Source organism: Salmo trutta, chromosome 3, assembly GCF_901001165.1.
Source record: "Salmo trutta chromosome 3, fSalTru1.1, whole genome shotgun sequence".
Taxonomy (NCBI): Eukaryota; Metazoa; Chordata; class Actinopteri; order Salmoniformes; family Salmonidae; genus Salmo; species Salmo trutta.
The window spans coordinates 51,527,971-51,672,149 of NC_042959.1; the positions used below are offsets into that span (position 1 = coordinate 51,527,971).

At 42.3% G+C, this 144,179-nt stretch overlaps 7 protein-coding genes, 1 long non-coding RNA gene and 1 pseudogene across 17 annotated transcripts; 5 read left to right on the forward strand and 4 right to left on the reverse strand.

Moving 5' to 3' along the window:
- Positions 1-2,958: 2,958 nt before the first annotated feature.
- On the reverse strand, positions 2,959-9,293 carry lta (lymphotoxin alpha (TNF superfamily, member 1)). The gene is made up of 6 exons (XM_029717896.1): positions 8,818-9,293; positions 7,660-7,785; positions 7,498-7,540; positions 7,127-7,162; positions 6,907-6,939; positions 2,959-3,531 (listed from the first exon to the last, which is right to left on the reverse strand). The coding sequence occupies exons 2-6, from the start codon at positions 7,780-7,782 to the stop codon at positions 3,158-3,160; spliced, it is 609 nt and encodes a 202-aa protein (XP_029573756.1). The 5' UTR covers positions 7,783-7,785; positions 8,818-9,293; the 3' UTR covers positions 2,959-3,157.
- A 2,693-nt stretch (positions 9,294-11,986) lies between these two features.
- Positions 11,987-18,961, reverse strand: LOC115165549 (apolipoprotein M-like; annotated as a pseudogene).
- A 9,764-nt stretch (positions 18,962-28,725) lies between these two features.
- bag6 (BCL2 associated athanogene 6) lies at positions 28,726-50,786 on the forward strand. 8 transcript variants are annotated; one of them, XM_029738653.1, is made up of 25 exons: positions 28,726-28,769; positions 38,446-38,539; positions 38,631-38,748; positions 39,142-39,359; positions 39,497-39,568; positions 39,697-39,819; positions 40,048-40,229; positions 40,517-40,646; positions 40,870-41,070; positions 44,211-44,442; positions 44,757-44,813; positions 44,961-45,322; positions 45,591-45,663; positions 45,827-46,146; positions 46,363-46,654; positions 46,843-47,012; positions 47,188-47,241; positions 47,396-47,498; positions 47,615-47,739; positions 47,962-48,099; positions 48,320-48,367; positions 48,476-48,676; positions 49,046-49,153; positions 49,411-49,557; positions 50,207-50,786. In XM_029738653.1, exons 1-25 carry the CDS (start codon positions 28,741-28,743, stop codon positions 50,297-50,299), a joined length of 3,690 nt encoding a protein of 1,229 aa, XP_029594513.1. In that variant the 5' UTR covers positions 28,726-28,740; the 3' UTR covers positions 50,300-50,786. The 8 variants fall into 8 exon arrangements, with proteins under 8 accessions (XP_029594513.1, XP_029594520.1, XP_029594510.1 ...); XM_029738660.1 differs by lacking the exon at positions 28,726-28,769 and adding an exon at positions 29,381-29,465; XM_029738650.1 differs by lacking the exon at positions 28,726-28,769 and adding an exon at positions 34,253-34,428.
- On the reverse strand, positions 36,655-37,061 carry LOC115177738 (uncharacterized). The gene is made up of 2 exons (XR_003872471.1): positions 36,956-37,061; positions 36,655-36,845 (listed from the first exon to the last, which is right to left on the reverse strand). It is a non-coding gene; the product is annotated as an uncharacterized LOC115177738 (long non-coding RNA).
- A 1,395-nt stretch (positions 50,787-52,181) lies between the features above and the next one.
- On the reverse strand, positions 52,182-56,512 carry tspan13a (tetraspanin 13a). The gene is made up of 6 exons (XM_029738697.1): positions 56,307-56,512; positions 55,454-55,621; positions 54,956-55,036; positions 54,577-54,690; positions 54,347-54,460; positions 52,182-53,586 (listed from the first exon to the last, which is right to left on the reverse strand). Exons 1-6 carry the CDS (start codon positions 56,367-56,369, stop codon positions 53,512-53,514), a joined length of 615 nt encoding a protein of 204 aa, XP_029594557.1. The 5' UTR covers positions 56,370-56,512; the 3' UTR covers positions 52,182-53,511.
- A 1,025-nt stretch (positions 56,513-57,537) lies between these two features.
- On the forward strand, positions 57,538-65,917 carry ankmy2a (ankyrin repeat and MYND domain containing 2a). Its single transcript, XM_029738711.1, has 10 exons — positions 57,538-57,759; positions 58,225-58,289; positions 58,668-58,806; positions 58,934-59,032; positions 61,141-61,301; positions 61,644-61,858; positions 63,797-63,932; positions 64,356-64,484; positions 64,670-64,799; positions 65,046-65,917. Exons 1-10 carry the CDS (start codon positions 57,693-57,695, stop codon positions 65,198-65,200), a joined length of 1,296 nt encoding a protein of 431 aa, XP_029594571.1. The 5' UTR covers positions 57,538-57,692; the 3' UTR covers positions 65,201-65,917.
- A 4,768-nt stretch (positions 65,918-70,685) lies between these two features.
- On the forward strand, positions 70,686-73,175 carry sostdc1a (sclerostin domain containing 1a). The gene is made up of 2 exons (XM_029738737.1): positions 70,686-71,089; positions 72,154-73,175. Exons 1-2 carry the CDS (start codon positions 70,882-70,884, stop codon positions 72,600-72,602), a joined length of 657 nt encoding a protein of 218 aa, XP_029594597.1. The 5' UTR covers positions 70,686-70,881; the 3' UTR covers positions 72,603-73,175.
- A 752-nt stretch (positions 73,176-73,927) lies between these two features.
- Positions 73,928-108,577, forward strand: crppa (CDP-L-ribitol pyrophosphorylase A). 2 transcript variants are annotated; one of them, XM_029738739.1, is made up of 10 exons: positions 73,928-74,340; positions 74,844-75,120; positions 75,934-76,083; positions 82,773-82,877; positions 83,200-83,245; positions 83,952-84,049; positions 87,100-87,177; positions 87,379-87,471; positions 89,899-90,036; positions 107,311-108,577. In XM_029738739.1, the coding sequence occupies exons 1-10, from the start codon at positions 74,132-74,134 to the stop codon at positions 107,413-107,415; spliced, it is 1,299 nt and encodes a 432-aa protein (XP_029594599.1). In that variant the 5' UTR covers positions 73,928-74,131; the 3' UTR covers positions 107,416-108,577. The 2 variants fall into 2 exon arrangements, with proteins under 2 accessions (XP_029594599.1, XP_029594600.1); XM_029738740.1 differs by lacking the exon at positions 73,928-74,340 and adding an exon at positions 74,554-74,644.
- A 22,766-nt stretch (positions 108,578-131,343) lies between these two features.
- On the forward strand, positions 131,344-141,470 carry meox2a (mesenchyme homeobox 2a). Of its 2 annotated transcripts, XM_029738753.1 has the most exons (4): positions 131,344-131,731; positions 131,874-132,439; positions 137,863-138,035; positions 140,064-141,470. In XM_029738753.1, exons 2-4 carry the CDS (start codon positions 131,893-131,895, stop codon positions 140,280-140,282), a joined length of 939 nt encoding a protein of 312 aa, XP_029594613.1. In that variant the 5' UTR covers positions 131,344-131,731; positions 131,874-131,892; the 3' UTR covers positions 140,283-141,470. The 2 variants fall into 2 exon arrangements, with proteins under 2 accessions (XP_029594613.1, XP_029594607.1); XM_029738747.1 differs by having other exon boundaries at positions 131,344-132,439.
- Positions 141,471-144,179: the final 2,709 nt, after the last annotated feature.

Sequence of the window (144,179 nt, forward strand, 5' to 3'; positions counted from 1 at the left end):
TGGGAATGTGATGAAAGAAATAAAAGCTGAAATAAATCACTCTCTCTACTATTATTCTGACATTTCACATTCTTAAAATAAAGTGGTGATCCTAATTGACCTAAGACAGGGAATCTTTACTAGGATTAAATATCAGGAATTGTGGAAAACTGAGTTTAAATGTATTTGGCTAAGGTGTATGTAAACTTCCGACTTCAGCTGTAGGTAGAGTTATTAAATTGATGATAACAACAGAGAGTAGCAGCGGTGTAAAAGATCGGGGGGGGGGGGCAATGCAAATAGTCTGGGTAGCCATTTGATTAGGTGTTCAGGAGTCTTATGGCTTGGGGTAGAAGCTGTTTAGAAGCCTCTCGGACCTAGACTTGGCGCACCGGTACTGCTTGCCGTGCGGTAGCAGAGAGAACAGTCTATAACTACGGTGGCTTTAGTCTTTGACAATTTTTAGGGCCTTCCTCTAACACCACCTGGTGTAGAGGTCTTGGATGGCAGGGAGCTTGGCCCCAGTGATGTACTGGGCCGTTCACACTCTGTAGTGCTTTGCGGTTGGAGGCCGAGCAGTTGCCAGACCAGGCAGTGATGCAACCCGTCAGGATGCTCTCAATGGTGCAGCTGTCGAACCTTTTGGGGATCTGAGGGCCCATGACAAATCTTTTCAATCTCCTGAGGGGGAATAGGTTTTGTCATGCCCTCTTCACAACTGTCTTGGTGTGCTTGGACCATGTTAGTTTGTTGGTGATGTGGACACCAAGGAACTTGAAGCTCTCAACCTGCTCCACTGCAGCCCCGTTGATGAGAACAGGGGTGCTCAGTCCTCTTTTTCCCGTAGTCCACAATCATCTCTTTTGTCTTGATCACATTGAGGGAGAGGTTGTTGTCCTGGCACCACACAGCAAGGTCTCTGACCTCCTCCCTATAGGATGTCTCGTCATTGTTGGTGATCAGGCCTACCACTGTTGTGTCATCGCCAAACTTAATGATGGTGTTGGAGTCATGCCTGGCCGTGCAGTCATGAGTGAACAGGGAGTACAGGAGGGGGCTGAGCTCGCACCCCGGAGGGGCCCCTGTGTTGAGATCAGCGTGGCGGATGTGTTGTTACCTACCCTTACCACTTGGGGGCGGCCCATCAGGAAGTCCAGGATCCAGTTGCAGAGGGAAGTGTTTAGTCCCATGGGCCTTAGCTTATTAATGAGCTTTGAGGGCACTATGGTGTTGAATGCTGAGCTGTAGTTAATGAATAGCATTCTCACATTGGTGTTCCTTTTGTCCAGGTGGTAAAGGGCAGTGTGGAGTGCAATAGAGATTGCATCATCTGTGGATCTGTTGGGGTGGTATGCAAATTGGAGTAGGTCTAGGGTTTCTGGGATAATGGTGTTGATGTGAGCCATGACCAGCCTTTCAAAGCACTTGGCTACAGATGTGAGTGCTACGGGTTGGTAGTCATTTAGGCAGGTTACCTCAGTGTTCTTGAGCACAGGCACTATGGTTGTCTACTTAAAACATGTTGGTATTACAGACTCGGACAGGGAGAGGTTGAAAATGTCAGTGAAGACACTTGCCAGTTGGTCGGCGCATGCTCGCAGTACTCATCCTGGTAATCCGTCTGGCCCTGAGGCCTTGTGTGTGTGCTTTCGTGCAATTAGAAAAAACATGTTGACACCCTACTTGTAGAGAAACGCCAATGGTGTCCTCCTCTCTTTCATGTTGACGAAACAGTCTATCAATTTCCCCACATATCCTCTCCACGTCACTTGGTAGGAGCAGCCTGCCAGGTATTATGCAATCCAATAGTGTGCAGAGCCTGAGACGCCCAGCCCAGACAGGGTTAGAGGAGGTTGAATACAGTAGCGGCTATGTGAATAAGTGTGTACAATTTCAGATTTATGTGGAGAGATGACTAGAGGAATAGGAGCTATGACTAATCTGACAGACAACTTCGTGGCTTCCTGTTTTGAGTATTTTCAATCGCTAGTTCCTGTTTGATTCTATATGTACTATGGGCAACTAAAGTGTCAGTGCATTCCCACTGGGCACAGACTTCCGTTCAATGTTTAGTTTTTATTTACATTTGGTTGAGTTGTCAACTATCCTGAATTCAATGAGAAATCAACAAAACATTTCACCTTGTCATTTGATTTAGGTTAAAAGTTGTGTGAATTTTTTTTCTCCAAATCCAATCAGTTTTCTACTTTGATTAAACATCATCACATTGAATCAACCATGTTTATGTCCAGTTGGTTAGCTTTCGGCCAACGATCACGCAGTACTGACGTGTGTTGATGTTACATCAGTTTTCTAATGCTAATAGGTACAGGTATTTTAAGACCTAGTTTGCATGTCTCTGAATAAGCTGAGTCTGTGATAGTAGCAGAATCCATCTCAAAAGTGACAGAGAAGGACATCTGCCTTTTCTCTGTAGTGAGGTAGCGCCACCATGTGGTAAGTGCTACCTCCCGTGTGGCTCAGTTGGTAGAGCATGGCGCTTGCAATACCAGGGTTGTGGATTCAATTCCCACGGGGGACCATTGGCGATGAATGGGAGTCACTTCTGAATGCTAAATTACATAAATGTAAACAATGGATGATAAAAGTGAATAAGTGGCATACTTAAACTGTAAGTCATTTTGGCATTTGATGTAGTAGAATTCATTCATCTTTTCCAACTCTCGTGTTTGACAACAGCTGATAATTAGATAAATTGACGTGCTGTACCAAAATGAATAAACGGTGAGAGTCAACGCAAATCGCCCATTAGATGAAGCATTCGGAGTACTATTTTAGACATTTCAGATACTATATAATGTTCTTTTTTTTGGATACTATTTAGTACAGTAGTATGGGTATTCAGACACGAGCACCGTCTCCATATCAAATCTATTACCATCTATAATATCTAGCATTGACTAATTCACATCATGATAGATGCCATTAATATCACAAGAAATCACACACACACAAATACATAGTTTGACAATGTACTATGTTATCTCATTATGTAATCAAATCTGTTCAGCAAAACAAACAATGCGTATGCATAACAGTTACAGTTTTCACAAAATAAATTCAGTTTAGTAACTACCACAACCTTTTTTTAAAACAATGTTTTAACCGCTTTTTTGGTTCAATCTTGAACTAAGTCTCAATAACAATGTCTGTTGGCTCAATATGGGGGGAGCTGATATGCCCCCCAGTAGGTATTCTCTTCCCCATACCTAAAACTATTATTCTTGGATATCTCAAGGCTGAGACTGTTACCTTGTTGGAGCTTAACCATCCTGGACATGAATACAGTGCCCTCTTTCTCTCCGTGATACACGGCTTCACACAGTCTCCTCTGGAGTGTCTTATTTTGAATGCCATTTTTGAACAGAGTCACCTTCCTCTTCTCCTCTCGCCCGGTGCGCCTAGTGAAGGTGACCTGGACATAGAAGTAGTAGAAGCCTTCAGATGTGACGTAGACAGAGTTGTCACGGAGGACGAGGGAGCAAGAGCCACAGACGGGGACATTATGGTCATTCTCCCAAGATAACTTTCCTTTTCATGAAGGAAAGAAGAGAGAATAAAATAAAATATTAAAACGCTTTACATCATATAAATGGGTTACTATACACTACATGACCAAAAGTATGTGGACACCTGCTCGTCGAACATCTCATTCCAAAATCATGGGCATTAATATGGAGTTGGTCCCCCCCCTTTGCTGCTATAACAGCCTCCACTCTTCTGGGAAGGCTTTCCACTAGATGTTGGAACATTACTGCGAGGACTTGCTTCCAGTGAGCCACAAGAGCATTAGTGAGGTCGGGCACTGATGTTGGGCGATTAGACCTGGCTTGCAGTCGGCGTTTCAATTCATCCCAAAGGTGTTCGAAGGGCTCTGTGCAGGCCAGTCAAGTTCTTCCACAACGATCTTGACAAACCATTTCTGTATGGACCTCGCTTTGTGTACGTGGGCATTGTCATACTGAAACAGGCAGTTTGGAACTTGGAAGTGAGTGTTGCAACCAAGGACATACAAATTTTACGCGCTACACGCTTCAGCACTCAGTGGTCCCGTTCTGTGAGCTTGTGAGGTCTACCACTTCGCGGCTGAACCGTTGTTGCTCCTAGACGTTTCCACTTCACAATAACATCACTTACAGTTGATCGAGGCAGCTCTAGCAGGGCAGAAATGGAACTGACTTGTTGAAAATGTGGCATCCTATGACGGTGCCACGTTGAAAGACACTGAGCTTTTCAGTAAGGCCATTCTACTGTCAATGTTTGTCTATGGGAATTGCATGGCTGTGTGCTCTATTTTATACACCTGTCAGCAACGGTGTGGCTGAAATAGCCGAATCCATTCATTTTAAGGGGTGTCCACATACTTTTGTATATGTAGTGTATGTTTGAACAGACAGGTGGCAAAATATTGAATAACTACACTTTCAATACCCCTTTAAAAACTCTGTATACAGTGCCTTCAGAAAGTATTCAGACCCCTTGACTTTTCCACATTTTGTTACGTTACAGCCTTATTCTAAAATATATGTTTTTTCCTCAGCAAGCTACACACAATACCCCATAATGACAAAGCAAAAACAGATATCTACAAACAGATACCTTATTTACATAAGTATTCAGACCCTTTGCTATGAGACTCGAAATTGAACTCAGGTGATTCCTGTTTCCATTGATCATCCTTGAGATGTTTCTACAACTTGATTGGAGTCCACCTGTGGTAAATTCAATTGATTGGACATGATTTGGAAAGGCACAGACCTGTCTAAATAAGGTCTCACAGTTGAAAGTGCATGTCAGAGCAAAAACCAAGCCATGAGGTCAAACAAATTGTCCATAGAGCTCCGAGACAGGATTGTGTTGAGGCACATATCTGGGGAAGGGTACCAAAGAAATTTCTGCAGCATTGAAGGTCCACAAGAACACAGTGGCTTCCATCATACTTAAATGGAAGAAGTTTGGAACCACCAAGACTCTTCCTAGAGGGAGAACCTTCCAGAAGGACAACCATCTCTGCAGCACTCCACCACATGACAGCCCGCCAAAAGGCACCTAAAGATTCTCAGACCTTGAGAAACAAGATTCTCTGGTCTGATTAAACCAAGACTGAACTCTTTGGCCTGAATTCCAAGCGTCACATCTGGAGGAAACCTGGCACCATCCCTACGGGGAAGCATGGTGGTGGCAGCATCATGCTGTGGGAATGTTTTTCAGCAGCAAGGACTGCAAGACTAGTCAGGATTGAGGAAAAGATGAACGGAGCAAAGTACACAGAGATCCTTGATGAAAACCTGCTCCAGAGTGCTCAGGACCTCAGACTGGGGTGAAGGTTCACCTTCCAACAGGACAATGACCCTAAGCACACAGCCAAGACAACGCAGGAGTGGCTTTGGGACAAGTCTCTGAATGTCCAGCCAGAGCCTGGACTTGAACCCGATCAAACATCGCTGGAGAGACCTGAAAATAGCTCTGCAGCAATGCTCCCGATCCAACTTGACAGAGCTTGAGAGGAATTGCAGAGAAGAATGGGAGAAACTCCCCAAATACAGGTGTGCCAAGCTTATAGCGTCATACCCAAGAAGACTCGATGCTGTAATCGCTGCCAAAGGTGCTTCAACAAAGTACTGAGTAAAGGCTCTGAATACTTATGTAAATGTAATATTATTATTATTTCTGATTTTTTTTTTTGCTTTGTCACTATGGAGTATTGTGTGTTGATTGATGAGGGAATAAAACAATTTAATACATTTTTGAATAAGGCTGTAACGTAATAAAATGTGGGAAAAATCAAGGGGTCTGAATACTTTCCGAAGGCACTGCAAAATGTACACTGCAAAATGATAATGTATTTTCACAGACAGTAATTGTAGCATTGTCTTGGGCTTAGTGCATTGCCCGCATCTAAGCAGTTACAGTAGATGGGTTGAGTGTGGGTCTTGAACCTCACTTCACAAAGGAGCAGATGTGTGTGTGTGTGTGTGTGTGTGTGTGTGTGTGTGTGTGTGTGTGTGTGTGTGTGTGTGTGTGTGTGTGTGTGTGTGGGGGGGGGGGGGCAATAGCTTAATGTTTAATGAATAGATTGAATATTTGCTTAATGTTTTCAATACATAAATATCATTTTCTGATTAATAACGATGCATAACATCTTGTTGATAAGAGACATACAATTACGTGTGTAGTAATATGTTCTGCTCATGTTAGTAAGCATGTTATATATCTCGGCCCTCCCACCCCTACGGGAGGGCAACTCCCGCACAGCCCAGTCCAAGCTCTTCTCTGTCCTGGCACCCCAATGGTGGACCCAGCTTGCCCCTGAAGCTAGGACATCCTGCCCATCTTCCGAAAACATCTGAAACCCTACCTCTTCAAACAGTATCTTAAATAATCCTCCTCCAAACAGACAAATAATGGCGCAGTACAACAGTGATGTGCAGAACGGCATCTCGGAACGCATAACTCGTCGATCCTTGTCACAGATGGGATATTGCAGCAAACAACAACACTGGGTTCCACTCCTATCAGCTAAAAACAAGAAGAAGTTTCTCCAGTGGGCACGCGATCACCACTTGACAATTGAGGAGTGGAAAAACATTGCCTGGAACGTGACAGCGAGTTCAGTTTAATTGAGTGGCCTGCGCAGTCCCCAGACCTCAACCCAATAGATCGTCTTCGTGATGAGATGGAACGGGCTGTTGGCAGCATGAATGTACGTACCACCATCCAGTCTGCAGCCACTGTGTGATACCATTGCTTCAGCATGGACCAACATGTCTGTGGAATGTTTCCGACACCTTGTAGAATGCCCCGAATAATTCAGGCTGTTCTGGAGGCAAAGGGGGGTCCGATCCGGTACTACATGGTGTACCTAATAAACTACCTATAAACTAGGAAAAGAAGTGTTTAGCTTACCCATGGTCAGCTGGATATAGGAGAGATGGGGAGCTGGAAAGCAAAAAAAGCCCATTAATTTTCCTGTTTTGATCTATCTTGTAACGTTTACGTGTTACTCTCTGCTTGTGCAATCTTATAACGCCATCTTTCTCCAGAAAATGCATCAATGACCTGATTTCTATTGCACACAGCGCATTGTTGAAATAATCAGAAATGGAAGTAGCAATGCTTTACTTACCCTTTGATGAATTCAATTGAGCCAAAAAACTGCCGTCTGCAAAAGAAAAATAATATTTAATGTCACTGTCATATATATATGGGTCCATCATATTGCCTATCAATCTCATATGACTTTAAATATATATATATATATATATATATATATATATATATATATATATATTTTTTTAAATCCCAGCCCCTTGTAAATAAGAATTTGTTCTTAACTGACTTGCCTATTTAAATAAAGGTTAAATGAAAAAAAAAATATTGTTGTCGAATGTCTAATATGGGATAGAAATGATATTACAGTGCCTTGGTCAATATTATGATTTACAGAACAGAAAAAACAACTACTAATATCAGTATGTGTAACCCAGTACAACTTACTTGTAGGGTGCTGGTTTTCCTCCTTTGATTCAGGTAAATGACTCTTGGAGAGAGAAATTACATAGTGACACATTGAGATCATCATCATCAGTCTACCCTTATGTATCATCATCATCATCATCATATCGGAGTTGAGCTATCACTGATGATAATTGGACATACCTTGTCAGGTGAGTTTATTTTCACTGTTGTGAGAACTGCGACCATAATCCCCATAGCGACTGTGAGAAACCCGCACCACACATGTAGCAGCAGGTATCTGGAGGTGTGCTGTTGGCTCTTCATCCTCTGGAAAACACACACGTACCACAAACCACTGAGAGCCGTCCCAATTCACTCCCTACCACTTCCCATCGGCCCTAATCCTTATCTAATCCAACGTTTGCCGATCTGAAGGGTCTAGAATAGATATAAGCAGGCGGGTTGTAGATCTTCCACCATAGGCCACTGCTTGAGTCTGAGCACCTCAACATAAGTCATAGGCTCCCTTCTGAATAACATTTAGTTTAGATTATACCCCACTCTGGGATTTCACCAATCTAGATTATTCCCCTCTTGAACCACAATGCTACCCTATGTGCATTGTGGTTTGCTACTTATATTGGCTCAAACAATAACATCGGTGGCTGTAAATGTGATATATGAACTCACTACCAGAGAAATACACTAAAATAATTTGTAGTAAACTTGCAGAGAGTGGTATGTACTGTGTGACTGTGACAAGACATTACGGCTGTCACGCAGTGTACTCTGGTATGTTCAGTTGGACATGAATGCATCAGTCACAGTGACTAAGAATAGTCAAGAAAATAATCATAATTTGGGGGGGGGGTGTTTATATTTGTCCTGTTACACACTTGTACAAGATACAAGTAATTGTGAAGGTATGCATATTGAGTGAGAGAATGATCTGGCAATGATCAATTTGACCGCATTACCTGTCATATGGTATAGGACATGAGACTGGGTCCATCATATTGCCTATCACAGTCTCATTATTGAAAATACCACTAAATATTCATACAACAACCACCGTTTTTGGACCAAATATAACTGTGGAGCCATTAGACTATTACTGTGTGATGATCAAATCGGACATTACTGTTATCACCAAGTGATTTTACATTGTGTCACATTTCCCTCATCCAAACATCCTATAATTAAGTCTAAGATTAGGAATTTCACATGATGAAAAATGATTGCAAATACAATGGACCACTGTCCACAATTCTGTGTTACCACAATTTACATATACATCATTAATAAATGAGTAGCTTGATATGAATAAAATGAAACACAACGACCAGGATCTCAACTCACCTAGTGTGTCTTGTGTTGTCCTTGTACAAACAAATCTGTCTGCTGCCTACCATGCTGCATTTCAGAGACATGTTCATTAGACAGGGTTTCCCCCCTTCCACTGGAGTTGAGGTTTGATGCGGTGGAGTTTTTTTTCTTCACTGTGAGTTGTGGTTGGAAAGAAAGGAGGGAGTGAAAGCAAAGCATCATGGACTAAACAACCACCTCAAAGTGGACTTTGGTCACATTGAATTAGCAACTGATGGTGTCATATTCTTCTATGAAAATGTATTTAAGCCTGGTCCAAGATCTGTTTATGCTTATGCCTACTCCATTGTCAAGCCAGGCAGGAGTTGGCAAAAGAGCAGTAACAGATTGTCACCCAGGCTATGATTTATTTGATTTCCCCTCTGTGTCGATAACATGTTTTTTTTTTTATGACAACAAAAAATGAATTTAAACAATCAATAAAACCAGGTATTTTATCCATTATTTTATGAAATACTGTAGATAGTGTTGTAAAGTAACTTTTTGACAGCACCCCTTTTGATATCAATGAAACCTGTCATCCATGTTGGCCAGTGTGTGCTCAGAAAGTGACTTTTAGACCTGAATGCCAAAACATTAAATAGATAAAAGGTGATCAAAGTTGACATATATTTTTTATACCCCACCATACCATGAGGCATCCATGTCTTCATCACTGGAAACGACAAATGGTTGAGATTGATATCATTTAAAAGCTTACAAACAGGGGTGTCAACCTATTCAATAATTTCTTGTCATTTTCTAACCGTATATGTCAATTATCTAAAAACGTGTCAACTCAGATTTTTTCATATTCAGATAGATTATGTAAATAGGGTCTGCCCACCATCGGTCGAGACACAACATGCTCTTGAATACAGGGTGGGTGTCATGTTTTGTCTGATAAATGTACTAAAATGGGAATAAAATGTAATTTTCAACTTTCAAATGGTGCAAAAAGATGGTCGAAAGTTCACACACCGGAGAATAAAAATAAAATAACATTTTATTTGTCGCATATGCCAAATACAACAGGTGTAGAACTTACAGTGAAATGCTTACTTACAAGCCCTTAACCCTTAACCAATGCAGTTAAGAAAAATACCTAAAAATGTTTTTATAAAAGTAACAATTAAAGAGCAGCAGTAAAATAACAATAGAGAGGCTATGTACAGGGGGGTACCGGTACAGAGTCAATGTGCGGGGGAACCGGTTAGTCGAGGTAATTGAGGTAATATGTACATGTAGGTAGATAATAACAGAGTAGCAACAGTGTCAAGGGGGGGAGCAATGCAAATAGTTTGGGTAGTCATTTGATTAGATGTTCAGGAGTCTTATGACGTGTGGGTAGAAGCTGTTTAGAAGCCTCTCGGACCTAGACTTGGCACTCCGGTACTGCTTGCCGTGCGATAGCAGAGAGAACAGTCTATGACTAGGGTGGCTTTAGTCTTTGACAATTTTTAGGGCCATCCTCTAACACCGCCTGGTGTAGAGGTCCTGGATGGCAGGAAGCTTTTCCCGGTGATGTACTGGGCCGTTCGCACTACCCTCTGTAGTTCCTTGCGGTCGGAGGCCAAGCAGTTGCCAGACCAGGCAGTGATGCAACCCGTCAGGATACTCTCGATGGTGCAGCTGTAGAACCTTTTGAGGATCTGAGGACCCATGCCAAATCTTTTCAGTCTCCTGAGGGGGAATAGGTTTTGTCGTGCCCTCTTCACGAGTGTCTTGGTGTGCTTGGACCATGTTAGTTTGTTGGTGATGTGGACACCAAGAAACTTGAAGCTCTCAACCTGCTCCACTACAGCTCCGTCGATGAGAATGGTGGTGTGCTCGGTTCTCCTTTTTCTTGTAGTCCACAATCATCTCCTTTGTCTTGAATGGGAATATGTTTTTTAAATGATACTGTCAATCTTCCATAGGAAACCTATTGAAATCATAGAACTATAGATAATAGAATAGAAATGTAAGTTTACATTCAACAGTAGGTGGACCGGTGACGATCTTTGTAGTAGTAATTAGAAGTAAAAATGTAAATTCAATTAAAATATCAATGCTGTACCAGCTAAATTGCAGGGGTCTGAAGGGATATGTCCATTCTATGAATAATATTTATATGATTGAAATTACACCCATCCTGTATTCAAGAGCATGTTGTGTCTCAACTGATGGCGGGCACAACACAAGAACCTCAAACGTTTGAGTTTGAATGCATAAACAGATTTTTTCCCCCCATAAATTGTAGCTTAGACCCAATTTTACATCATCTATATTTTCCGGTGATGAAGACATGGATGTTTCATGGTATGGTGGCGTACATGTATGAAAAGTTTTGTTTAAATCAAAAGGGATGCTGTCAAAAAGCGACTGAATTAAAATGGATTTACCCTAAGAAAAATACTGCACTTTTTACTGCAGTGGGCTAAATCAGGGTCACAGAGTGTTCTTGGTAGTCTTAAACAAATCTACTTTGAAACCAAAGCATACACCTCACACACATTGGTAATGGTCTTTAAAAAAAAGAAGACACCTGCACCATGTCAGATATAGTTTAAAATCTATTCAATTTTGACTTTGCATCCGAATATTACACTTTATATGCATCACAGAAGACAAATCCGTTTGACATGGAAACATCGGATTTTCAGCTGTTTTTTTAAAATAATGTTGATTACTTTACCATTTCAAAATGTTTTTAACACTACATTCCTAAAGAAAATATGTACTTTTTACTCTCATACATTTTCCCTGACACCCAAAAGTACATTTTGGATGCGGAGCAGGAAAGGAACGACTGGAGCAATTACAGAGCGATTTCAATGACAACAGAAACTATATTTGAATTCAACATTTTTTATTTGCATTAACATACTGAATTCAAATGCAATAATTTTACATTTGCAATGCACAAATTTATTCATAGAATTAATAAATGTAACTTGTATTTCATGATTTGAAAAATTAATTGAATGAATATTGCATTCACTTTTAAAATGATATTACAACTTAATTGAATATTCAAATTCTAAATGTATATATTCTGTTTCAATGTGGTGGATATTGCATTCATTGTCTGTGTATCAAGTTTGCAAACTATCAAATCTCAAATGCATTTAGATTCAGTTTTCAAATTCAGTTCACTTTCACATTTACTCGAGTCATTTTCTATTAAGGTATCTTTACTTTTACTGAAGTATGACAATACAGGCAAAGAGAAGGTGACAGAACCACTATCATCCCTGTGGCGAGGAACTATAGGCTAGTAAGGCTACAGATGAGTCAGGCACAACATTGACAGATGTGGGCGGCTTGTGATTTCCCACACATATTTATAGGTCAGTGTCAGTGGGTTCGACAGGTACAAAAACATGACAGGGAGTTTTCTTCATGGTTTCATAAACCAGCTGGCAGCCACAGTGACTCAATCTGACTTTACATACATAGGGCATGGAAATAGCCATTGTCATGCCCTGATCTGTTTCACCTGTCCTTGTGCTTGTCTCCGCCCCCTCCAGGTGTCGCCCATCTTCCCCATTATCCCATGGGTACTTATACCTGTGCTCTCTGTTGCCAGGTCGTCTTGTTTGTCAAGTGAACCAGCGTTTTGTTTCTCGGCTCCTGCTTTTCCCCAGTGTCTCTTTTCTTGCCCTCCTGGTTTTGACCATTGTCTGTCCTGACTCTGAGCCCGTCTGCCGTCCTGTACCTTGGCCTCTACTCTGGATTATCGTGCCTGCCTTGACCTGTCATTAAACATTGTTACTTCACACAGTCTGTACTTGGGTCTTACCTTGATTCCTGATACATAGGGTATGGAAATGCAGATGCGTGAAGTTGAACACTGTTGATTTCATAAACAGGACTGAAAGTAACTTTTAGAAAGTGGAGAGAGCAAAAGTGAGAGCGAGAGGAGAGAGCGTTTGTTTGTAGATTTCTATGTAACTTTCCTGTTCTTGGTTTCTTGCTCTATGGGGCATCCCCAATCAACCTGTGCTTTTCTTCACATGCCACAGACGGTTTAGGTGCTTACCCAATGCATGCAAAATTCTCAGACAAGGCCTTCAATCATGTTAGCCTTTAAGTCTTTTCCTCATCTTCCTGAAATGCAGAAGTTCAGGCACTGCTGTTGTTGAAAGCAGAAACCTTCTGGCATCCATCTAATCACATTCTGTTCAGTTTCTATTCTGTTTCTGTTCTGTTTAAGATCATGGATCAGTTTCTGTCCAGTTTTAGATCATGGATCAGTTTCTGTCCAGTTTTAGATCATGGATCAGTTTCTGTCCAGTTTTAGATCATGGATCAGTTTCTGTCCAGTTTTAGATCATGGATCAGTTTCTGTCCAGTTTTAGATCATGGATCAGTTTCTGTCCAGTTTTAGATCATTGATCAGTTTCTGTTCAGTTTTAGATCATTGATCAGTTTCTGTCCAGTTTTAGATAATTGATTTCAATCTGTACAGCATCGTAGATGTGTTTGGCTCAATATTGGTATATACCAGCGGTCACCATTCCTGGTCAGGGAGAACTAAAGGGTGATTCTGCCCAGCACTACCGCCTGATTAGTGTTTCACTAGTGAACTGCTCATCAATATAACTAGTGAACTGCTCAACAACAATCAGCTGTGTTAGAGGTGGGCTGGAAGAACCATCGTTTGACAGTAATGAAATATTATGCAGGGGAGTTTGACTGCCTATTTTTGGGCTTAACAAGATATGTTTTCATATACTGTAAATGGCATTGATATTTGAGAAACTATACTGAAATGAAGAGGAACACACTGGGAATAGAATCTCAGCCGTACTGTGACTATACTAACTTATTGAAACAAGTCCTGCTGAGATTGAAACAAGTCCTGCTGAGATTGAGGCTGTCCTATTATGGACACCGTACAGGTGAGAGAAAGGTAAGAATCTAAAGTCATTCTGACGGAGACAGGAAGTAAATTCTCACACTGTACTCTGTACTTTCTGTCGGTCAACAAGTTGTTTCATGCCTAAGTGTCTCTGGGAAGTCAAGTGACTTCATGTTGGTGCGTCACAAATCTTTGAAAGTGCGTAAACCAGAGAGATAAACGGAGAGGGAGAGAGACAAGGATTTCATCATGGTTTCAGGATATTTTCTGACATTCATATTAGCCCCGGGCATAGTTGAAACACAGAGGTACTTGAATGGTGACATTGTTAGCTACATGTTGACTTTGTCTAACTCAGCCATTGATTGTCTCCTGGCACTGGTATGTCAATCATTTCTAACCAGGGCCCTTATTCATAAAGCTTCTCAGAGTAGAAGTGCTGATAGGATCAGGTTCCCTATCTATGTAATCTTATTCATTATCTGAAAGGCGAAACTGATCCCAGAGCAGCACTCCTGCTCTGCTTTATGAACGCGAGTCCAGAGCTACAGCATAGGATTCAAAAGGTTACATAAGCAAAAAGGACACCACTGTTTGACCTTTCCTTGAGGTTACAAGTAAAAACCCACATCGCCTGATGTCAAATATATTGACTGGACATGGTGCTTTGTTACTGATGACGGTGCAGATGAAAGTCGCGCTATTTCACATCAATCAATGGCTTTGACATCATTTTGAGAAACTATTAACTCAAAGAATTCTCCATTTCAATTCTCTCTTGTATTGGAAAAGGTTTATTGCCAATGTAGTGTATACTGTAGGTGTTTTTAATAGGACCAGACATGGGAGTCTGGTCTCAAATGTTATTGTATTTAAGCCATAAAAATGACATGTACAATGTATCCAATGCACCCCAAATCCCTAGTCTACCCCTTCATATACCCATATTTTCTTGATTTTGAACTGCAGGTCAAAGAAATAACCTTACAAGAAATAAAAGGACAGGTGAAAGCAAATTTTACCGTTTCTGCTTTCAGTAACCCTGTGTTACATTACATTAGAGCAAATGAAGAAGAGAACTGTGGATGACCACTCTAGTTGTGAACGACTGTGTGCTCTGAGCCTCTGCTCTGTCAGCAGCATCATGGGAATTTCCCCTGCACTGTCAGTGTAACTACGTGGGCGGCTACTCCCCCGGTAAACTAGCCCTGGATTCTTTTCTAAATTGATGAATGGTATTTAGATAGAGGTCAGCGGCGGCTGCTGAAGGGAGGACTGCCCATAATAATGGCTGGAATGGAGTCAATGGTGTTTGATACCTTTCCATTGACTCCATCCTAGACATTATTATGAGCCATCCTTCACACAGCAGCCTCCATTGATGGACGTAGGCGAAGAGTGGAACAATGCAGTTCAGTGAACCATGACAGTTAAGTCATCTCTCACAAAAAGAGAAACGCGTGAAAGTGAAATATTTTCCTGGAAATAGGCCCTTTGAAAACCTGATAACTTTGTGCCATGTCACTGCAAGTTTAAGTGAGCGATGGAAAATATTTACAAGTCTATGCCTGGGTCACTAGTGCTATTCTAAAACATTCTGATACTTTGGAATAGACTTTGAATAGCTGTTCTTTTTTTCTGTTTATTTGTTTTACTATTACACATGGGAAATAAGAGGAGAGTTCTTCATTTGAATTAGTTCCATGTTTCTGAGTTAGATCAAAGTTAGAGTGGGCAATACGCTAATAATAAACTCTAAAAAGGAAACCTATTTCGATGCATAGCATGATCTTGATTGAAGACTCCAACAAATATCAGGCAGCCTGTAATAGATTGTGGATGAGCAAATGTAATCTAATAACCACAAAATGGAAGAGCAGTAGTGATAAGTGCATAAACATAAAAGTAAAACATAATTTAGATTCTTACCTCAGTGCTACGCCTTATTCAAATTACAAAGCTCTGAAAGAAACACACACACACACATATATATATATCTATCTATCTAAAAGAAACACACACACATATATGTAAATAAAACAGTTCAATGAGACATATGCTATTTTAGAAAATATATATTCTCTCTGGTGGTCCAAGTCCATTTGTTCTATAGTGAGGTTAGATTATGTACCAAAACCACAAACCTTTCTCTTGAGGGAGACGGACAAATCTATCCATATTTTTACAAGCCATTTGGGTCCGAAACACCTTCACCACTTTATTATCCAATAAGGCACTGTCACGAGCTGGTAAAAAGAAAAATACACAATTTTCATTGAGGACCACTTAGAGTGCAAACATTGTTTGCATCTCTAAGCACATTAACCCTTTGGGCAGCTATACCATGTCCTTGTTATACAATTTAAAAACCACATTACATGTAATATGTACATTGTATGCATGTAATAACTAATTAAACAGCAATGTGATGTATTAATAATAGTATGTATCTCAATTCTTAGATTTTCTCAGCTTTGCTTCAATTCCTGGTATTCCATCACAGTATGGAATCATTGATGACTCCTTTGCTGACCGTAAAGCATGAATCTGTTGAGGGTGTCGTGTGTCTCTAGTGGGTCCAAGTGACGCTCCATCTCCTGCAGCAGGATACACTGGTTGCAGTTCAGCCACTCTCCACTCCACACTAGAGTTTGCAGCTCAGGCCTGCCTGTGTCAAACCAACTGGGAATTAATTATTCAATGGGCTAACATAGTTTTGCTCAAGTTCTGTTCACACATACAGTGAGCTCCAAAAGTATTGGGACAGTGGCACATTTTTTGTTGTTTTGGCTCTGTATAAAGTGCAGACTGACAGCTTTAATTTGAGGGTATTTTGAACCATATCGGGTTAACCGTTTAGAAAGTACAGCACTTTTTGTACATAGTCCACCCATTTTGGGCGACCAAAAATATTGGGACTAATTCACTTATATGTAAAAAGTTAAGTATTTGGTCCCACATTCATAGCATGCACTGACTACACCAAGCTCGTGATGCTACACTTGTTGTTTGCGTTTCAGATGATTTTGTACCCAATAGAAATTAAATGGTAAATAATGTAGTGTCATTTTGGAGTCACTTTTATTGTATATAATAGAATATGTTGCTAAACATTTCTGCATTAATGTGAATGCTACCATGATTACGGATAATGAGTGAGAAAGTTAGAGGCTTAACTCTCATACCCCCCCCCAAAAATGCTAACCTCTCCTAATATTGTAATGGTGAGAGGTTATCATGTCTTGGGGATATGATATTTGTGTGTCTCTAACTTTTGGACCAAATACTAAACTTTTGCACTACTTTAATACACATAAGTGAATATGCCCCAATACTTTTGGTCCCCTAAAATGGGGGAACGATGTACAAAAAGTGCTGTAATTTCTAAACGGTTTACACGTTATGGATCAAAATACCCTCAAATTAAAGCTGACAGTCTGCACTTTTAACCTCAGTCATTGTATAATTTCAAATCGAAAGTGCTGGAGTACAGAGCCAAAACAACAACAAAAACGAGTCACTGTCCCAATACTTTTTCTATGGGCCGAGATACTCATTGGCCCATTCAAAGTCTGAGATAAGAGAACAAAACTCTAATTAAAAGTGGCACCTAAGTTAGTGGGAGTGGTTGTGAGTTACCTTGTGATGTCAAATCATCTTTGCCAGACTGAATAGTATAGGTCCAGTTTTTCATAATGCAATGAACACCCCTAAAATTGAAAAATATGTGCATTATCACACAGACAGCTTCTACTGTAATTGTGTAAATAACACTGATGTTCTCCTATACTTTGAAAATGTTAGTCAGGGTAGAATAGTCCACAAGCATTGCAACACCATATAGGGTGTAATTAAGCCTGAACTGTGTACAACTGGTTAAAATCTGGGTCAGAAACAGACCAAGGACGTGTTCCAAATAATCTCTCTCTTCTTCCGTTTCTCATTACTGTTAAAAGAAACTCCCTCTAGCCCGTGCATATCCAAATCCAATGCTTTTACATTCCTGGGGAGTAGTGAACAAGCGCACACTTCAGGAAGGAGAGATTATTGGGACATGCCCCGAGTGGGCTTCTCTGCCAGTATGATTGTGTGTCAGCGATCCCTGGTCTCTTACACTCGCATGAGCTCCGGTCAACAGTAGTGTCTTTTCAGAGGTCTCATTCAGGTGAAACACAGTGCTGTCCATCTGTCTGAACATCTGCACATCCGACTCCTTCACGCCAGCCGCTGCAACAAAGTACCATTTGCCAAGATACTGAGAGAGAGAGAGAGAGAGAGAGAGAGAGAGAGAGAGAGAGAGAGAGAGAGAGAGAGAGAGATGAAAGGAAGAAAAGATAGAGGGGCAGAATTATAGGAAAGAAAACATCTATTTTAAGACATTACTGACAAAAAAATGACCACCAGTGAGAGAAAACAGTGGGTGGGGAAAGTGTAAGATGACAAGTGAAAGGCCAATGCCATAAATGTGAAATAAGTCAAAAACTACATCTGAAACTGAGAAACCCTTTGAGGTGCTGTCCATATCCAGCCATTACAGAAAAAAGGTATGAATTGTGAAATCATGTGTATTTTCTGTAAACCATATACTGTAGGACTCCAATTACAACATTCTTTCAAATCAAACCACATATGGTGGGAAACTGTACAGCAAACTGCATTTTGTGTGATGTTTCCAGGGCTCACTTGTAAAAGTGACTCATTGTACATTTTAACTCAAAGTTGACTCCTTGTATGTGTGTGTAACCCAATGTTGACTCCCTTTATAAATGAAGGTTAAATATAATAAAACTTAATTATGGGTCACATATTTTGTAAATAAATTAAAGACCAAAATAATCCTTTGAGAATCATCATGAAGGGCTCATGAGGTTTTGATATATCGTCGCTTGTGCATAGTAACCTAATTAATAGGTCAATAGTGCTAAAAACAGATATTGCATCTGCATCTCTCTCTTACCTGTTGGGTATTGAGACTGCTTGTAGATAGGAGGACTGGTTGGGAGCAGCGGGTGAAGAGCTGACCCAACCACCCATTCACAAAGAGCAAGAACGAATACACTTCCTTGGCCTCTAACATACCGGAACTACTTCAAATCAACTTGTGGCCTAAAAGAAACCTGGTAATTGAGCGCTCTTTCTGGGCTTGATCTTTCTGTGTCCGGATTGAGCTTTAAACGTTTTAGGATTGTGGTAATCATTAACCTCTTTCTTGTTAGCACAACTTTCCACCATCCCACATAGTCCAAAGGCCCACATACCAAAACGTTTTGTTCCATGGTCTATGAAGCGGGACCGAAAAATGTCAATATTATTACCTATAAGTATTTTTGGGTGGGTGGCCTTTAAAGTAGGAAGTGTTTAAGCTTTTACCCAATTTTAGGAAATAGGCCTGCTTCTACACCTATTCTCCTCACCCTCCATCAGCCCACATGTTGGTGGATGGGTTTCAATATGACTGTCATTTCTGCAGTCTACACTGGTAATGCACATCCCACATGTTCTTGTTTTGTAAGACACTACAGTAAGTACCAAGTGGTGTCAAAGTCATGAATTATCCTTGTAGTATGCATTAGGGCCAGGAGTTTTCTGACTGTGAGCCTGAACAGGAAAAACCCCTGGCACAATACCACACGCAAACTCAACTGTTTTGAGCGTTTCATAGGTAGACCTTCACAGGATGTCCTTGTTTTCTGAATAACAATATTGTGCATATTCATTTGACTCGCGTCTGGAAGATAACGTTTTGAGGAGGAGAACAAAGAGAACACTGCGTCCAATTGGTGCAGTCGGATCAACGTTTCAGGGGTTCTTTGTGTCTTAATGGAATATGCCTGACATTATTGAATTCTCTCTCTATATACTAGCAATGTCACACCGATAAAGTTCCAAATGTAATGCTGAAAAGCACATCTGATCATTAGATGATTTTTATAATGTCACTACCCACTGGGCACAAACTGGTTGAATCAACATTGTTTCAACGTAATTTGTCAATGTAATCGTGACGTGGAACCTACGTGGAAAATGCATTGGATACGGGAAAAAGGAATCAACGTAAACGGTTGTTTTGAGGGTGAAATTTCAACCACCAGATTATGTTATCATGGTCACTGTAGTGTTATGCTTTATGTGAAGAATCTTGAGGTGAATATCACTTTGGTTGACTTTAATGAAACAATAAGGAACATAACACAGGAGACCGTCTTCACTGGACTTGTTACGACGGATGCACGCGGAGCGACTTGCCCAATCACCTTTTATATGACATCATGAATATACCTGTGCCATAACAAAATAGTTCCAATACATCACCCTTCCAAGACATGTGTTTCTAAAATGTCAAAACACAATGTTTATAGTTCATCACTCTGTAATTAACTTGCCTCAACATATGAATTCATAAACAAACTTTTCTGTCTTTAAAGTTCAACAACTCATTTTCTGTCTTTAACATTCCATAAAAACAGTTGTTGTTTCTTCAACACTAACTATAGATTACTCTAAGGTGAGCTGGGTGGACTGCCATTCACATTCATAGCTGCAGTGGGGTTCTTCTGTCACATAATGCAGGCTGTGCGTTATGCTCTCCGTATCCGTCTGGTGGTTTGACAACTGTACCACGAGAAGGCCTGGGTACTGGAGTCTGTGGTTCTTTGACAGGAGGTGGGTCGGCATCTGGAATAGGTAAGTGCAACTCCGTGTCACACTCTGGGTGTTCCTCTCCACCCTTTTGACAAGTCTCTGAAGCACTGCAGAGGGCTTTCAGGTGGCGTGGATTCCTGTGCAGCACTCCCGTATCTGTCTGGATCATGTATGACCTGGGTGTGTCACACTGAAGCACTGAAGCCGTCTTTGACCAGCCTTCTTCGTCGTCCAGCTTCACGGCGACGTTCACTCCGTGCTTATCAGGAATCAAGGTAAGGCTCAAGCGCAGACACGTCGAATTGACAATGGTTTAATATTCCAACAGGGGCAGGCAAAAGACAGGTCAAGGCAGACAGGGGTCAGTAAACCAGAGGTGGGGCAACGGTACCGGACAGCAGGCAGGCACAGGGTAGGCAAAGGTCAACAATGCAGAAGTGGGGCAAAGGTACAGGTTGGCAGGCAGGCTCAGGGTCAGGCAGAGTGGTCAGACAGGTGGGCTCAGAGTCAGGACAGGCAAGGGTCAAAACCAGGAGGGCGAGAAAAAGAGAGACTGGGAAAAGCAGGAGCTGAGAACAAAACACACTGGTTGACTTGACAAACTGGCAACAGACAAACAGAGAACACAGGTATAAATACACAGGGGATAAGGGGGAAGATGGGCGACACCTGGGAGAGGGAGTGGAGACAAGCACAAAGGCAGGTGAAACACATCAGGGTGTGACAGTGCTGGAGTTCTGGAAGGGGTTCTGACTTTATACCTGTTGTTGTAGACACGCATGAAGCTCTGCTTTGCTCTATAGGTCGACGCGTCTCACCTGCTGGAGGTCTGGCCACGCTGGTTATAGGTTAACCTCCAGGGTAGGGACTGAGATGCGGAGCTGTGCTGGGCTGTGTTGTTGCTCTGTAGGTCATGAGTGCTAGGAATGGGTCAGCCTGTTTCAGGATCCCTTTGGCTGTCTGCACTGCTCTCTCTGCTTCACCATTTGCTTGGGCGTAGGGAGGGTTGGTGGTAATGTGTCTGAAATCATAGTCCTTAGCGAATTGCGTGAAAGCTCTACCTGAGAACTGTGGAGCATTGTCTGTAATTAGAATATTTGGGCATCCCCAACAGGTGATGTTCTTCAGTTTAGCTCTTGTAGTTTCTCCTGACACGTCTTTGAGGTAAGTTATCTATCTAATATATATATAGAAAAATACACCACAACTACCAAGTAGTTTTGCTTGATGAGTTCACATATGTCAGCTGCTACTCTTTCCCATGGGCGACTGGGGAGCGGAGTGGTGATCAGAGGCTCCCTCCTCAGAGTAGGTTCAGCCTCGTGGCAGTCTTTGCATGTACTGACTATTTCCTGACCATTTCTTGTTTTGACTTATTCAAGGTCACCACACACTACCTCTAGCTCGCTCCCGGCACTTCACCACGCCCTGATGGCTATAGTGTATGCGCTTTAACATTTCAGTTCGCATGTTTTGTGGCACTACTATTCCATTACCATACAACACTAGTCCTTGTGAGGTTGAGAGGTTCTGTCGGTGGGGTGTAGTAGGCTTGCACCTTGTCTGGAACTTTGGCTGCATACTTAGGCCATCCTGTTGTCACAGTGTTTCACCATGTGCAGCTCTGCATCTTGGGTCTGCTTCTTGACGACGTCAAGCTTGTTGGTTGAGATAGGCCATGCTGTATGAACTGCATCCTTATAGGCCTCGATTTCACTGGTCAGCCCTGCGATATCTTGTGTAACAGCTGACTGGAGATGTCTGGAAAAGGGTGTATGCTATAACAAGCTGTTTCCCCCGGGACATACTTGGCTGTAGGGTTATAACGCATCATGCGCATGCACTGTCTCTGACAGGCACTAAGTCAAGGTCTTCACAGTTTATTAGTGGAATAAGAAGTTTGTGATCACTCTGCAGTGTGAATGTATCTAGGCCATAAAGATACCTGTTAAACTTCTCATATGCCCAGACTGCTGCGAGTCACTCCTTTTCTATCTATGCATAGTGCTTCTTTGCATCTGAGTCCTAGAGCAATAAGCTACTGGCTTTAACTGTCCACCTTGTTTCTGTAGTAGGACACGCCTAACCCATAACTACTGCCATCTGCACTGACTATGGTAGGCTTTGTCATATCATAGTCAGGATCGAGGGAAAGATGAACCGAGAGATCCTTAATGAAAACCTTCTCAGAGTCCTCGGAAGGTGAACATTCGCCCCAGTCTAACAGGACAACGACCCTAAGCACACAGCCAAGACAACGCAGGAGTGGCTTCGGGACAAGTCTCTGAATGTCCTTGAATGGCCCAGCCAGAGCCCGGACTTGAACCCGATCTAACATCTCTGGAGAGACCTGAAAATAGCTGTGTAGCGTCGCTCCCTATCCAACCTGACGGAGCTTGAGAGGATCTGCAGAGAAGAATGGGAAAAACTCCCCAAATACAGGGGTGACAAGCTTGTAGCGTCCTACCCTAGAAGACTCAAGGCTGTAATCGCTACCAAAGTGCTTCAACAAAGGGTCTGAATACTTATGTAAATGTCATATTTCAGTTTTATTTTAATAAATTTGCTAGCAATTCAAAAAATCTGTTTTTGCTTTGTCATTATGGGGTATTGTGTGTAGATTGGCTTTTTCCTTATCAATTTAATCAATTTTAGAATAAGGCTGTAACATAACAAAATGTGGAAAAGTCAAGGGTTCTGAATACTTTCCGAAGACACTGCATAGATTCACATCTCCAAATAGAAGTTAAAGAACAGGATTCAGCCAGTAGCTCAAACGGAACTATCCAAGCAGTAGATAAATCTTCTTTAGATGTTGATATTTGGTTGCATTGTCAACCAAAAACAATTCAATACTGCTTTTGTAATACAGTAAATTACCTAAAGTTAAGGCGCTTACAAACTAACATAACATTCAACCTTAAAATGAGTAACATCCATGTCCACACTGAGGTTACGGTAACTTTAAATGTCTTATGTTAAGTTGTTCATGTTCAAGATTGAATGCTATTTTATGCATGCTCAATTGCTGTAATCAGCGTAACATCGCAAACGGAATTGATCACTTGCCCCATGTCTTTTTTAATGTAACCTAAACTGCAATCCAGGTCATTTGGTTCTGCTATTAGATGAAGCACAGTGATAACACAATCTGTTGTATAAATAAACAACATTTCTGACATTGTTTTCCCATTTGAACTTTGCTGTGCTTTTAAAACCTGTTAGATGGTTAGGGGTCCTGCATGGTTCTGGTACTGACAGACATGTTCGCTTATAAATCGATCTGTGGATACCGTAGATCGAAATGGCTTGCATTGAGCGACAGCCCTGGTTCACACCAACACAGTAGTATTACTGAGCCTGTGTGACGTGGGGTGTGATATCTGAAACCACCTACCATTTCATTCGCTTTTCGGACTGTCCATCAACTCCTGGCTGAACACCACATAACAGACTGAGCCACGGACAAAGCACATGCCTTCAATCGTTACATGCAACCAACATCGTAGCGCAGCAGGAGAAGGTGATTTCATCAAGGTAGCTCATTCAGAGATCGATTTATAGCCATTGATGTAAAATAATTCATAGATTTTAAACAAAAAAAACAACACTTTTCTGTCATAGGTGGACAAGATTGATATGTTATGAAAGGTAAGATCCTAACGAGTTCAGGAAGCCAAGCTAAAGCTCTGTGAGACGTTGACAGTGATTGGGGCAGACGTTTTGATCAAGAGAGACCTTCAGAAAACATGCACATTTTCTCTAACACTAAACATACAAATATGCATTTCACAGTTAAAAGGAAGGTGAAATCTTAGTCATTTTATAATTTCATTATGCTATATTTTGTTTATGGCCCAGTCATGATGAATAATTATTTTTGGGGATTAAGTAGATTATATTTTTGAACGCAGTGATAGACATGTGGGTGACAACTAAAACAAAAATCTGACATTTGTTTTCCCATTGGTTGAAAGCATAGTGATAACATATTTGAAATTCAACTAACTTTTGGCTGTCTTTTTGAGTGGGTGAATATAGGTCATAATCTCATTGATCAACATCAACCAAATATTACCCAAGTATCCACATTGAAATGATGTGGTGTGCCCAGTGGGTAGGCTAAATGCTTAAATAATTAATGATGCCCATACTATCATATGATGACTGAATCATCCAAAAGTATTCACTAAAAGCTGTGAGGTCATCTTTTTCCATGTTAGAAGAGGAAAATGACACATCATGTAAACTTATACAACAATATCACTGGAGGCTGCTGAGGGGAGAAAGGCTCATAGTAATGGCTGGAATGTAGTGAATGGAAGGGCATCAAACACATGGACAACGTGTTTGATGTGCTCGATACCATTCCATTCATTACTATGAGCACGTCCTCCCCAATTAAGGTGCCACGGGCCGCCGGTGAACAATATATTATATTCTGTTGCTCTTTGATTATGGTGTATTTAGAGGACACTGGTGCTTCATCAATCTATCAGGTGATGTGCATAGCAGCCAAACGGCTAACAGAAACTACATGATGGGTACTCAAGCGTTCTAATGGTGTGCAGTTGTATAATAGGCATACATCTGTGCATTATCGGCCTTGTAAGTCATGGAATAAGTGAATAAGAGTTATTCTATAGATCACATATAGACAAAGATATCTGGCTGTTTGCTGCGTTTCTGTTCTGTGTTGACAGATGATTTGCTGCAGCTGTGTGCTGCTCCAGATAAAACTGTCTGGACTAATTTCATGTTTATTAGCATGTGGCCATTTTGTATTGATTCCAGGAAACTCCACAGACAGCATTACTCACTGTACTCTGTCAGGGTCCTCTCATCCTGCAGGACTCGGCCCTGGTAGATCAGCCTCTGTTTGTCCACAGGAATCCCAACTGAAGTGGCAATGTGCTCCTTGAACTCTTTCACTGTCAACTGAGAAAAAGACACCGGTGTGAGGATTAGGCCTATTTCCAGTGTATGTAAGGCTACTTGTAAAAGCGCTCCGTTGGAAATGAGAATGTACCTGTCCGCCTACAGTGTAACTTCGGCTCTGGGAGTCCAAAGTTTTGACAGTCACCTCTATATCAGCACCTGGTTCCTCCATGGTTACGTTTACCCTGTGTGTCAAGTAACAGAGGCAATAGAATAAAGTATCAGATCAATGCTGTCATGAATAGCATTATGTAAGGGATAATCAATGAGGGGCTAAGTGCTAGCGGAGTGGAACTAATCTTCCACAGAGTTGGGCATAGAGCCCTGAGCTGCGATCTGACCAAATTCACATTGAAATGTGAGTTATAGATCTGTCGTTCTCATTGAAAGCAAGTGTATGCAGTAAACCTGTTCTATGTACGCTATTTCTATGCTTCCATTCTTAAGTTTTGTTTTTGCATCTTTTACTCTCGGTTTAGTACACCAGCTTCAAACAGCTGAAAATACAATATGTTTGGCTATGGAAAATATATTTCACAGCAGTTTAGATGATACAATGATTCTCAAAACTGTTTTGTCATTAAACTTAAATTAGGCCAACTATTAGAATTTTAGCAAACAGGAAATGGCACAGTGATTTCTGCATAGTGCACCTTTAACACATTTGCAGGTAGAAATGTGTTCAACATCCACTGAAGTAGCAAGCAAGTTTACTATAGTGCTGTAGTAGTTGCCTTGGTAACCAAACCAACAGAGTTACTCGTTAAGATAACCAACCCATCAGTCCTAGCTTGCTATTATGAAAATCGAATTCAATAATGTTTTCAATTCGACATTTGCTATCAAAAAGCAGCTCAAACGTAGAAAATGTAAGAATTAACTATAGCCATTGAATTATACCATGCTAATGTACCGTGCGTTATAGGAAAATAATGTACGGTCTAGAATGCTCTTGAAGCCAATCATAAACGAATATAAAACAATATCCTTGTTGCTAATATAAATGTCATTGGGTAGTTAGCTAGCTACTGCCTAAACAAGATACTATGTGGTCTAACGTTAACGCTCATGGAAGCTGCCATAGCTATCTAGCTAAAATGGCTAGCTAGCTGAATGGCTAACATCCTTGCCTTGAAGCAAACATGGTCAAACAAAACCTTTTCATGGCAGCATTCTCTTGATAGAAATCCATTTTAATTGTAGATGGAACTTCTACAAAAGTGATGGTTCAATCAATTTCACACGAATATTGACAAAATACGACAGTGAAACTTGTAGCTAGGTAGCTCACAGCTACGTTAGCTTTTAGCTACCGTTACCATTAGCTGTATGAAGTTAGCTAGCTACCTACCACCTAGCTAGTTACTTACCTACTTGATCACCCCTATCTGTGAAGTTAAATCTTCCGATTTCACCAGAATGTTTACCGATTATTCAGTGTTGCATGTAAAGCTTGCTAACGTTAGTTCCTCCTATGATGATAGAAACTGCGGTTCAAGTAACGTGACATATGATTAGCAACCAGAACAGCTGTGACGTTTCAAACATACAGTAACAAATGGGACGTGCTCATGAAGTCAGTCCAACATGTTTTGCTTATATCTGCTAAATGGACCTGCTAGCCAGCTAGATAATATCCCCAGTGCAGTTACAGTAGCAGATGAAGATAAGGTGGGAATGTTTTTGTTAAAACCAGGCCTGTCGGAAATTAGGGGAAACCAAGAGGTCCAAGATCTCATTAACAAAGTGAGACTTGATTTCCTCTTTCTTTAAAAGGCATCCTATCAAAGTGAACATGGCTTCCAGTTCCAACAAAAGCCTGAGACCGCTGGGATTATCAATTCACAGTTATGTAGTGATTGAGAGAGGAAGAGCCCGAGTGGGGCTTGAACCAGTAATCCTATATTCATATTACTGGAAGGTGACAGTATAATAAAAGGGAAACAAAGTGCTCCTTTTTACCTTTATTGAGTCTTGTTTGTTGTTTGATAAATGCAAGATAAGTAGGGGTTGAAAAGCAGAAAGATGTGCCTGTCCTATACAAAAAATGTATACTATGCAAACAAAAATAGAATCTGCTGATAAATAAATGCTGTCTGAGTTTGCATGTTTTGGCTAAAGCCAAAATAGGCATGGTACACTTCTAGAAGAGCCTATTGCGGTGTGCATGTCAATAATCCTGGCTTCTTCTCTATCTCCTTTCCTACTGTTTTATTTTACTAATTGAACAGAAAGTCTAATCGAGAGACTAACCACTAGAGTATTTTCTAGTATGTAAAATGGTGGATGACTACCGGTAACTAGTTTAGAGGGAGAGCTGAAATTGGGACTTTAACAGTGGCTCCTACAGCACAGGTGAGCATCTAATAGACTGCCACAAAAGCCAGCTCTGTGCAGAACCATACATATAAAAACATCTTTGTGCATCCTGAGATCAGAACTGCAATAGGGCGTGCCACAAAAAGCCTGGGCCTCTGGGCAGAGGCAGTACAACATACACCGAGGGTCAAGACCTGGGGTGTATTCATTAAAGCTATTCTGTTTCAAAACGTTTTACAAAATAAACCGTTTATTCGAAACGGAAAACGAGAGTTTCTATTGGACAGATTCTGGTAGGTCCCGCCTCGTTTCGTTTACTTCCGTTGGTTCTTAAACAGTCAACCGTTTCCATTGCAAGACGTAATGAATACACCCCTGCTGCTCAGGGAAATCGGAAAACACATGAATGAAGTCACTTTGGAGTTGGACTGAAATGCACCCTTCCATTCTGTTTGTTTTCCTCTGGATTTGGAGAGTAGCCTAGCCAGGAACCCAACCCGATGTAACGGTTAATGGATTCCAGTCTAGTTGGAGAGTGAACTGATCAGAACATAGATATAGCCTAAACATAACAAGGTGGATAGACTATGGTAAACTACCTTGGTGGGTCTGTGAATGGTACCCCTCCTCCTGTCTTTCTTCCTCGGACTCGTCGGTGTCGTAATCTCTTCTCCTCGGTGGCAGTGGCGGATTTAGGCATAGGCGACCTGGGCAGCCGCCCAGGGCGGCATCTTGCCGGGGGCGCCCCGCAAAATCTTTTTTTTTTTTTTTAATAAATATTCCGAATGGTGACATTTGCGCGATCGGTTTTCAATCGCTCATTTGCACATCATGTCCTGATTCTAGTTTGTGAGCTACCCAGGCTACTGCGTGTTTTTTGTTAGTAATAGGGTAATAGTGTAATAATTAAATTGTCTTTTTTATTGGTATTTATATTTGTCACTTTTTGATATTTATGAGTCTTATTTATATATATATATCGTTTTAAATGTTATGATTATTTATTTGTGTTGTTCCAAATAAATGTCTGAATAAAAACTACAGTTAGTGCAGAATGGTGCTATTTTGTTTGTTGGGGGAGAGGGGGCTGAAGGGGGGGTTCGCCCAGGGAGCCATACACACTACAACCACTACTGCTCGGTGGCGATGTATCTCCGACCATTGGATCGAACATGTATGGCTGGATTGGCCCATTACGCAGGTAATCTACAAACTCTTCCCAGGATGACGAATCTCCAGCATTTGTGTAGCTGCCATTGTCTGTTAAATCTTCATCCGCCGAGACATCAGCGTTTACTAAATTGCGGTCCTTGTCTGCCATGTTTCCACGTGCGAATTCAGCTAGCGAGCTAACTTCATGATGATTTGAATTTAAGTGGAAACTGGCCAGCTAGATATCTAGCTTTACATAGTTAGGTAGAAAACTAAAGAGACATTTTGCAGATAGCCACCTCTTCACACTCATAAACCAGTTTACATTTACACCTTATTTGATGTTATTCAGAAAAGGAGTGCAGTGCATCTCTACTCAAATGTTTAAGGTCTTCCTCGGCTTGTATCCTTTCACCTGCACCAAAGTGGCTGGTCGACAACATCACCAAAAAGTTGTCAGGGGAGGGTGCACCCGATTAGCCACCAATAACCCCATTAAAAAGGTGAAAAAATCTTACCAATCACACCATATGATGAATGTGGTATGTGTTACCTTTGAATAGTGATTCAGAACCACACGTACTGTGCGCGACCCTTTCAATGGTGATTTTAACTGAGACTGAGTGCGCATGTTCACCATAGAAGCCAACCACAAAACCTTTCCCGGGAGTTTAGTGTCAAAGTCCTGTGTTTCACGGGTAATTGACTTTGAGCTTTTGATCGGGAGTGTACCGTGTAATTACAGGTAAGGAAAGTTATTCTACAACTTCATTATGGCATTTGCAAGTATAGTTCTTATAAAAGCATGCTTCAAATTATAACTTGGAGAGCTGTTTTGACCCTGATTTTCAGAGTTTCATAGTCTCTGAGCTAGCTAATATAGTATCACCTAAAGAATGTTAGTTACAGTAGCTAGCTAGAAAAAGGATTAGCTAGCTATCCTCATCACTTTGTAGCTACATGTCATTTCTTTGTTACCATTCTAGTCTGTTCCCACTCAATGATGACTTATCTGCCTCGCCTTGTGCCCTTATACATACTTTGAGTGATGGGGGAAGTCATCATTGAGTGGGAACAGACTGGAATGGTAACAAAGAAATGACATGTAGCTACAACGTGATGAGCTACAACGTGTAGCTACAACGTGATCAAAAGCTCAAAGACAATTACCCGTGAAACACAGGACTTTGACACTAAACTCCCGGGAAAGGTTTTGTGGTCAGTCTCAGTTAAAATCACCATTGAAAGGGTCGCGTATCACACAGTACAATGTGTGGTTCTGAATAGTGATGGGCATTCCTGCTCTTCAGTGAGTCAGCTCAGCTCACCAAAAAGAGACGGCTTTTTGGCTCCAAAACGGCTCTTTAAAAATAATGTTTTGTATTTTTTCAATTCAAAGAGTTTGCGATAGTTTGACTATGATTGCTGTTAAAACAATTCTAGTTAAATTATTAAATGAAATCATACTCTACCTTAACCACAATGTATTTAAAAATGCATTGGTTTGTTATGAAAAAGAATGCTATTAAACCTTTGCATTTAAAGTATAACTTTTTAATGTATATAAACAAAGTGCATATACATCTAACCATTCAAAACGAATACAATCTGAACAGCATAATGGAATATTGCACCATATCAAAGAAAAATAAATAATTTGAAAAACTGCAGCATCCCACAAATTTAAATAAATGTAAAAAAGGATGCTATTACACATGTGCATTTAAAGTAATACTTTTTGAATGTATATAAACAAAGTGCATATAAATGTAACAATTGAAAACGAATACAATCTGAACAACATAAAATAATATTGCACCATATCAAAGAAAAATAAATAATGTGCAAAACTGCAGCGTCCCACTTAAAACATTAAACTGGTCCCTCTTTTCTCTCTCTTCTTTATCGCCATGTTATAACCAGCAGCACACATCAATGCTGACCATATTTGCTTTTATAAGAGATATGCATTCAGAAATGCAAGCTGCCTCACTTTTGAGGGGCTGATGCGGTTTCTTCTCTCAGTAATTATTTGTCCCGTTTTCACGAAGACCCTTTCAGAGGGAACGGATGTGGCCACTATGCAGAGTCTCCCTGTCATGACTTTAGTAAGCCGTGGATAGACAGAGGCCTTGTTCTTCCACCAGCTCAGAGGATCTGCAGGAGGGGCTCCTCCAAATAGGATCGGACCTCCATTATGGCATCTGCTGAGGGATTCCTTCGTGCTGCATCCCCAGTTGCTTTCTCGTCAAACAGCAGATGTTTGTGGCACTACTGCTGATGCTTCTGCTCCATCTGCTCCCTCTTCTTCCTGTTGCCCTGGTGCCTGAGCCAGCTGATTGCTGGGGCTGTCCCTCCCTGCTGCTGAGGTTATTCTTTGAAGAGCCTCATCAATTGCTCTGGCATCACTGAAGGCTAACTTCTTAAACCTGGGGTCAAGTGCAACGGTTTCTGATAGCACGTGATTATACTCCATTCTGTGGAACTTTATGTCCATTGATGAACATAGGTGTCCATCAACTCTGTCACATGTCCTGTGGTTACATTTGCTTCTCTCTGGCGGCTGGCTGTGATTCCCTGCAGACCCTGACACAGGAGTATCATTTTTGAGGCTGTCACATAGCTGAAAAGAGAGAACAGTAACTTATTAGTTCAGGTTCATATTTTGTCTACTGATACTACATTCTCATCTACTGCTCGTATACATATATAATACTGGATTAAATAATGATGTAGTAATATTTGCTTACTGTACCTCTCCACTGATCTCCACAGTGACCTACTCAAAGGGTTCCAGGACTCTGCACACCTCCTCCACCACCTCCCATTCCTCTTGGGTCAGAGCATCAACAGGTGCATTGACAATGGCCAGGGTAGAGATGATGGCATCCTTTGACTCAAGAAAAAGCTTCAACATATAAAAAGTTGAATTCCACCTTGTAATGCAGTCTTGTTTAGGCCTCAGCTCAGGCATCCCCATCTGGCGTTGCCTAGACTTCAGTTTTTCAGCACCTACTGTGCTACTGTGGAAGTATTCCACAGCTGCTTTCACTTTGTCCACAGTGGGCTTCATCACCTTCAGAGCATCTCTTACAATCAGGTTGATTGTGTGGGCAAGACATGGATGATGGGTCCATTTTAAAATGTTCATGGCTTTGGTTATGTTAGCTGTATTGTCGGTAACACAACAGACCACTTTTCCATCTACTTGCCATTCTCTGGCCACTCTCTGCCAAGTTCTCTGAGTTGTGTCTGTCGCTGAACTCAAAGCAGTCCAGAAGACAGGTAGACATTGAAAAGTCTTCAATGAAGTGACATGTAACCGACATGTAAGAAGTGATTACCCTTGATGTCCAGCAGTCAGTGGTAAGGCAAACTGCAGTAGCATTTTGAACTCTTTCCCGCACTGAAGCCTGTGTGCTCTCGTACAGTTGTGGAATAAGTGATTTTGAAAGGGTTTTCCTGATTGGAATTGTGTACATTGGATTTAGACTATTGCTATAATTTCTAAAACCTCTGTCCTCCACGATCGAAAATGGCTGGATATCGGTGGCAATGATTTTAGCCAATGCAATATCAATTTGTCCTTGTTTTGATACAGACATGGACTTTGGCATAAACTGATCCATAGAAGACTGCGTTACTGTGGGTTGCGGAGTAGGCTACTTGACTGACGTGGAGATGCTGGCTACACCACTATCACTAGTAGGCCTGCTAGTTTCTTAAAGCTCCCCTACAGCTAGCTTCACAGTTGGGTGCACAGTTCGCATATGCCGTTGTTGGTGGTGCGTAGAACCGGCTTTATATGAGATTTTGTTTTGGCAAATTCTACACTGCTCAAGCATTGTCTACATTATTAAAGTGCGTCCAAATGCTACTGTGCTTCCGACTCATTTTCCAGCTGTTATTTTCACAGCTGTCCGTCCTCTCTCTCCTCATATGCTATGTGTGTGACCGTGAGTAAGTTGGCTCGGCCCTCCCTTACGCATCTTTGGTTCATTGGCTGACACTGTGTGTCAGGAACATTGACAGGAACAACAGGTGAGGCTGTTAGTCTGAGCAGACAGTCAGAACGAATGTGTGTGCGCTTGAGCATTTAGGCCTATATTATTATTATTTTATTTTTTTGTTCTTTGAATTAGTTAATTCTATTCATTTATATCTTTTGATTATTCATATCTTAATTTTTACTTTTATTATAGATTCGGCTCTTCTGATATGCGAGCCGGCTCTTAGAGCCGACTCGTTGACGAACGACCCATCACTAGTTCTGAATCACTATTCAAAGGTAACATGTACCACACATGTGGCATGTGGGATACCACACCCACCATATGTATGGTGTGATTGGTAAGATTTTTTCACCTTTTAATGGGGTTATTGGTGGCTAATCGGGTGCACCCTCCCCTGACAACTTTTTGGTGGTGTTGTCGACCAGCCACTTTGGTGCAGGTGAAAGGATACAAGCCGAGGAAGACCTTAAACATTTGAGTAGAGATGCACTGCACTCCTTTTCAGGTGTGTGTTTTCCCCCTGCTTTTCTGAGTAACATCAAATAATTTGTAAATGTAAACTGGTTTATGAGTCTGAAGAGGTGGCTTTCTTCCTATGTAAAGCTAGATATCTAGCTGGCCAGTTTCCACTTAAATTCAAATCATCAAGTTAGCTGGCTAGTTGTATTCGCACGTGCAAACATGGCAGACAAGGACCGCAATTTAGTAAACGCTGATGTCTCGGCAGATGAAGATTTAACAGACACTGGCAGCTACACAAATGCTGGAGATTCGTCATCCTGGGAAGAATTTGCAGATTACCTGCGTAATGAGCCAATCCAGCCATACATGTTCGATCCAATGGTTGGAGATACATCGCCACAGAGCAGTGGTGGTGGTTCTGGCTTGTATGGCTCCCTGGGCGAACCCCCCCCCTTCAGTCCCCCCCCAACACAAAAAAATAGCACCATTCTGCACTAACTTTAGTTTTTATTCAGACATTTGGAACACAAATAAATAATCATAACATTTAAAACTATATAAATATATATATACAAAAATAAGACTCATAAATATCAAAAAGTAGTAACAAAGTCAAATAGAAGAGAGAATTGACTTATTACACTATTACCCTATTGCTAACAAAAAGCACACAAATAAAACTTAATTGCACAAATCCTATATCACACAAACACACTTATAAAGAAGAGAACCTGATTATTACACTATTGCACTTCAAACAAGAAACACACAAACTAAATTGCACAACTAATTGTATTACAAATTGCATTAGTACTGTACAAAGTTAAAGGTGCGCTATTTGATAGATTCCGGGCTTCCAGTGGGGAGAACTGAGGTCAACCTACCCCGGCCCCTCCCCATCTCGTACTTCTGAGTGGGAGACCTACCCAAGCAGTAGCCTGCCTAGCTCACAAACTAGAATCAGGGCGCCCACTCCGACAAGATTAATTGACCCACAGTCCCACACGGTGACATGATATCGTTGACGTGACGTGCAAATGAGCGATAGAAAACCGATCGCACAAATGTCACCATTCGGAATAAAAATAAAAATAAATTGTGTGGGTGCCCCATGCCGCCCCCATGTCACCCATGCCTAAATCCTCCACTGCCGCGGAGGAGAAGAGATTACGACACTGACGAGTCCGATGAAGAGAGACAGGAGGAGCGGGTACCAGTCACAGACCCACCAAGGTAGTTTACGCTGAAAGTACTCTTCACAAAATACAACTGTGCGTAACGGTGTAAGCCTGCAACAAGTCGAATCAAGTCGGATCTTCAAAAACGAATGAAGTTCGTTACGCGTGCATTTACTGATAAGGGCTGGGGTTCCAGCCCATAACCATCACATACTGGCTTTACCCTCAGCTCATTGGCTATCTACCAAGCAAGATTTCAAAAAAATCTGTGACCATTGGACAAAAATACTGTCAATCAACAAAACATCGCGAATATTATTGGTGCGTATTGACGTCATTGCTCGTTGTCTGCAAATCAGATTATTTCGGTCAATATGCCCCACAAAGAAAAACAGCAAGTTTGGCTGTGTTACAAACATCCAGAGGATTGCAACGAACCCAACCATGACTAGATACACGTCTGCTTAGTGTGTGTAATTAGACCAAACGCTTCGTCAAAAGTTGATAGACACGGAATTTCAAGACACAAGCGGTTTACAAAATGTTTCGTGTTAGGCTATAAAAATTGATTTTATCAAAGAAAACGGCACTTCATTTGATCACTGGGACCGCCAGGATGAGAAATACGAGCAAGATATCAAAATGTAAGTCTTATTTTTTCCGTCAGATGTGAATGTGTCATACCTGTCATGGCAGAAAAAGTTTGTTGTTGTTTTTCGCTCTTCTCAAAGAAAACCATGCAATTTTTTCTCTGTATTAGCTATTTTAAATCGGGAACGGAGTTTGATTACCAAGATTCTAATCTTTTGAAGGGTGTAAGACACATGTATTTTCAATAATGTTTAACGTCATATTTCGCGGATGTTGTCAAAGAATCCCAATACCGGGATTGATATAGCCAGGGGGTCCTCAACAGGTTATTAAAGGTGCGCTATTTGATAGATTCCGGGCTTCCAGTGGGGAGAACTGAGGTCAACCTACCCCGGCCCCTCCCCATCTCGTACTTCTGAGTGGGAGACCTACCCAAGCAGTAGCCTGCCTAGCTCACAAACTAGAATCAGGGCGCCCACTCCGACAAGATTAATTGACCCACAGTCCCACACGGTGACATGATATCGTTGACGTGACGTGCAAATGAGCGATAGAAAACCGATCGCACAAATGTCACCATTCGGAATAAAAATAAAAATAAATTGTGTGGGTGCCCCATGCCGCCCCCATGTCACCCATGCCTAAATCCTCCACTGCCGCGGAGGAGAAGAGATTACGACACTGACGAGTCCGATGAAGAGAGACAGGAGGAGCGGGTACCAGTCACAGACCCACCAAGGTAGTTTACCATAGTCTATCCACCTTGTTATGTTTAGGCTATATCTATGTTCTGATCAGTTCCCTCCAAGTAGACTGGAATACATTAACCGTTACATCAGGTTGGGCTCCTGGCTAGGCTACTCTCCAAATCCAGAGGAAAACAAACAGAATGGAAGGGTGCATTTCAGTCCAACTCCAAAGTGACTTCATTCATGTATTTTCTGATTTCCCTGAGCAGCAGGGGTGTATTCATTACGTCTTGCAACGGAAACGGTTGACCGTTTAAGAACCCAACGGAAACAAACGAAACGGGGCGGGACCTACCAGAATTTGTCCAATAGAAACTCTCGTTTTCCATTTCGAATAAACGTTTTCTGTTGTAAAACGTTTGAAACAGAATAGGTTTAATGAATACACCCCAGGTCTTGACCCTCGGTTTATGTTGTACTGCCTCAGCCCAGAGGCCCAGGCTTTTTGTGGCACGCCCTATTGCAGTTCTGATCTCTGGATGCACAAAGATGTTTTTAAATGTATGGTTCTGCACAGAGCTGGCGTTTGTGGCAGTGTCTATTAGATAGATGCTCACCTGTGCTGTAGGAGCCACTGTTAAAGTCCCAATTTAAGTTATATTAACTAGTTCCTGGTAGTCATCCACCATTTTACATACTAGAAAATACTCTAGTGGTTAGTCTCTCGATTAGACTTTCTGTTCAATTAGTAAAATAAAACAGTAGGAAAGGAGATAGAGAAGAAGCCAGGATTATTGACATGCACACCGCAATAGGCTCTTCTAGAAGTGTACCATGCCTATTTTGGCTTTAGCCAAAACATGCAAACTCAGACAGCATTTATTTATCAGCAGATTCTATTTTTGTTTGCATAGTATACATTTTTTGTATAGGACAGGCACATCTTTCTGCTTTTCAACCCCTACTTATCTTGAATTTATCAAACAACAAACAAGACTCAATAACGGTAAAAAGGAGCACTTTGTTTCCCTTTTATTATACTGTCACCTTCCAGTAATATGAACATAGGATTGCTGGTTCAAGCCCCACTCGGGCTCTTCCTCTCTCAATCACTACATAACTGTGAATTGATAATCCCAGCGGTCTCAGGCCTTTGTTGGAACTGGAAGCCATGTTCACTTTGATGGGATGCCTTTTAAAGAAAGAGGAAATAATGTCTCACTTTGTTAATGAGATCTTGGACCTCTTGGTTTCCCCTAATTTCCGACAGGCCTGGTTTTAACAAAAACATTCCCACCTTACCTTCATCTGCTACTGTAACTGCACTGGGGATATTATCTAGCTGGCTCGCAGGTCCATTTAGCAAATATAAGCAAAACATGTTGGACTGACTTCATGAGCACGTCCCATTTGTTACTGTATGTTTGAAACGTCACAGCTGTTCTGGTTGCTAATCATATGTCACGTTACTTGAACCGCAGTTGCTATCATCATAGAAGGAACTAGTTAGCTTTACATGACACACTGAAGAATTGGCAAACATTCTGTTGAAATCGGAATATTTAACTTCACAGATAGGAGCTATCAAGTAAGTAAGTAACCAGCTAGCTAGGTGGTAGGTAGCTAGCTAGCTAACGTTAGCTGACTTCATACAGCTAATGGTAACGTTAGCTCAAGGCTAGCTCGCTAACTGCTAGCTAAAAACTAACGTAGCTGTGAGATACCTAGCTACACGTTTCACTGTAGTCTTGTCAATATTCGTGTGAAATTGGATCATCACCTATGTAGAAGTTAATATGGATTTCTATGAAGAGAACGCGGACATGAAAATGTTTTGTTTGACCGTGTTTGCTTCAAGGCAAGGATGTTAGCCATTCAGCTAGCTAACTATTTTAGCTAGATAGCTATGGCAGCTTCCATGAGCGTTAACGTTAGACCACATTCTATCTTTGTTTAGGCAGTTTAAATTATATTAGCCACATTATACTATGGATATTGTTTAATACTCGTTTCTGATTGGCTTCAAGAGCATTCTATGCCGAACATTATTTCTTATAACGCACGGTACATCAGCATGGTAGAATTCAATGGCTATTGTTCATTCTTACATTTTCTACGTTTGAGCTGCTTTTTGATAGCAAAAGACGAATTGAAAACATTATTGAATTCGGTTTTCATAATAGCAATTTAGGACTGATGGGTTGGTTAGCTTAACTAGTAACTCTGTTGGTTTGGTTACCAAGGCAACTACTACAGCACTATAGTAAACTTGCTTGCTACTTCAGTGGATGTTGAACACATTTCTACCTGCAAATGTGTTAAAGGTGCACTATGCAGAAATCACTGTGCCATTTCCTGTTTGCTAAAATTCTAATAGTTGGCCTAATTTAAGTTTAATGACAAAACAGTTTTGAGAATCATTGTATCATCTAAACTGCTGTGAAATATATTTTCCATAGCCAAACATATTGTATTTTCAGCTGTTTGAAGCTGGTGTACTAAACCGAGAGTAAAAGATGCAAAAACAAAACTTAAGAATGGAAGCATAGAAATAGCGTACATAGAACAGGTTTACTGCATACACTTGCTTTCAATGAGAACGACAGATCTATAACTCACATTTCAATGTGAATTTGGTCAGATCGCAGCTCAGGGCTCTATGCCCAACTCTGTGGAAGATTAGTTCCACTCCGCTAGCACTTAGCCCCTCATTGATTATCCCTTACATAATGCTATTCATGACAGCATTGATCTGATACTTTATTCTATTGCCTCTGTTACTTGACACACAGGGTAAACGTAACCATGGAGGAACCAGGTGCTGATATAGAGGTGACTGTCAAAACTTTGGACTCCCAGAGCCGAAGTTACACTGTAGGCGGACAGGTACATTCTCATTTCCAACGGAGCGCTTTTACAAGTAGCCTTACATACACTGGAAATAGGCCTAATCCTCACACCGGTGTCTTTTTCTCAGTTGACAGTGAAAGAGTTCAAGGAGCACATTGCCACTTCAGTTGGGATTCCTGTGGACAAACAGAGGCTGATCTACCAGGGCCGAGTCCTGCAGGATGAGAGGACCCTGACAGAGTACAGTGAGTAATGCTGTCTGTGGAGTTTCCTGGAATCAATACAAAATGGCCACATGCTAATAAACATGAAATTAGTCCAGACAGTTTTATCTGGAGCAGCACACAGCTGCAGCAAATCATCTGTCAACACAGAACAGAAACGCAGCAAACAGCCAGATATCTTTGTCTATATGTGATCTATAGAATAACTCTTATTCACTTATTCCATGACTTACAAGGCCGATAATGCACAGATGTATGCCTATTATACAACTGCACACCATTAGAACGCTTGAGTACCCATCATGTAGTTTCTGTTAGCCGTTTGGCTGCTATGCACATCACCTGATAGATTGATGGAGCACCAGTGTCCTCTAACATGAATAGAGATGATATTCTTTGCTCTCTGTCTCTCAGACGTTGATGGAAAAGTCATCCACCTGGTGGAGCGGGCCCCCCCTCAGCCCTCCATGCCAGGCTCGGGGTCAGGGGGAGCAGAGGCCGGAGCGCCGCCCTCCTCTACCACCTCCCAGGGAACGTCCCAAGTGCCCCCACACGACCGCAACGCCAACAGCTATGTCATGCTGGGGACCTTCAACCTCCCCGTTAACGTCATGGACCCTCAGCAGATCCAGGTACAGCTTTTTTGTGTGTGTGTTTCCCATTTTTGGATCAAATTTGTCTTGGTTCCATGGTTTATAATTATATCCTGAGCGCCTGGTGTGGATCAGCACTGATATCTAGCCTATACTGCCTACTACACTCTTCTTAGATGTCTGTCCAGCAAATGATGTCAGGTTTGGGTGAGAATGCTAGGAATGCCAGAGTCAGCACCAGCACCGGGGTAAGAAATCGAATATATGATTTATAACATAGTATACGTCCTCATTTATCTATCAATTTCTATATATACACAAAATGCTATGAATAAACATGTTGAGTAGCTTTCAACTAATACTCTTGCTCTCACAGAGCAATGGTTCCATGAATGTGCACATTGATATGGACCAATCGGTGCAGAGTGAGCCCAGGCTGAGACTGCTATTGGCTGAGAACCTGCTGAGGGACACCAATGCTCTCATCGAGAGGATGGAGGTGAGGTGTTAAATTATAAAGATTAGAACAACTAGGAATACCCACAGTACAGACCTATTTTTAATGAATACACTGGCTCAAATGTGAAACATAAGTATTTGGACAAAATGTTACTTGAAGATATTCTAGGCAGTCTCAGGAAGCAGGTCTATTTGAGTTCAAAGTAATTCAATTAAGATGACTGAGCAACGTCTTCCCCTTGCCTGCTACCTTGTCGCTCAATCTCAGGATCAACCAAGCGGCACCTCAACCCAACCGGATTCTGCTGCTGCTGCACCTCCTCCCTCTTCCTCCTCCTCCACTCCCTCTCCCTCCACCCAGCCCATGGACACATCTCCACCTTCATCTACTCCCCCTCCATCCTTCTCTTCCTCCACTCAAACAGAGGGAGCCGCCCAAGCTGGACCCAAGTAAGACATTATTGCTAACTATCGCTGTCCTGCATGTGTTTTTTGTTTTTGTGTTCTATACTGAATAAAAAGGATGCTGGATGAATTAAAAAGTTATCAAACTGGGCATTTTAATGTGAATTAAGAAGAATAGGGCTTAATCCAGAACCTGCACGCAAAATGTTCACTTTCGCACAGAACCTCCCATTGACATCAGCACATGAGACTTAAACTTTAGACATCGTGGTTGTTATTAGAAGACCTGTGATGCATGTCAGGATAACTCATTCCCTCTCTCCCCTTGAAAGTCACCCCAGCCCAGCAGAGCTGGTGGAGATGCTGTCAGAGCTGAGGAGGGTGGAGGAGAGGCTTCAGCCATTCGTCCAGAGAACACACTCTATCCTAGAGTCTGCTTCCACCGCAGAATACGCCAACACCGTAAGCTTATCACCACTGCATTCCTCATAACTTAGTGCTTTGTGGTTAGGTACAATTCACATGCACTGATCAGACATAGAAAGTCATGAGCGATTGCTGTATTGCCTTGTATTGTAGTCGGACTCTTACAATACTTGTCACTTTCCCCACATGACGACCTGAATAAAATATCAAACACACGTTCTCAGAAAATGGCTTTAAGCCCTCTTCTTGTCACACACAGGAAAGAGAGGAGGATCAGCGGATTCTCAACCTGGTGGGGGAGGCCCTCCGTCTCCTGGGCAATGCCCTGGTTGCCCTTAGTGACCTGCGCTGCAACCTGCTGAGTCCCGCCCCACGCCACCTACATGTGATCCGGCCAATGTCTCACTACACCTCCCCAGTCTCCATGCCTGGAGCTGTGCACCATCACATCCCGCTACATGTTAGTCGGTGTTGTATCCCATTGTCAAACTTGTTTTGTTGTCACCTGGCAGACACTTAGACCTATTACATTATTTCTGTCTTATGTACAATACCGGTCAAAAGCTTTAGAACGCCTACTCATTCAAGGGATTTTCTTTATTATTACTATTTTCTACATTGTAGAATAATAGTGATGACATCAACTCAAATAACACATATGGAATCATGTGGTAACCAAAAATCCTTCACTCTGTAGTCCGACTCATTCCAAACCATCTCTATTTGGTTGAGGTCGGGTGATTGTGGAGGCCAGGTCATCTGATGCAGCACTCCATCACTCTCCCTCTTGGTAAAATAGCCCTTACACAGCCTGGAGGTGTGTTGGGTCATTGTCCTGTTGAAAAGCAAATTATAAATCCACCTAGCCCAAACCAGATGGGATGGCGCATCGCTGCAGAATGCTGTGGTAGCCATGCTGGTTAAGTGTGCCTTGAATTCTAAATAAATCACAGACAGTGTCACCAGCAAAGCACACCCACACCATAACACCTCCTCCATTCTTTATGGTGGGAAATACACATGTGGAGATCATCCGTTCACCCACACCGCGTCTCACAAAGACACGGTGGTTGGAACCAAAAATCTCCAATTTGTCCTCCAGACCAAAGGACAAATTTCCAATGGGTTAATGTCCATCGCTCGTCTTTCTTGGCCCAAGCAAGTCTCTTCTTATTGGTGTCCTTTAGTAGTGGTTTCTTTGCAGCAATTCGACCATGAAGGCCTGATTCACACAGTCTCCACTGAACAGTTGATATTGAGATGTGTCTGTTACTAGAACTCTGTGAAGCATTTATTTGGGCTGCAATTTCTAAAGCTGGTAACTCGAATGAACTTATCCTCTGCAGCAGAGGTAACTCCTGGGTCTTCCTTTCCTGTGGCGGTCCTCATGAGAGCCAGTTTCATCATAGTGTTTGATGGTTTTTGTGACTGCACTTGAAGAAACTTTAAAAGTTCTTGAAATTTTCCATATTGACTGACCGTCATGTCTTAAAGTAATGATGGACTGTCGTTTTTCAATGCTTATTTGAGCTGTTCTTTCCATAACATGAACTTGGTCTTTTACAAAATAGGGCTATCTTCTGTATACCACCACTACCTTGTCACCACACAACTGATTGGCTCAAATGCATTCAGAAGGAAGGAAGGAAATTAATTGAAATGCATTCCAGGTGACTACCTCATGAAGCTGGTTGAGAGAATGCCAAGCGTGTGCAAAGCTGTGGCTACTTTGAAAAGGGTGGCTACTTTGAAGAATCCCAAATATTAAATATTTTGATTTGTTTAAAACTTATTTTGGTTACTACATGATTCCATATGCTATTTCATAGTTTTAATGTCTTCACTATTATTCTACAATGTAGAAAATAGTACAAATAAAGAAAAACCCATGAATGAGTAGGTGTTCTAAAACCTTTGACCGGTAGTGTATTTAGTTGAAGTTGGAGGTTTACATACACTTATTTGGAGTCATTAACTCGTTTTTCAACCACTCCACAAATTTGTTGTTAACAAACTATAGTTTTGGGAAGTCGGTTAGGACATCTACTTTGTGCATGACACAAAGTAATTTTTCCAACAATTGTTTACAGACAGATTATTTCACTTATAATTCACTGTATCACAATTCCAGTGGGTCAGATGTTTACATATACTAAATTGACTGTGCCTTTAAACAGCTTGGAAAAATCCAGAAAATTATATCATGGCTTTAGAAGCTTCTGATAGACTAATTGACATTTGAGTCAATTGGAGGTGTACCTGTGGATGTATTTCAAGGCCTACCTTCAAACTCAGTGCCTCTTTGCTTGACATCATTGGAAAATCTAAAGAAATCAGCCAAGACCTCAGAAAAAAATTGTAGACCTCCACAAGACTGGTTCATCCTTGGGAGCGATTTCCAAACACCTGAAGGTACCACGTTCATCTGTACAAAGAATAGTACGCAAGTAGAAACACCATGCCGCTCAGGAAGGAGACGTGTTCTGTATCCTAGAGATGAACGTACTTTGGTGCGAATAGTGCAAATCAATCCCAGAACAACAGCAAAGGTGAAGATGCTGGGGGAAACCGGTACAAAAGTATCTATATCCACAGTAAAACGAATCCTATATCGACAAAACCTGAAAGGCCGCACAGCAAGGAAGAGCTACTGCTCCAAAACCGACATTAAAAAGTCAGACTACGGTTTGCAACTGCACATGGGGACAAAGATCGTACGTTTTTGAGAAATATCCTCTGGTCTGATGAAACAAAAATAGAACTGTTTGGCCATAATGAGCATTGTTATGTTTGGAGGAAAAAGGAGGATGCTTGCAAGCCGAAGAACACCATCCCAATCGTGAAGCACGGAGGTGACGGCATCATGTTGTGGGGGTGCATTGCTCCAGGAGGGACTGGTGTACTTCACAAAATAGATGGCATCATGAGGAAGGAAATTAGGTGGATATATTGAAGCAACATCTCAAGACATCAGTCAGGAAGTTAAAGCTTGGTCGCAAATGGGTCTTCCAAATGGACAATGACCCCAAGCATACTTCCAAAGTTGTGGAAAAATGGTTTAAGGACAACAAAGTCAAGGTATTGGAGTGGCCTTCACAAAGCCCTGACCTCAATCCCATAGACAATTTGTAGGCAGAACTGAAAAAGCGTGTGCGAGCAAGGAGGCCTACAAACCTGACTCAGTTACACCAGCTCTGTCAGAGGGAATGGGCTAAAATTCACCTAACGTATTGTGGGAAGCTTGTGGAAGGCTACCCAAACTTTTGACCCAAGTTAAACAATTTAAAGGCTATGCTACCAAATACTAATTGAGTGTATGTAAACTTCTGACCCAGTGGGAATGTGATGAAAGAAATAAAGCTGAAATAAATCATTCTCTCTACTATTATTCTGACATTTCACAGTCTTAGGATCACCACTTTATTTTAACTGACCAAAGACAGGGAATCTTTACTCGGATTAAATGTCAGGAATTGTGAAAGACTGAGTTTAAATGTATTTGGCTAAGGTGTATGTAAACTTTGGTTAGTTTAAACTTCATTTGAGATCGTTTGCCAATGGAACACAGTACGTCAATGACATTTTGAAACTCATCTGCAGATGAACCTGGGAGCCACGGTCACAATGGCGTCCAATGGCAGACCAGCTACAGACGGACAGGCCCAGCCCAGTCAGACCCCCGGCCAGTCGGACCAGCCAGGTCAGGGACAGACTTCCCCCTCACAGCCTCCCCCGTCCAATCAGCAGGCTGGACAGGGACAGCCCGGCCCCCGGGTCATCAGGATCAGCCACCAGACAATGCCGGTGGTCATGATGCAGATGAACACGGACGGTGTGTTGTCCCCTACCCGCCACTGATTGAATGCTTTACCACAACGTGTCCATCTGTTTCTCGTCCGCAAATGGCCCATTGGAAGTGAATAACTCTACCATTGCATTTATTCCCTATTGCCAAATGGTATTTTCCGAGAGAAAGTGTTCTTTCTTTGACTGAAAGTCAGGTCCCTGTACTGCTCAAATCGATACGTCTCGTTCAATTTTGGAAGGGTGTTCTTTTTTAAGTGCTTGTTAAACCATAGAGTCCATTTGTTTTTACACACTGTTTACAGTTCAAACATTTGTGTGTGTGTGTGTGTGTGTTTACAGACTCTGGTGTTCCTCAGGCAGCTGGACAGCCAAATGTTGCCGGAATGGGTCAGCCAGGTAAGTGTTGGTAACACTTCATGATGATGTTTTAGTACCTCTGGTTGTATCCGAATAACTGCGGACTAGAGTAAAGCCCAAAATACCAGAGATCCTGAATCCAATATTCAAGGCTCAAAGAAACCTTTTCTTATACTCTCTGCCCAGGCTTCCAGATGCCACCCGGTGTTCAGATGAACCCAGACTTCATGCAGTCCATCGTGCAGCAGATCGCCCAGTACACCGAGGCTGTAGCTGCTGCCACCGGGGGCGCCATCCCTGGCCAACCCCCCCAGCCTACCCCCCCAGGCTCCACCGCTACCTCTTCCACAACCACCACCGGCCCTAACACCCCTACCACCACCCCCACGGCCCCCCCTCCGCCTTCTCCCGGGGCCCCCCAGGCCAGGGTGGTGTTCACCCGGCCTGCCTTTGCCCCCAGGATCCCTCCACCCGTCTTTGGCACCCGGGGGGCCACCATCAACCTGAGGGCTAGCGTACCCCCCATGATGGGTCAGCAACCAGGACAGGTGAGCACGTTTGTGATAGGGGGTTTGGTACCCTATGGGTTTAGTGCAGGACTGAGGTTAATGGCTTGTAGATTTCAGTCAAGTTTTGACAAGAAGTTGTCAGACTTGGAATTTCAGTAGGAGACTTTCGTGTTTGCTAGTCATTGTGGGCATTTTCCATCGACAGTACCAATTGTTTTAAGCTGTAGTGCTCTGAAATCTTAATGGCATAGCCATGTTTGTATTATATGCTAACGTTAACTGTTGACCTATGACCTCTCCCCCACAGCCCTTCCCTCCTGCTGCCCTCAATCAGATGATCAGTGGACTGGTGGGACAACTCTTGATGCCTGGACAGATGGGTATACACCCCACCTTTCAAGCCTCTTATTTCATTTTTTATGATTTTTTTGGGGGGTGGTTTTGCATAGTTAACCATCACACTAAAGGTGAATCCTCTGTTTGAAGTTTTAAGTGTACTGTAAGCCAACTCTAATTTCTTTCCTTTCTTCCTTTTCCTCCCAGCTGGTCAAACAGCCACCTCCTCTGCCTCTCATACCTTCTCCTCTGCTTCTCATACCTTCTCCTCATCCAACTCTTCTTCTTCCTCCTCATCCTCCTCTGGCCCTATCCCCACCCCTGCTCCTGCCCCTGGCACCACTGTTCCCCCAGGCCAGCCCGGAGCCATCCCCACTATGCCCCAGGGATCTCCCCCTGACCTGGCCCAGCTCCTGGGCTCTCTCCTGGGGACCGCAGGGGCAGTTCCTGGGGCCATGGGACCCTCCATCACTGTGTCTATGCCCGGAGTGCCCGCCTTCGTCCAGGGAGTGTCTGACTTCATGCAGGTCAGTGTCTGGATTGGAGTTTGTTCCAAGGGTATTTTGTGAATTAGGACATATAGCCGTAGTGCCTGTTACAACGGAATGGTTGAAACCAAGATTAAATCATCCTCCAGTTAACTGACGTGTTAGTTGTAAAAATACCGTAGTTTCTTAAGAACATATCTTTCATATGATACATTTTTATTTTCTCCCTGTCCATCATCTCGCTCTCCATCTCAGGCCTCCGGACCAGTCTTCCCACCACCCCCCAACGGTGCCCCCCAGCCCCCTGCCTCTGGCACCCCCACCCCTCCACCCGGGACCACCCCTAACCCTCCCACGGGGGACGGTGACGGGGCCCAGGGAGAGGCCCTGAATCCGGAGTTGTTCACTGGGATTGTACAGGGGGTCCTGTCCACCATGATGGGCTCCCTGGGCTCTCCCCAGAGCAACACTGAGAGCATCGCCCAGTTCATCCAGAGGCTCTCTGAGACCAGCAACATCTTCACACCCGGCACAGGGGACGCCATGGGTAAGAGTTTCTGTCTTGTGTGCTTTCTTTTTTTTCTTCTCTCTTTCCCTTTTTCTTGTACCTTGCTCTCTGTCCGTTTCTGTCTATGAAGGGTAATCTCTTTCTCCCGCGTTCCCTCTTTTTCTCCCATGCTCTCTCTTCCTCAAATGTTTTTGTTCCATGTCCACACAGTTCTCTCTCCCCCTCAGGTTTCTTTGGAGACCTACTGACCCTGGTGTGTCAGAACTTCTCCATGGTGGATCTGGTCTTGCTGCTCCACGGCCAGAACCAGCCCCTGGGCCGCATCCAGACCCAGCTGTCTCAGTTCTTCACCCAGCACTACCTCAACGGGAGCGAGCCCACCGACCACAACATTGCTGTGAGTGTGCCACCGTCTATATAACCGCCTCTGGGATGTTACTGTCACCTGTCATTACTGTCACCTGTCATTAGTGTCACTGCACATGGGACTAGACAAGCTACTTGATGAGTCTCATTATCGCTCCCTCTTTCTCTCTTTGGTTCTTTTTCTGTTATCTTCATTGTGATCATAGGCTGCTGCTGATGGTCTCATCAATGAACTCGAGGAGTACATTACCGAGAGCTTTGTAAGTACCGTAGTTCACTTAGGCTGCCCCCTTTTCTAGTCAGTGGTCTTCAAATGTCTCAATAATACCAGTCACTTTTAAATTCTCCCCGTGGCCAGTTGGTCAGAGGGGAATCAATCGCTCACATTTCTCTCTCTTTGTCTTGGTCCTTCAGTCTTCAGTGGCAGTGTTGGAGGGTGTCAACGTCACTCAGACCAACCTGTCCTTCTTCAGACAGCAGTTAACGCGTATCGCCACACACATACTCCGCTGCACGGGTAACGTTGTCTTTATTTGTGCCAAATTCTTTTATTTGACGCAATTCATCTGACCTGGCCTATGAATGTCAGTGCTTTTGTCACTTATTGCTGTTTTTTCCCCCCACCTCCTGCAGACAACACGTTTGGGCCGCAGCTGCTGCAGATGTGCAACCAGGGGCTGTTTGAGTGTCTGGCCCTCAACCTGTACTGTCTGAGGGGAGAGCAGAGTGCCCTCACTTCTGTCATCAACCACCGCATAGTCAGTACACACACACACACACTCAATGTTCCTTATGACATGATATACAACCTCCCACTCCATGTCTCTTCCTCCTATCCCGGTTATCTCGCTGTCTGTCAGATGATTTCTAATACTCTTTCTATAGATTTCAAAAAAAGAGCTAAATGGATATGACTAGACTGAAATCTGGTCAATAGGTTGTGAAGGTGAATCGGTGTGTTGACCCCTCTCCCGTTACAGAGGACGTTGTCGGCTGACATGAACCCCAGCCTGGTGAACTGGCTGACCAGTATGCTGACCATGAGGCTCCAGGTCATCCTGGAGCACATCCCCGTCACAGAGGACCAGATACTGCATTATGCCGTCCACACACAGCAGGTAATTAACACACACACACACAATCTCACAAACAGGTCATAGTGTTTTTCTTTTTTTTAAGCACACTGTTAGTGTTCTAGAAGGCTCATTTACTGGACTACTATCTAGCGATGCACGTGGATACCCTCATTTTCTAATCAACTGTCAGTTACGATGGCTGTCATAGATTCCATTGCCAGACTCCATTCAAGCAATATATGTTAAATGGTTTCTTTCCAAGGGGGAGGCTTCTAATGCACAGGAGCCTCAACGTGCCCAGATCATGGAGGTGAGGTTTTAAAATGTATTTGTAAAATGAATTCTATTGTCCTCGATATACCTTGGTGTGTTGTTTCTTACCTTAACTCTCTTTTCTCTAATCGCCATCCCACCTTAGATGGAGGCCACCCACTCCCCAGCCCCGGCCACCACAGCTGAGGAAGCCATGGCGTCGTCACAGGAGACTAGGGCAGAACCCAGGGAAACTGGAGCCACCGGAGGGGCTGCGCCATTGGGTGGCGCCATGGCAGCAGCTGAAGCCAGCGGGAGGGAGGAGCCTGGTAGAGAGACTGAGGCCTGGACTGCTGCCGTCCCTGCTGTAAGAACACTGTTCAGCTCTCTCCCAATACTTGTCCAATCCTTCTCTGGTCCACTTTAGTTTCTTTGCCATTCTCTGTCTTCCACTCTGTCCACATGCTGTTTACTCATTTAAAAAAAAAAAACATTTTACATACAGGCTTCTAGTTGAATTTATACTGAATTTTTGCAAACCTGTCGTTGACTTGTAGTTCGGATTCTTGGAGAAAGAAAATATGAAAGGAAATGATCCAACAATGGAAGTGTTTCGCCTAATCAGATCTGCATCCAAACCCATTCAAGTTTTAAAATCCAGTGTGCAGTTATATGGCTCTTCAGTGAGTTTAATTATCTGTCTGTTATTGTGATCATGTCTGTCACTGTGGGATAGGAGTGGGTACCCATCATCAGACATGACCTGATCACCCAGAGGAAGATGAAGGCCCAGCCTCCCATGTCTGACGCCTATTTACATGGGATGCCTGCCAAACGCAGGAAGGTAAATAGATGCCCTGTGAATGAAACTAACTTATGTGCAAAAGACAAGCCCTGATCTCACTAGTCTTCCGTTATAGGAGGCGTCCTGCAAGCTCTGTAGTTGACCCTCCACGGCTAGAACATGGGAGACTTGCTATATCAGGGTTAACATAAACTCTGATCATTGTAGTATCAGCATGCTTTGTTCAACATTGAGTGCGAGGGCTTATTGTTGCACTAAAAGTTGGATTGGCGTATGACCAGGGTGTGTGCTTTCAGACCGGACAGGGGGACGGCGCTCTTCTCTCCCTCTCCGACGCAGTTAGCAGGGCGGCAAGGACGGCCGGAGTCAGGCCAGTCACTTCCCCAGACAACCTGCAGGAGGAGCTTGACAGCCCTGAGCTCCAAGAGGCCTATGCAGAGCAGGTACAGTCCTCCACTAACACTCACTGACAGAAAAACAAGCTGTTCCATCATTCCACGGCTTTTCTTAATATTACAGATGTCACACATTGACTTTGACACATGATTGTAAATGGTCATTAGGGAGCTGCCACTGACAGTTAAATGCAGTGGTGGAAAAAGTACCCATTTTCTAGTCAAGGAATGAAAATGACTCAAGTGAAAGTCACCCAGTAAAATACTTGAGTAAAAGTCTTTGTTTTTAAATATACGTAAGTATCAAAAGTAAATGTAAATTCCTTATATTTGGCAAACCAGACGACACTGTGTTTTTCATTTGCGGATAGCCAGGGGCACTCTCTAACACCGACATCATTTACAAACAAAGCATGTGTTTGAGTCCACCAGATCAGAGACAATAGAGATGACCAGAGATGTTCTCTTGATAAGTGTGCGAATTGGACAATTTCTGTCCTGCTAAGCATTCAAAATCTAATGAGTACTTTTTGGTGTCAAGGAAAATGTATGGAGTAAAAAGTACATTCTTTTCTTTAGGAATGTAGTGAAGTAGTTTGCACCACTGGTTGTGATTTTCAATATTGAATGATAGCTGATGCGTTTTATATATTGAACGACCTTTTTAGTAATTTCCACCTTTTGTCCTCTGTATCAGGTGAAGAAAGACATAAAGAAGCGAGTGAGAGAGGACCCGGACTTCAGCTCTCAGCAGTTCCCCAACACACACAGAGCTTTTTCAGACTCATAACCCAAACAACTTGTTTTGCAACCCAATGAAATTTTACACATAACCAACCTGTATACATCATCACCATCCTTCAATTTTACTTTTGGATTGCTCAGTATCACAACTGAATGCAGTTAAACCTATCACCTTTTGTTGTTGTACCATAGACACCTGAGCATCTCCTTTTGACTAAATTACTGACTTTATTTTTCCAGTGCCTGTTTTTTTCCCCCACCCTCACCATGATGGAACACACCTGATTTGACAAGTTTGTTTTGACTTTATTTTATGGATGACTTTTACATTTTACCTTAACATCTGCAATGCTCCGTTTTGTTTAGCGTTACCATGTTAATATTATCGTGCCTATACATCTTACCTGTTGTTTTTCATTAGCTTCCCTGAAAATAAAAATGGCTTATTTCAAGAGTATGCTTTCATGGGATGAAAGTAAATGCTGTTTTGGTACATGAATGTAAGTGTGCTGAATAAATAACTTGGTACACAATGTCGTTTAATTGTGCTTGTGGAGAAACAATAAGTACCAGCCTTTCAGTTGTCTAGGGCAGTTGTCAACCTTTTCTGGGTCAAGATCACTTCCACAGTCAAAAAGCAAGCAAAGCTACCACTGACTTAAATGTTTAACATTACTTTTTTTAAATCATTACCCTAATAAAACTGTTCTGTAAGAATGAAGTTTGTGCAATAGGCCTAATACATTATCACAGCATATTGGCTATATTTAACCTTTATTTTAACTAGGCATCAGTTAATAACAAATTCTTATTTTACAATGACAGCCTACCCCAGCCAAACCCTCCCCTAACCCAGATGACCCTCCCCTATATGCATGCCCTGACAATATTGTTTTTAGAACAGCTATTTCATTTGAGCTTTGAATACAAAATAGATCACCAATAGATTGGTGTAGCAGTTGGAAGGCACAGCTGAGCATAAATTGAAATAATTTGCAAGTCATTTTTATTTTACTGGACTGATGGTACCTGCGTCTGATGGCCATGGTGCTTTCAAGACACCTGGGAACTTGGGGAAAAACTAGGTCAAATCATGATGCCAGTGATCTTCAGGTCGGAGGTCTAGAAAGATGCCAGTTTCTGAATTGGGATTCCGAGCTGGATGGCCGTTCAAAACGATCTTTCCCAGTCGGATCTATTTTTTCCCCCCGAGTACCCAATGGTCTTGGACGCACGAAAGTCGGAGATTTCCGAGTTGTTTTGAACACGGTATTCGTCTCAGCTGAGGGAGAGCGTAGCAGACCGTGCGCCTCTCACTGTCCTTGCGCTCTCCTTTTCTTCCGGTGAGACTGACCGGAGGGGACACCGCCTTCCACCTGATGGCGAAACTCGAGTCCCACCACATCTAACTCGTTCACAAATTCGTGTTGTTCCTATGACCGGAGAAAGTTAAATATTAAAAAATATAAAAAAGACGACCTGCTAATAATAAAAAAGCAGGGCTGTCGATCCACTTGGCTACTCATTCATTACAGCGGGAGTGGAAGCATGGTGAAGCGCGTTTTGTGTGAAATGTTGAATCAAGATTGTTGACATTGCAGAATCAAAAATTTCACATTAATTCAGTCATAAAACAGCAGATCTTTGCTGTATTCTTTGAAAGTCTCTGTAGTCATGGTTTTAAACGTTATTAAATCTTACGTCGGCAAGTATTAAACTGTCGTGGAAGCATTATAAACGCCGTGATTTGAGCTATCCGATTGTCCAGCCCAATCGGAGAGCTGGCCCCAGATCTCCCCGGTCAGGTGGAGTTTCTCTTTTCAGACAAATGAAATGGGAACACTTTGCCTCCTGGTGCGCAGGGCTTCTGAAAAAGTGCAGATACCGCCAACAGCGCAACACACACACAAACAAAAAGGAACACAAGCCTTTATCACAGCTTTTATAGTTGGCTTTTATACAGAAATGTTTGATGATCGACTATGAATGCCTTGAAGATCGACAGGTTGGTGACCAACGGTCATTTGCATTGTGAAACATGTTACCACGGACAGCTAGTGGCACTATACACTACCAACACAGAACAGCTCACATTTGTTCCACATGTGCTAAATTGATCATACAAATATAAAGAGCCAGTTTGTTTAGCTTTAACATTGTGTTAAGATTGATTTGGGTATGGTGATGCCTTCATGAACAGGTTGGGCAGCCTATAGAAGAATGAAAGGGAATACACAGTCGGGTCCTGGTTCCTATCCTGTTTGGAAGGCAGGAATGAAGCCTTAGGCGTGACTAACACAGCACTGAGTTACATATTTTTACTTGGTCATAAGACTGCATTGCAACTCACTGTGCTCTGTATCTAAAGTAGATCTCAGCGGGAGGTTGGCCAAATTAGGAAAGGCACGTTTCTATGCAAACCCTAATGTTCGCTGGAGAACAGTTAAACTAGTGTGATTTGGAGGAAGAATTGAAGTCACGCTATACCAGTTCCAGTGAAGAAATCACAGCAGTAAACTTTCTTCCTGAATCTCATTTTGAGAATTGTATTTTTGGTTGTGACACAGTGATAATAGCCTACACCAGATGTTTAGAAATGGGTTGTAATATGAACTGATACCAAATCAGTTTGTGTAGTGCTTGACGCTTTCAGATGCATAGGACAATATAGCCTAATTGTTTGGAAATGAAGACAAAAAAAGCTTAATGTCTGGATTGGTACATGTCCTGTGAAGTGATCGACTATTTAAACTTTAGTAGGGCTGAATCTGAAAAAAAGCCTGAATCTGTTGGCATCCGTGTGACATATAATACCCCCCCTCCATACACTGCAACAAAGACAGCACTGTGTAGGTACCCAAAGAAAGCCGGGTTTGAAACTGGGAATCCACAGACAGCTTACCAGGAAACATTGCCCTCTGCCTTAACCCTATGTCTGTGCTCTGTTTGCATAAGGTGTATGACATTTGCTCACGACTCCGATCAGTGACCTCAGTCAGATTAAACCTTAAAGTTACTGCTCTCAATTTCAATGTCCATCACTCAAGATTCAAATTGATTGGAATTGTTTTTCATGAACTTTGTCGAAAAACAGCCGATAGTATTAGATATATCAATGCATAGTTATATATTATCACAGCAATGAAAATATCCAAATAGGAAACATAATCAGTCATAAGATAAGTCACACAGGATCTAAATACAAAAATCTAAATACAAATGCATGACAGTGCAAAGTTGAGTTTATGAACAGGCTAGTTATAGAAATGCACCAGAGTTTGGACGGGAATCCTTCTGATTTCTGTATCTGTGTGTTAGCCACACTCCCAGGATCTGAAATTAGATGGGGGGAAAAAAATGGCTGAATATGTGATTCAATGAATACTAAAGCACAATATACACTGCGTGTACAAAACATTAGAACACCTTCCTAGTATCAACACCTTCCCTCAAAAGCCACAATTCATTGGGGAATGGACTTTACAAGGTGTGACGTGTTCCACAGGGATGCTGGACCATGTTGACTCCAATTTGTCCCAACATTGTGTCAAGTTGACTGGATGTCCTGGTGGACCATTCTTGATAGCCATGGGAAAGTGTTGAGCATGAAAACACCAGCAGCGTTGCAGTTCTTGACACACTCAAACTGGTGAGCCTGGCACCTGCTACCATACCCCGTTGAAATCTTGTCTTGCCCATTCTCCCTCTGAGAGAATGGGCAAGACAAGATGTAACTCATGTATCAAGACTTGAATATCCTTCTTTAACCTGGCTCCTCCCTGATTGAAGTGGATTTAACAAGTGACATCAATAAGGCATCATAGCTTTTACCTGGTCAGTCTCATGGAAAGAGCAGGTGTTCCTAATGTTTTGTACACTCAGTGTAGATCTCAATACATTTGGAATAGTCAAAATCAAAAGTCTAAAATGTAGTGTGTTGATGACATAATATAAAAATGCAGACAGTAAAAGTCCCCACTATAAAGTGTTCTGTTTTCAGTTCCAATTTACATAGGAATCCAACAGCCTTTTGCTTTGTCACACAGCACATTCCACCCATTGCATTGCTATGAGGCTACAGCAGGTTGCTAACCTCTGTGAAGCTGAAGAAGCATCCAATCCCACCCACAAAGCGTAAAACCTCCTCAGCATGACTTTGGATGATTGGACCACAAGGGTTGCAGGATAATGGGTTGGAGAAACAGTCCTGTAGTGTGAGGAAGCAAGTAGACAGGACAGAATTTAAGTAATCTGTCCAACACGCAAAATACTATCTGACAAACACGTTGCTGGTTTTTACTGCTAACGAGCCAGCGTCTTTACCGCATCACAGGTGCCATTATAGTTCAGCTGGAAGAAGCCACAGCAGTTTAGAGTTCTCTCCACATCCTTCTGAGTGGCCTCGGACTTGTTCCAGCCCACCTCTAGGAGTTCTTTCTACAGTGGGGGAAATGGATGAAGCGGTGCAGGGAGATGAGGCGCTGGTCACAGAATTCAATCAGCATGTCATCAATCAGAGTGCTTCTTTGAGATCAACTGGAAATCATTCACACTTTCCATTTATGTTGTGCATTAGCCATTTGTCAAATAGCTAATACAGGACATAGGAGGAAAGTATGAATGATTTTCAGTATTTATTTAAGGTGTTCTACAGATTAAGTGGTCATGAGTCACATCATACACATAATATATTGCCACGTACCTGCTGCTCTTTATTGATAGCCAGACACGCGGCAGACACTGACAGCTGCACCACGAACACCAGGAAAAGGATAATCATGTACTGAGGCCAACTAAGGAAGCTCACATGTGACAACCAACTAGGCAACACTAGGCTGTGCATTTGAAAGAGAATTGTTCATAAAGTGAGAAAATCGCAGTTAAGTGTAGTCTGGATAGAGCTGTTAAAAACACATTGAGACTAGGCTCCTCTAGTATACAACAGTCCTCTGTGTTTGTTTCAATATGTCTTGTGTTGTAGTAGTTTGTATTCACTTGACTATGTAATGATGTGACATGAATAAAACACATTACAATTACACAAAACCAACCCTGTGCAATCATATCACATGATGGTGATGAAAGGATCAACTTCCCTTCCCCCAATCCTAACCATTAGTTGGAAAAAATGCACCAAAAAAACCATGACCCAAGTTCAGTGTCTAGGGACAACTTCACCCTACTCCTGATTGAAGGATACAAAGAACAGCAGGACCTGGTGGTGCTTCAGGGCACCACAGAGGCCCACGAAGGCCACAAATAACAGGAAGATGCCCACACCAATGATTCCAGCCACCACCCGAAAACTGGAGACCAGGCCAAACCATTTCCCCCAAGCAGCTACTCCAATCAGCAGCAAGCTCACCATCTGAAGACCAAGCACAATACAAAGTGATGACAGAAATCCAATGGGAACGGAAAAGCACTCAAAAGGACACTTCATGCTGATTTCTTTGACGTGGGCAAAGTCGACACCACCTCATATTCAGGCTACTACCTTCAGGCTGATTAGTCTGTTTAGACAGATGTTTAGATGAAATAAATACATAGAATACAAGACTTGTTAACACGTTTACAAAAGTATCACATTGAGTATTTTGATTATATATTAATTGCAAGAATTGTATGATAATGTATCACACTTTACAGATATGGTTTAGACAAGTGGTTCCCAACCTTTTTCAGTTACCGTACCACCAACAAAATGTTGTTCTGCCCCGTGTAACCCTGAAGTAATCCCATAAGTACATTTTACCAGTAGGTTTATGGTATCATGAGGCTTCTTAAGTACCCCCAGTGGATAGGCCAAGTACCCCTGGTTGGGAACCAATACTGTAGACGTCGCATTAACTGAAAGACATTTGGGCAACTGCTTGGAATGTAGCCTACTATCATTTTGATAGGTGTCACAACGACTTAATTTGCACGACAGCCTTCTTGCCCTGGCTATATCATTCTTGGCTAGAATCATGTTGGCTTTTGCACTTTCATTAATAGCCTATCATAAAAAAACAATACGGTCCCATATGGAAACATCGGTGCGTGGTACTTACAACATAAAGTATGTTCAGAGCGCATAGGGAATTCTTCGTGCAAACAAATCCGCCGCAAACCATTGTCGATATTCGTTTTTTATCCTCTCGAACAAAGCAATTCTCAGACTCAAACGTATCCGAGTTGAAAAGGAATTAAGTCTTATCATAGAATTGACAAACAGTGCCTGTGGCGTTTTACAGGTGGGTAGGATTGCAAGGAGTGCCCAGTCCAGGGAAATAGCTTTTCAACTTACCTGATTGGTCGTCTTGACATTCTGACTTCACATATGCAAATATCGCAAAAAAATGGTGTGATGGCTGAGCCAAGTGATTACCAAGGTGTTATTTTAATCCCCAGATACTGTGTATGTTTATTTATTTATCATTTATTTAACTAGGCAAGTCAGCTAAGAACAAATTATTATTTACAATGACGGTCTACCCGTGTCAAACCCTAACGACGCTGGGCCAATTGTGCGCCGCCCAATGGGACTCCCAAACGCGGCCGGTTGTGATACAGCCTGGAATCGAGTCAGGGTCTGTATTGACGTCTCTAGCACTGAGTGCCTTAGAACGCTGCGCCACTAGGGAGGTTAACTAGAACTAGACATCACTGTAAAATATTTCACATGAAATATTCCCGAACGAAAAATAGAGTGCAGTATGCTGCAATACTGCATCCCAAAAGTTTTTACTGCAATAATTTTGCTCCACTTTTACTGCAGTTTCAAAACGGCAATATTTTTTTTGCAGGGGTTTAACCTACAATGTTGAGGAAAAATACTTTTGAAACAATGGGAGCATATAATGACTGGTTATGACACTAATGTATCTCTAACCTTTATCTTTTAATTTGGACATTGATAAACAACACTATTGCTTTTCAATAAAACACCTTAATATTTATTATTCAAGTTATGAAAGTGTGCTAGTGCTTATGGACAAATGTGATGAATTATACCGCACTAAAACATATTGAAGAACAGTCTAAACGCTTCAACATATCAATAATTAACTTTCTAAACTTCTGTGGAACTGCTAACAAATGTTGTAAAAGGGGGGAGAATGGGTTTTGAAAGCAGTTCGTATTATGCTAAATAATTAAGGTGTTGCAATTTTGTATACTGCAATAATATCTATGCTTATTATTTACTTTCTGTGTTAATGTCTTCAACGGAAGAGAAACATTTGAATGAGTTAATATGAATTTCAGTGCCCACCCCTGTACTGTACGACGTGGTACAGTCTGAACACCAGTTTAACCCCAACAGCCAGCTAGCAAGACTCGCAAGCTTCAGAATGAAAACCAAACATCGTAATAGTCTATAAATTAGTGTCACTCATAATTATCCATATTTGTCTTATTTCATTCGCTGATTTTTTTTACACAAAATTCTAGTCAATATGTCATCTCCGAAGAAGGGAGATCTATCTTCTACCGAGAGGGAATTATTCGTAGTTATTGCTGCAGGTAAAGCCTCTTTACTTTAATGCTAAAGCTAGCTAGCTAGACAATACGCTTGCTACTGTTGTCTAGATAATATATCTGAGATTGCTGTACCATTTTTAATTTAGCTAGTACGTTATGTAATGGGTTAAATTATGTTTCTAATGATGGTGGTTATATGGCTAATTTGATAGCTCAATCCAGCAAGTTGCATTGGAAGGAAACTTGCTAATTACGGTAGCTAGCTAGCCAAGCTAGTACTACAGATAGTTATAACTCTGCTAACGTTAGTACTGTACTAGACGTTATGTTAGCTAGCTAGCCAGTTCATGAAATTGCTGAAACAGTTTTCTAGACAAGACAACTAACTGTTGGTTGTTTCAAGCCTTGGTTAGCTTGAGGCAGTGTTCATAGCTTTCAATGCAATACAATCCCTTGAAGGTAGCATGCATGTACAAGTAATGATTTACCTTTGATGATTTTTCTCAGGAAATGTTCAAGAAGCCTCAAGATTATTGGGCTGCAAGGATGTCAGAGTCAACTGTTTGGATGAGGTAAAGGCAGAAATGGGTTCGATTTTCAACGATATTCTATTATAACATTAGTTTTTAAGTTATTGATTTATGCTCTTCATAATTTGTCAGCAAACTGGACAGTAAGGAAACGACAGGCAGGCAGCGTGTCTCTTTTTGTTTCATAACATTGCCTATGTCTGCTCCTCAAGAGGCAGGCAGTGCAGTACAGGCACTCCACAGTTTAGCAAAGGCTATTTTCCGTAATCTCATTGTCCTGTATTGTGCATTCTACAATGTTGTACAATGGGAAATATCTTTGCGTAGATTTAATTCAGCATCATTTGTATGTAATAGACTACTTAAATGATGCCTATATCTACAACATACACTACTGACAGTTCTGTTTCTCCTCCTCAGAATGGGATGACTCCCCTCATGCACGCTGCATACAAGGGAAAGGCGGACATGTGCAAGCTGCTACTGCAACACGGGGCAGATGTGAACTGTAATGAACACGAGCATGGTTACACGGCGCTGATGTTCGGTGGGCTGTCAGGTAGGCACATTTTCTCACAGTTTGTATCGCTGAGAAAGGATATCCCTGTGTAGATCAGGGTGCACCATGGTGAATTCATTGATTTGACTGTGTGCGGTAACTCTTTTCTCCCCGCCTTGCCATCTAGGTAAGACTGATATCACCTGGATGATGTTAGATGCAGGAGCGGAGACTGATGTGGTCAACTCCGTCGGGCGAACAGCATCTCAGATGGCTGCGTTTGTTGGTATGTACAGTAAGGATTTCACACATAATAAAAAACGAATCACATTTTATTGGTCACATGCACATGGTTAGCAGATGTTAATGCGAGTGTAGCGAAATGCTTGTGCTTCTAGTTCCGACCGTGTAGTAATATCTAACAAGTAATCTAACAATTTCACAACAGCTTCCATATACACACAAGTGTAAAGGAATGAATATGTACATATAAATATATGGATGAGCGATGGCCGTGCGGAATAGGCAAGATGAGTAATGTAGGGTAGGTAAACATTATTATAAAGTGGCATTGTTTAAAGTGACTAGTGATACATCTATTACATCCAATTTTTTGTTATTAAAGTGGCTAGAGATTTGAGTCAGTATGTTGGCAGCAGCCACTCAATGTTAGTGATGGCTGTTTAACAGTCTGATGGCCTTGAGATTGAAAAACAGCTTCTATCTCTCGGTCCCAGCTTTGATGCACCAGTACTGACCTCGCTTTCTGGATGATAGCGGGGTGAACAGGCAGTGGCTCGGGTGGTTGTTGTCCTTGAGGATCTTTTTGGCCTTCCTGTGACATCGGGTGGTGTAGGTGCCCTGGAGGGAAGGTAGTTTGCCCCTAGTGATGCATTGTGCAGACCTCACTACCCTCTGGAGAGCCTTACGGTTGTGGGCGGAGCAGTTGTCGTACCAGGCGGTGATACAGCCCGACAGGATGCTCTTGATTGTGCATCTGTAAAAGTTTGTGAGGGTTTTTGGTGACAAGTCAAATTTCTTCACACTTCACCCGCTGTTGCGCCTTCTTCACCACGCTGTCTGTGTGGATGGACCATTTCAGTTTGTTCGTGATGTGTATGCCGAGGAACTTAGAACTTTCCACCTTCTCCACTATTGTCCCGTCGATGTGCATAGGGGGGTGCTCCCTCTGCTGTTTCCTGAAGTCCACGATCATCTCCTTTGTTTTATTGACGTTGAGTGTGAGGTTATTTTCCTGACACAACACTCCGAGGGCTCTCACTCACCTCCTCCCTGTAGGCCGTCTCGTCGTTGTCGGTAATCAAGCCTACCACTGTAGTGTCGTCTGCAAACTTGATGATTGAGTTGGAGGCGTGCATGGCCACGCAGTCATGGGAACAGGGAGTACAGGAGAGGGCTGAGAACGCACCCTTGTGGTGCCCCAGTATTGAGGATCAGCGGGGTGGAGATGTTGGTTCTTACCCTCACCACCTGGGGGCAGCCCGTCAGAAAGTCCAGGACCCAGTTGCACAGGGCGGGGTCGAGACCCAGGGTCTCGAGCTTAATGACAAGTTTGGAGGGTACTGTGGTGTTAAATGCTGAGCTGTAATTGATGGACAGCATTTTAACATAGGTATTCCTCTTGTCCAGATGAGTTAGGGCAGTGTGATTGCGTTGTCTGTGGGCCTATTGGGGCAGTAAGCAAATTGGAGTGGGTCTAGAGTGTCAGGTAGGGTGGAGGTGATATTATCCTTGACTAGTCTCCCAAAGCACTTCATGATGACGGAAGTGAGTGCTACGGGGCAATAGTCGTTTAGCTTAGTTACCTTAGCTTTCTTGGGAACAGGAACAATGGTGGCCTTCTTGAAGCATGTGGGAACAGCAGACTGGGATAGGGATTGATTGAATATGTCCGTAAACACACCAGCCAGCTGGTCTGTGTATGCTCTGAGGACGAGGCTAGGGATGCCGTCTGGGCCAGCAGCCTTGTGAGGGTTAACACGTTTAAATGTTTTACTCACGTTGGCTGCGGTGAAGGAGAGGCCGCAGGTTTTGGTAGCGGGCCGTGTCAGTGGCACTGTTTTGTCCTCAAAGCGAGCAAAGAAGTTGTTTAGTTTGTCTGGGAGCAAGACGTCGGTGTCTGCGACGGGGCTGGTTTTCTTTTTGTAATCCGTGATTGACTGTAGACCCTGCCACATACGGACACCGATGGAAGTGTGTGTGATGTCTGACGTAGAATAAACTAGAAAGACTCCGTATTGGCATTGCCCCCCTTTATTCTGATCGTGTTCATTAGGGCACATTCTGTTTGGAGCCTTATGAATGCAACCTCTGTCACAGTGAGACCTCGGTACTTGTTTCTCACCCAGGTGTATCTCCTCTCCCTCTCCCCAGGGCAGCACGACTGTGTGACGGTGATCAACAACTTCTTCTCGCGGGCCAAGCTGGAGTATTACACCAAACGCCAGGGGCTGGAGAAGGAGCCCAAGCTGCCCCCCAAACTGGCAGGGCCCCTCCACAAGATCATCATGAGCACCAACCTCAACCCTGTCAAGGTAAAATACCATCACCGCTGTCTCTGGGCCACATTATGGAATAGTGGTTTTGGAGTGAAATATTAAGTGATGCAATGTGTACACCGGACCACTCAGACCAGCAAGGATATCAGGCAAAATAAAAGAAAGCAGACCTTTTCTGTGGGAGAACTGTAAAAGACAAAATGCAAAGACCACAAATATAACCCTATCTGTGCGTTATGTCACCTTTTTATAAAGCATAGCTTTTTGGGGAATAGTAGGTTATGTGACAGTTGGCAATGCATCCTACATAGGGAGCTGTTATGTCACCCTTTATAGTGTATGAGACACCACCCCCCCTTCTCTCTCTGTCTCTCCCAGATGGTGCTTCTGGTGAAGGAGAACCCGGTGCTGGCCGAGGCGGAGGCCCTGGAGAAGTGCCGGCGGGTGATGGAGCTGATCTGTGAGAAGTGTGTGAAGCAACAGGACATGAACGAGGTGCTGGCCATGAAGATGCACTACATTAGCTGTGTGCTGCAGAAGTGTGCCTCCTTCCTCAAGGAGCGCGACGACAAGCTGGAAGGACTCATCAAGAGGTGGGCGAGGGTTTTGGACTGTATGGGCTGGTTTCCCAGACACGCATAGAGTATACACATATGAACATGTAAATACATATGGGGCCGGTTTCCCGGACACTATTATTACTATTTATTTTTTTATTAAACTGGACGGACAGAGGATGTCAATGCAAAAAGTCGGAAAGATGAGGAATAAATTAGTATGAAATGCATATATCTGGCTCCACTGATGATGTGTAGAAACACTCTGACACACTAAATATTTTTGATTGTTATATATACTGTATTGCGATAAAAAAAAAATATATATATATATATATATATATATATATATATATATACTGCTCAAAAAAATAAAGGGAACACTAAAATAACACATCCTAGATCTGAATGAATGAAATAATCTTATTAAATACTTTTTTCTTTACATAGTTGAATGTGCTGACAACAACATCACACAAAAAGAATCAATGGAAATCCAATTTATCAACCCATGGAGGTCTGGATTTGGAGTCACACTCAAAATTAAAGTGGAAAACCACACTACAGGCTGATCCAACTTTGATGTAATGTCCTTAAAACAAGTCAAAATGAGGCTCAGTAGTGTGTGTGGCCTCCACGTGCCTGTATGACCTCCCTACAACGCCTGGGCATGCTCCTGATGAGGTGGCGGATGGTCTCCTGAGGGATCTCCTCCCAGACCTGGACTAAAGCATCCGCCAACTCCTGGACAGTCTGTGGTGCAGCGTGGCGTTGGTGGATGGAGCGAGACATGATGTCCCAGATGTGCTCAATTGGATTCAGGTCTGGGGAACGGGCGGGCCAGTCCATAGCATCAATGCCTTCCTCTTGCAGGAACTGCTGACACACTCCAGCCACATGAGGTCTAGCATTGTCTTGCATTAGGAGGAACCCAGGGCCAACCGCACCAGCATATGGTCTCACAAGGGGTCTGAGGATCTCATCTCGGTACCTAATGGCAGTCAGGCTACCTCTGGCGAGCACATGGAGGGCTGTGCGGCCCCCCAAAGAAATGCCACCCCACACCATGACTGACCCACCGCCAAACCGGTCATGCTGGAGGATGTTGCAGGCAGCAGAACGTTCTCCACGGCGTCTCCAGACTGTCACGTCTGTCACATGTGCTCAGTGTGAACCTGCTTTCATCTGTGAAGAGCACAGGGCGCCAGTGGCGAATTTGCCAATCTTGGTGTTCTCTGGCAAATGCCAAACGTCCTGCACGGTGTTGGGCTGTAAGCACAACTCCCACCTGTGGATGTCGTGCCCTCATACCACCCTCATGGAGTCTGTTTCTGACCGTTTGAGCAGACACATGCACATATGTGGCCTGCAGGAGGTCATTTTGCAGGGCTCTGGCAGTGCTCCTCCTGCTCCTCCTTGCACAAAGGCGGAGGTAGCGGTCCTGCTGCTGGGTTGTTGCCCTCCTACGGCCTCCTCCACGTCTCCTGATGTACTGGCCTGTCTCCTGGTAGCGCTTCCATGCTCTGGACACTACGCTGACAGGCACAGCAAACCTTCTTGCCACAGCTCGCATTGATGTGCCATCCTGGATGAGCTGCAGTACCTGAGCCACTTGTGTGGGTTGTAGACTCCGTCTCATGCTACCACTAGAGTGAAAGCACCGCCAGCATTCAAAAGTGACCAAAACATCAGCCAGGAAGCATAGGAACTGAGAAGTGGTCTGTGGTCACCACCTGCAGAACCACTCCTTTATTGGGGGTGTCTTTCTAATTGCCTATAATTTCCACCTGTTGTCTATTCCATTTGCACAACAGCATGTGAAATTTATTGTCAATCAGTGTTGCTTCCTAAGTGGACAGTTTGATTTCACAGAAGTGTGATTGACTTGGAGTTACATTGTGTTGTTTAAGTGTTCCCTTTATTTTTTTGAGCAGTGTATATATAACCCCAGACGTCATTGCTGTCCCAATGCAGCTTGCTGAAGGGCCGGGACAGTGACGGCTTCCCGTTGTTCCAGGAGAAGTTCATCAGAGAGTGCATCCGCAAGTTCCCCTACTGCGACGCCACACTGCTGCAGCAGCTGGTCCGAAGTATCGCTCCCGTGGAGATCGTGAGTCAATCAGTCATCAATCAAATTGATTTATGAAGCCCCTTTTCCATCAGTAGTTGTCACAAAGGGCTTTTACAGTCATGCTCTCTCTCTCTCTCTCATGTGATGTCTGTCTGTGTATTTAGTAATGACTCATTTTGCAACGTAAGTTTGAGTGAAGCTCCACTCGTAATAGTTTCCTGTTGTGGGCATAATAACCTTTTTAAGCTTTTATACTGTTAGGCCCGGTTTCCCGGACAATGATTAAGCTTAGTCATGGACTAAAAAGCATGCTCAATGAGGATTTCCCATTTTAAAATAGCTTTTTTTAGTTCATGACTAGGCTTAATCTTTGACCCTTAGTGTCATTTTCAATTGTTTGTACTGTATATCTAGTGTATATTTAGAATTTTCTCTCCCATTTCCCCTTTCTGTCCTGGTCAGGGTAACGATCCTACAGCCATCTCAGTTTTGACCCAGGCTATAACAGGACAGGTGGGCTTCATGGACGCGGAGTTCTGTACCACCTGTGGGGAGAAGGGAGCAGAGAAGAGATGCTCCATCTGTAAAATGGTAGGCACAATGCACTTTTCTACGGTAACTCATATCAATACAATCAAACGCTATATTCATATATCCACTGTCATCATTCATAGACCTACAATAGCAATGGTCAGTCTGTCATTATGTATCCTTGCATCCGATGCATGGGCCTCTATTCGTCCACCAACACGTGCAACGTTTTTGTGTTCCTATAGGTGATTTACTGTGCCCCAGCCTGCCAGAAAATGCACTGGTTCACCCATAAGAAGGTCTGCAAGCAGCTTCAGGAGCAGAGAGAAAAACACGAGGCCGAGTCAGCCAAGCTGATGGAGCGACAGAGGAAAGGTATTGGAGAAATATTATTGGGCTGTACATTTTCATGTCACCTCTTGTTTCATTTGTATATGTCTCATTGTAATTTTAAGTGACCAAGGATTACATTAAACACCTACTGTACATTGGTTACGAAAGGATTCTTGGTTTTGAATAGGACGCCTCAGCTTCGAAAGTGGTAGTTAGCTTAAATAGTCTTTCCATTGTGTGGTGTTACAAGGCATCATGCTAACAGTGGGCTCCTGATGTGTTTCTCAGAGCAGAGCCAGGCGGTAGAGTCGGCGACAGGCTCCATGCAGGACCTCTCAGTGGGACCCAATGAGGACTCTCCGTCTTCTCCGTCCCCCTCTGACAACCAAGCAGACCCCCCTCCCCCCAGCCCTGTCTCCACCACTCCAGCCACAGAGAACTGAAAGGGGGGCCTGTAAGGGACGTCCAACACAGGTGCACAATGCCTATACACCCTGCTGTCTCCCCTACTCCAGGTCTACACTGTTGTCCTAGAAGGTCTAAGGGAGGCCTGCCATGTAAGGCCCAACAGTTAACCTGGGGATGAAGTACGCAGGAGCTTCACACAAGCTTAAGGCCTAAACCCATGGGCAAGGATCCCTTATTTATTGATGATCTGACATTGTTTTCCATCAAAGCAACGCAACATTATTGCACACGATGGAAGATGGGTTAGGGTCACGAGTGTATGCTTTTTTCTTTTTTAATTTCTCCATTTAATTTTTTTTTTATCATTCATATTCAATGTTAAATGTCTATGTAGACGAATATAATTATGTTGACGGTTTTTGTTCAAGAATAATGGAAAGTGCTTCAGGGAGTGTGATGTAAAGAAGTAGTAGTAGATTTAATTGCTATTCTATTTGTTCATGTCCTTTTAAAACTAATAATTCTGCGTCGAGTCATTTCCCTAGTTAATAGATAAAGGACATTGTTTCCAAACATACAGTAAAGTGGCTTGAATTGACCAAGAACAACATTATTTTGAAGTGACTATAACCTCCTGAAAAAGCAACTTGGCAAATCCCTCTAACAATGTTGCTGTTTTGTTGAATACTGATGTTTTCAAAGATGTCAAACGACTGATTGTAATACAACAGAATAAACACCACAGTACTGTCTATATGTGCTTTTGATCGTATGACAGAGTAGACTCGCCTGGGTATCAGTCTGTTTGTATCAGTCATCATGCCAATCTCTTGCCACTCCTTGACATGCCAAACACTGTTTCGTATGACACTGCGTTGACATGATGGCACAAACAGATCTGGGATCAGGCTAAGACTAGACTCCACTCACATGGGAAAGGTGCTTAACGTAGACCAGTGAGGATTTAGACTCCCAGAGTTCTTCCTCAAGTTCATCCTGTACTGTGTAACATTGAACTGGGGTGTCCGTTTGTAGTGTGGTAGTAATGAGGAAACTGGGATTCTATTGACTGGTTTAATTCAGCTAGAGCTCCCTCTACAGGTTCGTACAGCATGACACCACACTGGTATGACCTTTAGGTGAGAATCTCGATTGTATTTCCTCACATCCTTCTCAAAGCATAGTGGAGCAGAAGATCTGAGGTTCCTCCCCTGGGATATTCTCTCCTTGGCTTCTCAAAATGCATTGGAGGAGAGGACATGAAGAATCTGTTAAATACAATTGAGATTCACCTCTCGTGTTGCTTGTGCAGTTAGCTGAACATGACAGTGAGGATGTTGGCCCCTGGCCGGTTCCATTCCCCTAGCTTTCTCTGTTTGGTGGTGGAAATGGCCGTCCAGTCCACAGTGGAGAACTGCATGATGGATCTCTGCATGGCCCTGCGCACACTGGGATCTGCTATCTCATCCAATGGGCTCCTGGGCAGAGATAAGCATCACAGAGAAGCGCATATATATATATATATATATATATATATAACATTGAAAACATTCAATACTTTAGGAGTCATACATTCAATTGTAGAATTTGTATCATGAGATAGTCATCCATATCCCTTATTGGTGACTTACTTCAAATGTTGTCTTGAGCCATAGTGACCTGCAAGTCAGATGAAAATGATCAAATTGACTGCATATTATCTCAATTTTCAAGTCAATATGTTCAAAAAGCTGGTGAATTGCAATATAAGGCGAATGCTCGTCTCCTTTTGTACAGTACTATGTTTTACCTTGAGCAAGGTGTCATCCCTCCCCATAGATGCCAGTCTCTACTGGCAGAAGTCTCTGCCCACCTGCCAAATGCCAGTGACTGGGGGACACAATGGCTTTCTATACTAAACGGCTGTAATGAACTGTTCCTCTCCTGCTTCACCTCTGTCAAACGGGCATCACTTATAAGGTTCAACAAGGATCCCAGTCTTGACACAGCAATGTATTGTAACAGTTTCACTAGTAAGTTGCTTATTTTCCAATTTTTGGAATATGATTTCAATATTTGTTGACATACCTCTTCTATCCAATAACTGCACTGACGGCAAGTTATGGACCACATATTGACGATATCCGGTCTGTTGTGAGTAGCGATTCAGGAAAAAAGCTGCAAAAGCAATTGTCAAACAAGCTTTCATCTACAATACTGTATCAAATCCAAAGGAGGCTGGTGGGGGGAGATAAAGGAGGACGGACTCATTGTAATGGCTGGAATGGAATGAATGGAATGGTATCAAACATATGGAAACCACGTTTGACCCCGTTCCATTCCAACCATTAAAATTAGCGCGTCTTATACTTCCAACCACCACTGGTCCGATCTGTTTCTCCCTCACATAACCATGTCAAATGTGAGGGCGTTAGACTGTACAGTATCAGTGGAATCCCTATTCACTCACCGACAGTGAGGAGATGCTGCAAGTTCCTCAGCTCAGCCACGCAGTCCTCCAGCCTCTTCATCTGGTGTTTGTGCAGAAGAAGAACACTATGACAGGTTAGGTGTCCCAGAGCGCCAAGGCATGGATAACATACAGTAAAGACAGTAACCTGAGTGCCAGCCTGTTTCTGCTCTCTTAACAACTCCATGTGACATTGTCATGCCCGAACTTGGCTTGACAATGACAGCAATGGACTTCGCAAGAGCACAAACAGATCTGGGAACAGGCTATAAAGACAGGATAGGCATGTCTGCACTTGGGGATGGAAAACACAGATCCACAACAAGACAAACTCACACAGAGAACACATATGTTATAGCATATGCTTAGGAAAACAAAGATTGTAATATTTATGTGAAATAGATATTTTATTGTTTTGGAGCTAAAGATCTGTCATGCAACAGTTGAGGGAATGGTAGAAGAGTTTGTTCATTTGAAACATTTACAGAGCATTATGGAGTGGATATGGGGAAATTATATTTTGCCTTTCTTGGCTATTCTGACATGATATGCCTAGTGTTTGAGTGTCACGCATTCCCACATTTAATATAACTGTCTACAGTATCATTATCTGTTTGTGATGTTGGTTACAGTATATTGCTGTAATTCAGCCATAAGTATCACAGCATGGAGAATCTTGACAAGTCTGGAATATTGATGAGTCCTCTATAATATGATTTAGTTCATTTGCAAAAAAGCATTTTATGTAACATAATAGTGGCATATACTGACATGATTGATATTTTCCAACAAATTATAATTTACAGGTCACATCACATCCACAGCCTTACAATGAGTAGGGCCTCATTTGACATTCTCAAGTTCTAGATTCCATAGTTAGAAGTTATGATAAGACTGCTATTTGGCAAGGTAAAGTTGACAGACATCAGTGTCTCTCCTGATTCCATACTTCTGGAGAGCGTCATCAATGTCCTGTAGGAATATGCAGTACAATTCTAAATATCATCACATCTTCAAAATATTTGAGCAATCTTTTAGGTAAGATAAATGAAGTACAGTAATTCAGACACACCTCCATGTCTATCAGCCTATGAAGGACAAACCAAACCTGACCAACCGCCCTACTACAGTAGGTCTACCTGTAACCAGGAAACCCCTGTTTTCATTTTGAATCATAACAATCAAAGAAGGCTGTTCTCTTGCTCATCCTCAGATTGCACAGGTTTCAGAAATGTATTTATTCCCGTGCTATTTGTTTTTTTGGGGGGGACAGGAGGCAATGATATATTTTGTTACAATATGAGGCTAAATGATAATATTCATGATATGACGGTATTACTATGCTGCTATTCAATTCCTTCAACAATGGCAACGACTGGTCAGTAGATGGCATACTATCTCTACCTAGTGTATTGACTGTAGGGTGACAAAGGCTCAGAATGACATAGGTTTTCCCTATATTGCATGCATTTATTTCATTACATTATCGTGGGCCTGTTATTGAACTGTAGCCCAAGTTCACAATTCTATTCTTCACAGTAAATTGGGATATTTCACAATTTTGACATAATAATTCTTATCGATAATAATACACAATTGGGGAAAGGAAATCACTAGCTTGAATCTGGTGGCTAAAGGCAAATCCGAGAACAGCTCTCTCTAGAATAAGACACAAATCCATTGTCTGCATTTATACACTGGGCTTCCTTGGGGATTCATAGTAAATTCTACGCACCCATGAACTTTTTTTCTCTTGGCTTTGTTCCCATGTTATGCATTCCTTTTGTCCCTCTCTAGTCCCCCCATCCCCCCTCCTATTACTACATGAGGGTCCTTCCTGCTAATACGCACACTCCTGTCATGTTGCTTGTCAATATGTTAATAACTCACTGTGTGTGTGTGTGTGTGTGTGTGTGTGTGTGTGTGTGTGTGTGTGTGTGTGTGTAATTTGTAAGTCGCTCTGGATAAGAGCGTCTGCTAAATGACGTAAATGTAAATGTGTGTGTGTGTGTGGGATTGTGTGCCTGTCCCTTTACTTCCCACAGGATTATGTCACCTGATCTACTCCTACATGTCACCGTCTCCATGGTCTGGACACATACAGACGGTGCTATCTCAGCTTTCTGCTCCTTTAGATGGGAGAAACATGACAGTGGCATATCGTATGAACTTCTGCATCATTCACCCCATCACCTAAAGGACTGTAGATGGGAAAGCCATCCATGTATTACTAGTCTTCTGGGATAAAATGGTTTGATTGTCTTTATTTTGTGATCGGAAGTGAGGTAGGTGAAATACCTATTTAGTGAAATATGCCTTGCATGTAAGTAAAAAGAGACAAGGCCATTAGTTACAAAACCAACAAGAGTATACAAATATATTATGGCTTCACCTTTACATGTATTCAGGCAGATATTATATCACAAGATACAGTACATCTGATTTGCTTTCAATGCTTTGTGGTATTCTACACAGGAGGAAGGAGGCCCCTATATTTAAGGTTCACATGATAATGACACTGAACAAAAGTGTATCAGATTTCATTCACATGAGCAACAATTAGTGTCTATGTGTGACACTTCTTTTCAAATCTGGAAGACAAGGCAGAAGTGAATGCTCCCACAGAAGTAATTATGTCTCTCCTTGCCATGAGTAGCACACACACAAAGACTCCAGTTAGTCTTGGCACTCCAATCATTAGGTATAAAAATGACATGGGGATTGAGAGGTCGAGAGGAAGAGAACGACAGAGACCGAAAGCAAATTACACAAACCGTATCAGCTTTCACTTTTTGAATTAAGAGAGTAGGTGAGACTGCATGTCAGAACATGGAAGATGATTAAATGAGGGAATATGAAAAATAACATTTAACAGAAGAAGAACACATTATTGCAGAGACCAAAAGTGGAGGCTCTTCTAATATTTTGAATAGATTAAATGTGATGAATAGATTGCGATCTGAAGAAGCACAAATGACTCAATAGCACCAAATCCCATCAATTGGAGAGACAGGAAAAGGATCACTCCAGATGTTGTAGACGCGCTGGCTCTGTAGCGCACACACAAATGGGCGTGGTTATTCAGTTACGCCCAGCCTTCAGTCAAGAGACCCCATGATGTGCACCTGAGCGGTTGCCAAAACAAGACTCGGACAGGCCTATATAAAACAAGCTCAGAACGTAGTATCTCTGCCGCAGACATCAGAGGCACAGAAATCAATTTAGCTGACACGGGATCTGCTTATTCCCTACATCCCCAGAAGCAATATGCACTTGAGCGCATACAAGTTGTGCCACCTGGTATTCTTGTTTTGTATTCTTGTGAGGAGTTGCCAGGCGTTCAAGAATGATGCTACGGAGATCCTATACTCGCACGTGGGTACTCCTGTGCAGGATGCCCCGAGCAATGCCTCTTTAAATCGTGCAAGAAACGGCGGGAGAGGCGCGGGAAATACTGCTGGGAACGATAGAGCTGGTGAGTATTGTTCAGTATTCTTTCTCAAATCATTGAGAAATTGTGCTTTAAGGTTTTTAACTATTTCTCTTTGGTTTTTAACTTTTGTAAATGTTTTTTTTTACATTTTAAGACAAGTGCATAGACATATTTATTCCAGCACAAGCAGGTTTATAGAATTAGGTTGTTGAGATTGTGTTCTCTAAATTATAAATGATAATATACTACAGTCTTAATGTAAAAATGTAACTGCTAAAACTACAACCAGCTTATATATATATATATATATATATATATATAATTTCATAGTACAATAGACATGGATATGATCAGCTCTGGTCAGTAGCTAAGTAGTGACAGTATCAGATGCCCCAACTGAGTGAGACCAGGCAAAACTTGGCACTATGATCTTCAATACACACACTCCTGGCAGGCGTCCAAGCAGGGCAGTAAAGATGAGTCACACAGGGCAGCCAGGCTAGTGTTTGGGGAGTGATCGTGTGTCAGCGCCACTGAATGGAGGTGTGTTCCTATACACAGGAAGTCTGTGATTCTGCCGCTGTTTGACTTGAGCTCTCTTAAGGACCCCGAGCATGAAGGAGAGAAAGGGAGCCTCTCCTCTCTTCATTCATCAAACTCTGTCATAGAGAAGGGGGCACATTGTCACAGAGGTGTATGGCAGTCTGTGAATGGTGCCCTGGCTTGGATTACAGGGTGAGTGAGGAGCTGTAGCCTGGAGCAGAACCGTGCTGATTGTCCTACCAGTTGCCTGTTGATAATCCTATAGGAAAGCCAGCTCCATTGACTTAGCTCAGAACACTAAAGCCCTTCCTCTCATGCAAGAGCAATGCACCATTTCCTCTCTACAAGCCAGTAATCGGTATAGGCTTTAGTCTGTGCCAAAAACCTCCAAATTAACTAAATAGACGGCTGTGTTTGTAAGGTTTTCTGATCGAAAACCCTTTATGTTACCTGCAGTAGAATTTAAAGTGAAACCAAGTAGTTTGGGGCCACAAAAGGACAGTTTAATCTAGATGTCACTAGATGTTTGATTCTCATCGTTTTTCTGTTTCTCTCTCTTACAGATCAGAGACGCCAAGTTGGCTGTAGAGAGCTGAGGTCCACCAAGTACATCTCTGATGGCCAATGCACAAGCATCAACCCCATAAAGGAGCTAGTATGTGCTGGTGAGTGCCTCCCCGCTCAGATGCTTCCCAACTGGATCGGCGGCGGCTACGGCAGAAAGTTCTGGAGCCGGAGGAACAATCAGGACTGGCGCTGCGTCAACGACAAGACGCGCACCCAACGCATCCAGCTGCAGTGCCAGGATGGCAGCACAAGAACATACAAAATCACCGTGGTCACCTCGTGCAAGTGTAAGAGGTACTCCCGGCTACACAATGAGTCGAGCCATATGAAGTTTGAGGAGCCTGCCTTGTCTCGGCCCCAGCTTCTCCACAAACACAAAGCCAAAGCCAAAAGGAGGCTAGGGAAGATCAAGCTAAACGAGAATTGGCATGAAGCAGAGCCCTAAGGCAGGACTGCAGAATCCCTCAGTGACTGTGTTCTTGGATGATCTTTTATTGGGACTGGCTTGTTGTGAGGAGGACCACTGAAAGTGACTTTGTAAAAGCGAATTGCATTGGTTGCTTGCTACATCTGAGGACCAATGGGCACCATTGAATCATTAGCTAATAAGATCAAATGAACCTAAATGGGGTCATCATGACCAATAGAACTGTCTGGAACTTTAAGATAATTCGCATCATTCAAGTTCTTGTATGACAATGTAAACCTGCTCTTCACTCCATTATACAAACACAGTTTTACAGCCAATATAATGTAATAAAAGAAGCTCTGCATGAAAAGGGGTTTCCCATCACAAAAGCACCACAAATACACAATGTAAATATGTGTACATATATAGTATGATATCACATGTCCTCTGAAGTATGGTAACATATGTATAAACATTTTCTATAAGATGTATATGTTGTATTGCTATTCATTTGATAAACCTTTTAATATGCGTCACACATGTTTAGCAAAAAGCTGTCATTGCTCATGTTTTCATTTGAAAAAAGAATAAATGTTAACATAAATTTCACCTTATTGTATGTTGATTCTTACATTAGAGATCTAATTTGCCACTTTTAAAATAGAATATTACCCAGTATTATTGTTCCCCCTGCAATTATTTTATGTCCTAAGGGCCATTTTCAAGTTCTTGTTTCATTGATGTAAATCCATGTTCTGTGGTAGGCTACTTACACAAAGTAATTTAGTTTTAAACATATCTTGGGTGGCAGCGCATGTCGACCACCTACAAATATGTAGGCCTACCCCAAATTGCTCTATGGAACACTAGGTGGCATTTCAATGTTGAAGCATGTAGGTCAAGTAATCCCATATAGTATAGGCCTACACATACAATTACCATATCACACTAGTTGTACTTCTGCACCAGATCAAGCAAGCTTGAATAAATAAATTAGTATAGCAGGTAGCCTGGCGGTTAAGAGCGTTGGGCCAGTAACTGAAAGGCTGCTGGTTCGAAACCCTGAGCTGACTAGGTGAAAAATCTGTCAATGTGCCCTTGAGCAAGATACTTAACCCTAATTGCTCCGTAAATCACTCTGGATAAGAGCATCTGCTAAATGACCAAAATGTAAATGTGTGCTCAATTGCATCAAGCAGTCAAAATTAAAAAGGCATGAAAGCATGCAGAATAAGCAAAATTGTCATAAAAAAACAAAAATACATAGTAGATGTGATGATAGGTGATATTGAAATCTTGAGACCTCAGCAAAGACCCCACAGATAACATTAGTGACGTATAGCTGGTATGGGGCGTCCTTGACAGTGCGCAAGCGCAATGTAGCAGGATACAATGTAGCAGGATACAAATCGAATCAATCACTGGTTTACGCGACTCCGCCCATAAAGGAATGAATGAAACTGTATATGGGGATACCGATAGGACGTATTCGTGACATCACTGTTAGTCCGTTTTAACTTCAAATGACTCAATTGCCCTGAAGCACGCAAGAGGAAACGGGCGACATGGACAGGCCTGTTGAACCAGGACATTTCTCAGCATGCGAAGCCCGGTTGGACAAGCACATGGCGGGACTTTGCAGCGTGGATTTCCCGGTAGCTGTGGTTCTTCCAGCCGGTGGCAGTGGAGAAAGAACGGGGCTACTGACACCCAAACAGTTCTGCACGTTTCTCAACAGACCTCTGATAAGCTACACAATTCAAACTTTCGAGAGGTAACACCTGAAGTGTCGAGTGTTTGCATGCAAAAACATATGTCCCGTTTGGAATACTGTAGTTTTATGGCCCTGCCCCTTAATCTTGTCACTGCGCAAGACAGTAGCCACATGTAAACAAACCATTTCACTGGGGTTTTACGCTCTTTTATGTTATCGTTGAATAAATGTAAGGTTTTGTAATGTCTCATTACCCCATTTAATAGATCTTTACTGAATCCATCAGGTCACACGTTACACTTTTGAGTCTTTCTACAACTTCCAACAACGTCCAAAATAGCCTACTTGTTCTTGATACTACGAGGTATTTTTGTTTCATACTGACCATTTCAGTGGAATTCTGTTGAAATAATGAATGCAAATAATTGCACCCAAATGTGTTATGCATGGTAATATCACAAGTCATGACACAAGTAATGAAACAAATATACTCAACAAGAATATGTTCTAACCACAGTGCGAAATGTGTTGACTTACGACTACACACACTGTTTCTTTGACAGAGTGCCATGGATCCAAAGCATTGTCGTGGTGGTTGCCAAGGAGAGCTTAGATTTGATGATGGACATTATCCATCGCTTCCACCACAGAAATGTCCTAGTGGTACATGGCGGATCTACTCGCCACAGATCTATATTCAATGGGGTCCGGGCCCTCAGTGAGGGAGAGGATGGTACGGCCCGCGTTAAACCAAAGGTGGTCATCATCCATGATGCAGTGCGGCCCTTTGTGGAAGAGGACTTCCTCCTCAAGATAACAATGGCTGCCAAAGAACAAGGGGTTTGTACATATTCAAAGTCCTCGATCTCTTCCAACGCAACACGGTCAGTGGAGCTCAGATGGAGCGATTCATTGCTCTCAACTGTAGCCATGTATACCTACTGTAAGCCAGGACAAATGAAAACCACATTGGCTGATATTAGTGGCTAAGGAAGACATTGATATGTTTAGATGGTGATTTATATTTTACTAGCTGTGACATGATATTGTTGAAGGCTGGTCACAAAAGTGAAAAGTGTGAGCAGGAGCTCTTTGACATTGGGCTGATGTGTGTGTGTGTGTGTGTGTGTGTGTGTGTGTGTGTGTGTGTGTGTGTGTGTGTGTGTGTGTGTGACTAACTCAAAGCCAGCAGTCTGGTCTTCATTAACTTGCCAGTATCCCCGATCATGATAAAATATCAGTCTCCTCCGAAGAGCATGAGATTCATTTTGATTTTAATAACATGTGTAACACATAACACGTGTTTGCTTTCATTCCATTTACTAGTCATTTTGCCCCCCCCCCCCATCTCATTGACTGTACTTGTTCTTGGCACAATGGGGATTTTCATCCTCAATCATGTCATGGTCACATGAAAGTACGATCTCAGGAATGTTGCTTATGAAGAACTTCCAATTATACAGGAAAAGCATTGTGTGCACAAGCTGTTGTTTAGCTGGGATTTATTGTTGTTATCCAGCCATGGTTAGAACAAGTGTGGTAAGCCTCAAGACACAATATGATCGGAACTATTTGTTACATTTTTGGATTGATGTGTGTATTTCCATAAAGAATAAGGAAGAATGACATTCCGTTCCATGTATTATTTTGCAGGCTGCTGGGGCTATCCGACCTCTGGTTTCCACAGTGATTGCTACCACATTGGAGGGCTACCTGGACCATTCTCTGGAGAGAACCAAGTACAGAGCCAGTGAGATGCCCCAGGGGTTCATCTATGATGTCATCTACCAGGCTTATCAGAGGGTAGGTACTTCTAGGCAGTTCTTGTACACAAAACATCACTTGTAGTCTACCCAAGGTCTAGTTAATAAAAACTGGTTGCCTGCTTTTGGGGCTATGTAAAAAGATAAATACATACCCCCGTGAACCCAGCCTGATCTCGCGATAACTCACAATCTGTTTCAATTAAACAGAACGTGAGTGCACCGGTCAGTCTGTTTGACCTGGCTAAAAAAGACTATGTTTACCGTGTACATTTGAATTAGGGATGTGACTGATAAAACAACAAACTATTGAATGATTTTCTTAAATAGAAATATGCCAACAAGGATGCATCTTGAAACAAAGTCCAAACCTAGCCTTGTACAGTAGTTAGTTCTCATGTTTACATAATGTTTTGTGAAGTTGTCTTCACCACTGGTCAGGGAAATTGAGAACCTTGGATGTCTGCAAAACCTTTTTCTAAATCGATCACTAGTCATGTCCTGCAGGTTTTGAATGTTCCCTCTCAATGTCAAATAATTGCTTTTAAAAGGTCCCCGGAATCACATAAAATGACCGTTGGAGAGAGATTTATGCTTGAGAAATAATAAACCCCAGCAATGCGACTAGATGACAAAAGACTTTATGATTCTCATACATCACACTCAGTCTTTACAGTCGTCCATTGTTCACCAGATGTGCTGGAACCTGCAGGGTTTCAAGCTGAAAAGTTTGTGGTGTGGGTGCCATCATTTTCACTACGGTGTGATTATGTCTGGGAAAGAAATGACACATTAATATACTCTGGCACTGCAGCATATCACTCTGTCGAACAAAAGAAAAATACCTCTTGGCTTTGGTAAAGGTAACGTAAAAATAACATTGAAGTAACGTGGTTACTACAGGTCTAACAGTCTGTGATTTTTCATCTTTTTTTAATTAACATGTGAGATGATTTGAACGTCCCAGAATACTTGCGAAATAATAAGGGAAATCATTTCACCTTTGGGTGATATCTCACAAAAACTAGAACAATTTTTTTTTCACAACATTTAATCATAGAGGGGTTTGGAGGAAGGTTTGTTGACCATATATTTGACATTTTTATTTTCAAGCATAATTCCAAACTAATTCTTTGAAGTTGGAATGTTTGAAATGTTGGCCTTACCCAGGCCTCCTTTAAGATTCCATAGTGATTCACCTGAAAGTGCTACAAAACATCGGTGTTATATGAAGCTTTACAGCTTGCTCTGTACTATGAGTAGTATTTTGATTTCAATAACAATTTTCTTACAATAGATTGCTTTTACTTATTACTTGTTATTTGGCTTTTTTTTATGCTGTCCATTCAGCACGAAGCTCCACTATAGGCCTATCAGATGAGCGAAGGTGTATATTTTCCTTTGGTACTTTTTTGCCGTTGTTTGGTCGATTTCGTTAGACTTAAATACTGTAGGTCGTTGAGGATAAGTAATTCCTTTGATTATATGCCGTTTATTTCAATGCATTATTATGTGTAGGATTGACCTGACAGTTTGCATTCGCGCTGCGGTCAGTTGCGGGGTTATTTGAACTTTGAGGTCGGCATTTGAAGTCGGCCTTGTTGTGACTTGATAGCCTACATATTAAAGACATTAAATACAGGCTATGTACTGTATCTTTTCGTAAAGCTGACAGAATGTTTATGGCCAATATTCCTTTGATGTGTTAGATTTATCAAGACATCATTTCGTTGTGATAAAATACACTTTTCCGTTTTGAATTGCATTTGTCAGATGTCAATTGTTTATATGTAACCACCACATATGTAATCACCACTTTATTTTAAGAATGGGAAATGTCAGAATAATAGTAGAGAGAATGATTTATTTCAGCTTTTATTTCTTTCATCACATTCCCAGTGGGTCAGAAGTTTACATACACTCAATTAGTATTTGGTAGCATAGCCTTTAAATTGTTTAACTTGGGTCAAACATTTCGGGTAGCCTTCTACAAGCTTCCCACAATAAGTTAGGTGAATTTTGGCCCATTCCTCCTGACAGAGCTGGTGCAACTGAGTCAGGTGTGTAGGTCTCCTTGCTCGCACACGCTTTTTCAGTTCTGCCCACAAATGTTCTATGGGATTGATGTCAGGTTTTGTGATGGCCACTCCAATACCTTGACTTTGTTGTACTTAAGCCATTTTGCCACAACTTTGGAAGTATGCTTGGGGTCATTGTCCATTTGGAAGACCCATTTGCGACCAAGCTTTAACTTCCTGACTGGTGTCTTGAGATGTTGCTTCAATATATCCACATAATTTTCATTCTTCATGATGCCATCTATTTTGTGAAGTGCACCAGTCCCTCCTGCAGCAAAGCACCCCCACAACATGATTATGCCACCCCCATGCTTCACGATTGGGATTCTTCGGCTTGCAAGATTCCCCTTCTTCCTCCAAACATAACGATGGACATTATGGCCAAACAGTTCTATTTTTGTTGAATCAGACCAGAGGACATTTCTCAAAAAAGTACGATCTTTGTCCCCATGTGCAGTTTCAAACCGTAGTCTGGCTTTTTTATGGTGGTTTTGGAGCAGTGGTTTCTTCCTTGCTGAGCGGCCTTTCAGGTTATGTCGATATAGGACTCGTTTTACTGTGGGTATAGATACTTTTGTACCTGTTTCCTCCAGCATCTTCACAAGGTCCTTTGCTGTTGTTCTGGGATTGATTTGCACTTTTCGCACCAAAGTACGTTCATCTCTAGGAGACCGACCGCGTCTCCTTCCTGAGCGGTATGACGGCTGCGTGGTCCCATGGTGTTTATACTAGCGTACTATTGTTTGTACAGATGAACGTGGTACCTTCAGGAGTTTGGAAATAGCTCCCTAGGATGAACCAGACTTGTGGAGGTCTACAATTTTTTTTCTGAGGTCTTGGCTGATTTCTTTAGATTTTCCCATGATGTCAAGCAAAGAGGCACTGAGTTTGAAGGTAGGCCTTGAAATACATCCACAGGTACACCTCCATTTGACTCAAATTATGTAAATTAGCCTATCAGAAGCTTCTAAAGCCATGACATAATTTTCTGGAATTTTCCAAGCTGTTTAAAGGCACAGTCAACTTAGTGTATGTAAAGTTCTGCTACACTGGAATTGTGATTAAGTGAAATAAATCTGTCTGTAAACAATTGTTTGAAAAATTACTTGTTTTTCCTAACCGACTTGCCAAAACTATAGTTTGTTAACAAGAAATGTGTGGAGTGGTTGGAAAAATGAGTTTTAATGACTCCAACCTAAATGTATTTATACGTCCGACTTTAACTGTATGTAATAATAAACAATAGGTTCAAAGGGTATGACATCATCATTGTGGGTGTGGCATCCTGTGTAATAACAGAGGCATAAAGGTAAATAAAATGACAGTGTTATGAGGTAGATAATGTTATAAAAAAAGGAAGAAAGGATATTCAGTGTCTCTTTACAATATATTTGTAATGGGATGTAATTGAAAATGACTAAGTGGTTTTTGTACTACAGTACTCACCTTGTTAAAATGTTGATAGTGTTCCATTATTTTTACAACACTTATTTTACCTGGTAAATTGACTGAGAACACATTCTCATTTACAGCAACAATCTGGGGAATACTTACAGGGGATGAATGAGCCAATTGGAAGCTGAGGATGATTAGGTGGCCATGATGACGTCCAGTTTGGGAATGTAGCCAGGACGCCGGGGTTAACACCCCTACTCTTACGATGAGAGCCATGGGATCTTTAGTGACCACAGAGAGTCAGGACACCTGTTTAATGCCTCATCCAAAAGACAGCACCCTATACAGGGCATTGTCCCCAATCACCAACCTGGGGCATTGGGATATTTTTTTTAGACTAGTGTAAAGAGTGCCTTATACTGGCCCTCCAACACCACATCCAGAATGATCTGGTCTCCCATCCAGGGACCGACCCTGCTTAGCATCAGAGGCAAGCCAGCAGTGGTATTTCAGGGTGGTATGCTGCTGCCAATTGCCTACTGTCAAACTGGGAGACCATGTTACTTTCGAACTGACACTCCCCTAGGTCATTTCCTTAACAGAAATCCATTTTCTAAATAGTTTAAAATGTTCCATTTAACTTTCCTTAAATCTGCTGTCGGCTAGCTTGCTAGAGAAAGCTAGCATAGCTTCATTTTACTTGGAAATATATGACCTCACCAACATTTAAAAACCCTAGCTATCTATATTCATAACCATACAGGTAGTGCCTTCAGAAATTGTTCACACCCATTGACCTTTTTCAAATTTTGTTGTGTTACAGCCTGAATTAAACATTTATTACATTTAGATTTTTTTGGTCACTGGCCTAGACACAATACCTCAATGTCAAAGTGGAATTATGTTTTTTGAAATGTTTACAAATAAGTAGAAAATAAAAAGCTGAAATGTCTTGTCAATAAGTATTCAACCCCTTTGTTATGGCAAGCCTAAGTAAAAATGTGCATAATAAATGGACTTACTCTGTGTGCAATAATAGTGTTTAACATGATTTTTGAATGACTACCTCATCTCTGTACCCCACACATACAATTTTCTTTAAGGTCCCTCAGTCGAGCAGTGAATTTTAAACACAGATTCAACCACAAAGACCACAGAGGTTTTCCAATGCCTCGCAAAGAAGGGCACCTATTAAAGAAAAAAAAGCAGACATGTAATATCCCTTTGAGCATAGTGAAGTTATTAATTAATGGTATTACAACATTTTAACACAGTAACTTGTTATGTTACTCCATTACTGATACAAATAATGCATTAGTGTAATGCAATACTTTTGTAACGCATTACCCCCAACACTGAAAATGTTTTGGTTTGCTACATTTTTCATTATATTTTTGAACATAATATACTCTACGGGCATTTCAAAGATCCAGAGTGGGATCTTTTCTACTGTTCGAGTTATGATCCAATTTGTAAGCATTACAAACAGTAAATTTGAAAATCGATTCAGAACAGTTGCCCTCTGCTGGTGATTTGCAGGATGTGCAATGATACAAGTAAAAGGAGGGCTGTGATTGGTTACATTTGCCTACTATGACAATTTCTCTGTATAAAATTGTCCATAACATTAAAACTAGCAGAGATCCCACTTTGGAACTTTGATATGCCTGTAGAGTATATTATGTTCAACAATATATTGAAACATTTGTCAAATCAAAAATTATATATTCTCTATATTCATGTTTCTATTTTAAATATTCATACATTAATGTAAGAAATTCATTATTCAAATCAAATTATTACTCATATTACAGAACCAGTGGTAAAGTTTCATATGAAACACATTTTTCTTTGTAGCACCTACAGATGAAACATTATGCCTGGGTGAGGCCATAATGTCACACTTCAATTCATTATTTCTCAATTGTGCTTTAAGATTCAAATCTCAACAATCCTTCCTCCAAAGGACCCTTCTATGGATTAAATGTTGTGAAAATCCTCCCAATACTTTTTTTTGTTCTTCTAGATTTGTGAGGAATCAGCCCTTTGACCAAAACCATAAATATGTGGATTCTTATCTTAAAACGTAGGCTTATAACTTTTACGTTGTAACATTTTCTGTCTATCACAAATCCGTCACTGCAGAAATTCACCATATTTATTTTTCAAACAGCCCAGATACTTCAGAGCCCTGCTATTTGAACTTTGGCTCGATTTAGATGGTGATGCAGATACCAGTGTTTTGAAGGACGTAGGAAGCCTTGACTAAGAGCTGAAGTATGGGTCTAATTGGAGCCCCATTTGTCTGCAGTTATTTTGGTTCCTGGCGCATATGAATTTTCGATTACCAGGGAGCCCTGTTGGTTTTGGATTTGACTCTCTGAAAATGAGAGCACATTCACTATGCAAGAGAAGCAGAGTGTCAAGTAGCATTTCACCGAAAATTAAGACAAATTTGTAGTGATGTAAGTGATTTGTGAAAACGAGAGGCTCTGGCGCGATGGGGAGTGCCCCACCCCCTCTCCGCTTGTGTCCATCGAAGTTGGGAAAGTGTAAGGTGTCTGTCAAGTTAGCACTGTAGGACATATTCCCCCCCAAATCTACGTGAGCCTCACATTTGTAGTTTGACATGCATTGAGTCTGGCAGAACTCTGGGCTGAAAAGACAAAGGGGAGACACACTATCCTGTCCCCAGTGCACGCCTTTGTACCGGGAGAAAACGCTACAGGTTCAATTACCACAGGACGCAGTTATATTTCTCCTGTAATTTCTCCTTCAGTTCCAGGGTCCTGAGAAAAAGGCCCTCTCTTTTATAACCCTGATAAAATATTGCCCGCATATTATCTCAGGTAGCATGAGTTACTGTGGTGGACTACAAAGGCTAAATCAAAGTATCTTAAAAGGCATGAGCTCATTGCTTATATCAGATGTTCAATGCAATGCGATCTACAGCAACGGCAATCTGATTCCAATGTGTTCTCACTGCACTGGGCCAAGGTGTTATGAACTCAACTCTCCTCTGATTTGGGGTGGCAGGTAGCCTAGTGGTTAAGAGCGTTGGGCCAATAACCGAAAGGTTGCTGGTTAGAGCCAACTAGGTGAAATATCTGTTTAGATGTAACTATGGTTGATGTGAGTTTGTGACCTATCCTTTGTTTGTCCCCAGAAGACTTGCTCAACTCTGTTTATGAAATGGGAGCTAACTCAGTTTACGCATCGTCAACAATCCCACGTCTCTTGTGTCCTGTCCTCATAGTGCAGTGAGTCGGACTTTGAGTTTGGCACCGAGTGCCTTCATCTGGCTCTGCAGTACTGTGGCACCAACGCCAAGCTCATCGAGGGCCCGCCAACCCTGTGGAAGGTGAGCCAGCCTGGGACACTAACTCAGTTTGGGACAATGCCTTTAAGCCTAAATTAGTCCATTGTCTTAGCTCTAATTGTATGCTTATTACTAGTTTGTTATACAGGGACAAGTATAGATTTGAATTCATACATTGTGTATTGTATTTAATACTATTTGATATGATGACTGAAAGCAAAGGGTTTTTATGGTTTTGATAGCGTTGAAGTAAGCCAGTAATGGAGGCCTATGAATCTAAATATATTTTCACTAAAATGAACAATGCTTTTTAGAGCAGGTGTGATGCTAACATGTTGTTAAACTAAGTTTATTTGTCCTGTAGGTGACCTACAAACGAGATCTGGCTGCAGCAGAGTCCATTGTCAAAGGTATGTGACTGTATCTGTATGTATTTTTATACACAGCTTATACTGTTATGTGCAATATTTACACGATCGTTGTTTGCCTCCGACAGAAAAACCACGTACTTTATAGACCTAATGTACGTTAGCACTATTTTCTATACAACAAAAGTGATGTAAAGGTGTTTTTTTTTCTCCCTGTGTGAGACAATGCCAGTTTAGAATGGAATAGAGTGATGTCGACGAGAAATAGAATAGCCTTTTATTGTTCTCCCAGGAAGATATTCTATGAAGTCTTGTTTAGGTTTGTCAGAAAGTAAGGGAGGGTGTTTGCAGTCTGGGATGTGAACGCCACCCATACAAGTCAGGGCAGGGTAGAGCCATCATGGTCTCTACACAGTCAGGGAAACATTCATAAAGTCATCAGTCCCACTCTTTACCTCTGTACGCACCTGGGCCGTCCAACTGGATTATGACATATTGAGCATAGTAATTATACCACGAGAGCTTTGTGTGTGAATGAATTCATTGTTAGTGTGTGTTGGGAGCATATGCAAGAATACATCTTCGTGTGTGTGTGTGTGTCTTTGGCACATCACTTCCCCACGTAAATCAAGTTGAATCCCGAGTGGTGGTGATTTTAAATGAATTCTCACAATGTTTAAAGATTATTATCATTGCTAAGTAATGGAGATTTGCAGCAAAAGTGGTCAAAGTACACTTTCTTTTTCAGAGACTCTCTCCCAGTCGGCCTGTGTTGTCACAGGTGGCTCTGCACAGGCTACAGAGCTGGCCAACGCTCTGCAGAGGAGCATGAGCGCTTTGGACATGGTATGGTGATGATTATGATGATGATGATTATGATTACAATTACAATGTTTGTGAGATTTTACATTCGATCATCACATTGATGTTTCTTCCACCCCTCCAACAACCCCCCCCCCCCCTCTCCCAGACCATGTGAGCTCCGCTTGGGTGGGCCCTGGTTAGACTTGCCATCTGCTGTTAGACCTATAATGGAGCTTGTCTGAAGGCTTCCACACCCTCCTCCCTCCATCCCCCCCTCTGCCTCTCCACCTCCCCGGCATGACGGAAAGCAGATGGCAGTCATGTAGTTCATGCCATGGGAATGATCTGATTAATTGAGTGTTCAGCGATGACTCCTCACTACCACCCTTCGCCCGTCATGTTGAATGGCTCCCTGTTTCCTCATACTGTCCCTGTATGACATGTCTCTCATTCATTCTCAGTCATGGTGAAGGGGTCACAGGTTGCCATATCGTCCCCACAAATCACATTGCACTTCTCCATTCTCATTCGTTTTAAAATAGACAGGCCTCCCACCATACCGTCCCCACATTGCCGCCGAGAGTCTCTTCCTTCCTGCGTATGTCGGAAAGTGTGTATACATCCTCCCTCAGTAGTTGATAACAGAGGGGGGAAATGCACGGTGGGTGAAATGTTTTGGTGATACAGGGAAAGCACCGACAGCTCATCCTCCTGTGAAGCAGTGCCAAGCTCTTCATCAGGTGGTACGCGTCAAACAGGCAGCGGATCTAGCTGCCGTGGTGCTAGGCAGACCCCTGGGATGTACTGTATGGGATCCTAGGAACCTAAGGCTTTGGCTTTGATTGGAACCACTGTTCCCTGTACTCGGGTGGCCAGTGGGGTCGTGTTGTGGTGCACGCGTGTCTGGGACCAGATACATCCTTCCCAGGGGTTCGAGCGAGATGAAAGGAGAGAAAATGGAGGAGGCGGAATTAGCTTTGTGATCAGTGCCATTAATGAATCTAATACAGGGGATAAGGGAGGTAGAGCCTGAGCTGAGCTGGAGATTGGAGGCGAGCAGACAGTGTAGTGTGTGTGCAGGTGGAGGATTTTGCAGCGTGTGTGTGTTATTGTGGGGAGAATATGATTAGGGGATTCTCCTAGCAGGATGAATATGGATGTGATCCCATAATCATAGTGGAAGATACAAAATATACATTAAATTGTATTAATATGTAATATATTATAAACAATGTTCTCGTTAGCGCTTTTATTTCTTGTTCTGGCACGATGTTGGTCAAATAAAATGTATTTTTTGTAGGTTTATAGAAGTATTTGTCTCAGTAACCCCAGATCACTTGTCCTTTAACAGATATTCCCTGACGTTATTCAAGCAAACAGCTTTTATTCATTATTCTTTTGATTAATAAGTAAACCTATTAGTGCCACGTTTATTTCAGTCTCCTGAGACAAATGAATTGGAATTTAACCACTAAAACATAATTCTGACATTTACATTAGAGCTGCAACTGAAACATCTGCATCTTTTTTAAAAATGTAGGCTCTGAGTCAATTTTTGTCAGAGCCCAATCTAATAGCCATTAACGTCATGATAGGAAGGGAGGATCTGATGAAGGGAGAACACCTCCATCCCTCCTTATCTCTAACATTTTCAGCTTAGCATACGATAGTATTTCATATTCACTCAAGATTAAATACAGTCTTGGAACACATGAATTACATCACTCCTTTTTCCAAAATATTAACCTTGACCTACTAGATATTTAGTCATGGACACAGCCAGATAGAGGAACAGCTAAGGCTAGGCTGGGACAAAGCTCACTGAACTACACTTTGAGCGCTATATTCAAATCATGTCTATCCTTTCTCTTGGTCTGAGTTTCTCAGCATTTCAAACAAGCAACTCATAGCTTGAAAAAGTAATAGGTAACACTTTATTTTAAGCTGGGACTTGGTATTTATATGGTTTTACTAGGAAACAATGTGGTAACATCTTACCACTTTCTGAATTGAAACTCATAGTTTGGGGCAGTTCTCTTTTTTCCTCTGGCAGCCTGGAACTTGATTTCTGCCTCGGTCACGGACTCTCTGGTGTGTCCTGTAGTTGGTCCTTGACCTCCTGTCTCTTGAACAAACATCCCATACCAGAATTTCATGCCCAACTAACCTTGTTTAAATCATGTCAGAAAATGTAATCTTGCAAATCTACATTTCTGACTGATGGTTTTCCCTCAGAACCCACAAGCAGCTTATCTTTCTGGACCAAATAACCCTCCACATGTTTCCCGTAACCATTTAGATTTCCAACTGTCATTGTTATTCTAAACGGTTAACGTTGTACGAGTCCCAGTCAGTGACAAACACAGAGCGTTGATGTTTGTTTCTGTGTTTATTTCCTCTTGTGTAGGAAATGTTAGACAGGACCAGGGAAGAATTACTGAGAAAACAGAAGAGAGAGACATGAAACGGACACACTGACCGTACCATGTCGTACAGCTTCATTCTATTTGTATTCGAGGGCTAAATTTGTTGAAAGATACTCAGCTGAAATGTGGTTACAATTACAGTGAACAAAAATGCTTTTATTATTTTGGACTGCACTGAATTTTGATTCGATTTACAGTGTAATGAAATTTAACTTGGCTCGTCTACAATTCTGTCTCCAGGCTTCTCTGTACGCTTTATCATTCTGCCAGCTCAGAGAGACAAAGAGAGCCCAGCAGTAGTTCCCTGTCTCTTTCATTTGTTCTAATGAGCAATCCAGCCTTGGAGAGAATTTAGCTGAAGATCAATGGTGTTCAACTCTAGTCCTGGAGCTGCGTAATGTATGCTGGTTTTGTCCTTGCTTTCTAATCAGGGACTCATTTATTATTGGGTAACCAGGTGTGTGTGGACTGAGACTTTCAGGCTGAAATTAATTGATTAAGTGCCAGGGAGAAATGAATACCAGCATGGAAATCCCTCTGGGACTGTAGTTGAGCTCCCCTGCATTCCAATGGAATTTAACAGCATTCACTAACATCATTATTTGGTTTATATCACATTTTAATGTAGTATTTCTGTAAAATGTGTCTTTTTGTCTTTCTTCAAAGGAGGTGGATGTGATCTCAGACTTGATAGGAGACAATGCCAAATCTCTGTCAAAAGAGTGGAACTTTATTCAACTTTCTGTAAGTTCACACTTCAGGTGTTTAGGAAAACAGAATATAAGTAAGCCTGTTTCAACATTCTGAATATTGTTTGTTATTTATGTTATGTTTATGTTATTACCATGTTGGAAATAGGTTATACACATAAAAAAAAATGTTTGCTGTTCAGATAGCCAACTCAACAATATTCCACTCTTTTCGGACAATAATTTTTATCCGTAGGTCAACAGTTCTTGCTTTTCTGAAGTTGGAAGAATTCTGGGTGCGTTGGAGGAGGCAGACCGAGCACTCCTGCATCCAGTGGTCATTATTTGGGTGAGTTGAGTTCACATGGGGATACATGTGTAAATAGAGCCTCATATGAATTGAGTTGCCTTACCAACACTCGTTCTGGTACTGGAAATTAGACTGTCTTCAGTCCTCTATGCCTGGGGCTCTTTGCCCCTTACTGATCACTTTGATTTATGGTGAGTTGGCCGTGTTGCTTTAAGGATGGACTGTAAGCTTGCGAAGGCCATGGAACGCTCTGATGTTTGGGTATCCCAGTAGCAATCGCACACATTCAGAACAAGGTGAGTTAGCAGAGTTAACAGAGAACATTGTGTATACGGGTGTTGTCTGTGCTTAGTGGACTTAGTGGACGTTTATCATGTCTCAATCAGGTTTCCCACACTGTGAATGAACTTGTGCTGGGTGTTTTCTAAAGCACACGTCTGGTCCAGACAGGCTCTAGTTTCCTCAAGGTATATGTACTACATGGCCAGGCAACCTTTTTTCCGCTTGTAAAATGTTCACTTTGCAGTCTACCTCTGGTCCCTCCGACAAAACTATGTTGCTGTTTAGAAACCCTATACCCCCCCCCCCCCCCCCCCCCCCAGAGCACTTCACTCCTTTCACTTACCGTTTGGCTCGTTTCAGATGTCAATATCAACCACAGAGCAACATTAACTCATGACAGCTCAAGTAGAACCCCCCCCCCCCCCTCCCGCAAATTGATCTAATTGGAGCCCAAAATAAACATTTACTTTATGAAGGTCCTGTTTACTTTTTGTGATTTTTACCTTTTCACCCCGGCAACAGCACAACTGCCAAAACAAAGTGAGAAGAAAAAGGTGCAGTGGGCTTGGGGAAGTTGCATTCTGTCATTTTCTCTAAGCGAGTCTTTACGTCTTCAAAACAACTCGGTTTTAATCATTGCAAATGTCGTACAGGATAACTTGATTAAACTGCCCGCCTTGATTTGCGTTGCAAGGCCTTGTTAGGTCTTCAGTGAACCTCTGTGCACGCAAGTGTGTACACACACACACACACACACACACACACACACACACACACACACACACACAGCTCCTCTCCGGTGGTGTGGAGCTAGGTTACAGGCTGCATTAGGGTGGGAGCAACACTCTCTACCACACCAGAGTAAATGCATCTGTTTCTGAGTTTTCCCCACAGCTCTTACTGTGGACCAGATGCCCTTTTCACAGGTAGAGAACCCTAGGACCCTCCACATCCAGCACTTTATTAAAAATACATTTACTCCCGGCCTAAGTCGATTTCATGGCAGCTTAAGGATGTCCTACATTAAACATCAGCATCGCGGGAAGGCTTAATTCCAAACAGAGTTAGCGAGGTGGGAGGCTGAATTCAAAACAAGAGTTGGCTCACCGAGCGATCTCAGAAATTCTCCGTCTTAAGCGAGGACGCAAAATCAACAGTGAAGGATATCTGGGTGGCGTTAGATGGCACATGTTGTTTCTTGAGGGCTTTAGTCCAGCGTTTCCCAAACTCGGTCCTCGAGATCCCAAGGGGTGCACATTTTGTTTTTTACCCCAACACTAAACAGCTGATTCAAATGATCGAAAGTCGATGATTAGTTCATTATTTGAATCGGCTGTGTAGTGCTAGGGCAAAAAAACAAAACGTGCACCTCTTGGGGCCCTGAGGACCGAGGTTTAGGAAACCTTGGCTTAGTCTGTAGCATTAAACAATGACCTAGCAATCAGAGTGGGAGATAATCGAGTTTCACAGAGTGCGTGGCAATTGATTCAGTATGTGCCTGGTAATGATCTCGTCTAGACTTGAGCCAAACTGGCACCTTCTACAGCAGCAAAACAAATCAATAATATCACTGATTTGAATTGAAACAGATGTTGCTAGATGACAAGTGACTTACTTTACTTATTCAAGAAATACTTGACTTATAGTCATATGATGTATAATAGAAGGTTTATAACAGATTAATTAACACATTTGACATTGAGCTTACAACACACACCCTGTATATGAAGACATAATTGGGGGGAATTCACCCTGTCGAGCGTCAGTCAACAGCCCAATTAGAAATATACGTTTTGCAGCAGCAGTGTAGATGCTTTCACATCCCCATGCATGACACACAAAGGGACTCATCAGGGCTGGTTAATGCTGTCTTAAGGTGGGCCCATCTATCTAAATAAACACCACGAGGCCTTTCCACCTGAACCAGAGGCATTACTACCTCCCAGAGTCCTATCCGACGTGTGTTTACCCCGAACACCACAACACGCTCCTCCAACATCCCTCCCAAACGAGGGCCTTAAATAAACATGCTTGTTCAGTCGCAGCATGTCTTTCTTACGAGTGTTTTGAACAATGGTGCTTTAATTGATCCAAAGGTTTAATCGTTCTCTAAGTCTCTGAGGGAGTCTCGTTATTGGCAGGAGATGCATGTCTGACTGGGTGTGGCGGGGCTTCTTCTGCTAGGTTTATTTGAACGTGTCGGAGGACGGTTCGTCCGCCAGCGAGCCGACGGGAGGAGAGCCGGCGGCCATGATGGAGCTCGCCACAGGAGCCAAGCTCGGAAATATTTTAGTCTATGGCATCCAGCTTCATCACTCAAAGGTATGCCCCCTTGTTTTGTTGTTTTCTTTAATTTGCCTGGTCTTACGTCCTGCTCAAATAGATTTAGAGTCCCCCTGGAATGCACTTTTCAAAAAAGCCGATCAAAACACAATGAGAACTGTGTAAGTCCTTGTTCCAGAGTCTTCCCTCCTCATGCATTTGGACTTGAGGCTAATTATTCTGTCTGTGTTAGATGTTGGACGTGTGTGTGTGTGTGTGTGCGTGCTTACGTGTGTGGGTGTGTGTGCGCACGCGTATGCTTACGTGGGTGGAATATAACCTTTTGACCTTTCCATCCAGACAGATATTCTGTTTTGTTTTCAATAAAAGAAACATGCAGAGGATAAAGACGTCCTCCAAGTGTGAAAAAGCCACGTTACACTTACACACACATTGGTTCAAGTGTTTGCCCTACCGCATTCATACCTCAGCTGTGTCTCATGGGAAGGCTCTGCTCTGGATGGTGTTTGAGGTTCCCCATTGGCCTGTCAAAAGTTCACTGGAGTTGTCAGGGTTGATGTGGTTGACCTGAAATGTGTTTCTGTCGGCATTTACATGATTATATGAATGTGAAACACTCCTAACATGGGATTAGAGATGGCGGGATGTGTGTTACTGAAGCGATTGGATTACTGCTGGCTAGTGACTATGTTGCGCTCACCCACAACAGTAGGTCGCAATCGCTGGAAAGGATATTGAAAAGCCAGATGTTCTCACAATAGAAAGCCCCCCCCCAAAAAAACAAATTATATAATGGTTGTAATCTTGTTTGTGCAACAATTGATATACATGCCAGTGAGCTTCGTGTTTGTGATAGATTGAGCTATTTGGACAAATGACAGCTTCAATTTCCTGGCAGCAATAGCACATCACAAACCAATGGCAGTACCTCACTGTTCAGGGAAGATCGAGAGAGGTTTCAACCATCTCTATTGATTTTAGCCTTGTCAGCATTAGCTAGGAGGGATTCAACCTGAGTAATAGAGTGAAGATGGATTTCCATTTTCTGGAGGGTCGACAACATGTGGCGGTCGGTCTTTGACGTCAACGTGTCACGTAATTAAAACAAGGTGCTTTGTATTCTTTACGGGGAAGCGCGTGATGCACCTACTTCACGTGAGGTTGATTGCGCTATCGGATGTTTCAGTCTTTGGTCCGCGATTCCCAGCATGCCAGAGTCTTCCACTGACCTATGGAGAGTGATGTTCTTAATTAGTCATTCCTGTTCCAGTTTTATGAGAAAATGCTTATCCTTATCAGATAGTGGAACACCGACTAAGACCTTGCATAAATCACTGTGATAGATTTTCTGTTATAATGAGGATAATTCTTCCCAGATGGGCTTATTCATACTTGTCAAAAAGGGTTGCCAATACTCCCTATTTCAGTCCTCCTGGCCTCCAGATATGTACAAATATATCTATGTTAATGCACATCCACAACTTAAACTCATTGCTTCTGGGTTATTTCATTTTCATATCACCCAAATGAATTGTAATTTAATACAATATCCCAAATGCACTTAAGGCCCTGTTCAATCAGACATTGTAACTCCGTGACTGGGAAACCTAACCAAGATTGCATGTAGAGTTCCTATACTGTACATGACATAGAGCAAACCTTAGGTTACCATTGTGTGAAAACAAATTGAAATGTATCGATCTATGACTATGTTAGCCAAGCACTCACTGTAATTGACACTGTATTATAACAAAAATTGAAAGTCAGTGATTGTTTTGTTGTGTTTTTCTCTCCAAACGAAATGTTAAATTGCAATATTGTTTTTGGTGTTCTCGAATTTCCCTGTTTAGAGATGGAATTCTTTAGTTAGTCATGTAGTGGGATTCTTGTTGTAAGAACTCGATAAGGATCAGTAAACCTACTCTCTGGTAAATAGTCTCAAATATCATATTGAAAACAGTCGTTCTTATTGTCGGAGACTCGCCTGATTTCCCCTTTGACATTTGTAAGTATAGATTTTGCCATGTTTAATTCCCTCGTATGCCAAGACATTTGGCCATTCTAATGGAACTGCTGCAATAATGCCACTGTGGAGAACGCGGGGCGAAATGTCACCCAAGAATCTAATCGAATGTGGGGAGATTTGTTATTTTAAACCTTCACTGACTGGAATGAAACACATTATCTTGCTCATAATATACACTACCGGTCCAAAGTTTTAGAACACCTACTCATTCAAGGGTATTTCTTTATTTGTAATATTTTCTACATTGCAGAATAATAGTGAAGACATAAACTATGAAATAACACATATGGAATCATGTAGTAACCAAAAAGGTTTTAAACAGATTCTTCAAATAGCCACCCTTAGCCTTGATGACAACTTTGCACACTCTTGGCATTCTCTCAACAAGCTTCACCTCGAATACTTTTCCAACAGTGTTCAAGGAGTTCCCACATATGCTGAGCACTTGTTGGCTGCTTTTCCTTCACTCTGCGGTCCGACTCATCCCAAACCATCCCAATTTAGTTGAGGTCGGGAATTTGTGGAGGCCAGGTCATCTGATGCAGCACTCTATCACTCTCCTTGGTAAAATAGCCCTTACACAGACTGGAGGTGTGTTGGGTCATTGTCCTTTTGAAAAACAAATGATAGTCCCACTATGCCCAAACAAGATGGGATGGTGTATCGCTGCAGAATGCTGTGGTAGCCATGCAGGTTAAGTGTGCCTTGAATTCATAATAAATCACTGACAGTGTCACCAGAAAAAGCACCCCCAAACCATCACACCTCCTCCTCCATGCTTTATGGTTTGAAATACACATGCGGAGATCATCCGTTCACCCACACAGCGTCTCACAAAGACACGGCGGTTGGAACCAAAAATCTCCAATTTGGACTCCAGACCAAAGAACAAATTTCCACCGGTCTAATGTCCATTGCTCGTGTTTCTTGGCCCAAGCAAGTCTCTTCTTATTATTAGTGTCCTTTTAGTAGTGGTTTCTTTGCAGCAATTCAGCCACGAAGGCCTGATTCACAGTCTCCTCTGAACAGTTGATGTTGAGATGTGTCTGTTACTTGAACTCTGCGAAGCATTTATTTGGGCTGCAATTTCTGAGGCTGGTAACTGTAATTAACTTATTCTCTGCAGAAGAGGTAACTCTGGGTCTTCCTTTCCTGTGGTGGTCCTCATGAGAGCAAGTTTCATCATAGCGCTTGATGGTTTTTGCGACTACACTTGAGTTCTTGACATTTTCAGGATATGACTGACCTTCATGTCTTAAAGTAATGATGGACTGTTGTTTCTCTTTGCTTATTTGTGCTGGAATTTGTCTTTTACCAAATAGGGCTATCTTCTGTACCCCCCCCCCCCCCCCCCCCCCACCTTGGGGCCCCCACCTTGTCACAACACAATTGATTGGCTCAAATGCATTAAGAAGGAAAGAAATTCCACAAATTCACTTTTAAGAAGGCACACCTGTTAATTAAAATGCATTCCAGGTGACTACTCATGAAGCTGGTTGAGAGAATGCCAAGAGTGTGCACAGCTGTCACCAAGGCAAAGGAAGAATCTCAAATATGAAATATATTTTGATTTGTTTAATGCATGATTCCACATGGGTTATTTCATAGTTTTGATGCTTTCACTATTATTCTACAATGTATAAAATAGTAAAAAATTAAGAAAAACCCTTGAATGAGTAGGTGTTGTAAAACTTTTGACTGGTAGTGTAGATCCCCCTACTGCAGCAAGAGGAAGTTGCAAGCAAAATTACCTCATGGTGTCTGGTGATATTGGAGTACATTTTCAGTACTGCTCCATTGTATACTGGTATACTCTGCAACCTGAATGCCATGTAGTATATTTATCAGGACCAGTAATGGAGTGTTTTAACTGATATCTTATTGGGAGACAATGTTTTGTTGCATTAGGAGACTGTCTTTGATATTACATGCGGGGTCCCGCAGGGATCTATTGTTGGCCCCTTGCATTTCTTCATATTCCCCCAAAACTTAATGTTCTTGCTGTTTCAGGATTATTACTGATTGGTTGTATTCTCAGTTTTTGCTCAGTATTGACTTTGTCCTTAGAGAGGAGGAGAAGGAGAAATATAATGTAGTCTGAGGTAATGTGACCCCAAAATTACCTGCTTAACAGCATACAACTCTTGTTCCTCCCTAAATGTTTTCACTTTTGGTGTTAAATGAATGGTTGTTCTCAACCACAGTAAGTAGGGATAGAGAAGAACAATAATGTAGATAATTGAAATGCTTCTGTTATGTATCATACTGGGGGAATACAAGACACACCCTGAAGTCTGTACAGGATAATGGAGAACTGAATGTCTGGAGTTATATTTGTCTACAGTAGAATGGATTGCCACAAGTACACTTTTGCACATATTAATGGCAATTTTAATAGTATTATAGCTTTAAAGGTGAATAAATGAGTGCCATTTTAAGTGTATAAAAATGATGAATTTCTTCATCCCCAACTTATTGGCCTTCAGAAAATGTATTTTTGGACCCAAAGTTGATCTACTTAAAGGAGCCATGACTGTAGTTTCATGTTATTCAAGGCAACACCCACAGCTGGAACGCAGCGTGGCAAAACCATTCCTATGTTTACCTAAGGTAAAGATTTCTCCCAAGCTGAACAAATGGAGTCACGGACAATGAACTGCCGCCTTTGTGGAAAGATCTGTGATCAAAGCCCCTCCACAGACCTGTTGCGATGGTGTTATTCTACCTAACCAAAGATGCACACCTGACGTGTGCCATGATGTGTGAACACTGAACACTCAGACCATTTAAGCAGTTGGCTGAAGTTGTCGGTGGTGAGAGTTGGGAGACGCTCTAGTGCAGTAAACCGATCTGACGGTGTGAAAACTGATCATATCCCCTATCAATGGCTGCCGCGGCGATAGGAAGTGTCACCGGATCCCCCCCCATCGCAGGGTCCTGGCAAACTGTCACCGCATGAAAAGAGGGTTGTCACAGTGATATATGGGTGCTCTAATCCCCTCAGTGAGAGCCCTGATATTTACCCACCCCGCGTTTCCTTCTCCTCAAAGATCCTAGACCAGGAATACCTTAAACCTGAGAAGAGATTAGCCTCTGGAAAAGAAGAGAAAAATAAAGAGAAAAGCGAGAGAAAGAAAAAGGGAAGGCTTTATAGGTCTATTCTCTTCCCTGTTTAGGTCCATCATCCGCATGGCAGGCAGGCGAAACTGTACACCCTTCTCATAGTCTTACCTGGACGTGCACCCTCACCGAGGTCACGGGATCATGGGAGAGCAGGGACGACCACCGCCACTGTGGTTTTGGGCACGCTCCCAATCACTCTCAACCACAGCTCAACAATTCTTCTGGGCTAAGATGCCACGTGTATTTGTGTTAACTAAGATGTGTTAGACCTTGAGTAGCGCACCCTTCAAGAGTACTTTCATATGGGCGGCAGGTAGCCTAGCGGTTGGAGCGTTGGGCCAGTAACCGAAAGGTTGCAAGTTTGAGTCCTCGATCCGATAAGGTGAAAAATCTGTCCATCTGTCCTTGAGCAAGGCACTTAATTGCTTAACATCCTAATTGCTCCAGGGTCGCCGTGAGTAACGGCTGAACCCTGGCCGTGACCCCACTCTACGAGGGTGTCTCAGGAGATTTCCATTTCAAACCTCACACTGGTGCAGGTTACCTACTTGTACATGCAGTGAAACAGGACAAATGTAAGCACTATTTTATCTTTGTTAGAAAAGGACTCACACTGACACGGTGAGAATGCAAGGAATAAGGTAAACTGTAATTAAAACAGTAATTCAAATACACGTGGTTAGTTCGCTCTGTTGATTTGAAATCTGTCTTATACCAGGGTTTGGAAAAAGTGTACTGTATAATTTCAGGCACTGCATAGGAAAAGTGCACGGCTGAATGAACCGTAGATAAAGTGAATCAAGTGCTTGCAAAAACTCAACCCCAGTGTGAAAGCTGTTTTGTGTCAGTCCAATAACATATCCGACAGCGCTGACAGATTTGGCCAATCTTCTGTAGATCTTCTAATGGTTAGCATCAGATTTATGTTCCAATATGCAGCCGCTCGTTCACACACTATTTTCCCCTGTCATAAGCATAATTAGTTCCCTTTTGTTTTCTCATAATGATGTCTGTGACTGTTATGGTGGATCCCTGTGGAAACCAAGATAAGAAACCCCCTGGGTGAGTCTCAAATGGCACTCTTTCCTCTATATAGTGCACCAGGGCCCATAGGGCCTTGGGAAGATGTGGACCCAGGAGACTTGCAGGATATCAAGCTTGATCTTTTGTGCCCAGAGTGCGCCAGATGTGTGCTGGTATGTGTGAAACTCAACCGCAGGAGTTTGGCTAGGGAGGACTTAGACATACCAAAAGCACTGTTTACTCAGCTTTGATTTGGTCGATTAAATTTTTTTCTTTTTTTTTTAAATGTGAAGACCAGCAATGGGTTCTCTCAGTGATGGGACATCTAAGTCAAGTCCTAATCGGGGAAACGGCATTCCAACTACGGGAACTATTACAAACAAAAGGATATGTTCTTTTATAGTGGATTAATACATTCCAGGTCTCTCTAAATTAGTTTATAAACATATACTCAGGCAAAGAATGCCAAAGTGTATTCATATGTGAATTTACTTTACCACTAGCTTTGTGCGCTGTGACCACCCACAGTATTGACCACCCACAGTATTGACCACCCACAGTATTGGCGGATAGAGTTAACACGTCTTTATAATGCTGTGTGAGAGAGATGGCACTGGAAGGATTACACTTTTGCTTTACAGGCTCCTTTTTAAGGCTTCTTTGAGAAGTGTTCACCTTTCAGACGTGTGCTTGTGTCTACATTGGGGGCAAGACCTCACTGTGACATGGTATTGTGTGTTTTGGTCTGTGGAAAATCCTCACAGTAAACCTTGAATGTGATTACAACGTTCGAATATCATTACCTACAGATACTGTATCTTTGAAGGTGATGATGATGATAGAATCCAATTCCAAACGTTTAGATTTGATTTAAATCAGTGATGCGTCTGTCTCAAACACCTATTGGTATTTTTTGGGAAGTGTTTTGATATCAATTGCACGGCCCATTGCCTGCCCACTCAGTCTCACACTCATCGTCTGGTAGGCCGCACGGCCTGCATATCCCCTCGTTGTTTAGTCTGTGAGATGCGGTTGTTTTGACAGAAGTATAGAAACACATTGTTGCACCGGTGTTTGTATGCCTGGCTTATGGGAGATATGTCTGCGATTACATTCTACCCTCCGTGTTTGGAGTGGAAGTGAGGACGCTAAGCCGTAACCAGGATGTACTGGGTTTAAGTCCAGGGTGTGTCATGTCTGGGGTGTCAGTGAGCAAAATACCAGTACCTGTATTTGACCTAAGATGTCCTACGATACAGACCGTGTCATGTTTATCTGTAATATGGGGACTTTCTACTATCATAACCAAATGAGGCGTGCGTGTGTGTGTGTGTGTGTGTGTGGGTGGGTGGGTGGGTGGAGGTTGGTATGTCCCAGTGCATGCATCCTCCCTGTGTATTCATGCCTCTATAACTGAAGAGTCATTGTCCTGGTTACTGTTTAGAGGTATGTCTGCCGGTGGGCCAAATTCAAGTCATCACTCACTCGAGCTTGTTGAAATAACACAGCATTCATTCTGAAAAGACCCTATGGAAACACAGACTTCCTTTTTATTTTCTTTGCTGAAATGCTTTGTGTCCCCATTTTGACTGGGTTTGTTGTTTGATTAGTCAGAGGGAAGTCTATACGTACCGTAGTTGTCAGAATATTTTGGAGATGCATTTTCAAAGTGAGTTTTCTCGCTGTACTGTGAGCAGTTTGTGCAACAACAATTGTTGTATCAGTGGGGTCTAAGAAGCAGCTATGTATCAATGCAAGTGTGGTTTTCCTTGGCTGGAAAGTCTGAGGAGACTCACAAAAGTTCCACACGAGTGGTGGAGGGTAAACATCGACGCGCTCAAGAATTCTCATACGATACGTGTCCTTTTCAAATGAAGTGCGGCAGAATGGGAGGGACAAGGTCATCCCAAATACAGACATTCTGGCACCTTGCCACGTCCAACGCCTCACCCTAAAATCATTGACCAGCGGCCTGTCACATTTCCTCACTTCCAGACCCTTTGGCCTGAATCACTAATCCCAAATCAATGGTTTAACTGTTGAGTTGGGTCTTCCTAATTTAGCATGGCCCAAGCAGTAGCCTTGTAGGCTGTACTTTGGATGAAGTTACTCCAAATCTTGGGTGTTATGTTTGGGCTCATATCAAGTCTCTGAACCAGACATTAACCAGACCTGCTATCCCCCTCTGTCTGTTTAGCCCCTAGCTACCGCCTCCCCATAGAATTAGAGGGGAGGGGGGTGGTGGGTCCTCAATACCAAGAAAAGGACATGCTGTCAGAAGGATGAAACACAATCCTTTTAAACCAAAGGGAATAGGTGTTCCCCCCCCAGTCCTATTGTACCAACAGGACTCACCTCATAGGTCATTTGGGGAGAGCTTCTTATACAACTTTTTCTTATTTTAGCCTACTATTTTAGACGGTAATAAACAAGAAGCAAATGTTCAGCGTTTTTAGCAAGGCAGATCTGCTCATGGAAGAGTTTGAAACTGCCCACAGAAACTGATACTGCCCTCGTGGCTAACGGCACAACAAGCATAGAAGAAAATTACAATGCGTCCCAAACATTTTGTCATACAGTATGTCTCAACAGGCCGTTCTGGACGATTTCTTCGCTGGGTAGTGTGATTCTAACAACTCTTTCCAGGGCACTTGGCCCGGCGCTACGGAAAGCTTTTCCATGAGCTGTTTTTACTGAGGACTCCAGCTCCACTGGCAATCCATGAAGGGAACAGAAGTGGGAGCCCTCGGTAGCTAGTCCTCAGGGCTTGAGATCTCAAAATGACAGAGGCGTGCAAATTGTCACTGTTAAAACTCCTAATTGCTAAAACCCAAAACTTCAAAGAGCCCCTTCATGTGTGGCGGTGGACTGCGATACACAGCTCTGCTTCCATGATGGAAAGGTTGATCCCATCTGTGGCATTTTAAAAGTAAAGTTAGCTAGTACGCAAAGGATTGCTTATTGTGTGGTCTGCTGATGTTTTCTCCTCTTTCAAAGACATATAGTCTTACTCCTGTCAAAATCCTCCTCTTAAACAGTATGTAAAAATAGACTCCGTAATGATTTGTAGTTTCATTCTGTAAACGTGTGGTTTCAGTTTGGAATAACAAGGCTAGTGCGTGTGTGTCTCCATGTCCGTGCTTGCGAGAGAGCATTTGTGTTTATCCCATATGTCACTAACTTTTGATACCTATTCTAAGTTAATTTGTTGATGCACTTTAATTGAACACTTCCATGTAGAAAGAACATGTATTAGGTACTAAAATATGAGATGTGGATGATTGCTGTAGAGGAGTAACTTTTATGAGTATAACTGTATGCTCTGTTCTTGGGTTACATATGGCATACAGTGGGGGAAAAAAGTATTTGATCCCCTGCTGATTTTGTACGTTTGCCCACTGACAAAGGATCAGTCTATAATTTTAATGGTAGGTTTATTTGAACAGTGAGAGACAGAATAACAACAATAATATCCAGAAAAACGCATGTCAGAAATGTTATAAATTGATTTGCATTTTAATGAGGGAAATAAGTATTTGACCCCCTCTCAATCAGAAAGATTTCTGGCTCCCAGGTGTCTTTTATACAGGTAACGAGCTGAGATTAGGAGCACACTCTTAAAGGGAGTGCTCCTAACCGCAGCTTGTTACCTGTAAAAAAGACACCTGTCCACAGAAGCAATCAATCAATCAGATTCCAAACTCTCCACCATGGCCAAGACCAAAGACCTCTCCAAGGATGTCAGGGACAAGATTGTAGACCTACACAAGGCTGGAATGGGCTACAAGACCATCGCCAAGCAGCTTGGTGAGAAGGTGACAGATTATTCGCAATTGGAAGAAACACAAAGGAACTGTCAATCTCCCTCGGCCTGGGGCTCCATGCAAGATCTCACCTCGTGGACTTGCAATGATCATGAGAACGGTGAGGAATCAGCCCAGAACTACACAGGAGGATCTTGTCAATGATCTCAAGGCAGCTGGGACCATAGTCACCAAGAAAACATTTGGTAACACACTACGCCGTGAAGGACTGAAATCCTGCAGCGCCCGCAAGGTCCCCCTGCTCAAGAATACATATACATGCCCATCTAAAGTTTGCCAATGAACATCTGAATGACTCAGAGGACAACTGGTGAAAGTGTTGTGGTCAGATGAGACCAAAATGGAGCTCTTTGACATCAACTCAACTCGCCGTGTTTGGAGGAGGAGGAATGCCGCCTATGACCCCAAGAACACCATCTCCACCGTCAAACATGGAGGTGGAAACATTATGCTTTGGGGGTGTTTTTCTGCTAAGGGGACAGGACAACTTCACCGCATCAAAGGACGGGGCCATGTACCGTCAAATCTTGGGTGAGAACCTCCTTCCCTCAGCCAGGGCATTGAAAATGGGTCGTGGATGGGTATTCCAGCATGACAATGACCCAAAACACATGGCCAAGGCAACAAAGGAATGGCTCAAGAAGAAGCACATTTAGGTCCTGGAGTGGCCTAGCCAGTCTCCAGACCTTAATCCCATAGAAAATCTGTGGAGGGAGCTGAAGGTTCGAGTTGCCAAACGTCAGCCTCGAAACCTTAATGACTTGGAGAAGATCTGCAAAGAGGAGTGGGACAAAATCCCTCCTGAGATGTGTGCAAACCTGATGGCCAACTACAAGAAACGTCTGACCTCTGTGATTGCCAACAAGGGTTTTACCACCAAGTACTAAGTCATGTTTTGCAGAGGGGTCAAATATTTATTTCCCTCATTAAAATGCAAATCATTTTATAACATTTTTGACATGTGTTTTTCTGGATTTTTTGTTGTTGTTATTCTGTCTCTCACTGTTCAAATAAACCTACTATTAAAATTATAGACTGATCATTTCTTTGTAAGTGGGCAAATGTACAAAATCAGCAGGGGATCAAATACTTTCCCCCCACTGTATACTGTATAACTTGTGACACTTTTCCCACTAATATGTACAAATGATGGACTTTTGTCAGGGAGATTTTCTAAATGAAAGTCCATGGCAGACTGTCATGATAAAGTGGAAAATGAGGTTACCCCATGTGTAATATCGGTGAAATATATTCCACTTATCAAAGTGCTCTGTGGTTTTAGTCTAATGCTGCATTTGTCAAGCTCATTTGGGTTAATTTCATATTTCCTAGTTTAATATGAAATGTCCCACAAAATGGACCTACCCTTGTTGTGAGAGCACTAGGTCTCAGATACATGTGTTGGGACTTTTTTTAATCATTGTATCCCACAACACAGGTGGGCACTATACCTAGTGTGTATACGTATTTATTGGTACACATATTTAGATCAGGCATTTGACAAGCATCGATTACAATGCAGTCATTACATGTATGCTGTTTCAACCAATCAGCATCCAGAATCCAAACTACCTGTTTTATTATACTTACTTCTACTCCAAGTCAGGTGTCTTTCTATTCCACATGTCTCAGCACTTCTCTATGCCTCAGAGATACTGTAGGCCTCTTTGTGTGTGGTGTTGCATCCCAACCAACTGTTTTCCCCGTCCATATTAAACCTCTGGAAGACATGGTGAGACTGAGAGCCAATGGAAAATCACCTCGGCCCTGGAGGACATGTTATTGGGTCTGACTAGACTAGATGGTGCTAGAGACATGGAGAAATGAACCCCCCGCCCTCGTTTCAGATTCCCTCTCTCTCAGCAAGTCAATCAAATCAAATGTTATTGGTCACATGCTTCGTAAACAGCAGGTGTAGACTAACAGTGAAATGCTTACTTACAGGCCCTTCCGAATAGAAATAGTGACACGAGGAATAAATACACAGTGAATAACAATTACGAGTACAAATATCATGGCTATATACAGGGAGTGGAAAATAACTATACAGGGACTACCTGTTGAGTGTGTGTGTGTGTGTGTGTGTGTGTCTTGAGTGCGTGTGTTCGTAACAATGGGCCAGATAGGGCCTCATTAGTGAGAGGGGTTTATATGCATCCTGGAGCGCCAGCAGTGGAAAGAAGCGAAGAGGGGGAGTACTGAACAGACAGAGACTCTGCCAATGACAGAAAAGTTTAGTGGGTGAGCTAGGGTCAGGAGAGGTACCCGCCATGTCTGGCAAGACCATCCAGAGTAATTTGAGTGAGCTGACATTATTTATGCCTCGGTTTCCTCTTTCTGTCATCGGATAGGCCTACATTTCAATCTGAAACCAGTTATACGCTGCATTCAGAAAGTATTTAGACCACTTCACTTTTTCCACATTTTGTAACGTTACAGCCTTTTTCTAAAGTGGATTAAATATTTTTTTCCCCCTTATCAATCGACACAGAATACCCCACAAGGACAAAGCAAAAACTGTTTAAAAAAGTTTTAAAAATAAGTATTACAAATAAAAAAACGGATCACATTTAAATAGGTATTCAGACCCTTTACTCAGTACTTTGTTGAAGTACCTTTGGTAGCGATTACAGCCTTGAGTCTTGGGTATGACGCTACAAGCTTGGCACACCTGTATTTGGGGAGTTTCTCCCATTCTTCTCCTAAGATCCTCTCGAGCTCTGTCAGGTTGGATGGGGAGCGTCGCTGCACAGCTATTTTCCGGTCTCTCCAGAGATGTTCGATCGGGTTCAAATCCAGGCTCTTGCTTGGCCACTGAAGGACATTCAGAAACTTGTCCCGAAGCCGCTCATGCATTGTCTTGGCTGTGTGCTTAGGGTTGTTGTCATGTTGGAAGGTGAACCTTCACCCCAGTCTGAGGTCCCGAGTCCTCTGGAGCAGGTTTTCATCAAGGATCTCTGTGTACCTTGCTCTGTTCATCTTTCACTCAATCCTGACTAGTCTTCCAGTCTCTACTGCTGAAAAACATCCCCACAACATGATGCTGCCACCACCATGCTTCACCGTAGGGATGGTGCCAGGTTTCCTCCAGACGTGACGCTTGGCATTCAGGCCAAAGAGTTCAATCTTGGTTTCATCAGACCAGAGAATCTTTTTTCTCATGATCTGAGAGTCCTTTAGGTGCCTTTTGGCAAACTCCAAGCGGGCTGTCGTGCCTTTTACTGAGGAGTGCCTTCCGTCTGGCCACTCTACCATAATAAAGGCCTGATTGGTGGAGTGCTGCAGAGATGGTTGTCCTTTTGGAAAGTTCTCCCATCTCCACAGAGGAACTCTGTCAGAGTGACCATCGGGTTCTTGGTCACCTCCTTGACCAGGCCCTTCTCCCCCGATTGCTCAAGTTGGCAACAGCCAGCGACAGTTGTGTCTGCTCAAAGCTGTAGTGACTTCAAAGGGACTCAATCCTTGCTCATGAACCAGAGAGCGACTAGTTGATTTTAATAATATGTTGTTATGAAGTATAATTCATATTTTAAAGGCATGTATTTCCCGAGTGGAAAAAATTCAACGCAAAGGCTTAGACAGGGCTTTAAACGTTGATCCTCCTTGGTGATCTCCAGTTGCTTTCTCTTGATTCCGCTCTTTTTTTTAGTCCTTTATTTTTTATTTTCCAGCAGTAAGACTTGTCATGCTGCGCTCATAACCAAACAGAGCTCGTTAAGGGGAGTGATCATTAGCTTGGTACTTAGAAGGGCTGGGATTATAGCTGTCTCAAATGAGCCCATGACATGGCACTATACTCTTAAAGCTTTCCCGGACTTTCCCTTAGACAATGCACTTGGGTGGTAAATAATGGACTAATTAACATTTATCATCCTCATAGTCCACTAATGCCTCAAACACATGGAACATTCTGGAATTGATTCCGTGGGATGAACTGATTGCCATGGCCTTTATCAATAAGTTATTTTTCTGAATTAGATTGAAGACCATTTGAGAGAGAAAAAAAATATGTATTGGTTATTGTACTTATGGTGCAAATAAAGGGGAAGAGTTGCAATCAGGTTTCCTAGAATGCTTTGATTTCTCGCAAAGCTTTGGCTCCCAATCTCTGACAAACTAACGTGTATTTCTGTAATTTTGGAATATCCAGTCAACGTTGGGGTAAAAGACTACATTTGCTGCCATATTCTGTTGACTGCTCACAGATGTATTGGCCCCCATCCTCATTGCCCAACCTGGTCTCAGAGCATTTCATATTATTCTGTATGTAAATCTAAGACACTCCATTTAGTATGTTATGTTTTGTATGTATTAATTGGTGGATGTCCATCATCCATTTCGTATGGTATGTTACGAATTACAATTCGTATTATATATTACGAGTTTGCTAAACATACAATTGGTTACGAATTTGCAAAATGTATGATATGTTATGAATTCTAACTAGGTGGCTACTGTAGCTAGCTGGCTAACTTTAGATAGGTTAGGGTAAAGGGTTAGGGTTAAGTTTAGGAGTTAGGTTAAACGGTTAGGGGAAGGGTTAAAAGGGTTAAGGTTAGGGGAAGAATTTGCTAAAATGATTAGGGGAAGGGTTAGCTAACATGCTAATTAGTTGCTAAGTAGCTAAAATTTTCCGTGATGAGATTCGAACTCGCGACCTTTGGGTTGCTAGACATTCGTGTTATATCACCCCCATTCTTCCAGACCAACCACCCAACTTTAGTTTTTACCTTAAGTAACCATCTGTCTTGTGTAGCCATACCAAACCAAACATATCTTACTAATTTGAGTCCAACGAATTTACGTTTACTATGTTACGTCTACTCTGAGACCAGGCTGCATTGCCAAGTACTAGTAATTAAAGGGATACTTCAGGATTTTGGCAATGAAGCCCCTTATCTACTTGCCCAGAATCAGATGAAATCATGGATACCATTTTTATATCTGCATGCAGTTTGATGCAAACTGCTAGCATGCTAGTAGATACCATAGACCTCCAGTCATTGCGCTAACGCTAGTTAGCATTTGCTCGCGAAATTGTCTCCAACTTCCTTCATACTGAATGCAGAGAAATAAAAATGGTGTCCATGAGTACATCCACCAAAAATCTGTCGTTCTTCCCCTGAACAAGGCAGTTAACCCACTGTTCCTAGGCCATCATTGTAAATAAGAATTTGTTCTTAACTGACTTGCCTAGTTAAATAAAGGTAAAAATAAAAATCTGACTCTGGGGAAGTAGATAACGTGCTTAATTGCTAAAATCCCAAAGTATCCCTTTAAATAAAATAACAATGACTTTGGTACATCTTAAAGAAAAACAGGAGAAGCCTAATTTTTTTTCATTCCCTGCGCTTTTCTGATTTCTTAAAACCAGGGCCAAATGTAAATAGAAAAACATAACATAATAGGCGAACACAGGAAAAGCTGAAATGAAATAGTCCTGGAACCTGCTCAAAGCTACCATATTTTGACTCTATTATGATTTTGTGTTGCTTTAATCAATAGATGATTGCTGATCCATCTAGCAGCAGTTGTAGCCTCCGATCCCCTTTTGGTGTGGAAAATTCTGGTCATCTGACTCTCCAACACTGGTTCTTATTAGGGAGTAGCTCCAGGAGTTCTGGATCCCAGTGCTCAGTCACATTAACCACGGTCAGGTCTGATTCCACGCTCACCGCTCTGAGCGCTCTCATACCTCACCACGTACATTCCCCTGCACCCCTACACGTCTTTTAGGTCTGGTCACTGATAACGTTTCATCTGAATAATACCCAGGAGGGGCTGAATTAGAAATGTTTCTTTTACAATTTTACACAATCAAACAACAATCCAATTACACGTCATTCCACTGGGAGATGAGAGCAGAAACTAACTCCTTGTGACTCTGAGTCTGTCCTAATATGGACACCGTAGCAATAGATTAAGCGCTATAGGTTCACAAACGAGTAGTCGCTCTAGCAATCATTCAAATAAATTCAAACGTGGAGAACGTAAGACTTTAAAGAAATCTCATTCCACCACAGTTTCCAATGCTTCGTGACTAGGATGATATTCAAACTCGTGAGGTCCAATGTGAAATTGACCAGGCTGAATAGAGTAGAGTACATGTTGAGAGATCCCCCTCAGATCAGTGGTGGAACAGAACGGCAGCACCATAGTTCTCTAAAACACTGCTGGGTCTGAAAGACAGAAACCAGACTTATCCCAACGTTGGGGCCTCATCAAGCAACTACTAACCCAAACCGGGAGTCACTCACTGATGTCAGGAATGGAGAAGGGAGTGAAAGACGATTACGAAAGGCATTCGCAGGCAGCCTGAAAAAAAACCACACAAGGCACAGAGGAATCACGAAAGCAAACGACCACAACAGTAGAGAGTCTCCCTTTTTAAAAGCAGTGGGACCCTAGCCTGTTAGATCAGACACACACATTCTGTCTGTAGTTGAACGTGTGGTTTTCTGCAGATCTGTCCAATATCATGCACTGTAAACTGTAAAGAATGCCCTCGCCTGGGCTTACGACTGCAGCGGGACCTGTAATTCAGAAACGCACTTTCGAAAAAATCATAAGAGGTTTAATTTTGAAGTTCTCCCTTTTCAAATTGCTTCCGTCTGTTGATTGAACTCTCTATCGAATCGCATGTGGGCAGCGATCATTTCCCCACCCACCCTGCAAATGGGAGTTCTTAACAAAATTTGATTTAGGAGAATTCAGATGTTTGTTTGGCCAATTTTATGGACATGCGGTAGGCATTACAACACCGGAGAATGTGAGAAGGGCTGCTTTTCTAGGGAGGAATCCTCCTAAGAGACAATGGACTCGACATGGGACGTTCTGTGTAAGTCACGGTATCTGTCAATCACAAGGCTTCTGGTGTGATCCCAGCAGGTTGTGTGTGTGTGTGTGTGTGTGTGTGTGTGTGTGTGTGTGTGTGTGTGTGTGTGTGTGTGTGTGTGTGTGTGTGTGTGTGTGTGTGTGTGTGTGTGTGTGTGTGTGTGTGTGTGTGTGTGTGTGTGTGTGTGTGTGTGTGTGTGTGTGTGTGTGTGTGTGTCTGAATATCGATGGGTATACTTGGTGGATGGTACTGTTTTTTTATGTTCTAAATAAGCTCAAAGGGCTGTGCATTGTATTTAAACAGTCAAATGTGTGTGAAGGGGATCCTCCCCACTGATTGGTTTGATAAATCAGGATATGCAGCAGCACAGTATGTCTGTCTGTGGATCATATTATGCAGACGATCCAAACACCATCTCTTTTTGTGTGTCTTTGCACTGAGGATCCTCACAGTGTCTCTCTGTATGTATGTGGATGCTGCAGGAAGCTACACTTTGGGGGCGGTCAGTGGAGAAGGTGGCCCAGATGTCATGTGCTCTGATCCGGGACAGAAGCCCCGCCCTTACAGGACAGCTGCTCCAGGCGTGAGCCAACCCGGAAGAGCAGATCACTTCGTCCAGCCTCGCCTCGGACCACCTTGATCACTACCCACCTACGGCTTGGCCACAAGGTGTGTGTTTGAGAAACACTCCAAGCCTTCAAACTCTGTATGTCATGAACTGCACTAGAAAAAGGAACAGTGTGATGGATAGGGAAGAGTTTAACATGAGACAGGGGTGTATATGAAGACAGTTCGCTTTGCAAGTGTGTGAGACTGTCTATAGTCCTATGGTCTGAGACTTCAAACAGTACTGCGTTTCATTCACATGAAGAAATACTACAGTTTACTATAGAATACTACAGTACTTACTATATAATTCTGTAGTAAACTCTAGTATAATATACTACACACTGTAGTATCCCTCAATCATGTGTAGTCCTTACTATAGAATGCTGTAGTATGCAGTAGAATACTATAGTAAATACTACAGTAATGTCAGCAAAAACACAACTATAGTAAATACTGCAGGATTTAATTGGCATATACCGTACCCATTACCTTCCCCCATATCCCAATTTGTGCCACCCATAATTGTGTTCCCTACAGGTTATAGAAAAGACCAGAAGCTCTGAACTATCCGTTCAGACCCCAGTCCTACCTACCTACAGGTTATGGCAAATTTGCTCTTTTAGTATTTCCCCAATAGGTTTCCTGAAGGAAAAAAGCCTCCACTTCTGTGTAAAAGATAATAAAACAAGAACACTATAGTAAATACTACAGTAATGTCTGCAAAAACACTACAGTAAATACTATAGTATACTACAGTCTGCAAAAACACAACAGTAAATACTACAGTCTTCAAAAACACTTGCACTAATTACTATAGTATATACTACACTTTTCTTTTACGACGGTATTTATACCATAGTTAACTGTAAATGCTACAGATTACTATAGTAAACACAGTCTGCAAAAACACTATACTTAATACTATAGTATATATACCATAGCATACTATAGTTTTTTTTAATGTGGGATGGTCTCTAGATCACTGGATAAAGGTGCTTCTGAATGGAGGAGAGGAGTTGACATTACTGTATACATGTGTGATTTTGTACTGCCATGTTTGAGTGGAGGCATAAAATGTTTAAATGTTATTGAAAGATTGCTTTCATTAAAACGACTTTTCTTTTCATTTTAGCCATCACATAAATTGTCTTTGTTTTGATTATACTATGACCACAACATTGAGGGTTCGCAGACCACCTCGGACATCTCACTCTCCCATTTGGTTTCATTACTGTATCGACCATTTTGTAGAGAATCTCCCTATGGCGTTATAATGGCACAATCCCTACTGTTACATATTCCATTCAAATGGATACAGTAGCACAGACCTTACATCAGTGTTTCTGGTAAATATACAGAACATGAAAGGGACGAGTGTAATTGCTTTGTCTGAGACCCCACACATCAGTTGAGCCCATAATGAAGCAGCTTAGTCCTATTGAAGCTCCAGCTTCCTCACAGTAATTCCCGGGAGCTGTATGGACTAATCATACACAGTAAGAGGGAGCCCAAGGCAATAGTCTATCATCCTACTGTAAGTCTTTAAGTGAGGCATAGTACAAAGGTATACAGAACCCAGGTTAGTAGTGTAACCTTGTTTATCCCTCCTCTCAGTCAGCCATCACTCACACCTGTGTGTGTGTGTGTGTGTGTGTGTGTGTGTGTGTGTGTGTGTGTGTGTGTGTGTGTGTGTGAGCAAACATGTAGACTACAGTAGGTGTGTGTGTGTTGTAAGTGCGCTTGTGATAAGGTGTGTTTGTGAAAGAGAGAGAATCCCAGAGAGAGAACAAGGATTCCCTCAGGTTAATGTTTTTCTCACAGGAGTGGAAGAAAGTCTCAACATCATAGGACTTTTTACTCTTGATCCCAGCACATTCCACAGCAGACCGTAACGAGGTGGAGAGCGATTGGTTTTGTTGTTGCTTTGTATATGCCGTTTACACTTCCAGGGCGGATCCGATTTCCAACGTTTTACATCCTCCAAAATGTAGTGGAATACCGACTGTTGAAGGAAGCCGCCTCGGGGAGAGTCAGGATCACTCCACTCTGCATGCTTCTAAACATGAGAGGGAACCTCTTTTAAAAAATGGTTTACCTTGTTTCAGATTTCAGAGGGAAAGGTTTTATCATAATATGATGACATGTCTTTGTGTTCAAACATTTTCTGCATGTGATTTGCACGTCTTTCAGTTAAGTCAGTTGATTGTCTGAGGACTAGCCACTGATCAGAAAAGTTAGTGTACTACGTTCATCTCTGACAATATAGGGACACCTGGTGGATAATCATGGTACAGCATGAGCTCTTTAGAGTTATAGATGGTTCATTCTCCACAAGGGACTCTCATTGAGCTCACTTCCATGGTCTTATTTGCTGTAGCACAGCGTTTCCCAACCCTGGTCCTGGAATACCCCCAACAGTACACCTTTTCGTTGTAGCCCTGGACAAATGCACTTCATTCAACTCATTGAGGGCTTGATGATTAGTTGACAAGTTGAATCAGGTGTGCTGGTCCGGGGTTACAATAAACATGTGTACTGTTCTCATTGCGCTCTAGTGCCTCCTTGTGGTGGGACGGGCGCCTGCAGCCTGACTAAGGTCGTCAGTTGAACGGCGTTTCATCCGACACGTTGGTGCAGCTGGCTTCCGGGTTAAGCGAGCGGGTGTAAAGAAACGCGTCTTGGCCGGTCATGTTTTGGAGGACTCATGACTCGACATTCGCCTCTTCCGAGCCCATTGGGGAGTTGCAGCGATGAGACAAGCTCGTAATCACAAAAGTGGGGAGAAAAAGGGGGTTAAAAATAAAATGATAAAAAGTGTACTGTTGTGTGTACTGGAGGACCAGGGTTGGAAAACACTGCTGTAGCACACCATGATATGAAGCGTCACAATACATTTAGCGTAAAACAGTTGTACAGGCAATAAACATATTTTTACTTTGTAAAAGAAGTGTGATCACTGATCTTTATCTCTTTTGTTTGTTAAAAAAAGAAGGTTATTTGGTAACCAGTGTTTCTGATCTAGACACCTTGGCTTACCCTCTCCCTCCTTTAGCCTCATGGTTCCAGTCTCATGGCCAGGGGTTAGGGAGTAACGGATTAGGCCTAATGAAATCCATAGGCCTAATGGACACATGTTCAAACCTGTATACTTTTGATAGACTTAAAGGGGCAATCTGTAGTTGCTACATCTGTTTTTGGACTTATTAAATTATATATATATATATATACAGTACCAGTCAAAAGTTTGGACACAGCTACTCATTCAAGGGTTTTTATTTTTACTATTTTCTACATTGTAGAATAATTGTGAAGACATCAAAACTATGAAATGACACATAAGGAATCATGTAGTAACCAAAAAAGTGTTAAACAGTGTTATATTTTAGATTCTTCAAGGTAGCCACCCTTTGCCTTAATGAAAGCTTTGCACACTTGGCAAAGCATGCCATTCAATGAGTGCAGCATTTATTTTTCAACTCGAATCAATGAGCCCAATCAGTCCTCCATGACAACAAAATCATAAACAACAGAGTAGGGCTGGCTAATAAGTCCTTAGTTTTGGGGTCATGCTCAGGTAAAACAATTAGGCTAATCTATGCTTCCACATTTCCAAGTCCTATTCTTGAAGATCAGGGGTATAACATTTATTGGAATGACTGGAATTCTGATAGACTTTGGTTTTTAATGTAAAGATATAATTTAATGGTATTATTATATGTAGTAGAAAGCGATCGGTTAGAAGAAGCCTACATAACCAACCCATAGAGTAAAATTGAACATCCATATATGGCCAGCTTTGTAAACTGTAACATTGATTTATCCTGCAATAGATGTTTTTCAGTTGGTAAAATAGATTTTTGTCTTCTTCTAAAGCCTCTTAAGGGGAAAGTAATCTAAAAGTAACCGAATGTAATCCGATTACGCTACTGAGTTAGGGTAATCCAAAAGTTACGTTACTGATTACAATTTTGGACAGGTAACTTGGAGCTGTAACGGATTACATTTAGAAAGTAACCTACGCAACCCTGCTCATGGTCTACCAGAATGCGTCTGACTGAAATCACTGTCATAGACATCTGTTATGTCTGAGCAGACCTAGTTTAACTCTAGACAGATATGGAGACCATGGCCACCACATCGCAGAGCTAGGCAGATTTTTCACTGTTATTCACTGTTTTACAGAGCTGAACAGGAGAGCAAACACAGTTCCAACTAAATGGGGGTCTTTAGATCTGCCAGGCCCAGACAGCCAATCATCACCCTCACCAGACAGGTTTGATTATGGCCTTGGCGCTTCCCAGGAGGCCCCCGAGGCGTGTGCTCGCGCGTGCGTGCGTGCGTGCGTGTGAGTTTGCGTGTGTGCGTTAGGGTTTCCTCTCAACTTGGATCACTACTTGGATCACTAAGTTTAGGAACTCTGGGCCAAAGGGTCCCTTAGAACACAAAGCAGCAGAGAATACACCCACAGACCACAAGAAAAAACGTTCTTCCTGGATACTGAAAAACAAATATATCAAGGGTCAAAAGAGCAGTCAAAGCGAAGAGGATACCGTATACAGACGGGATGCCCAGGTCAGGGTGTGGAGGATATATGGTGCCAAGTACAACAGTGTTATTTACAGTCAGGAGGGAAGGTATTTAGCGAGCTGAACCCAGGTCAGGGTGTGTAGGAGATATGGTGCTAAGTACAACAGTGTTATTGAGTGAGCTGAACACAGGTCAGTTCTGTTTAGTGCCTCTTATGTCATTCCAAATCTAGATCCTCACTAAAGCTATTGTGAGAGGCACAAAGCATAGCTACGGGAAGTAGGGGTGCTGAAAAATCTGAATTTAAAATATATATTAAGAAAATATACTAGTTCTGTATTAGCGGACCAATTTAACCATCGGGAGCACGGTCAAGAATACACCAAAAATTCAGCAGGGTCAGCATTTTTGCATACGTCAATACTGCCATCTAGTGGAGGGAAGTGTGTGAATTATAATTGAGGAGATTGAGGTAGTTTATCTGAACTGGTTATAATTACAGCAATCACCAGCGCTTGGGCCAACCAATGCAAACAGTATCTGTCTTCATTCAGCACCAGTGCATGGTTGTCTCAGGGTCGGTTTTATACACACAATGACCACAGTTATGGGATCTACTATATTGGGGTATACAAGACTGACATGGAGGGTTACATTTTCCAGTACACAACACATTCATCAAAATCAACCAGATAAAGGAGAAAATGATTGAGGTGAAATGAGTGTGGGGAAGGACTATAAACTGAGTACTGATGATGCAAATGGTTAACACAAAGAGCAGACAGAGTAGCACAACTTACATTGGTTAAAATGCTACAGTTTTGTCTTGTGCTCATTTGCACCTAGAGAGAATATATTGAACATAGATGTAAGAAGAGATACAGAGAATCTCGCCGTGTGTGTGTGAGTGAGGGAGACGCTCACACACACTACATCTGGAATGTAGACATTCACACCCTATGGACCATTACCTTTAACTCAAACAGCCATGTGTTTTACAGCTACACACACATCCTGTGTGCTCGCCATGCTCTCTCAGCCCTCTACAAATATTGTACCTTCCTCCAATACCTCCTCAAAATGCTCCTTTCCACTTCTCACTTCTCCAAATTCTGTTGGTAACACTCCTTTGTCTCACCCCTCTCTCTGTTGCTCTCGAAATAAATGTTGAATAATATTTTTCTTCAGTGATTTTTCTGTCCCTTTTAAAGCATTGTCTTTTCTTTCCTTCCTTCCCTCACTCACTCCTTCCAGCCCTCACTCCCTCCATCCCTTACTCCCTCCTTCCTTCCGTCCCTCACTCCCTCGATCCCTCACTCCCTCCCTCCATCCCTCACTCCCTCCATCCCACACTCCCTCCATCCCTCACTGCCTCCTTCCCTCACTCCCCCATCCCTCACTCCCTACATCCCTCACTCCCTCCTTCCCTCACTCCCTCCATCCCTCACTCCCTCCTTCCCTCACTCCCTCCATCCCTCACTCCCTACATCCCTCACTCCCTCCTTCCCACACTCCCTCCATCCCTCACTCCCTCCTTCCCTCATTCCCCCATCCCTCATTCCCCCATCCCTCACTCCCTCCTTCCCTCACTCCCTCCATCCCACACTCCCTCCATCCCTCACTCTCTCCCTTATGTCCTATATGGTCTCTGCTTTTCACCACATAAATTCGTTCCACATTCTCTCTCGCAGAGCTGTCACTGGTCCACACATGCAGTGAGCTTTATAGATGAGAATCAGCAGGGTATCAGCTCTCTGATGGGTTCCTATGAAACTGGAGGAAACAGAGACTCAGGCAGACGCTGTTGAAGTACTGTCTGACATCAGCCCCATTCCTGGCCTGTTCCATTCCCCACTGTGCTCAACACACATGGCCTTGGGTAGGTCCAGGAGTTTCACCTGACCACATGACATGACCAGAAAAGGTTCTTGGCTCTAGTTATAGCCTGGCCTCAGTGGAGGCTGCTGAAGGGAGGACGGCTCATAATAAAGGCTGGAATGGAGTGAATGGAATGGCATCAAACACATGGAAACCATTTGTTTGATGTATTTGATACCATTACACCTACTCCGCTCCAGCCATTACCACGAGCCCATCCTCCCCAATTAAGGCGCCACCAACCTCCTGTGCCTGGCCTGCATGTCCCATCCCCCACTGTGTTCAATTCACATGGCCATGTGTGTAAAGCCAGGTGTGAACTGACAAGGAAAGATTCTGGGCCCCAGTTACAGCCTAAACCAGTGTTTCCCAGACTTCTCCTTGAGCACCCAGAGGCAGTTCCACTTATTTGATTTATTCCAGTAATAGCACACCTGATTCAAATAGTCAACTAATCATCAAGCCCATCATTAGCTGAATCAGGTGTGCTATTGCTGAATTACATCAAACATGTGGAACTAGCTTGGTGTACTCGAGGAGAGGTTTGGGAAACAAACCCGATCCAAACACATCCAAAAGACTCCATCAGCAGGAACGAGGTCCAAATCCAGCCGACATAGCAGCCCCATGCCAAGATCCTAGGGTGGGCTTGGTTCAGTAGAACCAAGTGGTCTAAATTGGGCTCGGTGATTATCCGCCATTATGATTACCTCCGCAGGCCGGCCGTATCGCTCATCATGGCTGATTATTTGTATTTGGAAGGGTAGAAGTGCTCTGTCGTAGGTGGAGAGTGTGAGTCGTGTGTGGAGGGGGGATGTGGTGATGGAACTTTACAAATGGGGATGTCCCTCTTATGTAAACTAAACAGCTGAGAAACCAAACAGAGGGAAGAGGTCTAGGAGTTAGACTGGGATTAGGATGGAGCTCTACAGTTATTTCACTCAAGTGTGCTGTGTGTCATGGACTCCAGACTAAACCACTCAGTTACAAATGGTCTTGATGTAACTGCTATTCATATATATGGGGTAGTAGGGGGGTCTAAATGGACTGAATGTCTGGTAAAGTACATCACTTAGAAACAATTACATTTTTTACTGAATCCCATTTTGATGTGCGGTGTGATCTGCGCAATGATTTGTGTGTGTGTGTTGTGTGTGTGTGTGGGGGGGGGGGGCAGAGGGAGAGAGAGACAGAAAGAGAGAGCAGGGACGGAGAGAGAGAGAAAGGGAGAGCTCTTAGTTGGAAGCAGCTGTGGACCTGGCACTGGTTTTACCTGTGAGTTTTCTTTCACAGCAGGAGCTCCATCACTCTGACGGCCATGTTGCAAATCTGTATGCAATATAGAGGATGGAATATCAACATATTTCACAGTATCTTTCCTCCGCCGGAGGAAGCAGTCATCTTTGTTTCTTTCCTCCTCAACTCCTTGGATGCTTCTCAATCAAGGACACCTTCAGTGAGAGTCGAGTTAACACACACACACACACACTCACACACACACACACACACACACACACACACACACACACACACACACACACACACACACACACACACCTATGCAAACCCCCAGTAACACTTTTGATTCCCATTGGTACAGAACTGAAAACATCAGAGCAGAACGTGCCTCGGGGCTTGAGCATATTCCCATTGCAGTGCTGTGAAATTGAAACCGTTTCCCAGATTAAACCCTCAAGCCTAAAGCGACAAACTTTGTTATCATATCATAGCGTCGTGACTTGTATTATGTTTTTGGGAAGAAATGACTAATAACACACAGTTTCAGCCATCCATCTAGCCACCACGCTGTGCAGCGGAACGACTTTGGAGAGCTCCTCTCTCAGTAGTCTACATGGAAAACGCTCTCCATTTGGCAGCTCCCAGCGGCTCCCCGAAATGATTTACGACTCTGAATCAGTCATACTGTTCACTTCCTCTGAGGGAAGTCTCCAGACGTCGCTCTGACTTTTCTTCTACTGTCACATCCCATTTAGATAGACAGCTCTGGGGTGGGATTGAATGTATGCCTTGTTGGTGCATGTGTCTCGCCGCGTGAATGTTTTGTGTCGTTGAAACCCACAATAGTTACCGATGAATCAAGTTCAAGCAGTTGATGAGCCATTGATATTTATTATATTTTCTATTTAGGTTTTTGGATAATGTATATGAGCAATTTTTTGGATATATTGTAGAGCCATGACTTCTCATGCTTGTTCTAGGAATTTGGCCCCTGTTATATACAATGTATCATTCCATAATGCCACCATGTTGTTTTTCTTGCTGGGTAGACAACTTCAGATAATTCCATAACTTGGCGCAAGACGAGAGTTCCAGTGGCTGTACTTCAGAGACTTCAGTACGCCTCCAGACCGACAGCCTCATTCCTCCTCTTTCCCTTATTCCTTACAAATGAAGTCTGGGCCTCTGAGTAGCAGCGCCATGCTCGGGTGAAATTTATTGATCTGCAACAGTCCCTGCGCTTCTAATTGGCTGTTTTGGAGTTGACCCGGGTGGTGATGGTTCTCTCAGCTGCGGCCCAAATGTCTTCCCGGCCACAGCAGCGCAGCCTGTGGTGCTTCTGGTCGGGTGTGCACTTTTCATAGAACCTGGGCCGTAAATCACAATTGCTCTCTCACTTTTAACATCTCCATTACCCGGGCTGTTTTGTCAGCACACCATTGGGTGTAACAGAATCCTGTCTAACCGATATTTAAGTCATTTCCTACCCTTAAGACCAGATATTACGGTGCCGCGGCCGGCGAGGTACTGTAGCGGGTTGGCAGATTGGAAGATGGAGCCCAGGCAGCAGAATGGCAAAATGGGGACCCGGTTATAATCTAATTAAAGGGAGAGAGAGGGAAAGAGGCCCCAGAGGCACACAGGCCTGGCCAGCGCCAGGAGTGTTCCCCCAAACTGCACCGCAAAATACAATGTGGTAATGTCTCAAGGCCTAACTCTTCCGGAGGAGAGAAAAAAGGACCCTTTCCTGCTGCAGACGCTGACGGCCACATCCCACGCTCTGACATCAGAAAGGGAGCGAGAGAGAGAGGGAAAGAGAGAGAGAGAAGGAAGAGAGACAGAGAAGGAAGAGAGACAGAGGGAGACAGCGGGAGTGCGAGAGAGAGAGTGAAAGAGGGAGAGAGAAAAAGAAGGACAGAAAGAGAGGCAGAGGGACCAGAGATGATTTATGCCCTGCTGTGCAGACACCGAAATAAATCTGGGGACTTACACAGACAGGCAGGCCATAAAGAACAGGATCAGTCCAGACGCTTTCCTTTTTTGAACCCCAAATGAGCTAACTTCTCCTCCCTCGACGTCAAAGCTAATGGTTTTGTTTTATGTCACTACAGGCCTTTTATGATATTGTTTCCATTCTGAGGGGTGGGGGGAGGACTTACTCTATAGTTGGATGATATATGGGGCTCCTTTCTCTCCTGGAGCTCATCTGGGGAGCTCCACAGTTAATTATCAGGCCTGCCGTCGTGAGCACTTTGTTAACAGTGTGTGGGCAGGCTTGTTAAAAGTGCTACTAATTTGAGGGGTAGAAGTTATAGAATTTATCGCCTCACGCCCCTCTTTGCCATCAGATTACATTAGCCCACAGGTTTGATGTCAGTCGCCACTCACACATGCACATACACACACACACACACACGCACACGCACACGTACATGTACACATGCACGTGTCCACACATGCTAAGACACACACACACACACTTGCATGCAGGTCTGCATGCACACACATGGACTTCAGGTGGCAAAGGGCTATGATACACTTCACCCATTCAGTTCACGCCGAGATCAATTTCACTGAGGCGATTCCACTTGCATGTGTCTGGTGTGCACCTTTTACAAGGGAGAGGGATCAGTTTCAGTCACTGCTAGAAACGGCAGCTTCCTCCCCTCTCCTTTTAGTGAACCTGATGTTGACTGTTAAAATGACCGTGAACTGTGATCTTTGATAGCTGCAGCGAACGCACGTGTTCAGGCCAGGAACCACTTTACATGGGCACAAAGGGTTGGGGTTAATTCCATGTCATGAATTGAAAATTGCCTGTTGTTTTCTATGTGTACATTGAATTTCAATTCAAGAGGTGAATTGACTGAATTAGAAATGGAATGGACCCCACCCCTGCATAAATAAGCGTAAATGTCCATTGAAAATGACTCAAATTTGTGAAGTGAAGTATCAACACAGCCTTTCAGTACACACAGAGGAGGGCCTATGAGACTCCCTCTCCAGTTGACCTAAAACCTCGCCTCCTCCTCACCATTCCTACATTTCTGACTAATTTCCCCCCATGTGATTAAAGCCACCAGATGCTCTGGCGAAACTCGTAAATGACCAAACCCATAAACTCACAGCTCTATTTCTCCAACAGCTCTTTCTTGTGGAGAGCGCCAAGAATGTCAGCCGGCATCTCCCTTCAGCACGGGATGCCACAAATACCAATTTTGAACAAAGTGTTTACAGTAGAATGCTACGCTGATGTGATCTAGATGTATTACCTGTTTACTCTACCAGCGCTGCTGGAGCATTTGTTAGTCAGAATTCTGATCATGTTGATTATCACACGCCACCGCAAAATGGAGCCCACATGTAAACACGCCACATACACGCTGGATCAGGGTGTGTGTGTAAACGGCCTGTGTGTGTGTGTGTGTGTGTGTGTGTGTGTGTGTACCAGCCTCTGTGTGAAAACCAGGGTTTGTGTGTGTGCGTGTGCAAGCCTGTGTGTTTGCATGTGCGAGTCTGTGTGTGTATTCCAGCCTGTGTGCGTACTGTGTTTGCCTGCTGTGTGTTCTGACTCCACCCTTCTGTGTAGTGTAATTAGCACGTAGTAATCAGCTCTATAAAAGGTCAATCTGGTTTAAGGTAAACAGAAGGGGGTTGTATGATACAGTCGATTTAAGAAAGAAAATGGTTTTTGGTGCAGTGTTTGATCAGCAGGCCCTCAGCAGAACACAGTTATTTACACGACTTACCACAACTATGGCAGTGTCGCTCAGAGTTAGGCATTCTAATGCCAGGAGGCCATCTTTTAATAGGGTTTATTTGTCGAGGAGAAGGGAAATGGTGTGTTGATTGCTGAACAACAAGACCGATGTGAGTGAACATGAGTGATGTGTGAGAATGTTCCTGTAAATGTTTGGTGTTCTTTCATCTTGAACTGAGAGATGTGTGTTACCTCAATAACGGCACTGGGGTACATTGTACCTGTGGGAAAAGTAGTTCCATGTCTGTCAAACGTGTTTAGAGGATTTCAAAGATCATGCTTTTTTTTTATTCCACAAATATACAATGTATATGTTGTATAAACACATATATTCAAATGATGCTGAAGTTGAAGTTAAAGCAGTTACTATAAGTGACATTGAGACAGTATGCATAAAAGCCGTATAGGCCTAAAGGAGCTAACAAGTGTAGGGGGACAGATGTAAACATTACAACCCACAGTCCATCGTTATGCTGGCCAACAGTGATGACTGAATAAGGGGGATTTTATCACACTTGATCTGTCACTTCTCTGGCAATGCATGGTGCTTTGGTGCTTCAGTGTGGGTCATTCAGTATCAACAACTATCATTAGTAAACTTAAACAGCTGGGGAAGACACTGAGGAAGCACTGAGTCAAAACTAGTTGAAGGAGAGGAGTTTATTTCTTCAAAGAGGTGTGAGGAATTTGTTAAGACAATGTGCGATTCAGGAACAGTCAGCGACAGGGCCGGCTCTAGGCATAAGCAACATATGCGGTCGCCTAGGGACCCCAGCCGTTACAGGGCCCCTGACTCAACTCACTGTTGACAGTTAGAATTGTAGTGGCGAAAGAAACGCACACCTATTTATTTAGACGAGGTGCTGGCTAGCGGGGTAGAACACTTGAAAAGGAAAAGGAGAGCTGCACACTCTAGGAGTTCAGATGCAATGATTGAATAACCAACGTTTTGACAGACAAGCTGTCTTCATCAGGGTACAGCATTGTAGAACACACTAGGTGCAAGTTCGAAATTTGCTTGTGCATCAGCGATTTTTCTTTTGTTTTTTCAGGCATTAGTCTCAGCGGGGACATCAACAACCGGATGTTCCAGTTTTCAGGGGAAATGGAAGAGAGGGTCTGAGTGAGAGTGACTAACAAAATCAATGGGGGCCCCCTGGAGGTCAGGGCCCCTTGGCACGTGCCCGGTCGTATTCGGCCATGAACGTTTTTTCACATTAAAAAGATGTGACTCCATCTTAACTCCTCCTCCGCATTTACTGGATTGGTTGAACTGTGCAGAAGAGAACCTTCCAGACAGTTAAAAAAATTATCGTCAAGACCATACATAATGTAGGGGAATCTAGTTTCAGGCATTTATTTTACGCCTGCTGCGTTAGTCCGTCACTGACAGTCACTCAATTAGCCATGTCAGCTAACAATTTTTTTGTTTGGTAAGTTAGTCTAGCCAGTTAGTCTAGCCAGTTATCTAAACTTGTAGCACTCATGGCCGAATACCGACCGGGCATGCAGGGCACGTGTCCAGGGCCACTGATCTCCAGGGTGCCCTACTTTCACTCAGATATCATTAACATGGCATACATAAGTCATGACAAAATGTGTAGAACTGCAGAAAACTTGCTTTAAAATTGCAAAAATGTCTCACTGCCTCCCTGGCAAAATGAGTAGAATTGCATGAAATTTGTCAAAACATTATATTATAATTTCTCTCCGCCCAATGGCAAAATGTGTAGAATTGCAGGAAATTAACTTTAAAACGAAATGTTATCTCACCGCAGTCAAGAAGGGGGCTGCAAAAAAAATATTGCCCGCTTGGTGGGGGGATTCCTCACTTAGGGCCCCCAAAAGGCTAGAGCCAACCCTGGTCAGGGAAATACTAACCCAAAAAGTAAAAACATTTTTTTAAAACATTTTCACATTTATGAACTAAGTGTTTTTTATTCATTGATTACAGTATGAATAATTGATTTACAAATTGTTTTCTAATAGCCCCATACAAACAATTCATGGAGAACTAATGTGGATATTGTTTCATACATAGAAAAACTATGTAGGCTACAATGTTTTTACATTTTGGAGAGAAGAAACACACTTTTAAAAGAATAGTCTAAAATCCTGTACTGTCCCATCCCACGCTTCTTCCTGAGTGAAGTTGTTCTGTCCTCTCTCCCAGATTGACAACATCCCTATTGTTCCCTATTGGATGACTAATAGCTGCAACTTTCACGCCACAGGGAGTTTTCAATTCCTTCTTGAGTCTGTAAAACTCCCCCACTCATTTTCTTTAAATCTGCACACCCTTTCTTTCTGTTCCAGCTTGTTACTTCCTGCACTTCCCATCTCTCTTTTCTTTTGTTTTCACTCTCTCTCTCTCTCCTCTCTCTCTCTCTCTCTCTCTCTCTCTCTCTCTCTCCTCTCTCTCTCGCTCTCTCTCTCTCTCTCTCTCTCTCTCTCGCTCTCTCTCTCTCTCTCTCTCTCTCGCTCTCTCTCTCCTCTCTCTCTCCTCTCTCTCTCTCTCTCGCTCTCTCTCTCTCTCTCTCTCGCTCTCTCTCTCTCTCTCTCTCTCTCTCTCTCTCTCTCTCTCTCTCTCTCTCTCTCTCTCTCTCTCTCTCTCTCTCTCTCTCTCTCTCGCTCTCTCTCTCTCTCTCTCTCTCTCTCTCTCTCTCTCTCTCTCTCTCTCTCTCTCTCTCTCTCTCTCGCTCTCTCTCTCTCTCTCTCTCTCTCTCTCTCTCTCTCTCTCTCTCTCTCTCTCTCTCTCTCTCTCTCTCTCTCTCTCTCTCTCTCTCTCTCTCTCTCTCTCAATTTTCCATCAAAGTGTTGCTGTGACATTGGTTCCTTCACAGGTCTCCCTCAGTGCTTCTGTTTGGGCAGATGGATTATTTGTCACAGGACGTCCCTCCCCCTCCTCCTCCTCTGTCTTATAATGAAGCCCCAGGGAGGTCTGGAAAGCCCTGGAACTGACGCTGTTCTCCTTCCTGTACAAACCTCCTCCTCCCCTTCACTCTTCAGTCCCAACGAGCTAGCCCGATTAAACCCCCAACCTCCCTTCCAGCTCCTGCACACTGCACTGTCACCTGACGACCACAAACAAGAGACAGGATATAGGGCCGTGTCTTACTGTACATTTCTCTTCAACAGATGTCATGGGGATGCATTTGATTTTACGATGTTGAAGGATATATAGGAATTTGTATTTAATGTTCAACTAATACATAAAGAGTAAAACATGTTTTATTTCCAGGGTTATTTAAGCTACTGTATGATCTAAATTACTCAGATAGACACAGGACAATAATGTATTTTCTCAAGTACCAAATCACAAAACAATAAAACATCAGAGACTTTTACAATTTGAGACTGTTTTGGACGATTTCCAAACGAGCCTCCATAACATCACCTATACCAGGGCTGCCCAACCCTCTTCCTGGAGATCTACTGTCCTGTAGGTTTTCAGTCTAACCCTAATTTAGCATATCTGATTCAGCTAGTTAAGGTCTTGTTGAGCAGGTAATTAGTAGAATCAGATGTGTTAAATTAGGGATGGACTGAAAACCAATAGGACGGTAGATCTCCAGGATGAGGGTTGGACTGAAAACCCACAGGACGGTAGATCTCCAGGAAGAGGGTTGGACTGAAAACCCACAGGACGGTAGATCTCCAGGAAGAGGGTTGGACTGTAAACCCACAGGACGGTAGATCTCCAGGAAGAGGGTTAGACTGTAAACCCACAGGACGGTAGATCTCCAGGAAGAGGGCTGGACTGTAAACCCACAGGACGGTAGATCTCCAGGAAGAGGGTTGGACTGAAAACCCACAGGACGGTAGATCTCCAGGAAGAGTGTTGGGCAGCCCTGACCTATACTGTCTAAGCCAGTGGTCCTCAAACCTCTGCTCGGGGGACCCCCTGACGTATCACAATTTTGTTGCAACTCTGAACTAGCTCACCTGATTCACCTATTCAAGGGATTCATGTTTGTTGACAAGTTGAGTCAGGTGTGCTAGCTCCAGAATAGATGAAATACATGGAACGGTTGGAGATCCCCGAGGAGAGGTTTGACAACCACTGCTCTAAGCCCTCACTATCAGAGTTAGGGGCGATTTCATTTCAGACACCCTTACAGTATGTCTCAATATCCTCCTATTGTCCCAGACGGCTGGTCTTCGTCATCTCCACACCGTGTGGACTCAGTAAACGGGTGAAGCCAGCTACTAGATGCTCCTGATTGGGAAGACATGGGATTGTTCTGGAGGGAAGAAGGGAAATGCTTGGGAACTCCACTTCCCAGCGTGAGAGGAGACAGAGAGGATAATGGCTCCCCGGGGACCAGCCAATGACCTCACTGAGTGCAAAATATGCAGAGGTCACAGAGTTCCTATTGGGCCGCTGCTAAATCTGACTGACACCGGGCAGCAATAACCCTTGACTTCAAATCTGCTCTGCGCACGCTAATAATAGATGAATAAAATGTCAAGAAAATATGTCTGACCTTCAAAACAAATTCACTTGGCAACATCAGAATATGTAAAAATATGGATATTTAACCATTGTAATTATGTCACGTTCAGCTTCACAGGTGACATACTATGGTTAATACAGTATGTCAACATTCTGACATATTTCTAATGACAATCTGTAGTTGTAGCCATTCTTTTCAAATGATTTGGAGTCATCAAGCTAATGATTGCTGATAAGGGAGGGGTTAAAAAAAAAACGTTGATACTTTCCCATCTGGTACATTGTACAGTATATGATAATTACCATAAATAAAACCATAATGATGATTGTGATTACCATTTCTGATTGCTATTAGTATCGTATTCCTCTCCAGATGCTTGTGTAATGGAAGTGAGATCAGCATAACCCCATCGGCTCCAGAGGTCAAGTATGCGTTAGCATTACTCATAGCTATAGGTCAGTTGGGATCACTTGAAGCATGACTGTAGCTATATTTCTACCCCCTCTCACACCTTCCCCCCCTTCAACACTTACCAGTAGAGGTCAGCATTCACATAGCATCGCATACCTCCCCACCATGAGAGAGTTGAGAGTCCTAGGTCATTGTGTTGTTTAAACCACTTGGAAACAACTTCACCGATCACCACCAATTCAATAGATTTGATACTTTCATTGGACCAGCCACTGACAGGGTGGTATGGTGTGGCAATGCACTGAGAGCAGATCAATGGTGGAGACTGGAGAGCTAGAATAAGGTGCCAGGTCTTGCTAATTAAGTTCTACAAACACTTTGAAACGTTGAGTGTTAGTCAGAGCTTTGAGCCAGTGACTAACGGGAGAATCTAGCGCTCTGGGAATATGCCAGAAACCCCAGGAACCTAAAGAGAGAAGGAAGACGTTAAATCATAAAACGTTGACTTCACTCTTCTAAATTATTTGTTTTGTTGGAACAGCATGTTGTACTGGACGATCAGAGGGATGCTGAAGTGATGCAATTGGCCCAACGCTGTTTTCAAGCTGCTGGAGTGAATGAGATCTGTGGGGGTCAGGAACAAATTGTGAAAAAGCCAAGGGTGAGGCAATCGCAAAAACACTAAGGCCTAATGGCACTGAAGGCATCATTCACAGATTGGAGTCTGGATCAACTCAATGCCTTCTGGCGCCCATTCACATCTGAAGTAAGAAGCCTTCTAGGGCTCACTAAGTGTGTGTGTGTGTGTGTGTGTGGGGGGGGGGGCATTTACAAATGTAGCTAAGAGGAACGAGGCTTTGCGCTGTAGTAATGCATATGGAACCCGCCAACCTGGGACTTTGGGTTTTGGTGGTTGTACCAGGTCCAGATCTAAATGGAGTTTTAGTGGGTGACCCTGAGCTGTTTGAGGTGTGGTCTGCCTGGTGCTAGGCCCTGCTCAGTATCACACGAGTCTGCAGCCGTGCAGCCAGCCAGGCTCTGTCGCCCTGCTTTGAGAACCTAGCAGGACCCTCACGCTATCCACAGCTCCAAGCAGCACCATAGATGGTGATGTCACCCCTGCTGTCTATAATTGTTCAATCTATAGAAAATGGCCACCTCACTATTACTGCCTTCATTTCTCTGTAGTACAGGGATATAGGCATGAATCTGAATTTGTTAGCTGGATTTTGATTTCCACGCATTTTAAATGTTAATTATAGCCTCTGAAAAACGAGATAAATTAAACTATAACCAGGATCTCTAGCAGATAGAGAGGTTAAGCTACAATGAATTTGTATAAAAACTAAAAAACATTAGAAGATTTGTTGGATTTATTAAGCGATCGTTATCTTGGTGGCAGGTTTAAAAAAATCATAGTCGTCATAGTTATCATTCAGTTTCTAACAGGATATGAGAGGAAATGTATTTACACAATGTAATCAAAAGTAATAAAAACAAAGCTATGTTACATTTCATTACATTTTATCCAGAGCGACCATCATTCAGTATATTTGACAGTTCATATTTACAGTATGAGAGATATTATCTTTACTATGCAAGGTCATTCAGTAATAAACATTAGCTTTATTGTACAGTACTTACTCAAAAGAGAAAATATACAGCATATTCAAGTGCAACCAACATCCTACAAAATTAAACAAGACCAGTTGGTAGAGCATGGTGTTTGCAACACCAGGGTTGTGGGTTCGATTCCCACGGGGGACCAGTACGAAAAATAAATAAATAAATGTATGAAATGTATGCACTCACTACTGTAAGTTGCTCTGGATAAGAGCGTCTGCTAAATGACTAAAATGTAAATGTAAATGTAATTGCAATCCTACTCAACATAACAATGTACACTGAGTATACAAAACATTAGGAACACCTGCTCTTTCCATGACTTAGACTGACCAGGTGAATCCAGGTGAAAGCTATGATCCCTTATTGATGTCACTTGTTAAATCCACTTCAATCAGTGTAGATGAAGGGGAGGAAACAGGTTAAAGAAGAATTTTTAAGCCTTGAGACAATTGAAACATGTTTGTGTATGTGTGTCATTCAGAGGGTGAATGAGCAAGACAAAAGATTGAAGTGTCTTTGAACGGGGTATGGTAGTAGGTGCCAGGCGCACATGATTTGAGTGTGTCAAGAACTGTAACGCTGCTGGGGTTTTTAACACTCAACAGTTCCCCGTGTTTGTCAAGAATGGACCACCACCCAAAGGGCATCCAGACAACTTTACACAACTGTGGGAAGCATTGGAGTCAACGTGGGCCAGCATCCCTGTGGAATGCTTTCGACACCTTGTAGAGTCCATGCCCTGACGAATTGAGGCTGTTCTTAGGGAGAAAAGGGGATGGAACTCAATATTAGGAAAGTGTTCCTAATGTTTTGTACACTCAGTGTATGCTTAAAAATAACAGCAGCTGAAAAATACTGCATAAATAAGTTCATAAATAAGATAATAATGTAAAAAAAAGTCGAACTCTATATTTATAAGGCATAGACGACAAGATAGGTTTTGGATAAGTACTTGGTTTGAATTAACTCAGACCTCTTTTTACTTTTAAAGATCTTCACTCAAATGCTGAGCGTAAAGAGACAACAGTTAGTGCCACACAACACCATATATCAAGTACATCGTTTTCACGTCCGCATGTATTTTACTGACAACGGTCATAAATCTAAAGCTGAAATTCAAAGTAAAACAAGCAGCGATTAACATTTCCCTGCCACAGTCACCGGTACTGTCCACACACAATCATTTAAACAGGACTAGCCTTTAAATGCCAAACTCTATTGTGAGGATATATCTTTTTTTTTTTTTTTACGGTCAAGAAATGCATGCATTTCATTTGTATTTTCAATTATCTTGTCTTTGGGTTTTAGAAAAATTCTATCTAAACATATGTATAGTATAGCTAAATTATGTTCAAGTAAATATTTTACTACCAGTTGTTTTGTGAAGTAGGATATGAAAAAGCTTGGTGTATAAATACTACAGCAGAGACCATGTGAAAAACAAGATGTATCATTTAGATTCAAATTATATTAAGTTGGATTCTAACAATTTTACCAACCAAATATTGTTGTCTTTTATAGCTGTCAAATAATTTATTAAATTAAGTAATTAACAACCTCATTAATATTCAATTAGCCTATGGACATTAAAGAAACATCATAATTATATCCATATAATAATTATGGTTGTGTATAAATTGCAGTCCCACCTAATCAGTTCTTAAATATGGATGTTATGACAAATCAGGTTTGAAAAATCATAATAAATTATTTTCACATTAAAACGTATCCAACTTGCTACGAATGAGAAAACAACTATCAGTATACACCCTTTATATTTATCTCCCTATATTTCTATTAATGTATTCATTTGGGATGTATTGGATTAATGTTTATTGTATTAACAAACATACAAGTGTGAGTCTGCTTGTGCTTAATGCTTCATATTCCAAGGTTTAAACCAGATTAAGTATGTGTGTATTTATGCATCCTGATTGAAAGTCTTTATACTGTATTATCAAAAACTCGTTGTCTTTCAGAAATACTCAGGCCCTTTTGACAATGATCATGGACACTTCTTAAAGGGCATAATATATTATATTCTTGTGGAGATATACTTCAAGGCTTTCTGACTGAAGCACAACATTAAAACTCAGCCAAGTAAGAGGCAGGTAATCAAGTAAAAAGAAAGAGCTCATGGTGATAGCCAGGACTCAGTTACACATTATATTTTTAATGTTAAGCACCAAACGCATAACTCTCTTCAATCAAATACATTTCATTTTGAATACTCAGTTAGTATGGTCAGTTATACCCAAGCACTAAATTGCCACATCAATTTGTAGTATGTAAGACAAAACAGACACCAAAAAAACTGCAAAAGGATTTTACAAAAGCTTTTTTTTGTACACTTCTACTGATTAGATTTTGGAGACCCATCAGATCTACAGTCAGACCAAGGACTTCATTTTATTTTTCTGCTAAAGATAAGAAAGTACTTTGTTAATCCCCAACGGGGGAAATTTGAATGCACCAGCCAACACCAATAACTACACAATAAATACACACAGACTGAAAGCACTATACTATAATTTCATAGTGTTTTTTTTGTTTGTTACACATCATCCTCTATGTCTATAACTACATTGTTCTGAATTATTGGGCCTGTCTGACTGACTGACAGGGACAGGTTGGATGAGTAGCAGCGGGTCTCTATCTAATGTCTACAGCACTGTGCCATCCTGGTCTTGCTCTATCTGCCCGTCACGGCTAAAGCCTCATCAAATTGGAGCCATTCCCCCAGCTTAATCTGTAACATCACTGACCCGGGGCTCCTAGTCACAGCAGAAAATCTGGGGATTGCCCCATCGCACCTCCACCATCCCCACCTGTGGGGGTTTTGACTCATATCACGGCGGCTCGAGCAACACACCACACGAGGGGCAACAAGAGTAGGATTCACCGAGACACTCACCACAGGGTACTAATGCTGCGAACAGAATGTCCAGAGAGTGAAACCACATGTGTATTAATACCAGAAGAAAAGCTGAATAAACATCTAGCTTTCCTATCCTGCTAATAGCCTTAATTTGAAAGGTAAACAGTAGAAGGTTCAAGCTCACCTAAGGAGTTTGTAGACACGGTGCTGTTCCCTGCACTCTTCGAAAGGCACGGTAGGAATGGGAAGAGCGATAGCGTCCAAGTTACAGCCTGCCTCCTCTCTATCTGCTAAAGTCATTTTCTTTCAAAGTGTAATTAATTTCCTTTCTCAGGCAGGCCTGCGTACATGTGGCACAGCCGGCTGTAGTAGCGTAGTCTCTGAAGCTCTGGTGTCTGTAGTACTGACCATGATGCCGAAGCAATAAGCATTAGCCGTACATCAGGTAAACACACGCAGCTATTGGAATATCTTGATTGATCGAAAAAGGTTGGATTGTTTTATTTAGCTAATTTAATAGTCGAATGCCATTTGGTCTGTTAATTTGTCATTTGTAAATTCATTAGCCACTTATAATTTCTAATTCTAGCTGTAAGATTGGAATATATTTATCTGAATGTTGAATATAACATTATAATGTTTTGTGTGTATGCAAACAATTGTTTACAATTTTGCACACAAAAATTCAAAAGTTGAACAGCAATTTGTTTACAATATCAAAATTAGACTTAAATCTGATTGTAGGCTTATTTGTGTTTTTATCACCCCTTCCTGCCACTAAATTTAAATCATCAGTGATTGGATTCAGGTTTCATCCTATACAATTGAATCTATTAGATGTGCGTTAGATACATGTTAGATACAACCAACTATTGTAGAGCTAAACAAGTTACGTATCTGATTATGATTATATCTGATTATGACAAACTTAATACTTCTAATTCTTTCAATCTGTCTCACTGAAATAGGAAATAAGATAAGAGAAATACCTTCTCCTCTAGGTATTTTCATGCTATATTAACTCCTACTGGTTATATTACACTCTGTAGTATGTAGTAGTATCATCCTCCTCTCTGTAAAGATAATATAGGATCTTTATATTTAGCTATTATAGAAAAGTTTATGTTTATATATATATACAAACTTTATATATATATAGTACCAGTCAAAGGGTTGGACACACCTACTCATTCAAGGGTTTTTCTTTATTTTTACTATTTTCTACATTGTAGAATAATAGTGAAGACCTCACAACTAGGAAATAACACATATGGAATCATGTAGTAACCAAAAAAGTGTTAAACAAACCAAAATATATTTTATATTTGAGATTCTTCAAAGTAACCACCCTTTGCCTTGATGACAGCTTTGCACAATCTGGGCATTCTCTCAGCCAGCTTCATGAGGTAGTCACCTGGAATACTTTTCTGACATTCTTGAAAGAGTTTCCACATATGCTGAGCACTTGTTGGCTGCTTTTCCTTCACTCTGCGGTCCAACTCATCCCAAACCATCTCAATTGGGTTGAGGTCAGGGGATTGTGGAGGCCAGGTCATCTGATGCAGCACTCCATCACTCTCCTTTTTGGTCAAATAGTCCTTACATAGCCTGGAAGTGTGTTGGGTCATTGTCCTGTTGAAAAACAAATGATAGTCCCACTAAGCGCAAACCAGATGGGATGGCGTATCGCTGCAGAATGCTGTGGTAGCCATGCTGGTTAAGTGTGTCTTGAAATGTAAATAAATCACTGACAGTGTCACCAGCAAAGCACCCCCACACCATCACACCTCCTCCTCTATGCTTCATGGTGGGAACCACACATGCGGAGATCATCCGTTAACCTACTCTGCATCTCACAAAGACGCAGCGTTAGGAACCAAAAATCTCATATTTGGACTCATTAGACCAAAGAACAAATTTCCACCGGTCTAATGTCCATTGCTCGTGTTTCTTGGCCCAAGCAAGTCTCTTCTTATTATTGGTGTCCTTTAATAGTGGTTTCTTTGCAGCAATTCGGCCACGAAGGCCTGATTCACAGTTTCCTCTGAACAGTTGATGTTGAGATGTGTCTGTTACTCTGTGAAGCATTTATTTGGTGTACAATTTCTGAGGCTGGTAACTCTAATGAACTTATCCTTTGCAGCTGAGGTAACTCTGCTTCTTCCTTTCCGGTGGCGGTCCTCATGAGAGCCATTTTCATCATAGCGCTTGATGGTTTTTGCGACTGCACTTGAAAAAACGTGACCTTCATGTCTTAAAGTAATGATGGACTGTCCTTTGATTATTTGAGCTGTTCTCGCCATAATATGGACTTGGACTTTTACCAAATTCTGTATACCACCCCTACCTTGTCACAACACTGATTGTCACAACTGATTGGTTCAAACGCATTAAGAAGGAAAGACATTCCACAAATTAACTTTTAACAAGGCACACCTGCTAATTGAAATGAATTCCAGGTGACTACCTCATGAAGCTAGTTGAGAAAATGCCAAGAGTGCGCAAAGCTGTCATCAAGTCAAAGGTTGGATACTTTGAAGAATCTCAAATATAAAGTATATTTTGATTTGTTTAACACTTTTTTGGTTACTACTTGATTCTATATGTGTTATTTCATTTTTTTTCTTAAATATAAAATATACACTTTTTTGGTTACTGCATGATTCTATATGTGTTATTTCATAGTTTTGATGTCTTCAGTATTATTCTACAATGTAGAAAATAGTAAGAATAAAGAAAAACCCTTGAATGATAAGTAGGTGTGTCCAAACTTTTGACTGGTACTGTATATATATATATATATATATGGTAAAAACTCTTTTTTGTTGGTGTATACAAACTACCCATACAGAGGTTCAGTATACTAGTATGAGATAGCTTTGGAAAGGAAGCAAAGCAACACGTGCTTCAACATAACTAACCTCACAACGATATCAACAAAGGTAAGACAATACATAACGAGCTATCCCTTGACACCAACCCCCTATCTCATGTCTGTTCACGTTTTTACCTCCCATCTCTTATGGTAAGTATGGAGGTGCAAATGATACAACCCTAACACATAACACCATCATCATCTTAAACATTATGGACTATTTTCTAAGAAGAAAAGGTGCCACTAGAAGTCAAGATAGCCAAAGTTTCCTGAGACACCAGCCATTTTAATAGTGCTGATTTATTGTGCCATGTTTTTTTGGAGGGCGATCATATGCATGTGGTCAGTAGTACGCAGTCTGTGACCCAGCCTCCCTCTCACGTTACAGCCTATTTATAACGTTCCCTCAGCCGGCTCCCCTCTTACTGCAGTTCCTTGGAACCACCTTTCCCTCCACTCCACAGGTCTCCAGTCTCCTCTCTCTCCTGTCATCTGAGAATCTCTCCGGCAGTTTATCTAGGGTTCACTGTTTATCCTGCGCAGCCTGGCAACTGTCCTCATGCCCAGGATTATTACTGGAGCCCCCTTTCAACACACACACACAACTTTTTTATCGAACTCTTATCAAGGAGACAAATTTGGGGTAAGCTAAGGAAAGAGCACAAGTAGTGGATTTTGGATATTCTGTCTTTTGTTTGATCCCCTTTTAAAAACTTAGTTGGCTTACTTTTTTGTTACCTTTCATTTTTTGTCCCCCTCCCCCTTCCGTCCTTATCTTTCTGGAGGGCTGTGTGTTTGCATGCGATGGATCACACACTCTTTGGCTGCCTCCGCAGCCCCCATGCCACTGTGCAGGCCCTGCACCCTGCCTTCACCCAGTCTCCGCTGACTCTCCACGGACGCTCGGACCACGTCTCCTACCCTGACCTGGCCTCTTCCACTGCCACCTCCTCCCCTTCGGCCTGCATTGTCTCCGGCTATCCCGGTGATGAGGGCCTGTTCGGTGGGCATCACCACCATCACCGCGGGCATCACCCGGCACAGCAACAGCAGCATCACCCGCCTCAGCACCAGGCCGGCTGGCACATTCCACAGATGCCCTCTCCTGGCAGTGCGAACTCCCGCCACAACCTCTGCCACCCCCACCCCCACTCTCACTCGGCCCAGGATAGTGCCCTCGCACCCCCAGACCTAGGCACCCTTGGCAGGAACAGTCTCTGTACCAGCACCCCCAACCTAGGCAGCAGCACCCCCACGGGGGCCAACTGTGTGCCTGCAGACTTTGGAAGACAGACAATGTCACCTGCTGAGGCAGAGAAGAGAAATGGCAAGAGGAAAAGTGACAGCTCAGGTAAGACGAGAGGAAAGATCGACTTTTAGGTTGACATTTATTTTTATCTGTCTTCTTCCTTCTTCTTTGGGCTGCATGTAAAAATGGGTTGAGTATAATGTTACACAATGTAAGTGGGAAGCTAAAGCTACATATCTTTATCTTATTAATAAATTGTCATACAGTTGAAATACAAAAAAATTATTGAATACACTTGCAGTGCATTTATTCAAGACGGGTATAACTTAACTGTACTTTAACCTAATGTTTTGAAAAGAGATTAAGAGTTTAATTTTGGTGTGGTTTCAAGAACGACATTATCACTCAGACTTCTAAGGCTTTCCGTGGAGACGGCGTGGTGGAGTTTTATGCTTCACTGACAGAAAATGTGGTATAATATTCTCTGAAAAGAGGTTTGTAAATGTTGGCTGACATGAACATAGGCAATTACAGTATGTTGACTAAAGGGGAGATCAAAGTCCAGACGATAACTCCGTGTGGGCATTAGACTTCTGCCATGTTTTGGTCTAAATCCCATCTGTTTCATTTCAACGCATTTTAGGTGGCAGAAAATGAGGCTCACTGTAAAATATTAATGTCATGGATTGTAAAAGACTACACCAGTGCTTCGAATGACACTAAACACCCGAGAAGATTTAGGCTTTTCTTACTGTGGGGTGCGCTTAGTTCCAGGATTATTGTTGATGCAGTCATTTTAATAAAAGAGACTGGGAAATTGAATCAATAAATATATTCAATTAAAAAACGTGAGTTACAGTAGCATCATGTAAAACAGCTGATATACAGTTTAGTAGATTTGTTGCAATGTTAATAGTCTTTAAACAAAACATTTTATTTTAAAAAAACGTAACTTTCAAACGCCCAAAGAAACCTACTCTCTATTTCCTACAAGTTTGTTCAATGGTCCTAAAAAATGTATGAAATGTACAACCAACCATGAACATTTTTACTGCTGTTTTCATGCTTCACTACTAAACATTTACTACACATATTTTCTGTCAATAAAATGAAGATCACTTTGTCAATCACTGTTGAGCAGTTATTAATATAACATAAAAAAAAAGGTTTTTCCAGCATTTCAAGAACACATGTGTAAAGTAATTATATGGTCTAATTGAAAACGTGCATTTTGCATTAATAAGGTTTTGGAATAATGGCTTTCTTACCTCAAATAGATACTGTACAAGCGTGACTTGTGACCTTGGATTTCATAGTCATTGAGATTTTCTACGTTTGTGAAAAGGACCATGAACTTTATACACAGAAAGTGTAGAAATATCGACAAAATATAAACAATACAAATATGGTAATTTATTACGTTAAGTTAACTGGAACATACATTTCTACATTATTACATAACCTAGCAGTGTCTTTATAACTCTGAATATACCAATATCTCTTTAATATATCAACTTTTTACTATTCAACTTTTCTAATCGATATAAAGCACTTTGTAAGTGTTAAAGCGTTTTTTTTAAGTGGAAGATTTTGTTGTCAACATATTAGTAGCAACTGATCAGTGTTCCATGGAAAGTGTATCTGCTGTCCTACCTGAAATGTCATCCTGCAGCACTGGGCCTAGACCTCTGTCTGTTTAAACACCCTCAGTGTGGGTCACCTGGCTGGGGTTCTGTACAAACCACTTGAACACTTGGTTGATATTTCCCTACGTGGTTAGTGCCCTGTTTCGCTTGACTCGCACAGGATACTGTTGGCCACTTCAGTCATGGATCCCTTCTGACACATGACTCATTCTAACAGATGATGGAACACTTTCACAAGATCACAGGGACTTCAACTAATTAAGTGTGCAATTAAATGTGTATTCTTTCTGTTTGAAATGAATGGGCAGCGTAGAGACAGAGGGCATATAAAATAGGTTTCTTTATAATTGTACAGAGGCTTATTACAACCCTATTTAAAAAGAATAGTTACCAAAATATGAACTCATGGTATTTGGATGTAGAGGAAGATCAAAAAGATGCATAGAAATGATGAACACACCTGACTTATAGAATTGTTCAGATTTTGGGAATGTTATTTTGTATTATTATGCGAATCATTGTACAAGTAGCAGCGCCACGCTGAAATTGCCAGAAAAACGACACAAAGTTACTAAGCTAAGAGAGCGCAACTTCGAAGGCAGTCATTACTGTTTATAATACTGCTCTTGTTTTGACTATACTAACCACTCCTATATTCATTTAGAACTCCATCCTCTATTTCCTGTTCTCCTTGGTCAAATCATTTGGAAACTAACACTTGGCCCCCAAGCTCCATTTCAATTCCCTAGTTCCAATGGTTATTGCAGCCTCATTACGTGGGCCTTACATTCTCTTCACGCTAACACCAATCATGCTGATTATCGAGCATAGTTAGCTTATCCAATCAGCTGTCCAAATAGCACCGTGTTGCCAGTTCGATGAGATAGCCCTGATTTGGTTTCACCATCTGGATTGAAACCTGAGTAAAATCCGCCAGTGAAACTTTACATTGGATACGAAAACAATAATAAAACACTTGAACCCAGATTTCCATGCAGAACACTCTCCTGGTCAAGAAATACAAATCATTTTGTGTGATTTTTTTTCCCTAAAGGTGGACTGCAGGGTATACACTGTCACGTGACGAGTGGTCCGGCTGGTATTTGGGTGTCTGGTTTCTGTGAAACCTGCTAATTTTAAGGGTTCCAGCTGGAGGGAATATGGCCGTGCCGTTTGGTGTAACCTGGGCTGGCCGACCGGGGTATACTGGAGCTCTGAGGGAGCTAGGGGTCAACTTGGCAGATTTGAAAGTTTGGAAACACTTTAGCCTGCAGGTATAGTGCTTTATACATTATGTTATGCACATGTACATACTGTCTTACAATAAGTCTTATAATGTTATGTGTCACTATGTCTCAACATTTTTACTGACTCAACAACTGCTGGTTTTTAGTCAGGATCATTATATAATTATATGACATTGGTAGCGGGTCGTCATACATGCTCATGTCAAGTCTCCAACTGTGTATTATAACTGAATTATAATGCAGAATACATGTAGGCTTTAAGTAAAGTGTAACCAGAACTTCTTAGGAAAGTGTTAATAGATTTTAAACATGAAGTAATAGTAATTGCTTCTATCCTATTTTGTTATTGTGGAGAGTATTTTGGAGTGCTGCTGTAGCAAGTGATGCTCAGGGACTAACTCATGCATGGCTTTGCGATTCTCGGTATTACCGCTGAGGTTATTTTGGTAGATCTAGCATTACAATATTCTATGTCACAATGAAATTGTGTTTGCCGTAGATAAGATTCCTCAACAACTACTGTAAGTCCAGAGCGACTTGACTTACAGTAGTGAATGCATACATTTCATTTCATGCATTTTTTATTTTTTTGGTACTGGCCCCCCGTGGGATCGAACCCACAACCCTGGCGTTGCACACACCATGCTGGCGTTGCAAACACCATGCTCTACCAACTGAGCCACAGGGAAGATCCTTTCATTTTGCAGTCTCTCTGTCAGAAACGTTGCAGGGACACTAACACTATTTTTTAAAGGGTTCCCTGATCTTCAGACCATTTGGGAGCCCTAAAACTACCCAGTGTCTGGGCTCTGTATTTTCCTCCCATTATTCCCTTTTGTGTGGAGAGATGAAAGTTCCAGCAAGGACCTAATTGCTGTGGTGTAGTGGCTGCGTCGTTAAACCTTGGGACTCTTTTTAAATCGGCTTTGCGCTGGTCTCCAGCAGCTGGCCATGTTATTCTTTATTCTTACACAATGTCTGTGTTTACCAGAGAGTAAATACATCTAAGAGGTATGTTTGAATGAGGCCTGCTCTCTGGCACACCGACAGTTGGCCTACCCTGGTGAAATTACAGACATGTTGAGATGGAAGGTTACCAGCTATAGGACATTTGCTATTCACCATACAATTACACACAGAATTTCAGCTACTTTACCACACTGTAAGAAAAGTCTTATCATTTATGAGGGAATAACTAGACGATATATTTGCAGTGTATTCCTGTTTTGGATGCCAGTTACGCAGTATGACATATCACCATGTGCTTAGAATTTTCCTTTCCTTTTTTTCCCACAATATCAATGATGAATGGCTTTTTGCAAACAAAAGTTGTATAACTTTCCATTCTGCTATATTTTCTATGACACAAAAAAGAGATGGGCAATGTCTTTTTTTAAAGAAGAGTGAGAAAAAGAGAAAGAAAGCATTTTTTTCTGTGAGAAAATATTTTGAAAGAGACACTTTTTCAGTATGAACTTCAAGAAGTTTCTCGGAGTGTCTCCTGTGACGTGGCGGAGTGAGTGACTCCCATGACTGGTGGTGTATCTGGCCTGGCCCTGGCCTGTAAACTCCCAGCCTATTTACAGTTTGGATTTGGGACCGCCTGTTGGGATTAACACAGACTGCAGAACAGAACCGCAGATTAATTAGCATGCAATCGCTGTTGCCTTGAAGTGCAATGTGCAACTGAAGCATATCCAAAACGGCCCAACCACAAAGTCTGGTCACAATAGGAACGTTTGGGAACCAAATTAACAAAACATGTTCCTTCTGAGAAACAGTCAAAAATAAAAAGTAACAATATCTTCTCCTGAGGTTGAAACAAAATGGGAATGACAAGTAGATTTTTAATCCACATTGGTTGTATAAATAAATCCTTTAAATCTCAATAAAACAATTTCCTCCCTTCACTCCAGTGAATCAACAGGTGGTAGACTTGCATATCTTTGCAAAAAAAGGATCTGCATTGCTTCATGTTCATCTGGGGAATTGTAACAGTTTGTCCTTACGTGTATGATATCATAATCATAGATCAAAACCAGACTGACATACATGCTACTCTTCCTGTAGTCCATCTCATAGTCTAGCCACGCTCAGTAAATTCAAAAGCTTGACAATATTGTTCAAAATCAAACAACACCAATCTAAACGAGAGATTGGACAAATACTCCTTTGCAAATTGTTGTGAGTTGGTAGCTTGTTGGTCATGAAGAGGAGACGCTTATAAAATGGAGGTAAATAAACTGAGGAAACATATTTTCACACATCCTGCAGAGCTGTTTCGTTGCATGTTAAAACTACGAGGGTAGCAGCCGATTCCATTAACAGTAAGACAAATGAACTCCATATTGGAAAGAGTAGGAGCCAACCCATTGTGTGTGTGAGAGCACAGCTGCCAGAAACAGGCACATGTGTAGACGCTTCTGGGTCCTCCCAGCCACTTACTGTGTGCGTAAACAATGCCGCTACAATAAAAGGTGATTGGCAGCTCCCATTGTTTCCCATACCTGACTCCTTCCCTCCTCTGCCTGTATTTGTGTCTCTGGCTTATAATACTCATTTTATCATTATTTTCTTTGAGTATAAATCTCCCTGACTGGAAAGACAAAATGTGTGCCGTGTTTGATTTCAGAGTCCCAAGACGGGAATTACAAGTCAGATGTGAGCAGCAAACCCAGGAAGGAGCGGACGGCGTTCACCAAGGTGCAGATTCGTGAGCTGGAGGCCGAGTTCGCCCATCACAACTATCTGACGAGGCTGAGGCGCTATGAGATAGCAGTCAACCTCGATCTCACAGAGAGACAAGTATGTAATGTCACCACTCTAACCTCATTCTCCCACTGTCCCTTTGGGTTCAAACATATTGACCCCATAACACATTAATGCCGGGTGGTGGGAAAAGACTGCCTCAGTCAGACCATACAGAGGTTTTCGGAGGTACAGTGTTTTCCTAACTTTAGAACTTCTGGTTTGTGTGCTGTTGTGCTCCAGCTGTGACTGTGAAGAGGGACTATCATATTCCAGATATTGGGGTCTATTCTTTCAGTCAGCCTACAGTCAAGTAATGGAGACAGGCACAAAGGCAGGAGGTGCTGTCTAGCAAGTCACTTCCTGTTTCCCCCAGCTCGGACAAATTAGTCTCAGAGCGTAGGCAGAGGGGCCGCTGTAAACACCGTCACATGAAATAAATAATAGAAGACAAATTGCGGGGAAGGAAACATCGTACAGTGTTTTGTAACACCTATCTGGGGTGTCAGAGAGAAGCTATATGTCACGTGTGGCATACATCTGGCCGTAGGTAGTTTGTTATATACAGTAGATATTAAATGGATAGAACAGACTGGTTCCTGACAGTATATGTTTCTTACGTGACATCGGAGACTCAAAACCTTCAACCTTAAGTTTTCGATTTTAGACAAAGGGCTTCAATGTAAAACTTCTAAAAGTCATTTGAAATGCCCAAATATTACCATAAACTAAGATTAAAAATATTATGCCTACCATCTAAACACTAATGTAACAATAAATAATAGCCACACTTTACATTACCCTTAACACAGTGAATATCATTGGTTTCCATCCAATATTTTTCTTATACCAAATTCAAATTCAAATTCATAACCATCTCTTAGAGAACATGAACCTACCTGTTATTCCAGAGAGGCAACATGATCCCTTAGGCATTACACGACTCAGACAGGCCTGTGTTTTACCTTCAGTAACATGGAAACTCATATCTAGTAACAAATAGGACTGCAAAACAGCCCATACAAACCAGTCATAATAATAACATTATAAGTAATCGAGTCACTAGCCCACTGATGATAGCATTAGTAGAAATAGCATGTACTATACAGTAGCCATATGTGACAACAAACTCGGTAACCTGCGCCTTGCCTTACTGCACTATCAATAACAGGAGAGAAAAGTGCAAGCTTGCAGATGTATTTTAAGGACAATCCATTTACAGTAATGACAGTAGGAAATCTGGGTGGCTGGGTTTGGAACTCTGCCCGTCAACCTGATAGGGATTTTATAACTACGACACTCAATGGGACTGGACTCAATGACACATTGACACATGGGAAATTGTTCTCTGAACTAAAAATACCTTTGAGTGATATATCACAAACAGGTATATTAGGTAACATAGCAACAAAATAGCAACAAAATGAATCCATCCCCTTTGAGCTATAGGCTGTATTCAGGTGGCAAAGGCTTCAGTTCACACATGCTCTTCTGACGTGCTATCATGTGGACCAATACATTATCAATAACCACAACTGATGTGCTCGTCAGCATGGCATGTATAGCTGAAGATTTAAGACAAACGTTGTATGTAAAATCAAGTGACGTCCTGCCCATGTGACCCAGCTAGGCCTCACAGCATGACACTCCCCAAAATAAACCAACCAAACGCAAGGAGAGAAAGAGAGACTCAACCAGAACCCAGTCAGTGTCGACTCTCACTTCTACTCGGACCCAATCTTCTACGTAAACCCTTTTAAGCTACAGTCTAATCATCATTCTGGGAGACGTAAATACTGGAGGAGTTGTCGAGTCAGGGAAAAGAGGAAGCAGCGTCTTGATGCCAGGGAATGTGACAGTACAACAACACATAATCACTGCTACAGTATAGAAATAGCTGCCAAACCTTTACAGCAGCGCCTGTATCAGGTTTCAGGCTTACCATTTGATCAATATCCAGGTCTTTTAATAGGACTCTACTCAGTATTCGTAACAGTCTCCAGCTATGCAAAATGAAACCACCCACGCCATTTTGCTGTTTTTTTTTCAGAATAACTCAACTTGTCTTTTGTGGTTGTTCCACAGGTAAAGGTGTGGTTTCAGAACAGGAGGATGAAGTGGAAACGAGTGAAAGGAGGTCAACAGGGGGCTGTAGCGAGGGTAAAAGAACTGGTGAACGTGAAAAAGGGGACATTGCTGCCGTCCGAATTCTCCGGCATAGCGGCTCTTCATCACTCCACAGACTCCCTGGCCAACGAGAACAGTCACGACAGCGACCAGAGTTCCGAGCATGCTCACTTATGATGCACGGCAGCAGGCCACGCCTACTCAAAGTGGGCTCAGCCTCACATCTCAGGAACGTCCTTAAAAGGACATGTTGTCTGGTCGTCGTTAGCAAAGTTCAACGATGCTAAATAAATGTGTACAAATGTACAAAGAAATGACGTGTGCTACTTGATCTAAGAAGATGCATGTTAGGACGTTGCTTAAACCAAACTAAGATCACCAATACGTTTCAAGAACAGCGAACCCAACGCAGGAATATGAGATATTGCAAAAGGTCAATGCATATTAAGCATATGTTACGAATGTGCCTCCACTCAACGCTCTGCTTTTGGAAGCAGAGCAGATTCTTAGAATATTAGGACAGATTCAGAATTGGCCGGATTGTTATGAACATTCCATGTTGTGTGTCTTGCATTGAAAAAGGGGCGAGTTCATGCTTTTGATTTGCACTGTTGAACACTTGCCTCAATTGGTTTCTACTGTATGTCATAGAAATTGCGATGTAATCGAATTATTGATTAAATCAAGTGTGCAGGAGAATCAAATTTCAGCTAATTTACAGTATACTCTGAACTTTATTATCTGTATTTTTCTTACCTTCGCTATAGCAACCATTTCTAATACACACTATACCACTCACACAGTAATAAACATTTCTGATGTTCTTTAGTGGCCATTTTCTTCTGCCCTGACTGATATTTGTAAACAAAACGGAATATTGCATGAACAGAGGTTCTACTGAAATGCTTCTCAGATCAAATAAATGAAACCAGAGGTAAATGGAATTCACGTTGGGTTGAATAACGTCACGATTCCTCCCATCCACATGAATCCAGGGTAAATGTATGACTAGGCTGTGAACTGAGATGACATGAATTAAACATTAGCCAACGTGTAGAGAACTGGTGATTTGGTGCATGCCTAATTCACCTTTTCCTCAGGGCAGGGTCGGGACTTCTGCCAAAGCCCCGCAGGAGAACCTGCGAAAGGATCATATTCTATTACAAAATCATTGAATCATTTCAAGACTTGATCTCCTCTTTCAGCACAATGTGAGTGTGCATTCTAATTTGGAGCTAGAACAGTATTTTGGAGACTGTGAACCTTTTAGTGCAAGCTAGCAATAAAGTGAAGTTTTGACTAAAAGCTAACTGTGTGGTAAACATGATGAAACAGTATGAATAAATTACAATCATACTGTACCTATTAAAGGCTCAGTGCAGTCAAAATTCAGTTTTTACTTTGTTTTGTATCAGATTGTACAACAGCTGATGAAACTAACACTGTAAAAGTGTGAAGACATTTGGTCAGTGTTATTTCCTGATAGTTGCTGGTTGAAAATACAGTCTACACAGACCTTCTAATCCAGCCTTTCTTAAAGTATGGGTTGCGACCCATTGTTAATGGTGGGTTGCGATGTGTCAGAGTAAATTCAGAATTATTTCATTCATTTCTGGAATTGATTTGGCCAAGTGCGCTCTCTGCTTAGCAGCGGTCTCTGCTCAGTTTGGCAGCTGCGTGAGTGAGAGAGGGAGATGCACGTGTGCTTCGCGGTTTACCTGATATTTTTTCTGCAGTTTTCTTGAAGATTACTCCGCGACACACGCGATGCAGCAGATGATGCGCTGTCTGCCACTGACTTGTCATTCCCACTCGCCATCACTCACCGCTGTCATCAAATTGATTAATGCTAGCCACAAGTTCTGACTGAGCTCAAATGTCATGAAACGCATAAACAGCGATGAGTTTCTCTTTCATAGAAACTTATAACGAGGAGCTCCCACAATGTGTTTTGTGCGGGGAAGTGCTAAGTAATGAAACTACACGTCCTGACCAAACATCCACAGCATGATGGTAAACCCAGGGAGTTCTTTCAGAACAGGGCAGCATGCTTCAGGAAACAGTGCTTCGACAGTGGAAAAGTAAGTCAGCTAGCAAGGCATTGTTGTCATTTCATAACAGGTGATGATAAGCAGAAATAAGGGAGTACCTTGTACACAGCTAATAGCTATCATTTGCCAAAGCAAGCTAGCTACTGGTAGTGCAACCCTAGTAACAGTACAAATGAAGATGAAAAATGATCAGGCCTACTGTACATCTTACTGTAGAAATTATTGTTGAAAACTGGTCTAGGTTGGATCTGTTGCTGTTAAAATACAATAATAATGTGTATTCTTAACTGGAATAAACTGATTGAAGCAAGATGCTTTTTGAGCCAAATACACTCACACAGTTCTGGGTTGCTCATCTACAGCAGGAAGCGGTCTTCTGCCTGACTGAGAAAGCAGTAGATGTTCTGGTCCAGTTTGGCACCACATACCTATGCGAGTCAGGTTTCTCAACTCTGACATACTTAAAAAACAAGTACAGAAAGAGCTTCAAGGCTGAGCACGACCTCAGTGTTGTACTGTTAGGAACGGAGCCCAGAATAGACATGCTCTCAATAGGACTGTGTGTTTTCCGGTCTACTGTGTGATGTGATCAATCAGTTTATTCCAGTTCAAAATAAAAAAATATGTATTGTCTTTTAACAGCAACAGTTCCAACCTAAACTTTCTTTCAACAATCATTTCTACAGCAAGATAGGCCTGATCAATATTCATCTATACTGATACTTAGGGATGCACTGTCAAAAAGCCTGTGTGTGTGTTCTGTTATCCATAACATCCAGTTCAGAATCAAATAAAATGAAATGTATTTATATAGCCCTTCTTACATCAGCTGATATCTCAAAGTGCTGTACAAAAACCCAGCCTAAAACCCCAAACAGCAAGTAATGCAGGTGTAGAAGCACGGTGGCTAGGAAAAACTCCCTAAAAAGGCCAAAACCTACGAAGAAACCTAGAGAGGAACCAGGCTATGAGGGGTGGCCAGTCCTCTTCTGGCTGTGCCGGGTGGAGATTATAATAGAACATGGCCAAGATGTTCAAATGTTCATAAATGACCAGCATGGTCAAATAATAATAATCACAGTAGTTCTCGAGGGTGCAACAAGTCAGCACCTCAAGAGTAAATGTCAGTTGGCTTTTCATAGCCGATCATTGAGAGTATCTCTACCGCTCCTGCTGTCTCTAGAGAGTTGAAAACAGCAGGTCTGGGACAGGTAGCACATCCGGTGAACAGGTCAGGGTTCCATAGCCGCAGGCAGAACAGTTGAAACTGGAGCAGCAGCACGACCAGGTGGACTGGGGACAGCAAGGAGTCATCATGCCAGGTAGTCCTGAGGCATGGTCCTAGGGCTCAGGTCCTCTGAGAGAGAGAAAGAAAGAAAGAGAGAAAGAGAGAATTAGAGAGAGCATACTTAAATTCACACAGGACACCGGATAAGACAGGAGAAATACTCCAGATATAACAGACTGACCCTAGCCCCCCGACACATAAACTACTGCAGCATAAATACTGGAGGCTGAGACAGGAGGGGTCAGGAGACACTGTGGCCCCATCCGATGATACCCCCGGACAGGGCCAAACAGGCAGAATATAACCCCACCCACTTTGCCAAAGCACAGCCCCACACTACTAGAGGGATATCTTTCAGCCACCAACTTACCATCCTGAGACAAGGCCGAGTATAGCCCACAAAGATCTCCGCCACGGCACAACCCAAGGGGGGGTGCCAACCCAGACAGGAAGACCACGTCAGTGACTCAACCCACTCAAGTGACGCACCCCTCCTAGGGACGTCATGGAAGAACACCAGTAAGCCAGTGACTCAGCCCCTGTAATAGGGTTAGAGGCAAAGAATCCCAGTGGAGAGAGGGGAACCGGCCAGGCAGAGACAGCAAGGGCGGTTCGTTGCTCCAGAGCCTTTCCATTCACCTTCACACTCCTGGGCCAGACTACACTCAATCATAGGACATACTGAAGAGATGAGTCTTCAGTAAAGACTTAAAGGTTGAGACTGAGTCTGCGTCT

Coding starts and splice junctions, on each gene's coding strand:
- lta (XM_029717896.1), bottom strand. CDS start 7,782: ATGAAGAGCCAACAGCACACCTCCAGATACCTGCTGCTACATGTGTGG. Junction 7,163..7,497: donor GGAAAACCAGCACCCTACAA/GTAAGTTGTACT, acceptor TTTCTTTTGCAG/ACGGCAGTTTTTTGGCTCAA. Junction 6,940..7,126: donor TCAATTGAATTCATCAAAGG/GTAAGTAAAGCA, acceptor TTTGCTTTCCAG/CTCCCCATCTCTCCTATATC.
- bag6 (XM_029738650.1), top strand. CDS start 34,307: ATGCCGCCCCCATGTCACCCATGCCTAAATCCTCCACTGCCGCGGAGG. Junction 44,814..44,960: donor TGCCGGAATGGGTCAGCCAG/GTAAGTGTTGGT, acceptor CTCTCTGCCCAG/GCTTCCAGATGCCACCCGGT. Junction 45,664..45,826: donor CTTGATGCCTGGACAGATGG/GTATACACCCCA, acceptor TTTTCCTCCCAG/CTGGTCAAACAGCCACCTCC.
- tspan13a (XM_029738697.1), bottom strand. CDS start 56,369: ATGGTTTGCGGCGGATTTGTTTGCACGAAGAATTCCCTATGCGCTCTG. Junction 55,622..56,306: donor CTCTGAACATACTTTATGTT/GTAAGTACCACG, acceptor CTTGGTCTTCAG/ATGGTGAGCTTGCTGCTGAT. Junction 54,691..54,955: donor CTATCAATAAAGAGCAGCAG/GTACGTGGCAAT, acceptor CCCCCACTGTAG/AAAGAACTCCTAGAGGTGGG.
- ankmy2a (XM_029738711.1), top strand. CDS start 57,693: ATGTCATCTCCGAAGAAGGGAGATCTATCTTCTACCGAGAGGGAATTA. Junction 58,807..58,933: donor GATGTTCGGTGGGCTGTCAG/GTAGGCACATTT, acceptor CTTGCCATCTAG/GTAAGACTGATATCACCTGG. Junction 64,485..64,669: donor GATGCTCCATCTGTAAAATG/GTAGGCACAATG, acceptor GTGTTCCTATAG/GTGATTTACTGTGCCCCAGC.
- sostdc1a (XM_029738737.1), top strand. CDS start 70,882: ATGCACTTGAGCGCATACAAGTTGTGCCACCTGGTATTCTTGTTTTGT. Junction 71,090..72,153: donor TGCTGGGAACGATAGAGCTG/GTGAGTATTGTT, acceptor TCTCTCTTACAG/ATCAGAGACGCCAAGTTGGC.
- crppa (XM_029738739.1), top strand. CDS start 74,132: ATGGACAGGCCTGTTGAACCAGGACATTTCTCAGCATGCGAAGCCCGG. Junction 76,084..82,772: donor TCTACCAGGCTTATCAGAGG/GTAGGTACTTCT, acceptor CTGTCCTCATAG/TGCAGTGAGTCGGACTTTGA. Junction 82,878..83,199: donor GCCCGCCAACCCTGTGGAAG/GTGAGCCAGCCT, acceptor TTTGTCCTGTAG/GTGACCTACAAACGAGATCT.
- meox2a (XM_029738747.1), top strand. CDS start 131,893: ATGGATCACACACTCTTTGGCTGCCTCCGCAGCCCCCATGCCACTGTG. Junction 132,440..137,862: donor GAGGAAAAGTGACAGCTCAG/GTAAGACGAGAG, acceptor GTTTGATTTCAG/AGTCCCAAGACGGGAATTAC. Junction 138,036..140,063: donor TCGATCTCACAGAGAGACAA/GTATGTAATGTC, acceptor GTTGTTCCACAG/GTAAAGGTGTGGTTTCAGAA.